Genomic DNA, 130,285 nt, shown 5'->3' with positions numbered 1-130,285 from the left:
TTTTTTATCGCCAGGGACGTTTTCAGCTCCTTGGGGGAGAGGGATAGCTCAGTGGTTTGAGCAGTGGCCTGCTAAACCCAGGATTGTGAGCTCAATCCTTGAGGGGGCCGTTTAGGGATCTGGGGCCACAACGGGGGATTGGCCCTGCTTTGAGCAGGGGGTTGGACTAGATGACCTCCTGAGGTCCCTTCCAACCCTGAGATTCTATGAAAAGCCTGTCCCATCCTGTAGCTCATTGTGTTAGTGCACAAGGGAGTTTCTCCTGCTTTCAGGAAAGCTATTTATACACTTGGGAATTCTTGGAGACCTTTTCTTCTTGTTTTTGTCCTTCCATTGTTGTTAAATGACATAATCCCGCTGCCAGAGGCAAGCTAAGGGGCTTTACCCAAACCCAAAGAATATTGATCATAGCAGAGAGTGTTGCCTTGTTTTCCCCTTAGCTGTGTTTGAAAAGGGGATCAGGATAAAAAAATGCAATCACCATGCCTTTCTCTGTGATCAAGCCTGTCCTCAAGAGGAGGGATGGACTCCATTACCAGCAGTCTTTGCTGTCTTGGAAGCAAAGGGAAGAAGCATTAGGTGTAACTTCAATTTGAGACTGGTCAATGGGATGATTGTCCCAGAGAATTAAGGGCTGCATCACTGGCCCTCAGACACATAATCTACTGAGCCATCCAAAATGACAGGAAAACGCTTATTTGCCTACAGAGTGAAACGTGGTTGGTCTGTGCAGTCACTTCTGGCCCAGTCACAACTCCCACTGGCTTCGCTGCAAGGCCTGTGTGTGCAAAAATACCAGGCTAGTGCCCTTTCTTTGATGTTTTACACTCACACCTAGGCTGTGAAGAATCAGAAACGCTGGGGGAACGAATGGTTTTCCCTTCTTCTAGAGCAGAACTGTGTACGCAGTGGCCGGTGCCCTCACTGACACTCGACAGCCTGACGCACAAAAGATTTTGAAGCTTCCTTTAAAATCTGCCTGGGTAGAAAACACCTGCTCACCCATCACAGTACCTAACCCTACAAGCAACTGCAGCTAACCCTGCTGACCACCAGCCTCTGCCTGTCTGCTTGTGTATTGTAATTCCACACTAAATGGCTGAGTACCTTCCTATGTACAGCTGATGACATTCTTATGTCTTGGGAAGCTGAAGCGCTGGGATCCTGGGGGGGAGTCAATTCCTGTCTCTGCCACAGACTTCTTGGGTGACCTTAGGCAAATCTCTTAATATTGTTGTGCTTCAATGCCCCAGCTGTAAAAAAAGAGATCACAATCCTTCCTTTGGCTGTTGTGTCTAGTTAGATATAAGCTCAGCAGGCAGGGACTGTCTCTTACTGGGTAGATGCACAGTTCTTAGCACGGCGGGACCCCAGTGCAACCATAAGACAAATAGTAATAACGGAACAATACCACACCAAATCCCTCCATTGTTACCTGTATATAATACCACCCCTAAAACCTGAGTACGTAACAGATATTTACCTCCAGACATACTGGTAACCATCTCTATAAAACACAGACTAAGAGTTCTTTCAATTGCCTTTTTCCTGTTGCAGGGGAACTCCTTGTCCGCACCAACTCAGCCCTAAATATAGGGCAAAGCTCCAACTGCCATCACTGGGACTACTGGGTCTGCAGCCAGATGCAGGTTCAGGCCGAGTGCAGGTAGCAGAAGTGTCTGACGGCCTCGGAGTTCATGTCGTAGCAGGCCCTATATGGTATTATCCTCGGTCTGTTGCAGTTGTTGCGTGATGTCAGTTGGAGTCACGACGTGTCCCATATGTGCCCGATCACTCCACACGGGCAGCACAGCCATTCCGTTAGTGGGTTAAGCCAGTGTTTATTTTTAGCTAAGATTCTTCGTTTGTTCTGGTGCTCCTGGGAAGTGACTTCCTGTAAGGAATGTTAAACATCACTGTGACTGGCCCTGCAGCTGGGCCAGGCCCACGCGCCTCCGGAGTGCACCTGGAAAACCTCTGTAAAATGCCTCCACCTAGGATTTGTCTAAGAATAAAGGGCGATGCCCTCCCAGCCCAGGTGCCAGGGCGTCCCGTCCGATTGTTTGAGCAGATGCCTCGTTCTCTGAACGTTTTTCTAAAGGCTTCAGTGCTGCTCTTGTAACTAGGAAGACTGGTTCCTAAAGAAATGATAAGGGGGTCTCAGTGAACTCATGGCTACCTGGGTTAAAAGGTTTGGAGAGCTACTGATGCATGCTGTTTAATGATTAATTAGAGGTTTCGGAGTAGTTAGTTAGGAGTAGACAGTCTCTGCCCCAAAGAAGCTGGTATCTCAGAGTAGTCAGGGTGAACCGGGAAGCCAAGAAGAGTGAATGGCTGGCATCCTATATAAATCACCCTTCGTTTTATTGACTCACTTCTTGTGGGATGTCTAGACTGCAGTGAGTCTGCAGGAGCCATTGGGATAAAAGGAGAGTGGGGTTTGCTGGACTGAAATAGGGAGGGCATGGCAAGCACATGGGGCAGTGTGCAAAAAGGCACAGGTGTCTGTGGGAGACACAGGGCAAGGAGGCAGAGTGGGGGAAGGGTAGCAGTTGCAAACTGCTTTGAACCAGGAGAGCACTGTGTAAGTTCTATGCCCATTACACCTTTGGTAATATCTCATTTAGTTTTGGGGGGGTGCGCGTCATGGTTACTGCGGGGTTCGGGGAGTCTGGGCTTGTCTTCTGGCCCTGCTGCTGACTTGCTGTGTGATCTCGGGAAAGTCACTTCACTGCTCTGTGCCTCAGTTTCCCCCATCTGGAAAATGGAGAGATTCACACTCACTGGCTGCACAAAGGGTACTGTGGGACCTAATCACTATGGGTGAAGCATGTTGAAATCCTTGGCTCAGAGGATTCATTTAAATAGCATCTGGTGCCAAAATGGGAACCCCAGACTAGAACAGCAGGGGAGATGGTGCAGGCCAGAACCCAGGAATTACCTAAAATTCCTACATGTAAGAAAGGAATGCTGCCACAAACATAAAAGTGAGTTTCTGTTGCCATCTAGTGGATATTTTTAGTATTGTGCTGGATAATAAAAGAGAATTCGTTTTCTAATAAATGTATATCAGCGTTTGACAAAAGTTTTTATATTGGCTTTGAAATTCTTATCCTTTGTTTACCTGGCTGTCACCAGACTGGATAACGAATTCACACTCAATCTCAGCACATGCAAAAATCCCAGTACACACAGCAGAAGGATTTTCACAATATACTACTGAATAGGGCCTCGTCTTGCATTCTGTCCACATTCCTAACGCCCACTGAGACTAAGAGGAGTTTGGGGATCATGCCAGAGAGTGTCTGGTATGGTCACTGCAGGCCAAACGGCTGAAATGTGGAACCCCTGTATTTTGTGGCCCCCTCATGCCACCATTGACAGATAATGGTTTGTAGCTAGAAAGGGTGGTGTTTAGGAGATTCTCCCCTGTTATATTATTCTGAGTGGTAAGATTCAAAAAACATTACAAAAATAAAACTCGGGGGGGGGGGGGGGGAAACAATAATGAAGTCCAGCAGGTGCATCCTCCCCTGGGTCATAGGAAGGGTTTGAACTTTGGCTCAGATCCAAAGGTATTTAGGCACCTAATTCTCATTAATTTCAATAGGCACCTAACTTCCATTAAGGAGCTGGGCCATTGGTCCTTTAGCACTCTACCCTGTGAGCTAACAAGTAACTGTTCGCTCTGTATACGGGCCAGCCACTCGAGGATCCTGTGGCACATTCTTTGCCAGAGGGTTGCATAACTATTTGCGAGACAGCACTAGAATATTAGGGATCAGGACTTCTGGCCTCTACTGCTGTCTCGGATGGCAGTGTTACCTAGTGGTTACAGCCAGGCTCGCCAACCATATAGATTTGGCACATTCAGCCTGAATGAGACCTCAGGCAGGCATATTAGAAGCCTGGTTTCTATTCCCAGTGACCTTGTAATGACCCAGTGCAATGTTTCAGTTAACTTCTCTGTAAAATGAGAGGGAAATTATACTTGCCTGCTTCTTAAGGGCCGGGTTAGAGGCCTTGCTCCATAAGAAGGGCTGTGAAGGGCTCAGAACTATAAACAGCAGCGAGCAGAAGAGGTGAGCCTCCAACTCGTGGTCCCCTGGCTCCTAGATTTCCCCCCGTGGACTAGAGACTATTTCATTAGGTGGGGTTCTCACTCATCTGGGCAGTGTTGACTGTGCACTGGAATAGGGAGGCCACAAATCAAAATTTGGGCTCTGAACTACTTGCAGTACTAATCAGAGTCCTGGTTTGGGAAGAGCGCGCGGGTGGACAGTTTAGTCCCAAAGAGTGAATGCCTCTCACTCAGAGATTGCTGTACTGGTGAGGTTTTCCCTTAGCTTCTTGAGCAGACTTGCGTTGCCTGTAGGAAGTGGATTCAGAAGTAGTAAGTGCGGGGTTAGCCCAGCAAACACAGAAAGGCGCTGATGCGTGCGGGCACACACAGAAGTCGTATGTGCAGCTTTAGAGATTCCCCTGGTTCTGTTCTCCATCACACCAGTTTTACCATAGGTTAACTAGTGGTTTCAGTGGAGTCATTCCTGAGGTGTGAAGCAGATCAGTGACCCATTCAGGCCAGATGTAACTCAGGGATTGTCACAACGTTCCAGGGGGCCGAGTAAGCAGGACAAATGGGGCCTGTGTAACAAACAGGTGTCGAGTGAAATTTCCTTCCCTACACAACTCCAGCTGGAGGAGGGCGATGGGAAGCCATGAGAATAAGAACAATAGGTAAATCCAGATTAAAGAGGAAACCCTCTTAACTAACTAGTGAGCAGGACAGCAGCTGGCTGCCTTTAATTACTTCACAGAGGGATCCGCCTGATTGTTTACCTTCCTTGGTGTTAGGTTTTTCCTGTTCCACTGAGATGGCCCTCGTCTGGGCTCAGTGACAACAGGGCACAGCTCAGTTTACAACCCACACAGCTGCCTACACTAATAACTGTGCATGTTTATATGGCTCATGTCACCCTGCTATGGGGAAGGAAGGTTTATAGTGCCTGGCACTGGTGTGGGTGTGGCTCACAATACTAACCAAGGCAATTAAGCAACACTGGATTCCGGCTAAGGCCTCATCTACGTACATACCCATGTTGCCCCAGCCCCGATTTAGCACACAGCCCTGAGCAGAGATGCTTAAACTGGTTTCAAACCAGCTTGTATCAATAAGTTTACACCTTTAGTTCGACTGTGTATTTAGATCAGGCCTCTGGGCCCAGTGCCCCATCCTGTGAGCCACTGGGCAGAGCACCCTCATTCCCCTCAGCTCTTTGCAGGATCAGGCCCTTAGGGAATAGGCTAAACACTGCACTACTCCCCTTCTGAGGGCACCTGGAGGAGTGGGCTGCATTCTCTGGCCACAAGCAGCCCTTTGCCAAGTGAGATGAAGGCTCCTCACCTCGTGTGCTCGTGCAGTCAGCAGGCCGGGGGGCCGATCCACCTCCTGTTGAGGCCTGTGGTTGACTTCATCTGCTTTCCCCCACCGCCTGTAACTCTTTCCTGGGGGGGCTCGCAGCACTTCATTTCTCCCTCTCCATGGCTCTCAGGGGGGAAGGGATAGCTCAGTGGTTTGAGCATTGGCCTGCTAAACCCAGGGTTGTGAGCTCAATCCTTGAGGGGGCCATTTAGGGATCTGGGCAAAAACTGGGGATTGGTCCTGCTTTGAGCAGGGAGGGGGTTGGACTAGATGACCTCCTGAGGTCCCTTCCAACCCTGAGATTCTATGATTCTGCAGAGCAGGGGCTGCCTTGATCATTGCAGCTCAAACGGTGCCCAGCCTGGCATTAGCATGTAGGAAATAAGCAGCAACAATAACGTTTTGGGTGGCTTATACTTGGCATGCAACACATATCCCTGAGCCTGCACACACGCTTTAACAACTTTACGCTCAGCCCTTAGCAGTCAATGCATGGAAGGAGCCTGTTTGCACAACCAGGTCTCCAAGGTGGGTAGAATCAGCTTGCATTGCAGGGCTAGTCTGGTGAGCAACTGAACTCCCATGGAAGGGATTTTTAAAGCATCCTCCCATGGCTCTCGACTAGCCGAGGCCACTCTGTGCAGAACTGGAAAGATGGGTAGAGAACGATGCAGGAGAGTCTAGCAGACCATGCAATCAGAGCCTGTTCTGAGAGAAGATAAAAACTAGGGCTGATTCGCTGCTCTTTCAAAACCTGTTCTCCATTCCAGAGGGGAACGGGTCTAGCTGCCAAGGAAACCAACAGCTGTGTTGCAGCACTGAACCTTGGGGCTGAGGGGGAAATGTAATTTCTGTTTTCATTCCAAATTAGAACAACAAGCCAGAATTAAGTAGAATAAAAAGCCAAAATTTCCCACAGAATGAACATTCAAAAAAATTCCCATTCAAGACCATCAAAACATTCATATATTTAATATTAAAACACATATTTTAATATGAAAGTCAAACCAAAATTAATGAAAATAAAACATTTTTACCTTATCAAAATGTTTTGCCATTATTGAAACAAAATCAGAAAGTCCAGGAGCTGGGGCTGGATGACAGGGGATGGATCACTCGATAATTGCCCTGTTCTGTTCATTCCCTCTGAAGCATCTGGCACTGGCCACTGTCAGCAGAGAGGATACTAGACTCTGGGACCAGTGGTCTGTCCTAGTATGGCCATTCTGATGTTCTTACACGATTCGGTTCGACTTTTTTCCCATCAAAATTTTGAGCCAAAGCAACACGTTCCTGCCAAACATTTAGATTTTGACAAAATTGTAGTTTTTGACAGAAAACTGGGTCAACCAACTCTCCTGAGAAAACACTGACCTACAAAGAAAAACCTACATACAAAGTTACGTGCACTTGTCTACAGGGGGCCCTTTGATTCCTATACACTTGCATAAATTGTAATACTCTCCGGGACCAAATTCACCCTTGGCTCAGTGGCCACCTCTTGGCTGCAGTCATGTGCATTATAGCGCACATCAGTGGTCTCCAAACTGGGGTGCGCGAGATGATGCCAGGGGGTGCGTGGCATCAGTAGCATTGCCAGACGGCACTCCGCCATTTTTTTTCTTCAGCGGCCGCTCTGCACGTCCACGGCTGGTGCTCCCCTCTGGCGGCCCGCCTGCGGCAGGTCTTCCGGTCTTCCTCCGTCGGTGGCGTGCCTGCGGCAGGTCACCCTGGGGGTGTGTGAGCCAAAAAGTTTGGAGACCACTGGCGTACATCATCATAGGCTTTAGTGGTTGCGAATTGCCTTTTTATGTGGGTGAGGAGGAAGGCTTCATTTTCATGTTATTCATTGTTTGATTGCAAATTATGTTCTGGTGGTGGGCCCACAAAAGGATTCTGGTCTTGTGAAAGACGCGATAATGTCTACATACAGTGACGCTATCCTAAGAAGGATAATGCAGTCACTAGATTTGTCAGGCTCTTGTGCTATGTATAACGTCACTCAATCAATGCTCTATATAAGGAATCAAGCCACAATGAAATACTGATAGCACCAGTACGTTCAAATGGTGGGCACTCGCTGTGTCCTCTTGAAAGCGTGGACAAGGAGATACACACAATCTGCGTAGTCCACTGCTAGGCCCAGGCCCTGAGCCTGCAAACACTTAAACACGTGCTTAGCTTCAAACAACCCACTATTCCCACTGGCTTCAAAGGACCAAGCCTTGTTCGACTGAAGACTGTTTGGGGCAAGGGCCAGGTGTTTGTGTGTGTTTATACAGCACTACCATGATCAGATTTGAAGCGTTTGCACTAGCTGCGGCAGCATAAACATTTAACAATAATCATTCCCAAATTCATCTCCTGTGCTCATGCCTGTCAGTGACCGGTCATGTATTCGTGAAACTCCGCGCAGGGACAAGGGAAGATCTGGGTTCTAGTCCCAGTTTTGTCATGTCTAGTTCCTGCATGACTTTGGGCAAGTCACTGTGTAAAATAGGGATAATAAATCTAGTCTTTCTAGACTGTTCACTTTTTGGGGTGGGGACTGTCTCTTACATAGAGCTAAGACAATGGGGCACCAATCTCAGCTGGGCCTGTTATTGCAGCTGCTAGTACACTGTCTCCCATGCTGACCAATATTCTAGTCTATACAGGCCCGTATACCAGGCTGACCGGAATATCTGGGCCTAGCACCTGTCACATGGTCTTTGTCCTTTCATCCTTTCCCCAGGGAGAGAAGTTTGTGCAGTAGAATAGCTTGTTTTGACAGGCATGTTTTGATACACACGTTGCTCGGTACCTGCGTCAGAGAAGGCAGGCCAAAGAAGGGCACCTCAAATGGAGAGCAATTAGCCTGGTTGTAAAGCTTTTCGCGGAGCCCCAGGAGTGGAACTGTCGCCCCTCGGCTTCATCCAGAGCCCTAGTTATTTTTGGGCCCAGCACCTTGAAGTTAAGGACCAGGACTGGAACTAATTGAATATTGTCTTGCTGTTTCCTCGTCCAGTCCAGTCCATATCCATCTGTTGTCTCTTGTATTATACTTGGATTGGAAGCTCTTTGGGGCAGGGACTCTGCTCCGTGTTTGTACAGTGGCCAGCACAACAGGGTCCATGGCTGGTACTCCAGTAATATGACTAATAATAATATCCTGCAATAGCAATTTCACCCAGAAGCATTAATGTTCTGACCTGTACCGTGTGGCCATCGGTTCGCCTCTAATCCCTTAGGGCAGTGGCTCTCAACCTTTCCAGACTACTGTACCCTTTCAGGAGGCTGAAAAATTGCGGATGTTCTCATTTCTACCATATAATCATCAAACCATTGGAATATATTGTACTTACATTTCAGTGTGATACCAGAGCCTGCGTTTCACTTGTGAGCCTTATCTAAAGCCTGAGCCCTGCCACCCAGGGCTGAAGCCCGGAACTCAGCTTAACGAGCCCCCAGGCAATTGCCCTGCTTGCCACGTCCTCACGCCGGCCCTGCACTTGCAATCCCCCTAAACCCATCCCGCAACCCCCATGGGGTTCACGACTGCCAGGTTGAGAAACACTGATCTAGAGGGTTTGAGTACCCCCCAGAAGACCGCAGCGAACCCTCAGGGCTACACATACCCCTGGTTGAGGGTATGCCCTACTGCATGGTCAACCTGGCCTTGGGACTGCTGGCCCCAGGTCTCCCCGCTTTGCTAAGGGGGCCTTCCCCTGCTGCACAGACCTTCTGACTGGGCTCTGGGGCTTGAGCTGCGTCCACACTGCACAATGAGGGGGCTTGGCCCCCAGTCTCCGCAGGACTCGGGGTCCCCGGTACTTGCAGACCGGGATCAGGCACCTTTGCGTGTGGCCGGCAGGGGGGTTGGGCTCCCAGCGGTGCGAGGCCAGGTTTCCGCGGCCGTGTAGACACGCCCGCCCCCGATGGCTCAGGAGACGGGTGTGCGGGCTGGGCTGGCTCTTTAAGAGCGGCTGGTGGCCGGCGGCCACAGCCCGCGGAGGAGGAGCCGGAGCCGGAGCCGGAGCCGGAGCCGGCGCCAGCCCCAGCCCCAGCCCCAGCCCCAGCCGGGGGAGGCAGGAGCGGCGCGGAGGGAACAAAGGAGCCGGGCGCAGGCAGGGGCGCGCAGAAGTAAGACCGGGGCGCGGGATGGAGCCTGGCAGCCGCCGCCGGGGGGGCCCGAGCTGGGAGCCGGGGCGCGGGCAGAGCCCGGCCGGGCGGGAGGCTGCAGGGGACAGGCCGGTCTCCGGCCCGTCCCCGCCCCTAGGGGCCGAGCTAGCGCGGGACTGGAGGCCACGGGGATGGGCCCGCTCCGAGAAGCTGCCTGGCGCAGCCCGGCCGGGCTGGGCCCTGCGGGGCGGACTTGAGCCCCGGAGTCTCCAGCGTTGGGGGCCACCAGGGTTGTTCCCCTGCCCAGCATCCGAGCTGGCTGCCTTCCTGCGCGGACCATGCCGGGGGCCCAGCAGGAGCCACCACCCCCCTGGCTGGCCTGGAGCAGAGCCCCTTCCCCACGCCCGTGTGACTCCAGCACCCCCGGGGAGCTAAGTCACTTCCCCGGGGGGGGCTGGTGCTAGCTCACTTGCCCCATGCCTGGCCGGCTGGGGGGGGGGGAACTGCCCAATTCCCCCACGAGTCCAGGGGGAAGCAAGGACCCTGCCTGCCCTGCAGGAAACACGCCGGCTGCGAGACGCACTGCAGGGTGCATCGGGGGCTGCCTGTCTCAGGGTCCCTTAAAACCAGCCAAAACCTCATGCCACTGAAAACCCCCGAAGGGGCGAACGGTCCCGCTGCTCTGGTAAAGGTTTCAGAGTAACAGGCGTGTTAGTCTGTATTCGCAAAAAGAAAAGGAGTACTTGTGGCACCTTAGAGACTAACCAATTTATTTGAGCATGAGCTTTCGTGAGCTACAGCTCACTTCATGGGATGCTAGTAAAGACTCCCCCCGACTTCCTTGTCATCGCTTCGTCACGCTGTGCGGGCCGGCTCCAGCCGAAGAAAAGCCCCCTTCCCTTCAGAATAAGTCAAACAAACCAACCAAGTCGCTTCATGAATGAAATGGAGGAGGGTGAGACGCTTGCAGCATTCCCTGTTACTACCTACCCGGCTTCTGCACAAGATGGGGCTCCTGGGGGATTATAAAAATAACCTTCAGGTAATGGGGGGAAGGGGGGAGCCGCAATTAATCTTTACCATTGTTACATGATTTAAGAGTGAAATTGCTTGTCCACCTCCAAGGATTTTGTTGTGGTCGTGGGTTTAAAAAACAGACCAGATTAGGACTAAAGTTAAACAGCAATGGGCTTTCAGGGAGGAGTGCTGTCTAGTGGTCAGAGCAAAGGCCTGGCAGTCAGGACTCCTGGATTCTAGGCCTGGTTCTGAAACCGACTCACCGCGTTTCCTTGGGGCTAGTCACTAACCCCAGGAGGGTCAAGTTTGGGTGCCCCCTTTGTCACAGCTACAATCTGCTTCCTCCAGCTGCTCCCACCTAGGCCCCCAAAATTCATGGCTGCTTTGGAAAACTTGAGCCTTCATCTTTGGGTGCTGGTTTGCCCACCCCCCGCTGTAAAATGGTTACTGATAATTATCAGCCTGAAAAGGTTTGAGGGCTGTGCAGGGGAGGCGCTGTCAGCATGATTAGGGAAGCAAAAGCTAGCAGCGGTGTTGTATTTATAGACCCCTTATGGTGCGGCTGCTGAGCAAGGGTGGGGGGAGGAGGGGAGGAAAGTATGTCCACATATACAACAGTATAGAGGATTTTATTTTACCCTGCAAAGGCTGGGTGTGGGGGGAATGGAAGACCTAGTGGCGTATATGGATCTATTAAAAGTCACGGGGCAAACTGAGCTCTGGGGGACAAAGGCTGCCCTTTCCTCACAGCAAGTGCTGCACTGGCTGCTGCGGACAATGACAGCAGCCTGACCAAGTGAAAACCTCCCTCACTGTCAGCTTGGTCATCAGCGACCGCTGTTGTTAGTCACAAACCTTGTAAGACCATTTACTTCCTCTATCAGAATGAGGTCACTGTAAACAGAAAGGAAACAACTCGGAAAGATCTGTTCAACCTCCTCGAGTAGTCCATGCCGCTCCATCCAGGCCTGAGTGACGCTTGTCCCTCATTGGCTTCTTCGGGAACTTGCATCGAAGGCTCATGGAAGCTTTTCGAGGGAGCGCGTTTCCCAGCGTAGTGGATTAAAGCAGCTCACCTCGGTGCTTGGATGAGGATGTAGCATTTGCTTCCAGTGCCTTCCCGTTCCAAGTGGCATGAGCAGAGCTGGGCCGTGACCCGAGACGTTACAGATGTTCCCCAGGCTTGTGGCAGGTCTTTGCCGTTGTAGGGATGGTGGGGGCTGTTTGGCGTTCCATTTCAGCCATCCATTAGGGGGGCACTGGAATCTTGGAAGCTCCAGCAGCCCTTCATCTTTGCAGTGCTCTGGCTGCAGTGAAGCGCTTAAGAATACGCTAAACGTTAAAGCACGGAAATGTTCCCACTGAAATCAATGGAACCAGCGCCATGCTTAGAATGACGCTTCCTGACTCATGGCTGGTACTTGCAATGCTACAGATCTCAAAGCAGGATAGGTGGCACAATCCCTGTTTTCCAGATGGGGACATTGGTACAGAGCAGTACAGTGAAGTCACACACTCAGTGAGTGGTAGATGTGGGACGAGAACGTGGGTTGTCTGACTCCCAGTTCTTTCCCAGCAGAGGTGGTGCTAGGACATCTGAACACGCAGAGCTGGTATGGCCAACGTCTGCAGCAGCTGTGAATGTGATCAGGCATCTGGGTTGCTAGATAAGCTGCTAGGGAATAACTTCACTCAGCTTGCAAAACAGCAGCATCTAGGATGCTCTGATAGGACTTGATGCGACTGACTATGGCTGAGGGGGAGTAACCAATACCAGCAGTGTATGCAGCACCCTGAGTCCACCTGGTCCCTGCTGATCCGGGCAGCAATAGACTGGTGCTAGGAACCCAATGAGCAGTGCCAGGCCAGCTGCACAGTGCATTGTTCAAGAGTATTTATAGAGGGGAGGGGGAAGTGTAATTTAGGAATTGTTCTTCAGCCATGCGTGATAAACAGCATTAGATGGGGCGTGATCCCAATTACAGGCCCAAGGAGGGGAGAAGGAAAAGGGCATTCGATTCACCCAGAAAATTGTTGGTATTGTAAAAGTCAACTTTTGAACAAAAGCGGAGATCAATAGGACTCTCTTTTAAATTGGAAGTATCTTTTAAACAGTGGTTCCCCTCCCCCACTTTCCTCCCCCAAAGGGCCCAAGAACCAGAAAGGAAACTGACAGTAAACAAAGAGAAACTGATCCAATGGGGTCTCACTGGAAAGGCAAACAGCCAGGAGCAGAAATAGGGCCAGGTGACCTGGATGGCAAGCTGGGGAGTGGACAAAGAAAGGAGAAGCCAGTTGCACTGAGCAGGGCCTCTCCCTCAAGCATAGAAAATCGCTTTCCTTTCTGATAAGTTAAGGCCCCCAGACGGAGATCACTCCAGCTCTGTGACCCCATCTCTTCCCAGAGGTATTCTCGCCCTGGGCTCCCCAAGCAGCTAATATATAGCAGTTCCCATGAACCTTGGGGCCAAGAGAGGGGGAAGCTAAGCTGAGGTCAACCCCTTGTTTACCAGGGACCACCTAGTGCCCATACATGTCATTCCAGGGGTTTAAATGGTTCTGTCGCCTTGTGGAATGGAAGGTGCTGTGAGAAGTGCTGTTTGGAGATGGATTAAATTGTTCAGCCCCCTCAAGTCCATTTTTATCCTGTGTTCCTGGGAACCACCATGCTGGGCAGCAGGAAAGCGGCTTCATTCCTTCTATTCCCCGCCAGCCTGCTCGCAGCTCCTTCCACCTCCCTGCGCTTCGCCCCTGGGGCTGCTCTCTTTGAGTCTGATTTTTCCCAAAGGTGCAGAGGCCCTAGAACTCCAGCTGAAGTCGACGGGAAGAGCAGGCCCAGGGCCCCTCAGAAATGCAGGCCCTTCTCCTGTGCCTGGTTTCATGCCACCCCCTTGCCTGAACAATGTCTGCCCCACCCCTTCCCCCTGCTGGATGACGCGATCCAGCGAGGCCTGCAGTCACCGTCCAGGCGTGGCTCTGAGGTTGCTGGGGTGCTGCTGGTGTATGGGCTCCATGTGGCTGGCTCCCCCGCCAGGCAGCACTGTGAACACGTACGGCGCCTGGGAATAATTCTGCAGTGGCTCAGGGGCACTGATGGTCAGAAGGGTGATTAGCCAGCACCTCCTCCCCCAAAGCCAACCCCAGCCCCACTGGCTCCCCCTTCATTCCAGGAGCCAGTTCAGAGCCAGCCCAGGAAGCTCTCTGCAGTGACATTGCAGGGAGGACAGATCTTTCAACGGCTGTTAGCCAAGATGGTCAGGGCTGCAGCCCTATGCTCCAGGTGTCCCTGAACCTCTGACTACCAGAAGCTGGGGCTGGATGACAGGGCACTGATCACTCGATAACGGCCCTGCTCTGTTCATTTCCTCTGAAGCCTGTAGCACTGACCACTGTCGGGAGACAGGATACCGGGCTCAATGGCCCATTCGTCTGACCCAGCGTGGCTGCTCCTGTTAACGTTCCTCTCCTCCCCTGAGCCTTCTGCAGGCAAGTCAGTGCTGCCCAATTACCTGGTTCCCCCTCTGGGCTCTGAATCCCTCCACTCTGTGAAGGGGGAGCGGCCCGTGGGGAGTGCCTGGCAGCCAGGGTAAACAGGTAGGGCCTCCGTGCAGATTGCCCCGGTGCCCCTGTGTTAGGGGTTTGAACTCCCTGCTGTCCCTTTCCAGTCCGTTCCCACTTGGGCACTCTGAGTGAGGACCTCAGCGAGCCAGTAGAGTCACTCTAGCTGCTGGGATGGGACTGCCTGGGCTCCCTGGCCTTTGCGCGTAGCTCAGAGAACCCAGCAGATCCTCGCCCCCGAGCCCATATGAATCTTTTTCCCCTCTAGGCCTCGGCACCATGAAGCTGAATGAGCGGAGCCTGGTGTTCTATGCCACCTGCGGCTCCCCCGCCGACAACGCCGGCTTCCTCTTCAAGAAGGGCGAGCGGACCACGGCCTACCACCGCCGCTGGTTCGTGCTGAAGGGCAACATGCTCTTCTACTTCGAGGAGCGGGAGAGCCGGGAGCCGGTGGGCGTGATCGTCTTGGAGGGCTGCACCGTGGAGCTCTGCGAGGCCGCTGAGGAGTTCACCTTCGCCATCAAGTTTGACTGCGCCAAGTCGCGCACCTACGTCCTGGCGGCCGAGAGCCAGGCTGCCGTGGAGTCCTGGGTCAAGGCCCTGTCGCGTGCCAGCTTCAACTACATGCGGCTGGTGGTGAAGGAGCTGGAGAAGCAGCTGGAGGAGATGCAGGGGAGCCTGGCTGGCAGCCGCAGCGCCCAAAGGAGGTCACCGATTTACCGGAAAGCCAAGCCGGCTCTCTGCTTGGACCCCACGTCCCCGGCTCTGGAGCGGCCCCCTCCCCGGGAGCGGCCCATGGCGCCAGCCCCTTGCGCCCCCCTGAAAGAGAACGGCTGTGCGGTGTGGAATAACGCTCCGAGCCTGGATACCCTGCCAGCGGGGGACGTCCCCGGGGGCCTTGCTGACGCGGGGAGTGGGAGGACGGCTGCGGGCAGCAGCCACGAGGGACGCGTGAAGCCTCCTCCTTTGCCCCCTCGCAGACGCACCTCATCAGGCAGTACATGTGGCCCTGCGGCCCTGCCGGCAGACAGCCCCGTGTGCCCAGGCACGGTGAGTTTCTCCAAGCTCCACGACTGGTACGGCAGAGAGATCACCGAGCTGAGGAGAGAATGGCTAGAGAGCCAGAAGAGCCACAAACTGTGACGGAGGCTCTGGTGGGGGCGGCGGGGGCTCATTTGGAAACACGAACTAAGCCATCTCTGCAGTCGGCCTGGCTGCGAGTGCCCTCTGAGATGCTGTCACGTGCTGCCAATCCGTCAGCGGGATGGGGAACTCCTGCATGCTGGGAACTTTGCCTGCCTGGTGTCATGTGCCCAGCTCCAGCAGCAATCCCGTGGGTCGCTGAGTCTTGTCTTTCCATTCCCAGCGGCGGCTTTGATGTGGAAGTGGAGACTGTTTTGAACTCTGCCCCTGGATTTCGGTACCTGACCTGCTGCACCCAAACCTGACCCGCCCATTGCTGGCAATGGACTTCATGGCACCTTGGAGATGATGAGCTCTTCTGAGCCAAAGCGTCTCTGTGTCCAAACCCCTGAGGCCAGTGTCGATCACTGAAAGTCATTTCCTGCACTAACACGGGGCTTGGGTGTGTGCTGGTCCAGCACCATAGCTCGGGAGGGACCCGCTTGGGTTCTGAAAGCGTGTGTCGTTGCTTGCAGACGGTCTCTGGTCTTCCTCATTAGTCTAGTGTCTAGCAGCTCACAGGCTGTCAGAGCACCCGGGCAGCTAGAATTGCTGCTTCCAGGTGGAATCTCGCCCTCTCGGTTTTGGAGACAGCAGCTGCTGAAATCGCATCAGTGTGGAAGTAGGAGAAGGAAGAAAGTGATCAAAATAATGTGATTTTTTTACAATCTGATACCTTGTAACCTGTTGCCACTTTCCATGATGCCACCAGAAAGCTGGGACCCCATTTAACATTGGCCTAAATAATTCTTTCTTGCCCTCCTGGTTTGTGTGTACAGGACCTTTAAAAATATCGGCCTGCATTAATTCCTTTGGCCTATCAATGCTATTTTGGCACTGATCCAGGATGGATTATAGATGGGTAATTCTTAGTTCCTGGTTTGTGCCTAGTTCATTCTAGGCCAGTGGTTTTCAACTTGTGGTCTATGGACCCCTGGGAGCCCACAGACTGTCTAAGGGGTCCGGGAAAGGTTGTCATTACCATAGAACAGTGGTTTTCAACCTGTGCTCCGTGCTGCAGACCCCCTAAGATTTCCAAAACCGTCTGCATCTCCAGGCACCATTTTTTAAGGGGTCCTTAAATGAAGAAAGGTTGAAAACCGCTTGTCTAGGCCAAAGAGCAGCACAAGTCTTGGTGTGAATATTTGTTCTAGGTCTGTTTTTTGTTCAGGATTTAATGTTTTTGGTCTGGGCAGAAAGAAGGTCAAACAATGCCACCATTCCTTGGTTTTCCACGTGAAAATCAGCTGAGCAGGATAAAAGCATTTGTTCCTTAGAGAAGGGTCATTTTCCTTCTTGAAATTATATCACACCACACAGCCAGGAGAGAAGGTGCTTTGCTCGAATATAGAGTTTGTTTTTCCCTTAAGAAAGGTCTTCACCTAGCTCTCCTGCTGTGGTAGCCGTTGCTCTGGTCCTGGTGGCTGACGCGGCCTCGACCGCTGCTCCTGCACCGCCAGGGGTCACCCAGCCATGGCCTACGCTCCAGGGGCTCACCCAGCCCCGGTCTGTGGCCCTGGCAGCCACTGCTCCGGTAGCCCCTGGTCTGGCCCCAGGGTCTGCTCCTGCCCAAGTCTTAGACTCTGTGACAGAATCAGATCCTTAGTGATTGCTGAACATCCTACCCCGAGAATTACATGGGAAGATTTCTGTGAAGTGAGTAATTCTCTGCTGTAAGTGGCTGCAGCACCGGGGCTTCGGTTTGGAGCAGAACCACATTGCTTGGGCAGTGGGGTCCTAGTCCAGGACAAGGATTCCTAGGCACTACGGCAATAGAAATAGTAATTAGTATTAATAAGTGTCTGCTTGTGTCTGAACGCGTTGTAGCAATGAACACCGCAGGGCGATGAGGAGGGAAGTGCAACATGAATTTCAATGTAAATCTTCACCTTTTCCAAGCGAATTTCAAACCAGCTTCTGTAATTTATAGAGGAAATGCAGAGCAGCTCAGTGATTCAGTACCCAGAAAGGCACTTGCTCATGGATATAAATTTAGCTTGCAAAGAACTGAAAAATCTGGTACATTTTAGCACAGTGAGGAACTGAAGGCTTCTGCTGTGTCCTTTTTTTTAAACGTTTCTTTTATTGCTGAAATATTTTGGGTTTGTACATTTTTAATTTTTACTCTCTCCTGTCAGTTACATTGTGGGACAATGTCTCCATTGAAGAGATGCACATATTATTGCAGCCCCTGGCTCGCTGAGTGATGTCCAGTTCTTGGGAATTCTAAAACGGCCTAAATATAAAATGACCTCTCTGACCATAAGTGCTAAGGTCATTTCTGTGCACCTTGTTTTGTGTTCCTTGTATGTACTGTATAACATGCCACAGACTCACTGCTGGGTCAGTGTGTGTGTGTGTTGTTTATTGTAATACTGAAAAGTTATAAGATCTTTCTTTAAAAAATATTATTTTCCTCTCCAGCCTGTCATGTGGGTGAATTTTAAATCCATTCTCCCAGGGAAAGAATGCTAGCATTTGTATGCTTGTCTTACCAATGACGCATGCCCCTACCATACTTAACACAGAGTTCTCCTTGGTACAGAATCGACCCCAGTGACGGATTCATTGCCAATCCCAGCAGCAACGCTGGCTGAGATCTGCTTTTGACCTCACCATCTTTGACAGCAGTTAGGTAGGCGAGTGCAATGGAAAATACCTCATTCAAGGGGCAGGGAAGCCAGGCTGACCTTGGAATAGGTCACAAAAATCAACCCTGGTTGTGTCAGTCTTTGTGCTGACAACTCTGACTACTCCCGCATACAAACTGCTTTGTGGGAAATCTGCCTCCTCCTAATGTTCTCAGTTTCCAGGGACATTAAAAATAGACGAGAGGAGCCAGACTCTTGCACTAGATAAATGAGGTTTCTTAGGACTTGACAATTGCATCTGGACAGAAAATCACCATTAACTTTACCCAGCAGGAGTGAAATTCTTTCACAGTGAACTAGAGCAACCTGGTAGAACTGCAGAAGAGCTTTACTTTGATCATTTCGCAATCTACAGTGGTTGGCATCGTGTGTACAGTCTCTGCTCATTAGGAGTCATTAAACTCACAGAGGCAACTTCATCCCTGCAGTAACGCCAGGGAATGCTAGTGGAGTTACCTCCAGGACGAATTTGGCCCTGCGGATGCACATATTGTAATGTAAGAGGCGAGCTCGCTTTTAGACTGGGCAAGGGTTTTAAAGAAGAAATGATCCTTCCCACATTACAGCCCAGAGAGGTTGCCAAAGGCTCCTGCATACTGGAAAATACTGCATGGAATCGAATTTGTATGACGCTTGACTGCCTTGAAGTAACGACCGATGGCAGGGAATGAAAATTCTGTGATTTTCACTTCAATGCACGTGGGGTAAATACCTGGCTAGGCAGAAACAGCTGCGTGTTACAGGCTTCAAAACCTCTGAACGTGTTAAGCTGTCAGCATCCCAGCACCAGTTGTCTTTTAAGGGGAAGTATCCCTGAAACGCTGAGGGGGAAAATTCTCTTGCTTATTCAACAGGAACACATTTATCAGACAGAGAATGATACCATCGGCGAGACGTTGAATGATTCATGTGCTGGGTCAAAGCTGTGTGTGTGTGTCTCTCTCTCTTATTTATCATACACACATTTTATAAACACTAAGACAACCCAGCCATGTTTTAGTGGATTATCTCCTCCTAATTCTCCAGATGGATTGTGTTGCATTTTATCTATATGTAGGCCTGGCCTTTTCATTTTATGTTTCATGTTACTGCACCTTGATTTTAATTTACTGGTATCCTTATTTATGTTAGTGTCTGACTGTCAAAGAATGTGTGTTTTCATTCCAAAGGGAGAGCAGTTTTGTAACTTGAAAAGTGTAACACTTTGCAAAGAAATGTCATTAGAAGTGTGGCTGGTATTAGTTTTCTTTCAGAAGGGATATGAGCATGTTCCCTCTCTCAGAACAAATTTAGTTCCTTACTAAAAGAAAAGTTAGTTTAGAAATGCTGCTTGGGTGAGTTTGATGCACGTAGTTGAAGCTTTGACTTGTTAGTCTAAACACCCTGCCTGTTTTAATTCCAACTCCTGGTCCCACCAGAGTCCATGGGAGTTTTGACACTGACTTGAGTTATACTAAGGTTTAACCCCTAGCAATTTTACACAACAGGTCATGAGAACACTGTACCATCTGTAACCCACTCTGGCAGAATGTGGGACTGTGTATGTACCCCCTCACAGAACAGGACAGGAGTTTACTACTGCTACTAGGTAATGGAATTACTGCTTTAGCTCAAGTGGTGGAGGGACATGCTTTTAATACTGAAAGTCTCGGGATCAAACCCACTGGTAGCATGGGAGCTGTTCTGTCACACAGACTTAATCTGAAGTAGGTCAAAGGTCCATTTATCATTCTGTGCCTAGGGGGAAGCAAATTCAAGTACAATGTTACAGGGGGAGGGAGAGTTTATACCTAATGGAATAATTAAAGAATCCTCAGAGGTTAGTTTGAAATCCACTCCTTCCAGCCTGTAAAATGGTGTGAGATCCAAATGCTATAGACCTGCAAGGCACCAAGGATTTGTTTTTTCATTCGAGAATTGCTATTTTATTCCTGGGAAATACACAAAGATAAACTGATCATAAATTGCTTCCAGCCCTTGCTCTATAAACCACTTGTCAGCTCTCAGTAGAAGCTCTCTGAAGTCTGTGGTGAAGTGTGAATCTATTTTATTTTTTAAACTAAAATAATGGAAAATTGCAAGTCAGACCAAAATTCATACTTTTTTGTAAGATATGAATGACAACATAGAGCCAAGAAGATCATAAACAATCTCCAAACGTGGGTTTTTGTTTTTGTTTTTTTGAAAGTGTAGGAAGTGGAAATATTCAGAGATTTTGCATGTAGTATTTGAAAATATAAAATCATTCCAAGAATTGCCAGCTTGGGCAACAGCGGAAGCGTCAGCCGAGGGAAGACGGATTGTCTGCAAACACGCTGTTGAGTTTATTTTTCTTCAATTGTCCAAGACTAGAATCAGAGAGTTTCATGAGGCCCTTTCTTCATTCAGGATTGTGCAAATCACTAGCCCTCAGGGAATATGACCTATAACTTTACAGGCTCAGAATTCAAGTCATTTAAAAAAAAAATTCCCGCAACAATCTGGCTTCCAAGCCCCTTCCACTATGGAAAAAACTGATCATCCCTCAGGCTGTAGCATGGAACCCCCAGCTGTACTCCTTCCGAGCCCGTGGGTCTGAGCAACAGCCACCCCTTCACAGATCCAACACCAGAAACCTGGTGCATTACTGATGGTAGCAAAGTGCAATAGTCAGACAAGATACTGCTTCCACTGATGGAACAGGCAAGTCGCTCATTGACTTGAGCAGTACTGATCTAGCACCTGATGCTGAGAGCCATCAGCACTTGTGTGGCTCATTGGAGTCCATGGGAACTGAAGGGGCTCAGTGCCCCTCCAAAACAGCGTGAATCCAAACCAGCCTCCCCGGCTCAAACTCACTGTTAAAAAACGGGTCTGTTAGAAAACACAACTGACTTTGGAACAGTGTCTAGCCCACAGGCATTACAACAGCTATCTGTCCAAATACACAATGCAAAGCCATGGCCAGGTGCGAGTCCTGGAGCTTCCCTGAACAAGGTGCTCAGATAACTATGGGGATGAGGGCGATACAAACAATGCCGGGGTGGGGGGGGGGAGAGAACAGACATACAAGTGAAAGCATCACAGCTACCGCAGTTCAGAGACTGGTCAGACCTAGGGGGACATTTCAATCAACTAGAGCACTGGACGTAAACTGGCTTCTGGGCCCCTCACCTGACGCTGCGGGGGAACGTGAATCCAAACCAACGCCCCCACAATAAAAGAACCCTTTACTAAAACCTTTACTAAAACATTTAAGAGTGAGACCCAAAGCTCGTTGTCGGCATCTCTTTAAAACAGCTGTTTGCCACAATCAAAATTCGCCACTTGCAATAACAGGGCTCCTGTGACTCGCTCCAGGGTCTTTCTATTGTTTTCAAAGAATTATTTCTCCTGGGTTGTAATTAGGGTCCTACCAAATCTGTGGCCACAGATTGTGAAAGCTGGTCTCCCCGCAGCAAATCTGGTCTTTTGTTTGCTTTTACCCTATACCACGCAGACTTCATGGGGGAGACCAGCGTTTCGCAAATTGGGGGTCCTGACCAAAAAGGGAGTTGTGGGGGGGTGTCACGGTACTGCTCCCCTTACTTCTGCCCTGCCTTTAGAGTTGGACAGCTGCAGAGCAGTGGCTGGTGGCCGGCCGCCCTGCTCCGACGGCAGCAGCGCAGAAGGAAGCGTGGGAAGACCACCCCAGGCCATCCTTACTTCCGCGCTGCTCTCAGAGCTGGGCTCCCGGCCAGCAGCCACCGCTCTCCAGCTGCCCAGCTCTGAAGGCAGAGCCCCCGCCAGCAGCACCACAACCCCCCCTACAATAACCTTGTGACCCCCCCCAACAGCTCCTTTTTGGGTCAGGACCCCTACAGGTACAACACCCTGAAATTTCAGATTTAAATAGCTGAAATCATGAAATTTACAATTTTTAAAACCCTAGGACCATGAAATTGACCGTGAATTTATTAGGGCCCTAACTATAATATACTGGGTTAACCTTTAGCTATGGGGTTCCTGACCCAAATGTATTATGCCAAAATGTTCTGTTTGGGGGACAGCTAGGGCTACATTTTCAGGAGCACTGAGGTCCTACAGCACCCCCCGAAGTTACTCCAGTTTTATACCTAGAGCATGTCAAAACTTTTTGAAAACACCTTTTCCCCCCAAAAAATATTTCAACATATTTCATGAAAAATGGCTGCAGCTTTCCAACCCGAGGGGCCAGAGCATCTCAAATAGTCACAATTGCAAAATATTTTTGCAAAGCATTTCCAAAAATGTTCATTGCATTTTTTAGCCAGCTTCATTTTACACCTGTCTCTCTGAGCTCAGAATCAGACCCCTTATGTAACACCACGTTACTGGGTGCAAAATAGGGAAGTAGTTTCAAAGCTATTGACTACAGACAAGACTAATCTAAGCTCTATTGAAGTCAACAACTTCCAGAGACTTTGTTGGTTTTGGATCAAGCCCCAAAGCAGCACTCAGAACTCTTGTTTGTGGAAATGCATTGTAGTGTTAAAAAGAAATTAGTCATCACCTGTTTGCCCTAAAGCAGGATGTTGGACTAAATTCCGCACAACTCCATTTTCTTGGTATCTAGGGTGCCCCGTTCTATCTGCCATTCCCAGCGCTGAGCCATGGCCCTGCAATCAGAAGGGGATTATGCATCATGGCCAGTTCATTTCCTCTGACGTTTCTAACCTCTATTTCCATCGTGCATATCACTAGCCCAATGGGGCAAGGCCAGCTTTGAAAGCTGGACTGGCTCCTGGTGCCAATCTGGTGATGATGGTGAGCCCCAGGGGCATTTTGCCCCGTTTGCAGTTTGTTCTGAGCCCTTTTGACGTAACTGTTAGCACCGAACAAAATAAAAACAGCATGTCTACAGCAAGCAGAAGCAAACAGCTGCCCTGTGGCTGCCATGTCACTCCCAGAAAGAAGATTTGGGAGCAGGATTTTTAAAATCCCCTCGGACAGTGAGGCGCCCAACTCCTATTGAGTTTCATTCCCAGCCTTAAAATACACACCAAGCTTTATGATGTGCTTCCCTGCCTGCTTTTCCTTCATATTACGCCCTGACCCTGCAAGTGCCTTTGGTTCAGTGGGGCACATGGGCACAGGTAATAGCAAGAGAGGGCATTAAAATCATAAACTCTTTGGGGTAGAGATCATAGAGGCTGGTGGATTCGATCACCAGCCTGGGGAAAGCAACTGGGCACACTTTGGTCAGTTTATAGCCCTTACTTCCGGGCCCTGTTTAGTCTCCAATGCAAAAGAAAGGAAACAGGGCAAAGGGGATGGATCACTTGGTGATTACCTGTTCTGTTCATTCCCTCTGGGACACCTGGCATTGGCCACTGTTGGAAGACAGGATACTGGGCCAGATGGACCTTTGGTCTGACCCAATATGGCCGTTCTTATGTTCACAACATCAAGTGCCCCACTTAGCCCATGGGGCCCTCAGGCCTCTATCAGGGCAGGTAATTTCCCAGCCTAGGGTGTCCACAGGGCCTGCTTGCTCTCTCCCAGTCCTCATCACAGCCCCCGGCCGGCTAGCAGCTGGAACGTCCCCGAGCAAAACAAAGCATGGATGTTAAAGTAGAAAGATGCCCTTTAGATTTTTTGAATGCTGCTTTGGGTTATCCGTGGGGCTCAGCGCACCACCCAGCTGGCTCCGAAACAGCGTGGGCCTCACTCAGCCCTGGATGTCCCTGCTAATTCCAAACTCATTGCATTTGACCTCTCCGACAGGAGACCGCTGGTTCCCCGGGACCTAGCACTGCTCTCGCCCCACGTGCTCTCCACCTGTTACTCTGAACATGTGCTTTTGCGTGGAAAGGCAACATCATCGCCCTGGTTTCCTTTCTCTTGCTCTGATCCTCCAGTGAGCTGACAGTCCTCCACCCCCGGCCCCTATGTAATGGCCGATTTGGCTTCCTGCAGCCTGTCTGGGGCCCAGGCTCACAAGTCTCTTCCTTAATATTGAATTGTCCAGCTCACAACATGGGGCCTGGCTCTTGTCTCAAAGCCCTTTGTGCAACCACCAGCCTCTTCTTGCCTCCGGTATCCACTGCAGGAGCATCACTGGTAATTAGCTGCCTCATAAAACAGGGAGCAGGCTGGCCTCAGCATGGCTGCATTAAAATAAACAGGGCAGGGAGACAGTCTCGCAAATATTGATCTGCTGGGCTCAGCACTGGGCATAAGCCTGCGACTACTCACCTGCCATGGCAGGACGGTCCCTTGCCAAGGAGAAGGGGGAGTGACTTCAACAGAATCAGAGCTGGGCCAAATCAAAATCCTGGATCCAAACCACTGAGATCCAGACTGAAAGTTTATGGCTGTAAAAGCCCAGAGCAAAACCGTGCCTTCATACTTCAGAGGTTTGGAGCTGGGCTTTGCTGGTTGGAGCCATCTTAGCCCAAAGTGCAGGGAAGTTTTCCAATAACAACCCCTGCTAATCCATCAATATAGAAGTAGCAGGGGGGACTCAGCCACACCCTGGCACCATGCCCAGCCCCAGTATCACTCACAGTGGTCACGTCCCTACTGCTTTACCCATGACCACGCTGGGGTAGACGAGAGACAGGCCCCAGCTCGGCATGGGCACTGAGAAGGGGAGGAAGAAGACTCGTGCCAATCCATCCAGCTTGCAGGCAAACCTGGCCCCGATTTCAGATGTGGATAGAGTGTTGCTTTGCCCGCAACCCCCACCCCCCCCACATCCAGGGAGTGATGCTTTAATGCTGTTCACCGCTACCCCCAAATCTGTTTCGATTGTGGAGCTACACGTTTGTACAGCAAGAACGAACCAGCCTCTATTTTGTGGCAATCGCTGCTTCAGTCTGAGGATCTCAAAGCACTTTGCCAACACAAATTGTTGCAACAACCCAGTGAGATGATTTATTACTCCTAGGGAAACCGAGGCACACAGGGGTGACGTGACTTTCCCAGTGTCACTCAGGGTGCACGTAGCCAAGCCAGTAGCAGAGGCCTCTTGGCTACCGTACAGGCCTTCCAATCTTTACCTTGCTTTGCTAGATAAAATGCTGTGGATTTTTTTAACAAAGTGCTTCAGTAAAACCAGCTCAGATCTACTGTCTAACACCGCAGCCGGAGTGTGGGGAACCCCCCTCCCCACTCGCAGCCGAAGGGTTAACTTTGTAACATTCAATTGTCCACAAAGACAGAAAAACGGTTGCCATGGCAGCAGGCTGAGCTTTCTTGAGAAGTTGCAGATAGTCATTAAAAATAAATCCTCCCCACCATGTTAGCAGCCGAACGCGCTTAAACAGTTCCACAACATAAGGATTTATTAATTCATCAAAGGCAACACCTTGTCTCCTGTCAGAAGCTACAAAACAGTCGAGCGATATGAATCTGTGTAAGGTCAGCCGGCTCCTTAAAGAAACAAAGAGGCCGCAATGAGAACAGCCGCCCCTTAGCCCTCCGCTAAGGTGCAAAGTGTTAGTCGAAGCTGAAGGCAGACTGCCTTGGTTAGGGGCCCGTTTAACACCCCAGGGACTTACCTGCAGTGGACGCGCAGTGTGATCTGCTTGCAGAAAGCCAGAGTGGGCTCCAAACAGCTGGGCGTCGGTAGAGATGGCCCCTGGGCCGTCGATATGGGGCGGGTTGGCTGCTGGGGTTTAGTTTGTGCCATGGTAAGCTAGGGGCTGGTTGCAGAATTCAAACCCAGCTCCCCAGTTGGATTTTGACCCAGGCCCAGGGCTGTGTGGAGCGAGGTGTGTGGTTCAGCCCATCCGGAGGACTGCACAGGACGCACGGAGTTGACTCTGGGTATGCGGTCTCTGGAAGCGCAGGGGTAGCTGTAACATGGCTAGGCATACCCGCGCTAGCTTTGATCTGGCTAGCGCACACCAGCAGCCGCCAAGATGTGGCAGCACGGGCATCAGCGGAGGCTAGCTGTCTGCGTACCGGCAGCCTGCGTACGTACTTGGGGTACTAGCCCATGCCGCCATGCCTTCACCGCTAGCCTTAGCTGCGCTAGCTTGATTAAAGCTAGAACGGGTCCGCCCAGCCACCGTGCTCACACCTTCATTTGCAGTGTAGATGTACCCTGTCAGAGCGCAGAGAACTGTCCTGGATGGGAAAAACTGATGGCTTGCCAGTAGCTTTCAGGCAGTGGGCTGATGAGGTGATAAACAGAGGGAGCAGGCCCAGAGGAGGCTGGAGGAAGAACCTGTCTGCTCTCCATCCCCAGGAGGATATTCTGGTGACAGCTGGCTTCGGGGCTAGTGCAAATCTTAACTCTGAAATTTTTATTTAATCTGCTTAGGTCCAAAATGCTTTCTGGTCTGCCGAGCTGTGTGCTGGAAAGTTCACACTCCGCAATAGTCAATAGTAATGCTTAGCGGGAACCCTTCACCTGCACATCTCCATGCACCTTCCAAAGGAGGAAAGCATTAGTCCAGGGAAACAGAGGCACAGAAAGAGGAAGTGACTTGGCCAAGACCACACAGTGAGTCAGTGGCAGAGCCAAGGTGAGAATCCAGGTTAAAATCTTGGTTCAATGAAGCCAGGGGGAGGTTTGCCACTGATTTCACTGGAGCCAGGATTTTCCATCTGGTCTCTTGACTTCTGGGCTAGTGCCCCAGCCACTGGATGATAGTGCTGCTTCCTTCTCGGAATCACAGGTACATGTAAGCAAGCAGGCGATAGTTACAGAGGGTAGAACAGTTTAAACAGGCAGGCCCCACTGCCCCTGAATGCAAAGGCAAAAGCTCTAATTGACTGCAATGGGAGGCAGGCTGGGCCCTAGACATGACACATCATATATCAATGGTGTGTTGTGTCATCAAGAACTAACTCCTTGCAGGTTCAGAAAGCAGGGAGATGAACGGAGGGAGGAAAGGGATTGCTTAGGAACCAACTCAGAACAAAACAGACCGAAACAGCAAAGTTATTATACAACTTCTGTATTTAGTGGCTCTTTACAGAACTTGTTCCTTTTAAAATTTTTAACAAAGTTCATCAATCTCATAGAAACTTTTTAAGTACAGTACATGAGCCTAACAAAAAGTGATCAACATGTCCCACTAGCTTTTAGTACAACAGGATTTCTGTGTTCAAAAGACTAGACTAAGTGCTTAATCAAATCCCGTTCCACTAAAGCTAACAACTAGCACACTAAGAATAGTAGTCAACGTGTATGCCTTGCCCTTCTATGGCATGTTGGGGTTTGAAACCGTACAAATCGTTCCGTTAGACAAGCTCTCACTTGTTCAGACAGGACTATGGTTGCTAAAATATGGCAGATGGGATCCTGGCCGTCATGGAGTCAAATGGATTTGCTTTTAAAATTGGTCATTAACTGCCACCCAAGTATAAAAATACCTTCTATTCCGATAAAAATGTATACAGTGGAAAACTGTTCCATGCATCACCTCCATGCCCAGCAGATGTGCGCTCACGACACTTCAGTCGTCATTCGGTGCGGAGATTTTTAACTGGCTGCATCTGTGGAGGGAGGGAATGGGTAGGTCTTTGCATGCTGTGGTCTGGTCCTTGCCAAAAGCCATTAAAAGCCCCCGCGCGGTACTGAACAAACCAACACAATTCATTTCAACCAGTCTTCTTTGAAAGGCATAGCATTAGCCAGGCCTTGATCACTGGCATGGATTAAGATAGATCTTGGTCTATTCAACAGTCTTTAGCTGCGAGAATGGGGGGAAAAAATCCATCGCAAGGGCAATTCAACAGCACAGAGATACACGTGCCACTGATGCTGCTAAAATGCCTGGTCTGATGGCTGACAACTCAGCACGTGCCCCCCTGTAAGGAAGGCCTGATCCAAAGCCCCCGGAAATCGATGGAAAGACCCCTGCACTCTTCAGTGAGCTGTGGATCAGGCCTGAAGGCCGCAGTTCAGCAAAACACTGAGGTGTAACTTCACACACGTGCTTAGGCCTCACTAAAGTCAAAGCATGTGCTTAAAAGGGCTTTGCTGAATCAGGGCCCCGGTCAATTACCAAGGACCTCCTGCCTAAGCACGGGAAGATGCTGCAGGTACCAGAGGGCAATTTGTTGCAACAGCGCCCACTGCAAAGTGGGGGTGGGGTGGAAGCGAGCACCCCCAAGTGCAGCCGCACTGCCTTTCTACCGTCAAGGGTTTATACCCTTCACTCAGTGCAGGGAAGGCGGTTGGCCTTAGGCTGTAACTTCAACCAAGTGCTGCTGTAGAAAGCAGTTGAGGACCTATTTGACATGCAGAAACCATAACATGTAAAGAAAGCCATTTACTGTCGACGGATTCAAACCTGGAGGATAAATCTCTCTCTGCTTGGCGCTCTTCTCAGAGCCCAAAATCTAGCAACATAAAGGTGCTTCTGCCTGAAAAGCTGGAGCTGCCCAAGGTAAAAACAAACAGATTCCGACTCCGGATGTGAGCCGGTGGTTTATGTTTTCTGAGTGCTCGCCCCCAAGCACTGGGATTGAAAGCTCAGAGTTAAGGAGTCCTGCTGGCTGACGCCCGCTCACCAAAGGAGGTGATGCTCATGCATAAAAAAAAAAAAATCTTGCAATGTCGTGATCATTGTTAACGTATGTTCCCATCAAACCAGAGAAGTCAAAAGACAATTTGCACCCGTGAACCTTGCCCTTCTCCCTCCCAAAATCAGAGCGAGGGGTTATTTCATTTTTTCGTTTTTTAAACGGACAGAAAGCTTTGCCGCAAACCGCTGAAATTGTTTAGTTCATTTCAGTTTGTCATGGGTTACTCACTAGAGGAAGTGGAAGGAATTGGTTATGGACCATGCTACAGCTTGTTCAGGAAGGCTATTGCAGACATTTTCTACAACATATACAACTGCACGTGACATTCTGTGTTACAAAGGGTTCAAAACGTACCACCAGAACTAAATACATACTTGATGGCATCACGGTTTTCAATTTAGAGTCTTCACGGACTATACCAGTGTCTCTGGAAAGGAGAGTAGCAATGCAGTGTCTTACAGACAAATGTGGAAAAACCGCTAGTCAAAAGTTTATTAAATTTGGTCAGTCTTATAGTGCTTCTCGATGGCTTTGATCAATAAGTCTTTTTTTTTTAATCTCTTCCAGTGGCAAACTACAAGACTTCAGTGTACATTTAATGACACAACTGCTACATCATCTTGATTTTATAGCTCTCTTTAATATCAAAACAGCTTAAGCTGTTAATAAATTCCAAAGTATCCTTTTATTAAAATATCTAAAAGAGGTCTATAAATATTTTTTTTTTCTAAAAGTGTTCCCAGTTTTTCACATTTAAAACAAAGATTGGGTTTTATTTATTTTTGTTCCCTTTCATCAGGTGTGAAGATTCAGAAGCTACGTGCTGTTTTTCCATCCCTTTCTTATTAACCAAATGGGTTTTTCTTTTGTCCTCAGCATGTGATGAAATTAACAAAATATATATATATTTATATATATACGCCAGTAGGGCTCCCTGTTCCATCAACGTGTTCCAGAAAGTTTATAATTGGTACCAACGAAAGCAATCAATCAGACCCTTGCTCTGCAGCCGCTGCCCACCGTTCAGAATTCCCACTCCAGGGATTCCTCCCGATTGGCTGCCTTTTCTAGCCTGTGGATGATGTTGTTGAGGTTGGCCATTTTCTCGTGTCTCCGCTGGATGTTTGAGTTCAGCTTGACGCTCTGCTGTAAAGAGCCCGTATCTGCGGCAGGACTTGAACTCTGCACCTTGGCGGAGGCGGTGTTTGGCAGTGACGGAGAGATGGGAGCAGAGGAGGACGGGACTGGTGAGACGGACATCATGAGGCCCGGAGAGGAGGCAGCTGAGGGCGAGTTCAGAGAGACCTCTAGGCTGCAGCGGGAGGACTCCGAGGCGGATTTAAAGCTAACGGGGTCAGGGTGCAGCCGCTCTCCACCTTCCGATTCCTGGGGTGGCTGTAGGGCAGAGCAATCGGGAGTGCCAGCAGCATGCGCGGTGCTGTACAAAGCGCTGCTCCTGGTGAGGCTGGCAGTGCTTTGGGGAGCGTCCTGAGCAGCATCCACCTGCTCTTCTTTGAGAAGTCGGGGATGCTGGATAGAGGCCCCCACGTGCTCCGTCTCCCGCTGCAGGCTGCAAGAGTCCCGGGGATTGTAACAGTCGCCCTTCTCCCCTGCCTCCATCTGCTCCTGCTTGACCCTGATCTGGGTCTCGTTCGGCCCTCTGTGCTTCGTGTCTCTGAAGACGGGCTTCCTGTCCTCCCCCTCTGAATCAGGGCTCAGCGGGTTGGGGACTCTGTGCGAATTGCTGCCAGGCGCGACACCCCCACAGCTGCTCGGCTCCAGGTCTGTGTCGTTGTCTTGGGCCCCTTCCACCAGCATTTCCCGGCGCATCCGGGACCTGCAGGACAAGCACAACAGGACGGTAACAGCAGCACTAGGGCTCCAGCCGAGCCCCTCAGAGTGGGGGGTGTCTTCGCCTCTGAATCCCTTCTCCTCTCCACGAGCCCAGGCTGCCACATTACTGAGGGCTGGTCCACACTAGAAAGTCAGGTCACCTTAGCGACGTCACTCAGGGGTGTGAGAGACGTCGTTAAGCCGGCCAAAGCCCCAGCGTAGACAGACCTGGGGCGACGGAAGAATTCTTCTGTCAGCCTAGCTGCTGCCCCTCAGGGAGGTGAGTTTACCACCGTGACAGAAGAACCCCACCCCTGGCTGTAGGGAGTGTCTACACTACAGCACTAGAGAGGCTCAGCCGTGCCCCTGGACATTTTTAGTGTACGCTGAGTGAAGGCTCCCACCTCCCCTGGACGGTTGCTATTAGAGTGGGCCGAAACATAGGGAAACAATCTGTCAACATTTGTTCAAACTTTCCCACTTGTTTCTGTCGCGCAGGCTTCCAACGGACCCCCACAGACTGCAATTATTTTCCACGTGGGTTTTTTCTCTGACCGTTTTCTCGCCGTTTCACTGACTGACACCTCCATGAAACACTTCAGTAGTGATTTTGAGGGTAAAGTATTGGGGGAAACGTTGCAAAAAACAAAAACTTTTGGACACATTTTCACCAACAGTTTCATTTTTGTGCGGGGGAGGGGAGACAAGCGCATTCTTCAGCCAAAAAACTGAGTGCAAGCAATGCTGGGCAGCCCTAGCATTAACCCCCAGTGGTGTAGGCAGAGCGAGGCTAATGAACTGTCCAGGGTTAGATATAAGCACCTTTGTACCAGCATAAGCATCCACGCGAGGGGACTGTACTGCGTTAGCTGGACTGGGGTTTCAAAGTGATATTGTTGGCATGATACAAAACCAGTGTGTAGACCAGCCCCTGGAAGCTGGGCTGAGAGAAACTCAGGCTGGCCCTTTTTAAGATCCATTGCATCTGTCTGCACCTTACTCAAGTATAATCTCTCCATCCATTCCCCAGAGTCACTTCGCCCCCCCACCCCACATGTCTGCATGCCTTAGTGAGTGAGAGCCAAAGAATGATTCCTGAGGCCCTTGGAGCCCGGCAGGAGGAGCCAGGGATCTGGTGTTAGCCCTTGCTAGGCAGCTGTTGGACCGGAGGCCCATGCTAGTCATTGAAGAAGAACTGAGACTGGTGGATGTAAGAGAGCAGCCCTTTGGAGATGGAGTGGCTCTGAGTTCTGGCCTCCTGACTGACCGTGTCTGCTCACTGAGACTCCAGACAGGGCCAGATGCAGCATTTGAACCTGCACAGTGCACAAATCCTGCCTCGTTCAATTCTGCAACACCAGCGGTGGGTTTGCACATTAGCCATGGGTGACGTTCTGCAGCAGCGAGCTGCAATAGCTATCAATGCTGACACTGAACGTGTTGTCAGTAGGTTTCAGAATCAACCCTCTGTTTTAACGGACGTTGGCTGCTCACTCTTCTCTTGGCCAGCCTGGCTGCAAGTCCAGGAGCCAGCGCTGGGCTTGTGACCACACCACGATGGTGTTAGCAATGAGACCCGAGGTTCTGCAGTGGAGCGATCCCACTCGGCTGGGCCATCCGGGACCCGCTGTGCCCCGCATGCTGACTCCTCACTTGGGTTTGTGAGATCTATGGCCGTGGGATTTTGCTTGCTGCTGTGTGATACATGGAAATGCTACCCACTGACACCCCAGTGCCCCCACCCTCAAGCCAGGACCAGGTAGATCTCAGGAGAACCTGGTTTGTGTCTATGAGCAACAACACACAGACCTTCCTCCGGGGTCCCCTCCCCTCCTGCTCCCCCTGAAGATGACAGGCAGCCCTCTGCCAACGTCTCGCCACTGAAAACGGAGCTATGGCTCTGCCAAGCGTAGAGCCGCCCGAGATCCCCACCCCGTCCCGCTCCCCGCCGAGATGGAGATGGCTCCACCCCACCCGAACCTGCCATACCTGTAATTATGGAACCAGTTGATGACCGTGTTGGTCTTGAGGTTCAGCTGGAAGGAGAGCAGCTCGATGGTCTGTTGGGATGGGTACGGCTCCAGCTGGTAGGCCTTCTTCAGGGCCTCCTTCTCCTCTGGAGCTAGGACCACCCGGGGCTTTTTGACCTGGAGAAGGCTGAGGTCTTGGGGCTGGAGGCTGGGGCTGGTGCACTCTGAGTGGGTGTTGGGAGACTCGCTGTCGGAGCTGGTGCTGATCAGCCCATAGCGACGCTTCAGATAAGCTAACAGGAGAGGAGAAGACGCAGCCGTCCATGAGATGCCCTGTGCTGCCAACACCCCTCGGCCCATCTCGCCACTCGCTCTGCTACCACCAGGCTCTCCCAGTGGGCAGCCAATGGGGAACTTGGCAACAAAGAGGCCGGGGCCATTAAACCAGCCAAACCAAATCTGAGGCAGCCTGGACAGAAACCATACGCGGCACGGTCCGTTTTAGTGCAGTTGCAAGCAGCTTCCAGAAAGCGCGCTCCCTGGCCTTTCCCTCCTCGCAAGCGAGTGCTGCAGCGGGTCAAAGCATCAGGCTTTCCCCTCCGGACACCAGGGCCTGAATCTTGGGTTGCACTGTGGGGAGGGGGATTCACCCTAGGAGCTGGGTTACTGCTGGCAAAGATGCAGACATAACTGACCCTGAGCCTACGTCTGCACACGTCTCATCAATCCATCTCTACCAGGGCACTCACCTGCCCAACCCCTCTCTGACCACAGCATTCTTGTCATTCCTTAGCGATGAGGAAATGTATCTCGGCAGCTTGCAATCCCGTCATTCTAAGACGATTACACACCCCGAGAAGGCCAGAGCAAGCACTGGAGACTGGCGAGCCCCAGCCAATACTTCCTATTGACACCCCTCCTGTGTAGGGCACCTGCCAGCCCCGAAGACTGTCAGAGCACAGCACCGTCAAGTATGTCCTGCCCTGGCAAAATGCAGCCACCTCTAGGGTGGAGGGAAGAGTCAACCAGCAACAGCATATTGCACCATGGGGTGGGGAGGGAACGTTCTGGTCATGCCCCTATTCGAGCGCCCAGATCGGCGCTGTCAGCCCTTCGCCCCCATTCAGTAACACTGCCTGGAATGCTATTTATCGTCATGGCAAGGTCATTTGTAAGTCACCAGCTTGCGATGGGCAAACGCGCAAGTCCCAGGTTTGTCTCAGCAGTCCGCTAGCTCTGATCCCTGCTCGGTTGAACTGATGACACTGAGCAGCAGAGGTTCCGACCTGCCTTCCCCCAGGTTTACACAGGGGTAACTCCATTGATTTCAGTAGGGTCACTCCTGATTTACACCAGTGCGAGAGCAGAATCATCTCCCAACTCACAAGGAACTGCCTTCAATAAAGGCCAGCCCATGACTAGCTAGACACATGAGGCTGAATCTGGTGCACAGCAGTGTTGATCCAGTGTGGCGTTCAGGGAGTGACTCTGGATTTACACCTGGGTCAGAATGCAGCCCCAGCTCTGTGCCCCTGGCGCTGCGGTGAGCTCAGGGGCTTTCATAGAATCATAGACTATCAGGGTTGGAAGGGACCTCAGGAGGTCATCTAGTCCAACCCCCTGCTCGAAGCAGGACCAATCCCCCATTTTTGCCCCAGATCCCTAAATGGCCCCCTCAAGGATTGAACTCACAACCCTGGGTTTAGCAGGCCAATGCTCAAACCACTGAGCTATCCCTCCCCTTGACACTCACCTTTCTTCTCCAGTTTCTTCATGTCGCGGAGCTTGTCGACGTTGTGAGGGTCGTTGAGCCAGAGCTGCATGCGGACGAAGGGCTCCCTGCCCTTCAGGCTCAGCTTGTGCCAGGGCTTGGGTCTGGAGAGGAGGTCGGAAACCGAGCCCTGCGTCAGGCCCAGGATGCTCTCCCCAAACAGCCGCTGGCCTGGCAGAGGAGAAGCAGAGGGGGGTTATGCCATACGCCACCATGGCTCAGGCCTGGAACCGGGGGTTTGGAGCTCAGCACGGTCCCTTATGCCAACTGGACTATTCTGCCAGCACCGCTGCCTGCAATGAAGTTGTCCCTGATTATCTCAGCCAGTGACAAAGTTCCCGCTGACTTCAGGGAAGCAGGAGCAGGCCCATCCCAGTGGGGAATTTGGCCCGTCTGTTGCTGCTACGAAGCGGATGCTCTCATGAAGGAGGCAATGCACAGAATATTGTGCAGTGGAGGTGGCTGAATCAGCCGGTCTCCAGCCACGCTCAGCTTCCCTGCTGCTGGGGTGTCCTCCTTGCCATCGGACTGGCCAGAGCCTGGCCTCGCTCAGGGTCTGACGCCAAGGGGATGTCTATGATGGAGATGGAGGTGTCACTTCCAGCTTGAGCAGACAGACCCGGGCGCGCTCTCCTCGAGCCAGTGTGCTAAAGTTATGGACGTTGCTGCAGCTGCACGAGGTCTGGCTCTTCAAGCTGGGAATTATCCCTCCAGCTGAAGCAGAAACCTACCCTTAGACCTGGTGAGAAGCCCAAACCAATGCTCCCCAATGGAGCCCCCCGGATCTGCTTCCACGACCAAACTGTGTGCCTGACCCTTCTCCCTGCTCCAGGCTGGACTGAAACCCCGGAGTCCCCCCCCAGCCTCGCCCATCTCTGCAGCTAAGCACACGTCGCGGCTCGCCAAGAGGCATCTGGAAATCAGCACCTAGATTGTTGTCCGTTAACACCTCTTTGACCTTCTTGGTGATGCAGTAAGTGTCTAGTTCGGGCGACATGGCGACGATTTCCTGGATGCCCACCAGTGCTTGGCTGTTGGGACACATCTTCCCACTCAGCGACGAGGCCGACCTGCTCTCCGGTTGCTGATTTTCTTTGCTGCTCTCCAGAGTTAGAGCGAGTGGCTCTGGGGGGCTTTTGTCTTGCTCCAAAGGGCTGGGTGGTGGGGAGGGAGAAGACTGGGTCTCCCCAGGGCTGGCTGTCAAACACCAGGGAGACAGAAAGCATTATTGTTGCCATTCACACAATCCTGTTTCCTCCTAGCGGTAGTGTTCGCCCTTAGGGGTTTTAAGTTTAGCCTGGTGAGCTCGGATTGTTTGCTAGTTAGCCCTGTGTGGGACAGAGGCTTCTGAATGAGCCTTTCAACCTAACTAGTCATTGATAACATCCCAGAGCATCTTTCAACCTGAAGGATCCCAGGCAAGCTATACCCAGGGATCATTTCCCGCATCACTGAAATGCAGCCACCTCTGGGGCAAAACGCAGCAACTATTTAACAGCACCGAGCAACACTATGCACCAGAGAAGAGAGTATCATCTCCACTTCAAACTGCAAGGGGGCGTTTAGGAAGGCAGGACGGAAGGACATTGGGTGAAAGAGCAAGGTTAACATGCTGATTCTTGCAAAAGGTGCTGCAGGAATCTTATTATCCATAAGCAGTTAGGACTTGAGAAACCCAGTTCTCCTCAGCAGCACATTAACCCCAAGCACTGGGCTGGAGTCCAGAGTTCAGCCCTGACTCAGTGGCAAGAGGACAGCCTGTTGACTCACCAGCACCACTTCCTATTGCTGGCTTATTTATAGTTGCCACGCCATGGCTTTGACTTTCCACCACGAGCTAGTCACTTGTGTTTGGCTGCTGTCTCCTAGTCAGCCAGATGTGAGACACAAGGGTCAGCCTGAGCCTTACTCATCTGAATGTTCCCGGCAAATACTAGGTTTTGATTGTGGCACACGAGAAACCTACAGATTTGGGGACAAAAGCCCAGTCCGAGGGCACAGCAGGCCCATCCCCAGGGCCCTGGATCCCAGAGTCCTACAGCAGCAGCAGAATCAAAGCTTTCTTTCCAATACCCTTTATGTCTCTAGCCCTCCTGGCTGAGAGGAAAAGCTTGAAAAGGTGGCTCCCACGTGACCAATGTAGCAACGTCGTCTGTCTGAATCTGCTGACAGCCTCACGCAGAGGTTGCAGCAACAGCCACTGCAGCCAGACAGGAAGGCATCTGGCCCCACACTTGGTACCAGAGCAGAAGAGACTAGGGGAGGATGCTGCCCATCTCGTCATGGTTAGGGCCACAGCCAGCAGCCCTCTGCTTGACTGGGGGGCCCCCCCACGCGGGCCTAGGATGCTGGATGGTGTTAATCTGGCCCCGGTGGTACCTTTCACAACTAGTGAAAGTTTGCACGCGAGCATCAAGCCGAACAATTCATAGGAATAAGAACTCAGGTGTGAGACAGTGAACGTAATATTCACTCTGCCCTGGCCGCTGCCCCTTCTCCCCAGATCCCCTCCGCTCTAGATCTCGACTGTCTCTCCGCCGTGATAGATCACGGGGGAAGACATTTAACTGCAATTGAAACATTATTTTGAATGGGTTTATTGATAACAAAATCCTCTGTACAAATCTGTCAGCTGCCTGTGTGCAGTAAATCTCCAGCTTGTGTGTTGCAGTCACCTTGGTGGTGGGGTGGGGGGTGGAGGTGGAAGGGGGAGGAAAAAAATATCAATGAGAAATAAAATAATCTGATTATTTATTGTGGTGACTTGTCGTTTGCAACATGTGCAGGCTGGAGAAATGTCTTCTTTTTGGAAGTGGGGGAGAAATAAGGCAAAATCTTTTATACAGATCCTGTGGTGGTGGAAATAATTGAGGAGAGACAACACAACATTAGCATCCCTCCCCCTCCCAGTTCGTTTTCTGTTCTAGGCACACAGCCAGTGGATTTTGTTGTTGTTGGGGTTTATTTTTACTAGATGACATTCAAAACCAATTTCTGACAAAATAACATTTGAAAGATCTGTATAACCACCTTATCTTGTCTAACAGACTAATTAAGGGGGTTGGAAAAGAGTCGGATATGTCAGAACAATGGCTCTGGAAAGATGCATGAAGGATCCTTTCCCAAAGATGACAGCATGGGTGTGTGTGTATGTGTGTGTTGGGGGGATATGAGCATGCCTTGTTTTAACCTGGAGATGTAGCACTGCAATTAGAACGCAGCATGGGGGGGGGGGGAGAAGAGGGGTGAGGCTGAGTTTTACAGAATAAAGAACAAAAATTCCTCCTGTGTTTAAGAATTCAAAGGAGGTCAATGCAGAGCGCAGCTGGAATAGTTGTGATGAGCAGCGTCAGCATCTCTAATGGCTCTGAGATGGGACAAAGGATTGACTGGCAATCTCCCAGACTGGTTTGCTAATGCAGGATGCCATGTGCCCCTGTAGTCTCTGGTGCTCACCAGCTATATTTGCTTTCTCTATTTAAACAGGCTTTGACACCTGATCCAGTGTCAGTGAAGTCAATGGGAGTCTTTCCACTGACTTTACTAGAAAATGAATGAAGCTCATGGCGGCACACCTTGAGAGAGAGCCCCATGCCTTGCATCTGCACAGAGGGCTGCATTTTGCTTCGAGATACATGCATGCAACTCTACAGGAGTTGTGTGTGCATATCAATCTGTAACGTGTATGTACATTGTGGGTTGCACCCCCTTTGTGGTTGTGCCAGAGACAGGATAATAACCTACTACTTGTGCCCCTAATCAAACTCCTTTTTTAGCTCAAGTGGCACAGGTCTGTGCTGTGGTGCTACAGGTCTCAGGTTCAAACCCTCCTGAAGACCTGTGGATGGGTGCTGTCAAATATCCATAGACATAAGCCCCCAAAATGTTGGATCCTCTTCCTAATGACTCTGCTGTAACCACCTTAGGCTGGAAGTTTCTTAAGCACAGGCTGGTTTATGAAATGTACAGCACAGCTGGCTGCCAGTCAGGAAGTAATATTGTGAGACTGGTCTCTGCAGGGGTTCAGAACTGATTTTTCACTTCATTCGCAATTTAAAAAAGTCGGAAAAAATTTTTTTGTTTCAGATCGAAAACTAAAAATTCCACAAATGGAAGAAAATGTCAAGTTGAATGAAATGCTTTGTTTCAATTTTGACTCTTAAAATGTTCTGAATTTTAAATATAAAATTCAAAGAGCTTTTGAAACCAGAAATAATTTCAAATTTAACAAAATGGTTTGTTTAGAAAATGTTGAAAGGAAATGCTTGGATGTTTTCAGAATCCTCTCCTGCGCCAAACGAACAATTTGGTGAAATTGACATGAATTCATGAACTGTTTCGGTGTCACTGAATCTGCATTTTTTTCGATGAAAAAGGGTTTCCGCTGAAAAATGTTACCCAACTCTCATATTTTGGCACTTCTGCTATAATTTATCATTCGTATTATGGTTAGTGCCTAGAGAGGCCAGGGCCCATTGTGCTCAGCCCTCTGCAAACAACTTGCAAATCTACCCGCCAGATCGGGAAGTGCAGATCTTATGGAGATATTTTATCCTGCTAGGTGTGCTCCTGCTTCTGGGTTTGGTTGAAGAAGAGAGAGCTGGAAAAGTAATTGACGTTTCCAGGTTAACACTGGAAATTCCATAGCTTATGGTTGATACAAGCATCAACGATCAGATTGATCGATAAGTCTAACAAGTGGACTGACCCATCTATTGATTTATCAGCTGGGTCAATCCAACGGACCAGATGAATAGCGCTGGTTAGTTCACACCACAGATGGGCCAAACCCTCCAAACATCCTCAAGCTCTGGCCAAGTTGGAAACTGGATCCCAAATATGGCTTAGGCCCATCCCTACATACAATATTCAAGGCAGCCGTCAGACAAAGAGCAGCATGAACTTACCCTGCGGGGGGTTTGGTTGCTGGCTGATCCCTTGGCCAAGCTGATCGGTGAGCCATAACTGCATCCTGATAAACGGTTCCCGGCCCTTCTGGGTCAGCTTGCTCCATGGTTTGGGCCTGGACAGCATGTCACTCACGCTCCCTTGAGACAAGCCCAGCACCTAGAGCAGATGTCACAGGGGGAGAGGTTGGGTTGCATGGTGAGCGTCCTCTTCAGGAAGATGCTTTAGTCAAACACAAGTTACTGGGCTCAGGAGAGGAGTAGCTGGGTGAAATAATGGCCTGTGATACACAAGAGGATCTGATGGTCCCTTCTGCTCTTAAACTCTATGAATCTTTGCTATTTCTTCCCTCAGATTCCCCTCACATCAACCTAGTGTTAAGTGGGAGATTCCGTGCCACTGTGCATCCAAAATACTGAGGCTGGAGACCAGCTTGGTGTTCACAGTGTCTCCTCATCATGTCCCGCCCCGGTTCAGAGCCTGTGCTGGGAACTCGCAGCCCTGGGGGAACATGGCACGATGCCGTCTTTGCGCCCTCCTGATTGCTTCACACCAGCATAATACAGTCAACTCCCCCTGGCTGCTCTAAATGATGGCACCCTTACCAGGAGCCCCCAGTGGTGCCACGCACTGTGGGCGAACGTCTCCCGTTGCCAGCATGCCCCCTACACACTGAGGCTCTGCCGTGTGTGCGGGAGTTTCATAGGAAAGCTTGTGCTCGGGAAGAATTCTCCCAGGTAGCTGTGGGGCTTCTCTAACCCATGTATGGGGGGGTGGGGGTAGAGAAGGGGAGAGACCACAGGGGGCAGAGTCCAACCTTGCAGTTTACACAGTTTCTGTGGGCATCAGGCTGTGTGCCTAGCACTTAGAGGAGGATCTGGGCTGAGAACGCCTCTAGATCCCCTTCCTCTCAGCGTGGTACCAAGCCTCACTCCAAGCACACTGTACCGTAAGATCAGCACGGCGGCTGGAACGGAGATGACGCCACTCCATTAGCCGATCTCCAAAGAGAATCTCCCCCTGGCTGGGCCCAGAAGCACCTGGCACCCCCCAGAAGCCAGCACCACAAGTCCCAGAGCATGGGGGAACTCCAGCCAGAAATGGCCCCAAAGCCCTTCCAGCCACCCAACGGGAGTGCCGTGCTTCTGGCCATTCCCCTGGGCGCCTAGGAGAGGGGGGACAGGCTAGGCCCGGGCATGGCTCAGAGTTGTCTGTGGGGGATTCTGCGAGGGGCCGGGGGAAGGAGAGGGGCAGAGGAGGCTGACAGAGACCTGTCGTTAGGAGCTGAGGGGAAGCTGTGGCTGGCAGCAGGGAGAGGAACCTGGCACTGCAGAGAGCCATTACTAGTATAGCTTGGCCCAGGCCTGGCAGCGTGGGAGACAGATGGGAAATGCATCCAGGGGAGGAAGCGGCTTGGGGAGCAAGAGGCAAGTGGCTGGGAAAGCAAAGGGCATCTGCAGAGAGGGCCCCAGAGACAGGAGCTGGGCTTTTACTTGGGTACTTTACCCACCTCCCTGAGAAACTGGTTTGTATTCCTTGTCTCTCCACAGATCCCCAGCCGGTCACCCTCCTGTCTCCAGGAGTGGGTTTTCTGTGGCACTCCAGCCCCTCGCCAGTGCAGTCAGTCCCGTGCTCTGAGCACTGGGGGGAGGGGGAAGAAGGGGTTGGCAGATATCAGCAATAGCTGGGGGAGAGTCCAGCCCCCAGCAGCAGCCCCCAACCCATGATTCTGCTGGACTGAGAGGTGTAAATCCTTCCCCATGGCGCTTGAGGGGCTGCGGAGATGCTGGGGGCCCTACTGCGCTGCTAGCAGAGGAAAGCTCAGGAGCTCAGGGATGGCCAGTGGGGGAAGAAGCCGAAGTGGCTAGGACAGCTGAGAAGACGAGAGAGGGAAGCCAAGCTTTAAACTGGGGCTTGCTTGGGCTTGGGGCTCCAGCCAGGCCCTGGGCCAGCCCCAGCCGGATCGGTACCTTTTCCCCGAAGATCCTCTGGCAGATTCCATTCTTGGCCAGTTTCTCCTTCACCTGCCTGGTCAGCTCTAGGGTGTCCACCTCCCGGTACATATACATCTCGTACTGCTCCGGGGTCAGCGGTGGGACAGTCGGCTTGAGGGTTCGCGGTACGTACGCCGGGTAATAGGAGAGGCGGCCAGCGCTCTGCGGCTCCGAGCTGGCCCCTTCGGACTTCAACTCCACAGCTTTGTGGGGCTCGTCCTCACCCGCAGCCAGCTCCTCCTCGCTGGGCTCCCCCCGCGGCCAGGCCCGCCCGTTGGCCAGGCTGGAGTAGCTGGAGGAGGAGGAGAGGGAGGGTGACACCGAGGTGTAGGGCCGGCTGAGCAGGCTCCGCTCCGATGCCCAGTGCTGGTCGAAGTAGGAGCCGGCGTCGCCGATCTCCGACTTGACCTTGCGGATGATGCTCTGCACGAAGGCGGCGGGGGACAGCACCGTCAGGGGGGTCTGCGTGGAGGTGGAGCTGGAGCTGGTACCCAGCATCCCCTCCTCCTGCTTGATGTAGGCCTGGACAATGTTCTGGCTGACGGCGGCCAAGGTGGAGCGCTCCGCAGGCGGCGTGGCCACGGCCCTGCTGCTGGACTCAATCTCCAGCAGGGCCTGCTGCTGGGCCTGCATCTCCCGCCGGGCCTGCTCCAGGATGCTTTTAATGGCCTCTTCCGAGTTGCTGTTGCCATTGGTGACCACCTGGGGAGCAGCCAAGCTCTTGGTCTCACCTGGGGACAGGGCAGACAACGCAGGAATGAGGGGGCAGGGAAACGGAACTTCATTGGGAACCGGGCATCTCGCTGTGGGGCAGGCCCCACTGAGTCACTGGGTGCAGCTCTGCTGGCTGCATGCCAAGGAAGGCCCATGGAGGTTTTAGGCCGTGGGCGCTGTGCTAGACCCTCCCCTTCACTTCGGAGCATATATTGGAACTAAAGGAGCAGGGACTTGGGGAACTGGCCCTCTCCGACCCAGCCAAGACCCCGTAGAGCCCATTCTGCACAGGAGATGGGATGGCTGCCATCTTGGCCAACACACCAGGGACTGAACTGGGGACTTCCAGAGCTAAAAGCATGAGCTGTATTGCTTGGACTAAAAAGAGCTGGGGCTGCACAAGACTTGCATGCCCTCTGTCACACGCCCCTGCCAATGTCAGGGGGACAAGCTCAGCACCTGTAGGGGACACTGACGGGGCGTCTGTGAAATGGGGATACGTTCTTTTGCATCCGATGAAGTGAGCTGTAGCTCACGAAAGCTTATGCTCAAATAAATTGGTTAGTCTCTAAGAGGTCACAAGTCCTCCTTTTCTTTTTGCGAATACAGACTAACATGGCTGTTACTCTGAAACCATTCTTTTGTAAGGAGCTCTGAGATCTACAGCCGGAAAGCCCTATTAAGGCTCAGCAGCCCGGAGACACAACGCTGGACTCGACACAATCTAAACCAATAGGATGAGCTGGTTGTAAATGCACTGAAAAGAGCAAACAGTCTACAAATGATCCCCCCAGGCAGAAACAAGCGAAGGGCTGCCGTGCCCTTCCTGGAAAAGAACATGTGTCAATGCGCTCCTCGTGGAGAGCCAGCCCTTGGAATCCCTTATGGGCGTTCGTGTGAGGAGGAGCTGAGGATACGACCCCCAGTTAAAATACCCAGGGGCGAGTCCCTTTCACACCACCACCCGTATATAAGAGCTATGTTTGTTAAAAATACTATTCTTAATAATAAACCTGGCGCTGATATACAAATACGATTATATTGATTATATAGCATAGGGTATTTCAGGAGGAAGTCTGGGATGCTATTTCTATATCTAGAGAGACAGGGTAGGGGAGGTCATATCTTTTATGGACCAACGTGTTGGTGAAAGAGACAAGCTTTCGAGCTTACCCAGAGCTTTTCTTGTCTTTTTCCCCCCAATATAAATTGATCCAATAAAAGATAAAAGATCTGACCTCACCCATTCTGTCTCTCTAATATCCTGGGACCAGCTTGGCTACAACCGCACTCCAAACAACGATGGAAGCTATTTATAGATCTGTGCACCCTACATGGAAAAAAATGGCTAAAAATCATTGTAACCTGACTCACTAAGGTGTCACTCACAGTGTCCCCCTTGCGGTGTCTCCTGCAGAAAAGTTGAATGTTTGTGAGTGGAGAGGGAACAAAGCCAAGCTATTTTTGCAGGTAGCATAAAATCTTTGAAACTGCTGGGTTATGTAACTGTGACAAACGCAATCTAATGACAGCCTGCTAATATGCTAGTGAAGGACAGAGAAAGCTTTTCCATTGTATTCTCCCATTCTCCTTTGCTTCAGCTTTATGAACCACGTTCCCTTCGGGGCTGAAACTTGACACAATTACTCCGTAATGTGTCGTGAAATGGACACCCAAAAGTCACTAGCCACTTTGGAAAATGTTGGCCCTAAAGTCCAGATGGGAATTTAGAACCCCATGCAAATATTTACATATAGAATTCAATTAATCTCTATTAATGGGATACATGGTTAAAATCACAAGAGTCAGGAAAGCCAGATGTTTCCAGGAGCAATAGGTCCTTAGTCCTATTATGCATTGTGTACACACATAGGGAACAGATTGTTGCTCATTTCGTGAGAGGTGGCAGATATCTGGGGCCCTCCAGTGGAGGAGAAATCAGCAATGTGGTGTCTAGGGATACTCTGAGTGTAACTTGTTTTATTTACACACATACACCAGTCCTGGAAGAGAGGGGATCAAACAGCACGCAGAGCAATCCTTTCTTTCTGGGTTCTCAGCCCATCTCAACGCCTGGTTCCCAGGAAGCAACTTTGCCTCAGGAACCGACTCCACTCAGGCTTTGTCTACACTACCACTTTTGTCGGCAAAACTTTTGTTGGTCAGGGGAGTGAAAAAACCACCTCCTTGACCGACATAAGTTTCACCAACAAAAGTGCTGGTGTGGACAGCACTATGTGGGCGGGAGAGGCCCTCCTGATGACACAGCTAACATTGCTTGTTGTGGGTGGTTTAATGATGTTGGCCGGAGAGCACTCTCTTGCCAGCAAAGAACGGCTACATGGGAGACGTTAGAGCAGCACAGCCGTAGCAGTACAGCTGTCCCACTGTAAGGTCTGTAGTGTAGACATAGCCTCAGAGACCAAGGCAGAGAGCAAACTCTCCTGGTGCTCCCACACCTCTCTCTCCTCTGAACCTTGCATAATAAAGCTAACATCAAGACACAGAGCATATCTTCCCAAGACTGAACATTTGCTCGTATGCCAAGGAACAGAACTTGGAAGACTATGTGTAACAGCGCCACCTGGGGACGCTTACCATAATAACGTTTTTCAGCACAACCAGCGATATATTACGCCACACGTTAACTACAAAGACCGGAACAGAATACAACGCATAGGTGCAGCAGCGCCAAGATAGAGGGGGAGCTCCAACTTAAAATCTAGTCAGTCAGTGAAGCAGTCTGTTAAACATGGTTTCAGGTGCCATATCTGCCCCAAAAGGCCCTCTGGCCAATATCTGCAGGTTCATAATCTCATTTTCTCATAAAATAGGTTTCCTTTCCCTTGCTGGCGTGTGAAAGACCCACACAAACAACAGGGGAAACTGACCAATCCGGCACACATTTACGTATGTTGTCAGTCCCAGAACTGACCGACATGTGAGTTTGCAGGACAGGACCCTTACAGAGCAGATGGGGAATAGTGAAACTGACTAGACACAAAGTGCACAAAGTAACCAAACTGAAAATAGAGAGAAAAATAACTTCCTTCTCTACCCTCTCACAGCCATTTTAAGGTTCCTTGAAACAAGAGGAGCTGAACAGTTTCCAGATGGAGGGGCAATAACCTGGCTGTCATCCAGTAGCTCAAGCACTAGACTGCGAGTCAGGACAGCTGGGCTCTATTCCTGACTCTACCACTATGACCTGCTCTGTTCTCTTGGGCAGGTCACGTTGTCTCTCTTTCTGCTCCCACCTTTTGTATTGTCTGTCTAGATTGTAAACTTGTTGGGGCAAGGACTCTCTCGCACCATGCGGCCGTACGCAGCCTAGCACAATGGGGCCCTGATTTCAGCTGCAGCCTGCAGGCACTACCATAATACAAATAATCATCTAATATTTAATGTTGCTTTTGACCCCTTAAATTCTACAATTCCCATTTTAGGATTTTATCTCTGCAGCCCATATTTTGCATTTAATTTCCTTGCCTTTTTAAAAAATTGCCTCTGCTTCATATATTAGCATGTAAATTGTCCCCGTCTGGATGTGATGTTCACATCTCGTTGAAGTTAAGGGGGCAGGGGAGTTTCCACACTGGCTGCTATTGTGTGACTGTAGTCAGTTTCCTACATTCCTAGATGAATATGGCAGCAACTTTAGCTACATGATGCATCTTGTATCTTCACAATGGAAAATGATTTCAATTGTTTTTAAATTCTTCCATAACTCAAACCCAGGTGAAGAGATTTTCCTTGAACCTCCTTAATAACGTTCACCTTTGGGCACACATCTATCTTAAAAAATGTCAGCTCTATTAGGACTGATTTTTAAAGTCACAGGCACATGAAATCAGAGAGTTTGTCTGGACATAAGTGCCCAGAAGAGCGTATGTTTTGCCATGCACATATATAGCCAGCGTTCTATTTCTATTACTGCAAAATAAATCCCATTAAAGATTATGCCAATATGCAGACATGTTTGTTTTCCCTGTCTGTTTTTCCACCATTCTCATCTAATTTAATCCTTGGGGATTCTGCTTTCTCAGCAGACTACCTGATTTAAAGTTCTTCACTTCTTGTAATGGACTCTGAACACAGCTGGTTTAATGATTGCTCATGCCACATGGATCGTGCATTCTCATTTAATCATCTGTTTCAGGGAAAAAGGGTTAGATTTGAAGTTTTTAAAAGATCACATACAATGTCAACTCAATTTACATTTGCCCTTATTCAGGCAGGGAGGTGAAGCAGCACTCAGAACTGTGGAAAACTGTTTCCTCTCTAACAACGTTTAAATGGTTTGTTTTCATTGCTCTCCTCTGCTGTCACAAACTTAAACTGAAGATTTAATTTTTTATTACAAATGTGCATGCGGATATGGCAAAATGACATTGTCTCAGTTCTACTAAGAATCAGATCCAACCCAGTAGCAAGATAATGCCACACCATACTAGATGTTTCTTCAAAGACTTGAAACTACAAGGAAAGCCCAATTATGGAATTACTTCCAGAATCAGAGATGCTTCTGTGCCTGTGTCCAGCAGAGGGCAGCATACACAGCGTACGTTTCAACAGACCTATTGGAAATGAAGTGTTGAATTTTATACATATCGTGCTCAGACTAAGCAGTTCAAAGAGTACCAGGGAATTAATTTTAAAGGGACACTTCCAGATTAAAAACTCTATGGCCAACACTTTCAAACCTGGATGCTTAAAGGTAGGCGCCTAAATCCATAGGTACGGTCGCCACCGCCATTTTGGTACCCAAGTCAGATAATTTTGGCCTAGAAGTTTAACCTTGTCCAAGGCCAAGGTTTTCAAAAGGAACTAGTGACTCTGGGGTTCCAGCCTGAGCCATCGTCAACGGGGCTTGGTCTTCAGAAAGTGCAGAGCAGCCACCTTCTGTAAGTCAGACCCCACTCGGCACTCAAAAATGGTGGTGATGAAAATCACCAGACACTTTGGCAAACCTTTCACCCCTACCTGTGCGCAAAACCCAGGTGATGAAATGGACAGTGTGCGTTGGGTTTTCAGCCTCCCTGGGGTTGCTTTATTGGTGGTGTTTCCCCCCTTTTATCATTTTTTCCAGCTTACCAGTGCCGGGGGGCGGGTTAGTTTCACTTCCTGGCTCTGTGTGTGTGAACACTGAGCTGCAACGTGGGACGCAAGGAGGGCAGGGGACTGTTCCCCATTTTGCTTGGCTTGGAAGGAGTAATAACCCTCAGGGGGGACACACACCATCAAACTGCCACAAGGCGGCTTCACTGCTGGTGACCACACACTAGAAAGGGTACTGGGGATACTGTGACTTGTTCTCATTACTCATTATTTGTGTGGCTGTCAGATTCACCCAGCTGAGCGCTCAGTTCATTTCCTCCTCCTGCACCTGCAACAGTTTTGCTCATTTAACAAGTCCTGGACTCTGTTTTCCAGTGAGGAATCTCAGGAGGAAAAGAACCAGGAGAGAAAAGTGGGATTCCACTGCCTCTCTTGGCTGGTTCAGCTCACAAACACCGCTTTGTCTGCTTGGCAGCGTAAATCCCAGGTATGCATTGAGGATCACACACATCTGTGTGATGGAGCTTCGCCTGGCTCTGTGATTTCTCCACCTACCTCCCTTCTGAGACTCAATCTCCTTCTTCGCTTGTTCCAGGATACTTTTGATGGCATCGTCAGAGCCGGTTTCTGGAGTTCTAATCCTCGGAGTAATGCTACCTGATCAAAGAGGCATGATAACAGATTTGTCACTTGCACTGTTTTTACAAGCTCAACTTGTATGTCAGGAAGTATTTACGGATGCTCATGTTCAGTTATTTTTAGGAACACCAGTTTTAAGGAAACATCACTCCCCATTAGTCACTAGCAAGACTGAAGAGAGAGGCCAGGTAACTGGCTGTCAGTTTTCGCCTCGTTCATTTCCTGCACCACGCAGCACGGCCTCGTCCCCCTCCTCCCACCGCCCTCTCATTTGAAGGGCGTAACAAAGGCAGGACCACACAAACGGAGCAGGGATGCTGGAGTCAGGGGGTGGGTGTTCGTACATCGTGAATTAACTTCGCTTCTGGGGGAATAAAGTCTAGAGGGATTTCACAGCACTGTGTTCTCAGCTCAGCTTCCCCCGCCCTCCTTTGCAGGTGCTGAGGGGAAGGGCTATATTTTGGCTGCCTGGGAGGTACAGGAGGCAAAGTCCCTTTGGGAGCCTCGGGCTTCACGGGGCTGGGCTCAGCAAGTCTTCTGCTTTTGTGTTATAACCGTTCTCCCTGCTGACTATGACTGCGCCCTCCTGCGGATCTTCCCCCCGCCTTCCGTCCCTGTCACCAGCAGAGAGGCCAAGGGCCCATCGGGCCATGGGTTCCGAACGAGCAGGCTGCCGTCATCAGGAAGTCAGTGATCAGTGTTTGTACAGCACCCATCAGGTGCGCCGATGCCCAGATACCACAGTGATGGGCCCACCAGAGGAGCTAAAAACCTGCTGTTTGCTAACAGGCCAATTCTGGGCCTCGGCTCAACCAGCTCGCATGCGTTAGAGGCGCACGCTGCCTTGTCTCTGCTAGACTCACAAACGGCGCTTTAGCATAAGCTGAACCGGCCAGGCTAAAAACCTGGCAGGGAGCCTGAGCGTGTGGGGTGATGGACTCCTGAGGTCTCCTCCTGCCTCGCGCTCCTCTGGTTCCAGAGCAGCTCTGCTGGTCAATTTCCCCATGCAGACAAGCCCGTAGAAACAAAAAAACAGTTTCCACTACTCATGACTCCTGAAGCAGAACAAGCTGAGTGGGTCTTATCTGGATTGCAGCCGTTACCATTTGAAATGTGAACAGATGCCGTGGCTTAGCCCCTTCCACCCCACCCGTCATGGGCCACCTACGGTACAGCAAAGACCCAGGAGCACATGTGACTTCTGCGATACCACGCACCATCTGGATATTTGTTTGTGAAGTGCTAGAGGCCACGGGAAGTGTAGGAGTGGCTGGCTGGAGAAGTCAAGTGTGGGCTGAGAACTAGGACGGAGCTATTGCTGCACTAGGTGACTGCGTGAGCTGCACACCCTCCAGACCTCCCCTGGACCCCCTGTGCTGGACTCTGAATGCTGCAAGTTTTGGGGTGGGGTACCCTCAGTTCTCTACTTTTCAGGCATCTCCAACTGCACAGCCTGGGCCCAGCTTTGGCCCCTTGGGCTAAGATGAGATTTCTAACGTGCCTGCTAAATGCTAATGTAGGTCATTTCTGGAGAGAGATGAAGCTGGAATGATGGTCCACACTGATTGACACACGCCCCTGGTTAGCGTAGGGGGAGCTGCAGGAGGATCAGGGAACCAAGGGGTTAAAAAGGAGACAACTGGAAAACGCGGCTAGTTCCAAGCCCCCAGAGGACCTGAGTCTGCTCTCGGTCACAGCGGCAGCAGGTCGTCGCTCCAGCGTATCACGCAGCAAAATCCACAGCCTGCCTGTCAGCGGGAGGAGAGGGGCTGCAGCGGCGTAAAGTCTACAAGGCACCAGGGCCTCATGGACAATGGAACATCGGCATCTTGAGAGTCACTTTATACTGTGTGTTCAGGGTCTTGTCCCTTGTCACACAGGAGCCAGAAGTTACTCTCACCACTGAGCTGAGCTGATGCTTTAACCCAAGGCTAGGTGATCTGTACACCGCAGCGCTCCGGTTTATTACTGGCAGAGGGCACTGATTTTACCAGTGGGTTTAGCCCAGTCTGAAACGACATGGTGTCATCTGGTGCGTTTTCAGGGATTTGAGCCTGCATTTGTTCAGTTCTGAATGGCCTGGGAGCTGCAGGCAGCCAGGCACTAGAGAAATCCAGGCCAAGGTCAGCTCCTCAATAAAAGTGGCCTCATTCTGTCCAGAGATGCTGAGCATCTGCCTGCAGGGGTTCAGCACCTGCCTAATTCTCATGTTGCTAATCTGCAGAGGCAAGAACATCCCATCCTCCCTCATAGCAAAGCTGGCTGGTCTTGTGGTTCAAGTCCAGGATTGAAGAGGCAGGCTACCTGGGTTTTAGTCCCACCTCTGACATATACTGTGTGTGGCCTGAGACAAGTAATTGCCCCTCTCCGTGCCTCAGTTTCCCCTGCTGTAAGCCAGGGCGCTAAGATTTCTCTGGCGGTGAGTGTTTGCAACGCTCCCTTGTATGGAGGTGCTAGAGAATTGCTCAGACTGTTTAGTAAATAGCTACCATCTCATGTCAAGACTTTGTTGTTTTGACAAAACATTCTCCCGCACATTGATTGGGACTCCCTGAAACATTACCATGAATAATTAAATGCCACTTGTCAGAAGAAATGAATAAAGTGCATTCAGTGACGCAGCCCCTTCAGGTTTATTTTCAATCACTGTTATTCACCAGGGCCCCACCCTCCCTCCATGCCCACAGAAGCCAATGGTGGCAGGCGTCCAGCATCTCGCAGGATCGACCCTTGCCTGCTGTTTACGGGCCTCGGGAATTGGGGCTGTTTCCCCTCCCAGCTGCTGGTGCAAAGCAGGGAGTCTCCCCTGGGTCTCTCTGGGCTATGGAATCAACCCCAGCAAGACAAAGTGAAAATCCTGCAACTGCTCCCTGCGAAGCGGCCCCCCTTGCCCCCTCAACTCACGCAGCGTGAGAGCCGACCCCCTCCAGGCCACTCACCTCGCTGGCGCACCTGAATGGTCCTCAGCGCCAGGACGTTCTGCTCGTCAGAGAGGAACTGCTTCATCTTGATGAACGGTTCCTTCCCCTTCACCGTCAGCTTGCGCCAGGGCTTGGGCCTGGCCAGGATCTCGCTGACCGAGCCCTGCGAGAGCCCCAGGACGTAATGGCCAAAGACGCGCTGGCCGATGTTGTGTTTCAGCAGCTGCTCCTTGACTTGGAAGGCGATCTCGGCCGTGTCCAGCTGCTCCTCGTCGGCCGAGCCGGCGCTGCTGCCTTCCGACTGGTCGCTGGGGGGGCTCGAGTCACTGGCCGGGGCAGCGTGGCTGGGGTTGGTGGGCAGCAGGGGGCCTTTGGCCGCGTAGAAGGGGGAGGGAAAGGCCAGCGCGCTGCAGTTCTCGCTCTTGTACGCCGGCGGCACCATTTGCTTGGGGAGCAAGGCGTCCGTCGGCAGCCGCTCGCCCGCAGCCAGGCTGGGGAAAGGGGACAACGAGAAAGTCCTCTGGGCTTCCTGGGCCATGGTGGGGGCCAGCAGAGGCTGGAGGGGGCTGGGGGAGGCAGGGTCTTCCCCGGGGGGCTGAGAGAGCTGCTGGGGAGAGGGGTAGGACTGGTCCGTGCCCATGGAATCCTTCACCAACTCGTCCTCAGAATGATCCTCCTCTAGAGACGAGAGAGAAAGACACACACTATAGCGCAGGGCGCTGAGTTGGGGCCGGTGCTCCCAGCCAGGCAGCAGCAGCCGGGTGGAGTCCAGCAGGGACTGCGATACGCCCAGAGCCAGCTGGCTTTGTTGCCGACATGGTCGCACCATCCGGATACTCACTGTGGTTGGGCATCACACCGGCCCCTTGCCTGGGGCCTGATTCTGAGCTCAGGACCCTCAGCGCCCAGTCCACGACTAGGGGATGGGGTGGCTGAGTGACTCCAAGCTGGGTGGAGCTGAGCCCTATTTTGCTGAATCCAGGCCATACTGGTCCCCGTAGGGGCTGCCTACGTGGCGTTGAAAAGTCTGCGGCTGGCCCGTGTCAGCTGACTGCGCTGTAGATGTTCGGGCTCAGCCTGGAGCCCGGGCGCCCGGACCCTGCGAGTCCCAGAGCTTGGGCTGCATTCTGGGGACGTCTACAAAGCAATTAAGCAGTCGCTTGGCCCAAGTCCCGCGAGCCCAAGTCAGCTGGCACGGGCCAGCCAAGGGCGTGGAATGGCAATGTAGACGTATCGGCAGGACAAGCCCCGGCCGCACAGGCAAAGGGAGAGGCCAGCGCTGCCCCAGAGACACGGGATGCCAGCTGAGGAGCTGCTGCCATCAGCCCTAAAGCAGACACAGCTGGGGGCAGGCAGGGCCCCTCCTGGTCCCGAAGAGCCTGGGCCAGCTGGCCCGCAGGTTCTCTCAGGCTCTTGCGCGACGGAGAGCTGTGCCCCCAGCTGAACCCCCTGAGGTGAATCTCGGGACCATGGCTGTGCTGGAGCATAGACTCTGCACCAGCGCCTAGAAGCCTCTTTTGCACCGTCTGTCCAAAGATGCCAACGCACCTTGCAAAGGCGGGGGCAGGGCTAGCAATGAGGAAACGGCAGCACAGGTGGGAAAGGATGGTCTTGGGGCTAAAGCAGCGGCTTAGGGCTCTGACAGTTTGGGTTCTCTCCCCAGCACTGCTACAGACACCTTGTCCAAGCTGGGAGGAGCCATATCACTACTCTGTGCCTCAGTTTCCCCACACGTATAATACCTCTTCCCTGCCTTGGGGGACTGTGAGGCTGTTCTGGAATTTGCCCAGCAGTCTCTGATAGAAGGTGCCACAAACACTCAGCGAGCTATCCTTAAGGAGCAGCATTTTCAAGGAACCAAAGGGAACCAGGTATCCAATTTCCCCGGAATGTCAGTGACTGGCCCAAGAATGAGTCGATGAGAGAGTTTGTGATGGAACCCAGGAGTCCTGCACACACCCAGGGATGGTTATGACCATTGCATTTTTATGTGTTTAACAATAAATACATTGGTGGGGAAGGATTATAAATATAAAACCAAACAATGAAAACTGCACATTTACAATGCAAAAAATAAACCCGGTTGCCCTACCAGCATTGGCCAAGAGATTTGGCTTTTCCAAAACGTATTTCTGGGATGGATAGAAAGATTCTTTGCCTAGAAGCAGCGGCTCGTCTGATTTCGATATGCTCTGAAAGAGAGAAAGGAGCGTTTAGGAAATGTTTATTGATGGCTTGGAGATGAAGGATTTCGCGACCGATTCTTAGTGGTTCCCGAGCAGATTCCGGCACTTGCCTGGGAAAGGCTGCAATTAGCAGACGCCAGCTTCATGGCCTTCAGGATGCTGGGAGAGAAACAAGACAGGGTTAGTCCTGTTGCTAATTCTCCCCCTTGATTGCCAGTCATATCAAAGACTGGCACACAGGAATGCGGCTCGCGAGGTCTGGACAGGACGTCCGCTCCATCCCATCCAAGCACTGCCTTTGAAACCAGGGGGAAGGTTTTTTAATTAACGCCCACGGTTTCCCATCGGAGCTACCGGCACAGCTTTTCCCCGCTGAGCTCGATGTGATGTGACGTCCTCACTGCGTATCTGCGGGCGACCTCCACAGGCCCAGGGTCAGGAGGCATGAGCTGGGGGGTTAGGCTGCTCTCTGCCTTCGGCGACTGGCTGGCAAGTGTGCTACAGAGCTGCTGTACCTCCCAGCCGGCAGCTCCGGGGAGACGTCTGGGGAGCCTGGCTCCAACGCAGCTCAGAGCAGGCGTTCCCAGGTGCACACACACCAGCCGGGCACGTGGGCAGGGAAGGGATCGCGCGCAGCTGCGGACCTTACCTCAGCTCCGTTTTAATCTCCTCATAGTCAGACTGGGCCTGCAATTTTTCTTCCAGCTTCTGAACAAGGAATGAGAGTGAAACAAGAGTCAGAATTGCTTGGTCCGTCCCCCCAGCTCTCAGTTCCATGCAGGCTGAAGATGGCCTTCGCTACCAGAGCTCCTCCCCTTCGTCTGTCTGCAGTCATCCGGCATCCCAGAGAGCGAGGGAAGAGCACTTCCTCCCCAGCGCTGACCTAGGCTGCTGAGTCAAGTGACCGGGATGCCGTACGAGGGAGACAAACTGATGAGCTTGACAGACCCGCAGCCTCACAACTGCCGGGCTCCGGTTTGGGCCAAGCGTCAGTCCAGGGCCCTGTGACATGCAGTACGTGGCACCCATGCCGTGCGGTGGGCAAGTAGAATTTGCAGAGCACCCAGCACCGCCCGTTAACGTCAACGGTCAGGATGTCTGAGAATCCAGAGCCATTGAACCCACTAGCCCGAGTCTATGAGAATGACCCCCTGGTAAAACTGGCCTGGTACATTTCCCCTCCCTCGGACAGCCCCTTACAGCTGTGGTCAGTTCCTACTGACAGTGTATTTAAAGTACACAGCACAAAATGGTCCCTATCCCTTTGAGCGGACGTGAATGAGAGGGTCTGTCCCCTTCTCGCTGCTGCGTGTGTGTACAAAGAGAACATGCACCGCTAATGCACAGCGTCAGCCTTATCATTGCCAGGGAAGGACATGCGGCCCACATGCAAAACAAACTCACCCAAGGGGTGGGGGGGGAGAATCTAATTATGGTGATTAGTATTTTGGGCTGTGCGTGTTGTGCCCTGCATTGTGCCGGCAGGATAGCGAATCCCCTCGAGTGTGAGCTCACGTGCTGTCCAGCTGCCCCACAAAGAGAGGGGCTCAGGCCCACAGCTGGCGCAACCTGGCACAGCTCCATTGGCTTTCCTGGAACGAGGCTGATTTACCTCTGCTCACGCTCTGGCCCATACCCTGGCGCATTACTTGCCGTGATGGACATTCTCTTTCGGCTCCGGCAGCAAGGACCTGATTCTGGTCTCACCGAACCCAGGGGGACTCTCTTTACTTCAGCAGCGTCTCTCCTGACTTACACCATGTCACTGAGATCGGAATCAGGCCCATACAGCGGTTGTCCTCGCCCCTCGGATTGCCTCCATTTACAGACAGCAGGGATGGATTTCCCCACGGGAATCCCCTACGTCCTGCTCAGCACTTCACTGTGTATTTTGCAGGTGCCCGAGGGGGTGAGGCAGCCACCCCCCCCCCAGTGGAAGGCCGGAGCCTTTGTTCCTACTTGGAGGGACAGAAAGGGGCACGTACTTCAATTGCTTCGTTCTTGGCTGTGAGCTGCCGCTCCAGGTCTGCAATCTGGTTGGCTGAGGACTCTTCCAGCTCTTGCAGAGAGTTCTGGAGGTGCTGAATGTCCTTGAGGAGTCGGAGAATCTCCCGGTCCTTCGCCGCCAGCGCAGCCTCAAGCCTAGGCCCTGAGCACAGCGAATAGTTCACTTTATCCTGCAAGGAGATCAGGGCAGCGTTAGCCATCCAGCCGCGCTGCCCAGGGATTCTGATCAGAGCAGAACCTGGCTGGCAGCCCGAAAGCTCCAGATTCCAGCCCATGGGTTATTGAGAAATAGCCACAGTGCACTGCTACCTGCTGCTCCCCAGGGGTCGCCGTACGCTCTGCCTGCTGCGTCGGGGCTGGTTACACTCCGTCACTCGAGGCAACAGAACCCGGCATGACCCAGTACCCTACGTCAGCTCAGCTGCTCCATTTCAGCAGCTGTCTTGAACAGCAATGGAGCCCCTGGGCTCTGTCTCGCAGAGCACAGCCGCCAACTTTGGCTTCACTCTGGTTAGCTGCCAGCTTGACAGTCCGTGGGCCAGCGTATCATCCGGCCAGCTCCGAGAAGCTGGGTTCGAGGGACCAGATTTTCAGATCGTTTCTGTTCCCAAGGTTCCACCTGGCTTAGAGATTTTGGACATGTGTTTCAGGTATTACAGGATCCAGGAGCTGCACTATTCCTTGGGTGGCTTTAAGCCACCTTAGCACCCTCCCAGGACTGGGCTAGTCGAGGGGTTGGAGAAAGCCCTGGCATACCTGAGAGAAGCCTGGAGGTCGGGCTAAGTTCCAGCAGCCTCCCTGGCATGCCCCGCACTGCAACACCAACGCTCTGCACCAAGGCTTGCAAGGGGCTCCTTGAGAGACAGCCTTACGGCTGTCGTCCATAATGCCTGCACTGCAGGAATCCTCCCCTGGCCAGATCCCTTCGCACCTCGCCAGCCCTTTGCCATGGCATCAAGGTGCCAAAGCAGGGGTGAGATCGGAGATAAAAAGGCTGAAGGAAAGCAAAGTGCCCCAGCTGGCAAGCCATGACTCTGCACAGGGAGGGGCGTTGCCTGAATTCTGGGGGCTGAAGGAGGTGTGGGGGGGGAACACAAGGTCAGATACAGACAGGTCTAACTGGGTGCCTCCAAACTAGGGGATGATTTATTGCTGTAGGACTGAGCCAGGGCAGCCTCTGGTGGGCAAGGCCTTCTATTGACAGAGGATATAGACTGAAAAACAAACAGATATTTAAATGAGCTTCCTAGAGGCAACAAACCAGCTGGAACAAGGAAGCCAGAAGCTGGGAAGGAAAGCACCAGGAGTGTCCACCTGTATATATTTTTATATGTTGGCTTTCATTAATGCTGCATGAATCCGTCTTTACAAACCCCAAAGATCCGGGGCTCGGTGCGAATTAACACTCCTGGCGCAGTGCGTGGGACCCAGAATTAATGCTGGTTTCTATCCCTCTAAAGACCTGATGCTGTGAAGTGCTGAGCCCTGCGAGCACCCATTGCTGGAGCAGGGGGTGCTCAGCGCTGTGCAGGATTGGGTCCTCGGGTTTTTGTCTGCAGCTCTGAACTCAGGAGACATGGGGCTTGAGCCAAAGCCCAAGCGATCCAGTGGAAAGGCTCCCACTAACTGCGGCGGGCTCTGGATCAGGTCTGCCAGCAGCACATGGTCTCCTATCTACAGCAACAGGAACCCGCTTTGTCCCCTAGGCTAGGCTGGGGTTGCCGGGATTCCCATCCTGGTACAAGCTATACTGGCAAATGCATTTCACTGGCATAGCTGCATCTCCATTGGGAGGGTCTGCAAATACAGCTATACTGGCATAGTACAGCTCTTCCTGTACAGTTATACTGACAAACCACAGGCTAGACCTGGGAGAAATCCAGGATTCAACCTAAAACCCTGTCACCTGGGACTTTCACTAGCACTAAATCCATCCCAACAGAGCGAAAGGTTGGGAAGGGAGAGGGGACGGACGCTCCAAGCACCACAGACTCTTCTAGCTCCTCTGGGAGCTTCTCTGGAGTTTCCAGCAGGAGGTTCTGCTTGGGCTGGCGTCTAGTCAGCAACCATCTGACATTTCCCACCCGGATGCTGTGCAAAGGGCCCATCCACAGCTGGGGAACGCTGCTGATTTGGGAGCAACAGAGTTTCTTCTACACGATCCGCACAACATTAGAACGGGGCTGGAGAGAGAGAGTTTACGAACTCCCATTGGGACAAAGGCAGCTGTGTGCTTCACAGGGATGATTTTGTTCCATTGGCAGTGGCATTTTACCTGTCTGAGGATGGAGTTATGATGTCTAATTGGACAGGGACACACACACACACAGTCTTACGCGGTTCCTGCTAACTGAGGCCCAGATCCCCAAAGCAACCTAAACACCTTTGAGGATCGAGGCCTGAGCTCTTATGCACACACTCCATGGCCCGCTTGCTGCCCTGGCTTCCAGCAGCAAAGGTGCTTCGTTTCTCACTCTCTGGAAAACCAGGTCCTTCCCAAAGCAACGACGTGCCCAGTTTTCGGCTCACGCGTGCAACCCAGCCCATGTGCACAGGCCATGTGGGCCCTGGCACAGGGAAGTTTTAACCACCACTGGAAAACCATGCCCCTCAAAGTTTCCTGCGTCCCCGACTGCAGACTCTGGGTCAGCTCCCCAGCTGGCATATGTCGGCCTGGCTGCAGTGAGATCTATGGAGTGAAGCCAGTTTCCCACAGCCGAGGATCTGACCTACTGCGTGTCGTTCTTCCTGAACGTCAGACTTCTGTCCCTTACCCCGCTGGGTCCTTGTGGAGAGCAACAGGCCAGGCGAATGGAACTATTTACACACGCGAGCTGCTCCCGCAGACTCTCCACCTCCCTCTGGGCTGCCTCTGCGCGCTGCAAGGGAAGAAAGTGACACGTGTCAGCAGGGCTCTCCGTTCCACTGAGCTAGCCAAGCAGTGACATGCTGTGGGCTCTTCCTCGGCTGAGCTTTTCGCCCAGCCTAAAGCTGCATGGCGTGGGGGGACCGCCCTCATGCTTAATCTGCAATGAAAGAGGTGCTGGGGCCCTGACCCAGCAAGCCCTGGCACAAATTAAGCACCGGCCACCCTGAAATAATACTGAGGTGGGATCAGAACAACACTATGACCCAGTGTTCGGCAATGACCCAGGCTCCAGGTTTGTGGAGCCCAAACCACCTTTGTTAAGAGTGTAAGTCAGGAAGCGGACGGTGAAAAGCCAGAGAGGGTGTTACAGGGTGTTCACCCCAGCAAGTGCTCACTGCTTCCACTGGTGTTGAGGGGATGTTTGCCTCTGTGCGGGTGAGAGAACAGACCCCCTGTATGGGCTCACCGTCCACATGGATTTCAGCTAGCCCCAAGGGCAACAGCCATGAAGAGCACAGGGTTCTGGTGTATTCAGACCCAGGGGTCAGTGTTGGCCCGTTACAGAAATAGGGCTGGCCGTGAGGTCCTGGTCTGGATACAAACATCCCCGAGTTCAGATTTGGTTTGGCCCCCGCTACCATTTCAACATGCTTCTTAATGCCATACAGCAGCACAGGTGCCACAGTGCCTTAATCCATGTCCTAATCACCTGTACTCATTAACAATGCCAGGCACCACAGTGGGGGTGTCAATCCCTGTCCCAACCAAATCCCAAGGTGGGTAATTACTTCCTACTCATCTAAAACTCCTCCTCATTCCAGTTAGACATTGTTTTCTTCTCTTCCTGACCTAAACTCTTGTTTATTGTCGCTGTGCACTGTTAAACAGCTGCTAAGTTCCACCCCAGAGGTGGCTGCCTTTCAGTGAAGGGAAAAGTGATCCCACACGTTGTTTGTATGTCATTGAAAAGACACTGATTCCTTCTGCATGAAAGGCCATATCTACATGTAAATTGCTACTTAGGAATATTTGTATTACTCATGCCTAGTTTGTATATACATTTTTGTGACTTCAAAAAAAACCAACCCAACCCAACCAATTAGGGGGGAGGGATAGCTCAGTGGTTTGAGCATTGGCCTGCTAAACCCAGGGTTGTGAGTTCAATCCTTGAGGGGGCCATTTAGGGATCTGGGGCAAAAATTGCGGATTGGTCCTGCTTTGAGCAGCAGATTGGACTAGATGACCTCCTGAGGTCCCTTCCAACCCTGATACTCTATGATTCACATGGAAATATATAAAATGAGTAGTAAGTACTCCAGAAACGTATACAGCTCTGAATGCATCATTTTGCTCTAGGCCCCAGCAATGTCCCTGCCTTAACCGCCCCCCCCACCCCTCCGCACCCCCGGATACTGGGGCTGATAGTTTATAATACTGATGACTCTTGGACGATGGCGGCACGTCCCAAATAGCAGCGTGATAACTACAGCTCAAAACAAAGAGATCGGGTCAAATATTGCTGTCAGGGACATCAGGGCTGTCTCTGGTGCCCGCGTAGCCAAACCCTCGTACTTTTAAAGAGCATCGACGGATAAAAGTGTTGCCCTGTTCACAAGGAGTCTCCTTCTGAACGTCTCCTGGCTAATGCAGGAGTGTTCCCGGTAGGGATTAACGAGCGACCATGTCACTCTGAGCCATGTCCGCCAGGCTTGGGTTTAGTTCCTTCACCCCTCTGGGATTCAGCTGCCAGAGCTGTAAGGAGATCCCATGTTCACTGAGTCAGCTCCCCCATCCCGAGAAGCCCCAAAGCGGCAGATCCAACAGGATACAAAGGCTCCGGTGGCGCAACGGACAAGGACAGAGCCCAGGGCAAGGGGTGGAGCGTTTAGCCTGGGCATTGCCATCAATGGCTGCAGGACCCTGCGCCCACCCAGATCTGCCTCCACTGCAGAACGAATCACCTCAGTCCCTGGATAATCGCCGGGAGCAAAGGGAAGGAAATCAGTTATTTGGGCCGCGCCAGCTCGATATTCAGTGGAAAGAATTTCTCCTCACCTGATTGGCTTTTTCAAGGTTTGTCATGATCATTGCTACTTCATCTGCCCTGAGACAGCAAAGCAAAAAACCAATTAGTTGGAAGGCGGCAGAGTGTCCCCACAAACATTCCATTGTGTTAAACAATCACCCAGGTCTTTGTTTTTTTTGTTTTTTACATTTAATTGAAATATGACATTTTAGCCATCTGTGTGCAATATGCATAAGGCAGCCTTGCAAAACGGTCATGGAAACGTACCGACCTAGGCACAAAACCTTCTTGCCCACTCCTGCGGCAGACGCAGGGATTCATTGATGAAGAAAACACTAAAGATATTTCACTCGCCCATCCAAAATAACATTCCCACCCAAGGAGTGGAATTGTGCTGGGCGGGCTTAATGCTCATCAAAGGGGCCAGAATGACAGCCCGGATGATCAGTATGCTGGTTATTCACAGGTCAGATACAACATGGGCAGCAGTCGCGCAAACTACCCCACCCTGCCAGCTCTGGAGCGACCACTTCCCGGGGTTAACAGGAGTTCAGTCTCTGTGGCCCAGTCAAGCCTTGGATTCTCTGCTACACTGCCAGCAAGGAGGCGGTTCGTGCCAGCTGTGATGTGAGTGTTACAGAGTGGGCATCTGTCCATCAGGAACTGGCTGCAGGCCATTCCAGCTCGTTTCACGCCGGCCAACAAACAGCCATGAGATGGGAACAATTTCGGGTCATTAACAAGCCATGCCCATATGTGAGGCAGGGATCTCGACATGAAAGGCTCCCTCTCCCACTGCCAGTTCTCTGAGCCACCCACGGCCTCCAAATTACTTTCCAAAAGGCCTCCTTCCCTCTTGATCTTGGGTTGTTTGTCAATGAGGAACACTGGCATCTGTTTAATTGCCTCCCACCCACTATTCCACCAGTCGCTGAGAGCTGGCACAGCTACTGGGTACACGGTGGCGGATTTGTTTATTGTAGGAAGGTAAATACTCAAAGCCTCTAATTTGTGATCTCCAGTCCCAGCCATGCAACACCCACTAGCTGGTGAATTAACAACATAGAAACAAGCCAAATGAACCCAAAGAGGGGAGAGTCCAAAACGTGACGTCGGAAGAGGCAAAGATACCAAGGGATGGGACAAGCCCTTTTTTCATCCCCATCATTCTGTGCATAGCGGCTGCAATCCTGATCAAAGGCAAAATTAGTTACAGCACCGCATGTACAAATGGCATATCAAATTATCAAAGAACATCTGCTTTGGTATGATATGATTGAGTGTTCCGACCCTGCTGCGTAATGGGAATGAGCGAGCGTGTGTGTGTGAACACGTGCTGCTGTGTTAGCGAGACCGGTGGAACATTTGAACAGCTGTAAATGTTTGGCAGCCTCCACGGCTAGCAAGAGCCGAAGGGAGGGAAAAGATGTTCCTGACTCATAAAAGTAAATGGCACCCGACCAACAAAAATAAGAACAAGCAAATGTACATTTAATGAAGTGGAGGAGCCCATTAAACATAACCCAGTGACTGTGCGCTCCCCCTGCCATTAGAAGACAGCTCAAGGTAGATTTGCATGTCTGGAAGGACCTGGGAAGGTCCAGAGATTTTTAGGAAGAACTGATTTTACCTTCTTATAATTTCTGAAGTCCAGACCTAGAACAAGACTATGCAGAAGTTGGAGGGTGTTTGGATCTGGGGTCTTATTGGAGGTCCCTCTCTGACAGAAAACCTAGGAACCTCGATGCGCCACCTGGGCCTGGCTGACTTCCCAAGTCACTTTCTCAGACAATTGACATGGCTTCTGAAAATCTAGTCTTTTCTTTGATGAGTCTGCCCCATCTTCAGTGCCCCCTTGCTATGCTGCAGCATCTGTGCCATGCCACCCAAGTTTGCCCTTGGATACGTGGGTGCAGCCAATGGGCAGAGCTGGGATTAGAACTCGGTGCTTCCTCATTCCTTCCTTTTTGCTCAAACCATTCCATCGCATCTCTGAGGCCTGGCAGACACGGACCGAGAAACCCCCTAGCCATGACATCTTTATGATAGCTCATTTGCTCGAGAAAATGACCCAGATCCCTGTAGAGACCCCAAACTCAGAGTAGTCTGCTGACAACTGATCTGGGATTTGTTGTGTCTGTCTCAGAAATATCCCCCATGAAGGTGATTCTTCTGGGACCTGAAGCAATGGCTGGCTAGCTCTGTGATGCTGCTTGGAGACCTTCAGCCCTGTTATGTTCACTCTGCTCTGGTGGTAAAAGGCTGGATTATATGCAAGGGGACTCTTCCAATGGTATAGAATTAGTACAGATATCCCTCTGTCACCCCCACTCCCATCTCCTAGCAGGCAGTATGGGCAGAGTACGGCTGGAACTGCCTCTCGGGAGCTCACAGGCTGCTGGATGAAATGAAATACTGACCAGGTGCAATTTAGGGTAGCTTTGAGGCTGCTCCCAGTTGCGGGGGGTTGGGGGAGCCCAGTTTGGGGGAGGAGTAAAGGTGGTGTGAAGTCACAGTTGCCCAGCCTCTTGGTGTGCTGCACTGAACAGAGCTTGGTGGTGACAGTGGCATGTGTGTAGGTATACACCACGTGGGTCTGTACCCATCTATATACCCAGTGCCAAACAGCTGGCAGGAGAGATTTGGCAGCCGGTTGAAGTGGTTAGTATTAGATCCACCATACAGTGCAATGCCCCGGCATCAGAAGCATGGGGATGACGGGCCTTGTTCCAGCTTGGTCCCTCTTGACACATCCCACATGCAACCCGAAGACCGGGCCCTCCTCAGAGGCTGTGGCCAGACACGACGTCTCTGCTTGGACCGTGCACGGCTTTGGTCGATAGACAAAACCGAGTGACTTACTTTGAAGTTGCCTCTTCGTCATATTTACACCGCAGGTCGAGCAGCTCCGTCTGGGTTGCCTTTAGCGCTGACCAGATGGAAAAAATCAAACAACACTCAGTAAGTAACACTCCCCTTGGAAAGAGATTTATTGGTGGTTGGTAAAGCACCGGCCGGTTGGAAGGTGGATCAAGCAGCCTTTGGCAGGCTCCCACTCAGCCCTCTGCTCTGCTGCCATTCAAATCAATATTTTTTTTTTTAATTTTTATGTGAACTGATGCAAAACCAAGATGCAGACAAAGACAACAACACTGATAGGCTTTAAAAAAAAGTCACCATGTTCCTAGACTTTAGGACCAGTTAATAGATTTTCGACCCAAACCTTTTTGGAGTTCCTGAAACGTTCAATTAGCCTCTGCGTTGCTAGTGAAGGGATGAACACTTTTCATGCACCAGCAACTTTCTGGGTTCCCGCCAGCAGCAGAAATAGAGCACGAGAACCAGAGAAATTAAACCTGGAGAGATCTAATAGGCGCATTCCTCACCCTACGGTACAGGCCAGATCTTCAGCTGCAGTGAACCAAAGTCGCTCTGTTGAAGTTAATGGAGCTGCATTGATTTATCCCAGCAGAGGATCTGGCCCTCTCCCTCCTAGTTCATTATCCACAGTAGTTTCCACTTCCCTGGGGAGACCAGAGTCTGATACTGTTAGAAAGTTATTCCTGGTAATGGGGCCAAAGCCTGGCCCTAGAGAAGCCAATGGGAGTGTTGTCAGTGGCTGCAGTGGGGTCAAGATGTGGCCCAATTTCCCCTCACTTAATTTCACCCCAATGCTCCTCGCTGTGCCCCCTTGCACAGCTCGTTCCAGTCCATGGCACCCAGATCTCCTCCTCTCTTCTCCCTTGTGTGACCATAACCCAGCCAGTGGCAGTTTGTTCAAGACCTTTAGCAGCTGCTTTTCCTGCCCAGTTTGCCCTTCCTCCTGCACCATGGCCCTGGGTGGTCCAAACACAGGACATGAGCGTGGTCCATGCTGGATAGCGGCAGAGCACGGTACTGCAGGACAGATGCCCTGAGTACGTCCACACCTTCGGGAGAGCCCCACAGAGACGCTGTGGGCAGCGTGGCAGGGCAAAGGGGCGTGACAGCGTCTATGCATCCGCCTCTAGGCAGCTATTGACAACAGGCTACAGGGCAGCTCTGCGCACCAGGAACACAGGAGAGCGTCTGAGGCCATGAACACGCAGCCTCACCAACTCCCTGCCTGTAGCCCCCTCCAGAAGCAGAACCAGAGTGGGTGCAATTTCCCCCTCTGGCCGGCAGACTCTAGGGGGCAGGCACTCAACCCCTGGGGCCAGTAAGTCCTTAGGCACAACTAAGTCAATGGAGTCACAGTGGCCTAGTGGCTAGAGCATGGCCTGGAACCCAGAAAAGTTGGGTTCTACTCCTGGCTCTGCTGCTGCCCTGATGGGTGACTGTGGGTAAGTCATGCCCCTCTCTGCCTCAGTTTCCCCATCTGTAAAATGGGGATAATGACACTGACTTCCTTTGTAAAGCCCTTTGAGATCCAGATCCCACTGAAATCAGTGAGACTCTCCCTGTTGACTTTACTGGGGGTAAAATCAGGCCCATACTTTGGCAGGGCTGGGCTGGGAAAGCAAGTACACTTTGATGATGACAAAGGCCAGACAGGTGTGATGTGCCCCTAGAGCATATTCTCCCCTTGGGGTGCACCAGTGACCCCCAACTGCTCTGCCAGGAGGGCACTGATGTCCGTGCACCCAGGGGAGAAGAGTCAAAGCACCACTGAGCCTTACCCACATCTGGATCTCCAGCCAAGGGCTCAGGGACCCAAGCTGGGCAGGACTTTTGGACGTCACATCTTTCAATACCTGCATGTAGCACTTTGATCTTTTCTTCTGCTTCCCCCAGCCTAGCTGCCAAAGTGATCTGTGCTTCCTGTAGTCCCCTGTGAAGAGAAGGGTCGGTATCAGTGATCACCTTCTGTGTTCATACACAGCTAACCCTCGGCCAGCATGAGGCCTTCCACCAGCCATGGGGGGCTGACTCTCAGAGACAGCCGAAGTCACTCCTGTTCTGCTCTCCCAAGGGTTGGGAATTCACTACGAGCTCCGCTTCATCCACAGCATGCCATCGAGCTGCTCATTTATCCTTTTTAACATGTACTTAAAACCCATCATTCAGATGTTTCCCTAGAAAATTTATATGCCTATTGCAGCCAAGACGTTTTCATGCTGCTAGAATTGTCCACATTTCCATTAAAAACCTCTATTTCCAGGGGTTTATAGCCCAGGCCGTAAAAATTCACTTCAGGCTGAAAAACTTGGCATGTTGGATCTCAGCCCAGAAATAAATTTCTTGACAAAAATTGGTGAAAAGAATTAAAGATCTACCTATAGATAAATAAGAGCGTGAAGAAAAGAAAATCCATTTGGCTCTTTTGGAGTTCCTCTAAGAGTGGAAATGAGCCAGAAGCGAGTACATGCCGTTAAGGGACTCCTTCACTCTGCTAAGCCTACAGGGCTGCTGTGTGTGCTATAGCATAACTCACACTCGCTCTGGATCCTGAACGCTCTCACTGCAGACACAGGTGCTGTCCCAACCGTCCATGAGGAATTTGCACTGGATGGACTTTATAGATACGTAGGCTGCCAGCCTCACTGTTGACCCAGGGGGATGGTGAAGCTCCGAGCCATGTTTAACCATCTCCCGAGCCAACGATCAGTGCAGCGGGTTGACATAATAGACCTTCCTAGCTCGGAAGGATTGGTCACCACCTCCTGGGTCAGTTACTAACAAGCTATCCTAACAGCAAGTGAGTGCACTGAGAATCGAGGTTTCCAGGACCCTCTAATCGCACATGCATTGTGCACATCTGAAATACTCTTCGTTAGCTAGCAATCGGTGTGATCCAGAGAGAGACAGCAGCTGCGGAAGGGTTTCTCCACTCAGCCATACCGTCGCCTTGACACTGGGGGCGCCCAAGAGTGGCTGGTAAAGGTAACCAGGGAGCAGAGCGTGAGCACTCCTTCCAACCAGCCGAACCCACTGGTGTCGGGAGGGGGCAGAGGCAGTGCTCCGGGACAGCTGCCTGGTGTGCCATCGTCCCCTGGCAAACCTCCAGGAATTAAAGCTGACCCAGTCAGCCTCAGCGCCCAGGAGATTTTGCTCTGTACCCTGTAAGCGCCTCCTGACGAGGTGGAGGGAATAGGGCCCATGCACAGGCACAGGTGGGGAGATCACGGCAGTTCAGCTCCGGCGGGGCTGGCCTTCCAGACACACAGTCTCCATGCACGGCTTGGGGCACCCACGTGATTGGAAGGCCACAACTCACGGTCCTCTGCAGTCCTGCAAACCCCGCCTCGAGCAAATGATTCACTGGGGACAGCGCAAGCTTTAGCATGGTGTTGCCCCTCCCTTGGGCTACCCCACGTGATCCAGCCCATTATCGGGGTGGCCTTCCCCACCTCCTGTTTCGCTGGAGGTGTTGGCTCAGCCAGACAGAACTGCACCCCGCAATGAACGGCTGCAGGGCAAAGATCCAACGCACAGCAGTGTCATTAGCAGGGAGTCCGTAATGCTGGATTCGGTAGCCACAGAACCAAAGCACAGGTCATCCAGCCCCCCAGATCCACGGAGTTCGTGGCAGCTACCCAGCAACCAGGACATTCAGATCTAGGAGTCAAAACTGAGGTCAGCACTTCACTCTCAAGCACTGGCTTCCCCCAGCACATGCCAACACCCTGCTAGCCTGGGCCGTTCGGACTCCAGCCGTACCCGGCCCAAACTGGGCCCGTCCCAGCCCATAGGCCAGCAGAGACTGTGCTGACGGGGGTTTCTACAGAGGACTAAATCATTTCCATATCTGCTCCCTCAGCCCCTGCCTCCCAGCCCTCTTGCTAGCTGCTGTCACAGCACGCTCCGAGACAAGTCCTCGAATAGCCTAACCACGGTGTCACGGCACAGTCTGCACCGTCCCTATCCCCGGGGACCCACGACACAGAGTTTATTCCACAGAGACTCTCTGTCAGTTCAGTGACTGGGAAGCCAGGCCTCCACGTGGAATCTGTGACTCCTGGAGGCCCCCAACAGCCTTGCAGGAGCCAAGCAGCAGAACAGGCCGAGTTCCATTGTGCAGGGAGAACACACCAGAGAGAGCCTGCCGAGGAAGGGAAGGCCTTGCCCTGTGCGTGCTATGCTGGATGGGACCCCATCTGTGGGGGCAAAAGAAGTAGGGGCAGGCCCAGAGGTGGATGTGAGAGTGGCTCCTGGGTCGGGCCCACATTTTCAGTAGAAGCCACGAATCCTGGGTGCCCACCTTGAGCCCCTCCAAGGCCTAGATCCTCACAGGGATTTAAGCATCTAGCTTCTGCAGCCGCAATCCCTTGGAGGATCTGGGCCAAAAGGCCTAATTTTCAGAGATGCTGATCACTCCCCACTCCCAGCGAAGTCTTTGTGAACCGGGCCCACGCACGGTTAGACAGATGAGGCAGCGTGCCTTGCAAATCGTCCTTGTCTCCTGGAGTAGCATGGGGCGGGGCTGGATTTATTTAATTAATCTGAGGTGGGCAAAAAAGCAATCAGGGAAAAGTTATTTTGCATTATTTATAACCTGTGTTTGGCAGGATCTTCCTCCAAAAGAACTGCAAGGAGGGTTTAAAGCGCCTTCATTTGTTTATCAGCTCCGCATGCTAAGGAATAACAATGAAGTTCCATTGAAGGAGCCTTTGGTAAACTCTGGACTGTCAAAACTGAAAGGCCAGTTAAGAATGAGGTTCATTTGTTGGGCTATATTTATCCTAATCCTCCAAGCAAAACAACACATGGGAGAAAGATACGAGTTGGTGATTACCATGTTTACCAGATGGGCATAGGAAATGAACTCCCAGTTCTAGGGATAATGGTACAATGACCACGACAGTGTGAATGCAAAATACACATGTAAACACACACACACACACACACACACACAATCTTGTGTGCAAACATGTCTGTCACTCAAGCAGATCTTTGCCAATGGGTCCTATTTCAGACTGGTTTGCATTGGCCAGATGATGACCGCAGGCAGAGTTTTTCTTTCTGGCACACGACGCCCTTTTCCCTCCTCAGCAGCCCTGAATGAGGTTGCATCCATGGAGGGCTTGAAAAGCTCCCTTCGGATCTTGGGAATGCCACTGTGAGCACCAGGCAGAGGGGGTTGCTCTAGAGTGCAGCTGGAGCTCCTGCACCTGGACATGAGCCCCGATGGACCAAATCCAGCCCCAATGGGGTCAAAAGTCACTTCCATCAGGCCCTATTTTGGGCCCATTTCCTCCACACCTGCTGGCCTGAGACTCAAACTCAGATCCCCTACCAGAGCAGGCTGGGTGCTGACAGGCCAGCCTGTGAGGTGAGGAAACCTAGATACCAGAAATAACTGGGGAAAGAACCATTCCTCCTCGGTCAGTCACTGGGGCCTCATCTTCCCTGAGTGACCTGGCCTGACTTGGCACTCGCACAGGGCCAGACTGATCCAGCGACACCATGGTAACTCCAGAGCCTCTGTGCTGGGATGCCAGGGCTAAGAGTTTCAGCGACACCGAGGGGATTCAGGTGCCCAAAGCACTCATTAATTTGAATGAAAAATGGGAATCCAAATCCCTTAGGCAGCTTTGAAACTCTCAAGTCATGGGGATGGTCCCAGTAAGAAACCTCCACAATAGAGGAGAGAGCTGAGATGGGTAGGACAGGCAGAGGACGGTGCCCGGTGTGACAAAGCTCAGAGTCTGGCCCAGTGTTGCCAGAGCAGGACATGCAAACCTCAGCCCAGCTCGCAAGAGGGAGGAGCACAGAATAAATGCTAGGCCAGCGAGAAAGAAGGTGAGGATGGATAGACAGAGCTGTATGGTGACCTATAAAAAGGACAGACAGAGAGGGATATGTATGCAGACAGACAGACAGACTCACATTCGCAACCCAGGCAGCTCTAGATCATATTTACTTTTTGGTTTTAAGGCCCATCCTCTGCTACTCACGTACTTCTGTTTTTCAGCTTCATTTCTCTGCAGCAAGGTGTCTGTGAAAAGTGCTTTGCTGTTGATGCTGGTGAGCCTGGTTCCCTCCGACACTGTGAGCACAGCTGGAGACGTTCCCCCTCTTTGCTCTGTGGGGGGGGAGCAGGGAGAAAAATTCACATAAGCAGCATGACAGAAGCGAAAAAGCAACCACTTCTTCCAGGGCCAAGAGATCAATCTCAGGGGGTAAAGAATCGATTTCCAGAACTTCAGCCACGGAGTTAATACATTCCGCAGGTTCCGCTGGTCAATTGCGTTAGAGGATCACAGCGGGGCGTGAAATCCTGAGTGCAGCCCAAACCCTGCCAAAGTGGCAGCTTCCTGGCTAGGTTATATCTGCTAATAGTCTCATTCGAACCACTTCAGCTCCTAGTGGCGGGAATGACCAGCAAAGCTGTTTAAGCTATGCTACACTGCGCCTCCAACCTGGAACACAGTATGCCTGCATGAAACCAATCTTCTGCATAAAAAGCTCTTAGAGCTCAAGACCCATCATTATTTACACCCTGGGTGGCTGCAATTTTCGTGTGATTTGCAGAAGTTGGGGGGGGGGGGGGGGAGTGTAGCTTTCTGGACTAGAACACTGGAAGCCAGTAGTCTTCAGGCTACTCTGTACAAGTGCTGTGCACTAGAACCGGCTGGGAAATTATTTTTCTTCTTTTTTTTTTTTTTTTAAAGACAAAAAGGGTTTTTTGTCGGGAAATGCCAGTTAGTCAAAACCAAAAGTTTTTGTGGAAACTTACCGGGTTCAATGAAACTTTCATGGGGGAGGTTTCGGAGAACCAGGATAGAATTTCTGGTCAAAACCAGAGAGATACACACACATCCCCAGCAGGCTGCTGGTTAAAGCATGCACTATGGGCGACCCAGCCCATACAGTGAGTCTCAATCGCTCTTACCCAATGAGTATTTAATTATTTATACAACTCTAGCACCTGATGAATGAGAAAGGGCAGGGACTCAAACCTGCATCTCCCACACCCTAGGTAAGCGCCATACCCACTGGGCTGCTGGCAGGAAGTTGGGCTTGCTTGCTCTCTCTCTCCATTTTTTAACCCTTTCTTTGGAATGCTCTAGCTTTTGTTCCAATGCAAAAGGAAACCAGATGTTGAAACCGTGACATTTTTCACAAAGTGGAGTTCTTGTTTCTGGACAGCCCTGCAAAGCACCCTCCCAGTCCCAGTGCACATTGCAGGATCCGGATGCATCGTCTCGGGCCCTGCAATACAAGGCCAGATCCTTAGCTGGCATAAATCAGTACTGCTGCCTCGCCATCAACAGAGCCGTGCAGCTTAGTGGGGAGAGCACTGGACTGGGACTCAGGAAACCTGGACTCTATTCCTGGCTCTGCCACTGGCTTGCTGGGTGACCTTGGGCAAGCCACCTCCCCTCTCTGTACCTCAGTTTCCCCATCTGTAAAATGGGGCTAGAGACCCTGACCTCCTTCGTAAAGCTGTTTGAGACCTACTGCTGAAAAGCTCTATATAAGAGCTAAGTGTTAAATATTATTAAGTTACACGAGCTGAAGAGCTAGGCCGTGATTTTTATTCTGACAGTGCCCCTTTAGAACTAAGCCCCAATGTTAACTGTGCTGTTCCCAATGAATATTCGTTAGAATTCATGTGTTTCTTCTTGTTCTTTTTCTCCACCTTTGGTGACATTTTACTGGGGTTTGCAGAGGAGCCCTCAATGAAGTACCGTACTGGTGGAGAAAGAAATGAGCACATGGTACTATTGCACAGAACCTGGAACTGCAAGGGGCTGCTCTAGATAAGGACTCTGTCCTGTCCCACGGCTGCCAGAGGCTGGGAGAAAATGCAGATCAACACAGTTAAAGCCCATTGGACTGACAACCCTGTGTGAGGGCAGCAGGGTACGGCATTTGCTGCTGATTCTGCTCCCTAGCCGCCCAGTCCCTTTCATGGTGATCAGCTGGTACAAATCAGCGCAGCTCCATGGACTTTGAGGATCAGGCCCCTTGACTTTAATGGGAGGAGACAACTCCCTGGGGGCACACAGGATCGGGCCCCTTCCTGTAGCGAATTAAAGGGAACAGATTCCGCATACCACGGGGGGCACCAGGCTGGGGACGGGAGGGATGGTTCAGTGACAGGAACTCGACAGCACAGCCCTCACCGGTCAAACCAGCCCCCAGGTGACCCCTTACTGGGCAGAGAGGATCACCGATGAATCTACAGTGGATCCCAGCAGGGACTGCCAGGCGAGGAGAGCGCGAGGCTGCAGGGGGATCTGCCCGGCCTTCCATTCTCAACTTTGACTCCGAGTCGGGAATGGGAAGAAAAGCTCCATGGAAGGGACTGAGCTGGTTTGGAGCAAAAGCCCCATGGAGCTGCTCCCGCCCTGGAAATGCTGGACCAGCCTGGCCCTGACCCACGGCTGTGCAGGTGACCACAGCCCTGAAGCAGACTGCAGGGGAGTTTCCATCCCTCCCTCAGTCGCCGTGGTGTCCCATACCCCAAGCGGAGCACAGACAGGGCGGACGATTTGCCCCATACAAGCGCTAAGAGTTATCATTATTATTACCCAGCTGGAAACAACTGGAGGCCTGCGAAGGCCTCTGCCTGCCTGTGGCAGGGCGGCAACTCACTGGCGCTGCGCCTCCTGCTGGTTGTCCTGAGAATTAGCTCTGCCGCCCCGGAGCACCCTCTGCAGGCCGGTGTCTCGCCTGCCACTGGTCCCCGTGTCCCTCCTGGACCCGTGCCCCTCTACAGCAGGGTTCTGCCCCCCCTGCAGTAACCCCACAGCTCTGGGTCTCCCCTCCCTGGGGAACCCCCAACCCTCTATCCCCACCTCTCCTCAGTCTATGGCTACTGCCAGTCGCCATCTAGCCCCCACTCACTAGGGCGGACTGCAGTGTAGAAGCCATTCATCATTGGCAAAGGGGGGTTTGGACCTGCTGCCTTTGCCTACCTGTGGGCTGCAGCCTCCGCAACCCCAGTAGCTGGTTTGGCCTTCAACAAGGCCTGCAGCCTGGGGAGTTGCCAGGCGGGAGCTCCCCAGCTCCTCTCGCCTTTCCCCATCCCTGCTCTGTTGCCTGCACCCTCAGCTCCCAGGCAGCTAGGTCCTTCTCCCTCTGAAGTGAGAGGGAGAGTCCTGACCCAGCTCCCCCCTGAGCCCTTATAACAGGGCCAGGTGTGGCCTGATTGGGGCGTGGCCCAGGTGTGGCTGCTTCCCCCAATCAGCCCTCTCCCAGGGCTGGCTTTAACCCTTTCAGGGCTGGAGTGGGTGACCACCCTACTGCACTGCCCCAGCACCGGGGGCCAGGGGACAGGGACACACCCCTGGCCCCCCCTCATCCCGGTGCTGGAAACGAACCAGGGCAAGGGAGGAGCGGCTGGTACCTTTGGTGCCAAGGAGCTCTGGGTGCTTCTTCCGCTGCCTGTTGAGCTCCTTCAGCGGTGGGTTCTCGGGGTCGAGGCCCTGACCCTGCTGCAGCCTCTCTTCTACGCTCTGGGCCACCTCCAGGACAGGAACGGGGTCTAAAGGGGAGCAAGGTGATGAGGTGAGGGGCAGCAGCTGGGCAGTGGGCCGCCCCCGCGCTGTCTGGGAACAACGTGGATGTTTGCAGCCTTGATCAGAGCCAGCATGCCTGGGACCAATGCTACGGTGAGCATAACTGTTCCTTTGCACTGGATCGAGGCCATCTGTGCCACACGGAACACGGGCCTCCCTTAGCGGGCAGTTGATCCAGACTGTAATGGCCACGGCGGCTAGGCATGAGCCCCAGGCTGCATTCCCTGCACACCCACATTTCCCGCATGGCAGGGAAGGCAGGATGGGTTTCCTCTTACAACCCCCCGTTATCGATTCTGCACAGGGTGCACGCTGCAGCCACCTTCCTAAATTAAAGGGGCCAGACTCTGCTCTCGGTTACACCAGCATTGGTCCGGAGCGACTGCAGCCAAATCAATGGATTAGCTACGGATTTAGGCCCCCATTTCCGACAGCCCCAGTCACCCAGGTGTCCATACCGCACAGCGATCCTGGAAAAGGGGTGAGTATGCAAACCCTAGCACTCATAGCCTCAGTGACTCGGGCATTTGGGGCGCGTGGGAGCTTTTAGAAACCTGGGCCTTAGAATGGGGCAGGGAGATCAGAATCTGAACGCGGCGTCTTTGAGATTGTCCTTAACACAAGCCAACGAGCCCTGTTAAAGTCTGAGCACACTCCTAAGCGCTGCGAGGATAAAGGCTTTCATCCCAGGCCTTCAGCACTCCTTCTGTTCATGGGGCCCTCCGTCCCCACCCTGAAACCTGCTCGAACGCCAGCCAGCAACACACTCCTGATAATGCCTGTTTATTTAGGCAAAGGCAGGCGCAGACAATCGCAGTTTGTGCAGAGGTAAGCAGGTGCATTCAGAACAGTATGTCTTCCCTCTGTCAGCATTACACCATCATTAGCTAGTGTCTGCTCAGCAGGGTGTGCCATTATGTCTCCCAGGGCTGATGTAATTATACATTGACATAATTAACCCAGCAAGCCCATTAAGCAGGCCAGCTAAAAATTCATCTATAATTATTTGTTGTGTGCATGCTAATGAGTCCATCTGCACTGCCATTGTACAACATGAACAAATTAATTTACAAGTCTGGATTTTTAATAAGTTCAAGAAAATGCCTCCTATTGAGCCAGGTTAATTTTTTTTTTAAAAGAGGAAAAGAGGGAAAAAAAAATAGAATCAAATTCTCCAGGGTCAGAAAGTTAGATAAAGAGGGAAGCGGAAGAGAGCTAGGCTCTCTGCCTTCTACCCCACACCTATGGCACAAATCCAAATGCAAAACAACTGACAATAAAATCCAGCTCTGTTGCTAAGAACAACTCCCTCAGCCTTTGATGGTATCACATGCAGAATAATTACACGCGGTAGTAACAAACGGTGCCAGCTTGCCACAGCCATGTGGACGGCATGACTGACCTTTCATTTTCCTTGCCATATATAATGGTACAGAGGCCGCTTGGAGACACTTGGTGGTGGGAAGTCGACAAGGTGCAATGTCAGTTTGAAATCATAGACAGGGCAATTAACTAGGATACAGGGCCTATGCTGATTGCCTTATTCCTGCGAGGAGCCCACTGGGCCAGGTTCTTATCTCATTTACACAGAGGTAGATCTGGAGTAAGTCCTCTGAGTGAACATGCTTCCTCTGGATTTCCACCAGCATCATGGCCAGTACTGGTCTTACTGATTCCAGTGGCCCTGCTCTTATGAAGGGGGAAATTCACCCTGGGTAGAAGACCAATCAAGGTCAATGCCCCACTCAAGTCCCACTTAAGCCGTTTGGCCCAGATTCTCCAAAGGTATTTATCTGCTTAACTCCCACTGATTTCAATGGGATTTGGGTGCCTAAATTCTTTTGATGATCTGGCCCTATGGGCCTTGTGTTTGTCTTTTGTATGGGGAAAATTTCACCTCCAGGAAGCAGGATTTGATCCCTTCATATTTGCCAGGATTCTTGTAGCCCTGTATATTTATATACTTAGGCCCCCATCTTCCGGACACTTATACACCTACTTAACTTTGCACCCACGAGCAGGCAACCTGATTGCAGTCAATGGGACTAGATCCTGCTTCGAGCAGGGGGTTGGACTAGATGACCTTCAGGGGTCCCTTCCAACCCTGATATTCTATGATTCTATGACTATTCATGTGTAGAAAGTTGGGCACACATGAAATTAAATACCAGCTATCTGAATCCCCTTTACCTGGAAATCCTAGTTATCTGCATCCACAAGTGTATGCCTGGTTATTTGAAGCTTTTGGCGGTCCCCCAGGCCTTTTGGATAAATGGGTGCGTACTGCATTTCTGGGGCACCCCTCGCTGGAGAAACACCCCAGTGGGTGAATTGTTAGAGCGACTGCCATCTTGTCTGCACTCAGGGCGGATGCTACAGTGGAGGTAAGCACCTGAGTTGAGGCCTGATCAGGCTCCCATTGAATTCAATGGGCGTTTTGTCAATGACTGTAACAGGAGCAAGACCGCACTGGACGTGCTCTGCCACTGCCAGACTCAACGGCAATAGCTTTAAATGCTCAGTGCAGAAGGATCTGTAAAGAAATTGTCCCTGCAACTTGCGAGTCATGGATCTGGTGGAATATTCCTTCACCTGTGTGAATCTTGGTCCATTGCACAAGACAAATGAGACTCTTCAGACTGGTCGTGGGAGATGCTCTTTGACTACCGGGGCCATTTCCTTGGGCTACACACCCAGCTAATCCTTCACCTTCTTAGCCTGCCTCTTGGGAATCTAGAGAACAGACTGAGATAGCAAAGCCCTGTAGAAGGCAAAAGGGAGGGAAGGGAAGCGGTCTACGGTCACACAAAAGCTTGAAGCGCTGGCAGTAGCACACAGAGTAGTGGCTGGGAACCGCTGATTCAAAACAAGCTGCAACCCTCGTGCTCTGCAGCGGGAACTGGCTTGCAGCATGGTATGCCGTGATTCAGCTACAGACTTCCAACGACAAGTATTGGGTTTGCCTATGAAAACTTGACATCAGTTAGGCTGCTGGTGTGCTGAGAACAATCCTGTCTCATTCCGTCTTGTTCCCTTGTTCTCTCCCGTCGGGCTGTCTGTATCCCTCTATGGTCTCTTGTCTTGCAGTTAGAGTGGAAGCTCTTTGGGGTAGGGACCAGCTTTTTGTCCTGTGTTTGTACAGCACCTAGTACAATGGGGTCCTGGCCCATGACTAGGGCCTCCAGGCGCTACAGTAATACAAACAACAAACAACAATCCCCAAATCCCAGTGATAGCCTGTGCCCTGACTGTCCTACACTGCAGAGGAAATGAACAAGCTGCAATGGCTGGAAATAAGAATTCTCTAAAACATCAATAATTAAGCTAACCATTCTGGAGCGGCTGGAAGCACTCATTGATATTACAGTCTGAACCCTCTTCTCAGAGACCATCTTGGAATCCTAGTAGCAGATGGCAGATTTCAGGGGTTTACTAGAGTAAAATGAATACAATTTAACGCCAAGTTATGGACTCAGAACCTTACCCAAAGCCCAGTGAAGTCAGTGAGAAAACTTGGGTGTGGCCCTTGACCAAGAACCTCAACCGCACTAAGCCAGTTAAGCATCTTTTCCAAGGCTTTACTTGGGTCTGGAAGGCCAGTTCCTCAGTGGTATAAATCAGCATAGCCTGGCTGACTTCAATGGAGATAAATTGATTTATACCAATGGAGGACTGGCGCTAAAAGTTGCTTTCTACCTAGTATAAATGGTTACAAAAGTCTCCTCGTAAGACCAATTTGAACTCTCCAGTTTCTGATGAAGAAATCTTCTGGAAGAACAAAAGAATTGACTCCATACATTTTCTAAGACAGAAGATCAAAATGAAGCAAATATTAGTCAAAGACCAAAATGCTCCTTTGACACCTTTCAATTTCTACCTTGACGTTATGTATAAAAGACCTGATCCAATTCCTATGGAAGTTGATGGGAGTCTTTCCCCAGTCTTCACTAGGCTTTGGATATAGCCCATTGGGTCAAATTTTCAGTGCACCTTTATCCAAGTCTACAGTTTTTAAGGTGCAAAACTTCATCAGGTAACACCTGCAATTTAATCCATGTCAACATCAAGGTCCCCACCAATTAAAGACTTACACTGCTAAGTGAGCAGAATTAGTGAGTCTGTCAAAATGGAGGCCATTGATTGAAACTCTGGCCTTTTTCGTTCTAGCAAGATGAGCCAAATACATTCCTGGTAGAATGCCATTAACTTCATTGAGTTACCCCCAACGATGAATCTTGCCCAAGGAATCTACCGCCTGGTTTTCAGAAGAGGTCACCATTCCAAATGAAGGCAGTGGCATTCGGCACCTTTGAATAACAGGCTCTGAGCAAATAACTGTATCCCTGCACTGGCATCGCACCCTGATGGACGCACTGGTTCTTTTCCATCTCTTGCTGCAATTAGTTTATGAAAACCATTCTCCATTAATTTCTTCATGCAACCACCATTTCTGCCAAAATTCAGAGAACAATCCATTGTTGTTCATTTTGAAACGCAGCCGGGTGGTTTTCTTTATAGAAATAAAAGACCACACAACAAGACGACTGTCAAAATATGCATACTTAAAATGCCTGTAACTGAAGAATTGCTTTATCAAAGGAAATCCCATTTACTTTGTCTTGAAGAATTATTTGAGGCATCAGCTAAATGCCAGGCAGAGTGACTAAGGTACACAAGTTAAGCATGGGGGGCGGGGGGAGAAGCCTTCTGTTTGCTTTTAAATATGTCCAGCTAGTTTCTCACTACAGTAAAAGCAGCTGCATAAAGAATCACTCCAAATCCCCCTTTCTCAGCAAGAACCAAGAAGAGGAAAGGCTTGTTCTGATAATAATTATAGCAGGGGAAAGAAGAAAACATGCTCAAGTGAGGAGCAAAGCTTGTGTGCTCACTTTTCACCTCTGCAGCCGTGAGTCACTGCACAGCACTGATGTAAGATCAGTCTCTAAACCCGTTGAAGATCAGTCTCTTTTGTGCTACCCTAGTGCAGCTGGGCAAAGCAACGCACAGAAAGCGACTGCCCAAGGACAACGGCGAGTCGGTGCCAAAGCAAAGAACACAACCCAGGAGCTCTGGACTACCCATTAATCCCTAAAGATGGTTCCATCCAGATTCAAGAGGTGGTGGCTGGGGTGGGTAGAAGCTCACCAGCCGCTGCTCATTCTCTACTTGCTCTGTGGATAAAGAGATGATGTCCATTTCCTGGTCCAATCAGCATATGTCATGTGCATTAAGGTGGGCCCGATTCCCCGCTCACTTGCAGCAGTTTTACCGCAAGAGAACACTACGATTCCAGTGGAGTTACTCCTGATTTACCCAGACATGAGAGGAGAGTCAGATCCAATGTACCCAACGGTGGCCAAGAATCCCCCACACTGAGGTTTGGTCTGGTCTGAGCTCTCCTCATTGGAATCCCTGGCAAAAATGATTGAGTTAGAGGAACCAATGAAAGCCAGGGCTTACGATGGAAATCCCAGTGTCCCCTGAGCTAGGGATGGTCTTCGGCTTCTGGCTCAGGAGATCCAGAATATCTAATCCATTGAGCAAGTCACTTGGGGCCAAATTTTCAAAAGTGGCTTCTCACTGGAAATATTTACCAAGGGTCCTGGGGGATCCTCCAACACGGGCGATTTTGAAATCAAGATTGGCTGCTTTTCTTCAAGCACTGCTCTAGGCATTACTGTGGGGCAGGTCTCTGACCTGTTACCCAAGTGGTCAGACGAGCTGATCACAATGGGTCCTTCTGACCTTGCAATTGATGAATTGATGAATTCTGGATGCCCAGACTTAGAAACCCTGGCCCCACTTTTCAGAGCTTCTGAGCACTCTCAACTCCAGCCGAAGTCAGTGGGAGCTGCAGTTGCTCAATACCTTTGAAAAGCCAGGCCCAAATGTCTCACATTGGATGCCCCAAAAATGAAGCACCCAACCGTCCTGAAAATAATTGCTTTATTGTCTCTGTGCCTCAGTTTCCCTATGTTACATGAGAATAATAATACTAGCCAATAATATGATTACATCATGGTGGTGGGAGGCTAAATTCCTTGAATAATAGCTTGGATTTGCTGACTTTCCAAGCATGCTGCAAGAGATGCCAGTTTGATAGGGCTGTGAGAGACAGCATAGGGAATGCCCCTAATGATGATAGGGTAGAAAGGAGTTTCTGTAGGTGGCTGCCTGGCTGAGTCCCTGTCCTGATGAGGACTGTATTGCTGCTCGGATTTTATTATATTATTAATGATGTCTTGGATGTCCAGAGCGTCTTTTAAATTTTTAATTGGATAAGCGTCTTTTAAATTTTTTAAAATCTAAATAAATAAATACAAATAATGTTTATAAAGCGCTTTGAGATCCTTGGATTGAAGGGAACTAAAGATGTGCATCAGATTACTGTATATGAGCACTGAATAAACCTGATTTGCTGGTATAACTGATGGATTTATCCCCGGAAAAAGAAGCTACAGTAAAGAAACAAGTTAGTGGACAGTTGACTAAGGATTCCCGCTTAGCCGCAGCACAGTAGAAATTAACCCTTGCATCTTACCCTGGCACACATTAGCAGAAAGTGACACAATGAAATTAGAGGGCCATAAATTTAGAACCAATAAAAGGAAACCATGCCTTCCCACAGCATACAGTCCACTTGTCAAATTCCCAGCTACAGAGGGTCATCAGCTGAAGACATATAGCATGGCTGATTTTAAAAAGGATAATTTTACAGCCATTAATAACATTTGTAGCTATGCAAGCTAAGATAACGATATAGGTAATTAAACCTCATGATCCAGGGCCTAAGATGATAGACTGCTGGGTTGTGAAGGATTTCCCACCTCATTCCCACTGCACATACTGGTTAGGTGTATCACCAAGAGGGTCTTTTCTTGCTAGCCCCGGAAGCACCAGGGAACAGCCAATGCAGAATAAAAAGCTAGACAGACCAATGAGCCAATCTGTTATGGCAAATTCCTCTGTCTCTTTGTAACAAGAAATAATGTAATAGCAAAAATGTATGCCACTACCCTGTGTAATAAAGCCACGATGGAGTTTTGCCTGTATCAGCATTTCCATCTAGCTTCTTTCAGCAACCATACCTTTGCTGAAATAAAGATGACACATTTTCTAAACATTTCCTCTTCAGATGTGAGCCGTTTGCATTTTGATTATATATTTTTGGACCTGGGAGCTCCAAAGAAAACATTTGATCTTAAAACAGTGTATCGCCATTCCCTCCCGGCTAGCCCACGTGAGAGATGAGATTTTGTGTGATCTGTGGGCTAAACGGACGGTCCACATGTAGGCAACAGAGGCAATAAAATCAACTTGCCTAAGATCTACGTTTTAAAAATAGGGTTTGAAATTTAATATATCCCTTAATTTGGCCAACACATCTTAAAGGTCCAGCCAACCACATATGACCACCAACCATCTCTCTCAGATGTCCTTCATTTCAAGGGATGTAACTCACTGTAGTCCCAGAGAACCATCTGGTCCACACATGCGGTACCCCTCACCTCGAGTCTGATCTGCTGCCCGGTGATGCTAATGGCAAAGTTCCCATTGACTTTGACGATGCAGGATCAGAGCCTTTTATTGTTAGAAACAATTTACATCAGAAATGAAGCATCATGAGGCTGGGCTCACAGGAAGAACCATTGACAGTAAAGGGAGTGGTGCCTATGACATTGGAAGAATCATTCTGAGTGTCCCTCATCTTAGGTTTGTATATCACATTTCAGCCCCCTGCCTCCTGTACCAGTTTGGGGCAAGTGGAGAGGTCTGTTACTGACTATGGGCCCAACCCTGCTAACGCCGACACAGGTGTGTAATTCTACTCACAAGGGAGGCAACTCACACTGGCGGAATTAGGCACATGCATCAGTGTTTGCAGGACCAGTCCTATGAAAACAACGCGTGGATTAAAATGATATTGGCTTTGTGTGGCAATTACTAACCCATTTGTGCACACAATGCTTAATTAAATGACTAACTTACTTTGATTTCATTAGAGCCTCACCTCACAAGAGATCAAACCACCTGTTTTTTTAAATACTTGAATGCAAAACGTAGTCTTTTTTTAAAAATAAAAATTGGCCTGGTATTTTTCTCAACTCACCGATGCCAAATACAGCCACTAGCGGGTGCTATTGCACACTATTTTAACGTTCACAACTTCACAGGGAAGGAGAATGTCTTTCACTGATGCGTCCGTAAGAGTTGGGTTTTCGGCTTCGTTAGGAAACCTTGGTAACGCTTCCAGGAAAACCCAATTCCCTGGTAAAGAAAAGACAAAATACCTTTCCACACTCTGCCGCAGAGAGACTGAAACCCGCTGGGGACGTGAGCATGTTTGGGGAAGCAGAGTGCCGACGAGGGATGGCATCCATCCAGCTGCATGGCTCCGAGCTGAAAGTCTGGAGGTGTCTGCAATATAGAGGGGATCTGACCTTGCACATCTCACAGTGAAGGGACTGCTGCAGATTCCCCATTCTGATCCTTTCGGGGGTATTTGCATTAGGGGCTTTGGGCCCTAATCCTGGAAGTCGTCATGCACAGGAGCAGGGTCTTGGTTTGGTTCCATCTCTAACCTGCAGCCGGGATCATGATGGGTCAAACCTGAATGTCCCTGCTATACTGAGTCCTCATGAAAGCAAAGCCCTTCCTGCAGTCAGGGGGAGCAGTGAGTGCTCAGGATACCCCAGGATTTGGCCCCTGAGCACCAACGGGAATTGTGCCTGAAGATGCGCGGAGTCCAAACTGAGCAAGGACCTCTGGGGTGGGCCCTACAACTTAGATCTTTTAATCTAAACATTGTCAGTAACTGAAGGTTGTGCCCTCGGGAACTGACCTTCAGTACGCTTTAGCTCTGCAGCCCTAGTGATGGGGGACCCCTGAAGGGTCAGAGGCCCAGTTCCAAGCTGAACCCCTCCCACCAGGAACTCAAGCTGAAACTCCCAGCTCACCTCATGTCCCATCTCGAAATACAAGAGTTGGTCAAACTTTCAAGAACTCTGAAGAAGAGTTAGCTTGGGGTTTGTGGGCTGGGTGAACGTTCTGGATGGTTCTTATTGCCTCTGAACCAGCGTTCCCCCCGCTTTGATTAATACAGGGCCCAAGAAAGGCCAGCGTTAATGTTCAGGAGATGTTCTGAGGCTGCCCATCCAGCCCCACTAAAGTCAATGCAGAGACATGGGTGGTATAGAACTGAATTTGGCCTGATGTTTCTAACTCAACATTTTGGCTCTTGCTGCCCTGGATTTTGGGGTTATATTTTCCACTCAGCTTGGCTGTTCTTACCCGAGTTATTCACTGAATAATTCATTGGCCTTCCCGGGTCCTGAAACGTTCCAGCTCCATGTGATACTCACGGAACATTACTCTAGTTAACGTCTAATTACACATTACATCAAAGTTGCCGTGAAGCTGCACAGAGCGGCTGCAGAACGACGACGCATCTCCAGCAAACTACACCGTGCCTGGCACGTTGAGGGACTCCAGACGGCGGGATCGCTCAGCACTGGCAGGAAGGGAGAGCCTCACTCACAGTTACCCATCCATTTCCAGACCACAGCCGTCCCCTGGCTTTTAACTCTCCCATGCTCCCCCCACATGTCCCTGCCCTCATTGCCACGTCCTCCCTCATCCCTCGTCCCCAGAGCCAGCTCCGCCACCTGGGACTCCTTCACCTCTGGGCCCAGTTCTGCAGCCCTTGCTTGGGCAAACATTCCCATTGATACTCAAGTCAAGAGGCCAAATGCTGCTGCTGTTGGTATCAGCAGGAGACTGCAGGACTGGACCCTCATTCATCCCTTCTCCATGCAGCTGACCATGAAACCTCCCTCGCCACTACTGGCTGACCCTGGCAGGGCATTTCCCCGTCTCCCATCTGCAAGGCTCTCTCTGGGCTGGTTCCATGAGCAGCTTGCTGGCAGAGCCGGCCAAGCCCACTAGCTCGCCTTCAGCAACCCCGCACGCACGGAGGCCTGTCACGTGACATTGCTGTTGAAAGTTAACAGCATGTCTTCCCATGTCGTCTGGCATTAGCGGGAGTGACCCAGCACCGCTCCCTGCACGAATCGGGTCAGGGAAGGTGCACGGAACCCCTCTGAGACCCCAGATGCAGCCCTGCTGAGCACCCAGCCCCGCGTGGGGAGTGAGGGGAGGGCTAGTTACTTTCCTTACCCCCTGAGTGCCCTTTGGGAAAGCAGCAGTATCCTCCTGGCGGAAATGCTACACCTAGTGCCCAACCCCAGTCACTCAGTGGCCACGTGGTGAGGGAAGGAATTTCTCCAGCTCACAAGGTCACCGCAAAGTGATAGCAGCTGCTACTCCTGTCTTAGGGCCTGCATGGCCATGGTAGCCCCCCTACCTCCCCATGTGCAGGCAGAAGCAGGGGCTGCACCTGCTCTGGATTCAGGGGTGCAGGAGCCTCCAGACACCTGGTACCCCCAGTGCAGGGACCAATGGCTGGTGGAGCCACCCGGTGACAGATCCACCACCCCTGCTCCATCCTGCACATGCCCCCAGACAGCCCCTGCAGAGCTAGGAGAAGGGACCTCCCCCTGCAGAGCGGAGCCCCTCTGGACAAGAGGAAGGGGCAGGATTTGGGACTAAGATCTGAGCCGCACTTAGGCTGACACAGTTACAGTGCTCAGGCATGTGAAAAATTCACAACCGAAGTGCCATAGTTCTGCTGACCTAAGAATTCTTCTATCAGCCTTGCTCCCGTTGTTGGGGAGGTGGATCAATGGGAAAAGCCCTTTCATCGCTGTAGGCTGTGTCTACGCTCGGGGCTTACAGCGGAGCAGCTACAGCTAGAGTTAGCTGGACAGACAGAAGACCTTGTTTGGGTGACCAGACAGCAAGTGTGAAAAATCGGGATGGGGGTGGGAGGTAATAGGTGCCTATATAACACAAATCCCTGGATATTGGGACTGTCCCTATAAAATCGGGACATCTGGTCACCCCTAGGCCTTGTCTACACCAGGGATTTGCTCCAATTTCAGCCATCAGTGTAGACAGGCACAGCTGCTATTTGCACTGACAAAGTATGCCCCTGCTGGAAATCGGTATCCACTTGGCCAGTGCAAACAGTGGCTGTTCCAGTCTACACCACGAATTACACCCGTGCAGCTATGCTGCTGGCTGAAACAGAGGCAAATCCTCAATGGAGGCAACACGCTCCGTTCCCCCTGCATCTCCCTCTTCTTCAGCCCATGTGCTCACCTACTTCTCCCCAGTCACTCCGCTAACAAGCCCCTTCCCTCCAGCCCAGGGCTGCGCCTTGTGAGTTTGCCCAACGCGAGACAGAAATCAGCCGCCCTGCTACACAAGTCAAAGGGAGGCTTAAATCAAATCTTCCTCGGCAACAATGACATTAATTATGCTTTTAACACATTTTACTGCTTTTTTCCCCCCTCACTTCAGGCCACATCTGTGTGAACAATATCGAAAAGATTTACGATCTTCTTTCGTAATTGCAGCCACACAGCCCCGCTCACTTATCAAAATACTCGCTGAGCAATCAGCCTCCGCCGGGGAGCCGTGTTGACAGCAGCCATTCAGAACAAAAACGTTGAATCAGGACTTGTGTGTCGCTTCGAAAGTAGTCTACAAAGAATCTGCCTGTCAAGGAATGCATCGAGATGGCTAAAATTACAGGAGTGAGAGCCCGCGCTGAGGTGGGGTCTGCGTGGGGAGGGTGAACGAATAGATCCGGGCTCCGGAAACAGCTCTGACATTTGGTTCTCGTATCGCAGGATAAAATTTAATGAGGACAAAAATATGTCTCCTGAATTCCCCTAAGAAATCATTAAAACATTTTGTTATTCCTAAATGTCTGCCCGATGAGTTAGTGTCCCTGCCGGAGCCCTCCTGCACCTTGCAACTCTTCATCCTCTGACTTGACAGCTCGACTGGTTCTTCGATACCGGGAGACTCCTTCCTGCCAAGCACTGCATGAGCGAGGGTTCGCGTAATGCAAAGGGCCCCTGGTACGACACACGGGGCTCTCTGTTAGGAGTTACTGCTCAAGCCTACGCAGGGCCAGGCACCAAATCCACCAGTGGGGGGGCCAGAGTCTGGTGAAGGTGCGGGGGAGGCCACACTACGCAGAGCCTCTAGTCCTTTCCCAAAGGGAGCTCTGAGCATGGCAGCAGCTAGCCCTATTTTTCTAGGGACACAGAGACTTGACAAGCTCGCACAGCCCATGAGGCAGAACCAGGGTTAGAACCCAGGACTCCTGAATGCTAGTCCAGCACCCAAACCGCTGCACCACACTGCTTTGCTCCACGGACAACTTTGGCAGGAGGCAGAGTTGGCTGCTGGTTGGCCACGAATCAGGGTGCCAGGCCCAGTTCTGCCGCTGGACTTCGCCAAGTTGCTTTACTCCTCTGTGCCTCAGTTTCCCTATCTATAAGATGGGGACAACACAGTCTTGCTAAACCAGTTGTGAACATTTACCAGACCAGGCACCAAATCTGCTCACCCGCCCTGACCACTGTGACGAGATTGAAAAACCCAACATTATTTTACTTGCCCATCAAACCCTCGCTAGTTACCCCAGATGAGCTGACAAGCAGGATTTTGCAAGGCTGCGGGAATACCATTCGCACAGGGCTGTGTGACCCTGTGCTAGAAAGCATTGTTGTTATTACTGAGCACGGAGGGGCGGACGGTTCATTCTAGGCTCAGGATGCCCAGTTACTGTATGTTAACCTTGGGGTCAGCCTTGATTGGCTCTCCTTTCAAAAGAGCTCAGACAACATACAGATAGGCATGAACAGTGCTAGGTGTAGGGTTCGGTGGATGTCCCGATGCGTGTTTAAACCCCCTACATGTCCTTGTTGGGAGCTGGGCTGTAAAAGGAGCTCAGTCATTGTAGTTAACTTACTGTCAAAAACACAACTGGGGATAGAAGCCATGTTATTACAAGGCTCGAGCAAATGTATTTCTTTTCTAATGTCAAGATACATTTGGCTCACGTGCCACAATACAAGAATGGCAAAAGCTGCTTCCACTTTGTCTGTGCCACCTGCTCGGATCTCAAAAAGAACATGGAAAAGTTAGTGGCCACCATCCCGGCTGTGATGCAGGGAGATCAAACACTGAGGATGCAGTGCCATGGCCCAAAGGACACTGGAAGGAGACCCGATTCTGGGCAATTGGAGGGATGGATAACATGAGAGATAGAGCTGCAGAAAGCCCTGAGCACCAGGACAGGGCAGTGATGCTGTGGCATGCAGCATACACAGCAATCCTTGCTTCTAATGGCTGCTGGGCGGTCTGTTCTCAACATTAATTATTCAGCTAAGTAGCCAAAGCATTCCTTACCTGGTGCTCCAATTAATTGCTTGTAAACACTGAGGAAAGCCGTCTCAGCCTCCTTGCTTCTTTTACTAAGTGCAATCACCTGAGGGAAAACAGAAATAGGAGGTGAGGAAATGCGAAACCAGGGCTTCAAAGAAGAGAAGAAATCCCTGAAGGCCGGACTCTGGTCCCAGCTAGGTCGGCATGAATCTGGAGTCTCTCCCATCCAAGCCACAGGCAGATCTTCCTGGCATACGCATGGATTGCAGCAGGGATACTCCAGCTTGGCACGAGTGTAACGGAGACCAGAATCCGTGCCCCGCTGCAGAGTTAATAATTACCACCTACACTCTCCTCACACCGCTGGGGCTGTGCAACTGCATCCACTGCAAAGCTGCTGGGTCTGTTCTCGAACCAGTAAGCAGCACTTAACAGCCTTTGACCCTTCGTTTTATTGCTTGGTGCCGCTTCTGGTCATCAGTGATGATTGCTGGGGTTTTTCTGGCTCACTCTAGGAATTATTTTTAGCAGAGGTCACCGCTGACTTTAAGATTATAATACAGCAACGCAGAGTCGGAGCGCCTCTAGGGCATGCTGCAGGACCCTGTTTGATCAAGTTGCTTCTGCCAGAACTACAGCGGTCTAACAAGGAACTGGGGTGGGAGAAGGAATTGAACCCCAAACCGAGGTCCCTATGACAAGAGGAATGACAAAAGAAAAAGATTCCACAAAGTTTACAACGGATCTTGCATTGATGACCTAACTGACCTGTGCAGTGTTTAGATCCCACAGAGACAGGGAGAACCCGGTGTGAATTTCCTAGGCCCTGTAGGTCAATTTACAGCACACAAACCTGTTCCACCAACTTGTTTGCTTTTCGCCTTTGGATGTTTTGCCAACTCCCATGATCTTCTAACGATCTTATTTAATGGAAACCCGGAAGATGCAGCCACATCCACACGTGGTGCCCCGCTGCGAAGCTCTTTGCACGGTCTAGTTCTATTACGTGGTTTGTCTAGTTGACCAGAGTTGAAAATGGGACTGGTATATTCGTATGTGAACACTGGAGGTGATATTTCCAGGGAAGGGCCTTACGGGCACTTTATAAAAAGCCCAGGGATATCGGAATGAATATTAATGCTACTTGGTATGTGTCTAGCCCCTTTCATCAAATGCACGGAGAACATTTAACTGAACTGTTATCTCTGTAGTACAGATACGAAAGTGGGGAATGGGCTCTGCCACAGACTTCCCCTGAGACCACAGGCATGTCACTTAGCCTTTCTGGCCCAGATCCTGGGAGAAATTAAGGCTCCATTGAAATCAATGGAAGTTAGGAGCCTAACTACCTCTGAAGATCTGTGCCTCGGCTCCTCAACTGCATAACATAAACATAAAAAAGAAGCTTACAAGAAGTGGAAGGTTGGACATATTACCAGGGAAGAGTATAAAAATATTGCTCGGGCATGTAGGAATGAAATCAGGAGGGCCAAATCGCACCTGGAGCTGCAGCTAGCAAGAGATGTCAAGAGTAACAAGAAGGGTTTCTTCAGGTATGTTGGCAACAAGAAGAAAGCCGAGGAAAGTATGGGCCCCTTACTGAATGAGGGAGGCAACCTAGTGACAGAGGATGTGGAAAAAGCTAATGTACTCAATGCTTTTTTTGCCTCTGTCTTCACTAACAAGGTCAGCTCCCAGACTGCTGTGCTGGGCATCACAACATGGGGAGTAGATGGCCAGCCCTCTGTGGAGAAAGAGGTGATTAGGGACTATTTAGAAAAGCTGGACATGCACAAGTCCATGGGGCCGGACGAGTTGCATCCGAGAGTGCTGAAGGATTTGGCGGCTGTGATTGCAGAGCCAGTGGCCATTATCTTTGAAAACTCGTGGCGAACGGGGGAAGTCCCAGATGACTGGAAAAAGGCTAATGTAGTGCCAATCTTTAAAAAAGGAAGGAGGAGGATCCTGGGAACTACAGGCCAGTCAGCCTCACCTCAGTCCCCGGAAAAATCATGGAGCAGGTCCTCAAAGAATCAATCCTGAAGCACTTATATGAGAGGAAAGTGATCAGGAACAGTCAGCATGGATTCACCTTCAGGGGAAGGTCATGCCTGACTAATCTAATCGCCTTCTATGATGAGATTACTGGTTCTGTGGATGAAGGGAAAGCAGTGGATGTATTGTTTCTTGACTTTAGCAAAGCTTTTGACACGGTCTCCCACAGTATTCTTGTCAGCAAGTTGAAGTATGGGCTGGATGAATGCACTATAAGGTGGGTAGAAAGTTGGCTAGATTGTCGGGCTCAACGGGTAGTGATCAATGGCTCCATGTCTAGTTGGCAGCCGGTGTCAAGTGGAGTGCCCCAAGGGTCGGTCCTGGGGCCGGTTTTGTTCAATATCTTCATTAATGATCTGGAGGATGGTGTGGATTGCACTCTCAGCAAATTTGCGGATGATACTAAACTAGGAGGAGCGGTAGATACGCTGGAGGGCAGGGATAGGATACAGAGGGACCTAGACAAATTGGAGGATTGGGCCAAAAGAAATCTGATGAGGTTCAACAAGGACAAGTGCAGAGTCCTGCACTTAGGACGGAAGAACCCAATGCACCGCTACAGACTAGGGACCAAATGGCTCGGCAGCAGTTCTGCGGAAAAGGACCTAGGGGTGACAGTGGACGAGAAGCTGGATATGAGTCAGCAGTGTGCCCTTGTTGCCAAGAAGGCCAATGGCATTTGGGGATGTATAAGTAGGGGCATAGCGAGCAGATCGAGGGACGTGATCGTCCCCCTCTATTCGACATTGGTGGGGCCTCATCTGGAGTACTGCGTCCAGTTTTGGGCCCCACACTACAAGAAGGATGTGGATAAATTGGAAAGAGTCCAGCGAAGGGCAACAAAAATGATTAGGGGTCTGGAACACATGACTTATGCGGAGAGGCTGAGGGAACTGGGATTGTTTAGTCTGCAGAAGAGAAGAATGAGGGGGGATTTGATAGCTGCTTTCAGCTACCTGAGAGGTGGTTCCAGAGAGGATGGTTCTAGACTATTCTCAGTGGTAGAAGAGGACAGGACAAGGAGTAATGGTCTCAAGTTGCAGTGGGGGAGGTTTAGGTTGGATATTAGGAAAAAATTTTTCACTAGGAGGGTGGTGAAACACTGGAATGCGTTACCCAGGGAGGTAGTAGAATCTCCTTTCTTAGAAGTTTTTAAGGTCAGGCTTGACAAAGCCCTGGCTGGGATGATTTAATTGGGGATTCGTCCTTCTTTGAGCAGGGGGTTGGACTAGATGACCTCCTGAGGTCCCTTCCAACCCTGAGATTCTATGATAACAGGGATAACAGCCCTGCCCTGGCCCCTGGGGTCCTGGGAGGTTAAAGGCATTAACATTTGGGAGGTACTGGGGCTGTCTAAGTAGATACACAGAGGGGGACACACTTTGGGTGATGTCATGCTGGGAGTTGGCACATGTGGGAACAGACCCAATGTCTCCCCTGCTTTCAGATCTCCATGTCAGTGCTCCGCACATCCCTCCCACTGGGGTCAGTCTTTGCTCTCTGATAGCCGGGGGTAATGGGACTTTCAAGCAATCAGAGGCTAGGGACACTCAAAGCTCGGGATCACATCCCTGACCATCTTGGCTAATAGCCACTGACGCACCTATCCTCCATGAACTTATCTAATTCTTTTTTGAACCCAGTTATAGTTTTGGCCTTCACAACATCCCCTGGCAAGGAGCTCCACAGGTTGACAGGGCGCTGTGTGAAGAAATACTTCCTATTGTTTGTTTTATACCCGCTGCCTATTCATTTCATTGGCTGACCCGGGTTCTTGTGTTATGAAAGACACGAACTCTCGCTGGTACCTACCAGGCTCCCCACGCAGCCACCCTCGCTGCAGAGGCAACAGCACAAAGAATCCCACTTAGAAGAACCTGGTGGAACATCAGCACTGGGCACCTCCAAGCAAAGCCAACTTGTCAGTGCCTCCCTCTAATGCCTCACCCTAGTGAAAGCAGTCAGTGAAATTTCACTGGGGACAGGTAGTGCATTTCAGCTTGCCTTCCCAGCTGCCACTCAACCCCCAAGTGATCAGGAAACCCCCAGCAATCATTAAACTCAGCTAATCATCTGTCAGAGACGTGGGCGAGCCTCCTTCTCAACTCTTCAGTGAGAGTGAGCAGAAAAACGTACACACACGCACACCCCCCCCCCCACACGATCACCCCCACGTGTCTAGCTCAGAGCCATATGCCCAGCCCCAAGATGAGCCCAGAAGAGACACTATCTTGTAGCTCTCTGCTAGGAATCATAGCAGTGATCCGGTGCGAGCAACCCTAAGCCCCATGTTAATGCGCCATGTTAGCCGTACGCTAAGCACCATGTTAGTGGAGTCCATTCCAGCCCTAGGAGCAAGCCAGACTCCTACTAGTCAGCTGCTGTACAGCACTCTTCAGTGACAGGTCTCCCAGTGCTCCACCAGGGAAGATCAGTATCATTATCCCCTTGTTACAGACAGGGAACCTCAGGCAAAGAGAGCTCAGCTGAGTTGTCCAAGGTCACACAATGAGTTAGTGGCAGAACCAAGAAGAGAAGACAGGTTTCCCGACTCCTGGTCCCGTGCTGTATCCACCAGACCAGCAAACTATGCAGCTCGCTCGGCTTTATTTGCTTCTAACTGAAGGCGGCTTAGTGCTATCCCTGACTCTGGAGAATATGCCTTATTCCCACAACGTTACACACGTGGAACCCCCGTATCGTGGTCGACAGAAATGGCTCCAACAGCCCCCAGGATAGCCAACCCTGCTGACATGGGCCGGCAGAGAGGCCAGCCAGTGCGCTCACCATGCTTCATTACGTGCTTCACAGTCAGCATTAAGAAGCAGCACACTATCTATGTGCATGAATCCGTCCGCGGGAGGAAAAGCACCTGGCTGTTAAGGAGGAGAAAGATACGGCTGGCCAGTCACAAGGCGTTTACCTCGCCCTTCTCCACGGCCCTGAAATCCTGCCAGATGCAAGCAGCTGTGCTTCCATTCCCAGGTGTTGTCTGTTACGCTATGTCCCATCATTAGAGCTGGGAGCTGGACCTTCCACGCACTGGGCAGTTATTTTAACATGGAACCCAGAAACCCAAGAGAGGGCTCAGGGGGAGCCCCACAGAGGGCAGACATGAGCAAGACAGGAAACACGACTTTGCAGCTAAGCCACAACACCGCACTGGGATTCGAGAGACCTGGGTTCAACCCTTGGCTCTGCTACAGACTCACTGTGTGACCTTGGTCAAGTCACTTCTTTCTGTGCCTGTTTATCCACCTGCAAGACAGGGATGATAATGACATTACAGCTGTTGCTTGTCCAGTCTATTTAGATTGCAGACAGGGGCAGGACCACCTCTATTAGTCTGTCCAGTGCCAAGGGCAATAAAGCCCCACCAGAGACCGCGACTCTGAGCACTACTGTAATATAAATATAATAACAACCACGACAGCATTAGCAGGCAGAGAAATGTTTATCTGGCTGTGGTTCTGTAGCCACTGGCCCATTTACTCCCAATACATCTCTGCTGCCCCATGGAAGGCAGGAGTTCCCAAGTGCCCACGTGGCAGTGAGAAGGGAGGAGGTTGTCAAAAGGATCCATGGAATTAAACAAAGTAACTAGTTTACACCCTGAGTCCTTTGCCTTTGGCTAAATTCCTAACACTACAGTAATGTCACACCAAGATAAATCATTGATGCGCTTTGCATCAATGAAAATTATAATTTAATGCTGGAGCTTAAATAAGAGATAAGAATTTCACCTTTTATTTAAACAGCAGGCTGCTGAGCTGGGTCCAACACCACACACCCCGAAAAGCCTCGCCCACGCTGACATCTTCAGGTCAGGGTGAGATGGCTGAGACCCCCAGTTCCCCCACCCCTTTGCTTTCAGTCCTTGCAGACCCTGGGGGCCTTCCCATCAGGGTGCATCACCAGTACCATGCCACCTCCCAGAGGGACCGCGGCCAGACTCCCGCTGTGCAATTCAGAAGTAACTAAACTCTGCCGCGTTGCATGGCTAACAACAGACCAATATATTAGTCCTGCCGCAATATCCCCCATTCAACATTGATGTGCATGAATCTTTTACTCCAGTTAACTTTTCAGCATTTGCCTACACAATCCTGGTGGTGTTTCTTACCTGCTCCCACCTGACTGCAGAGCTCTTTGTTCACTAAGGTCCTGACCCGCTAAAGGTTTTAAAGGTGCCTACATAGCCTGGAGAATCTGGATCAAAGTGACTTTGCTCAGAACTTTCACGTTCATCCCTGACGGGTTTGCCTTGCTTTTGCTGATGCCGGACAGCATGATCCATCACTTTCCACCACTTGGATAGACGGGAAAAAAAGAGGTTAAAATTAGGGAGCCCGGGACAGGCAAATATCCCCTTCCAAAGAGCATCTCTGTGCTACCGCTTGGATTTTGCTCCAAGCACGAGCTGCACAGAGACTGAATTGAGGAGTCTAGCCTAAGGACTCAGCAGGTCTCTGAAGGCTGTGGAGAGGAAGTTTGCATCAGCGCTGCTTGGAATTGGATAATCAACGATCACCTGGCTCTTTCACTAGCACTAAAGTCTCTGCTCCTGCCAAGAGTAGCATCCAGCTGAGCCTCCAGGCAACACCCCTGACCTCGCTGGGGCACTAAGTAGCCATGACAATCTGCCCACGTGCTGTCACTTGTGGGAGCAGACCCTGAATTCGTAACAAAAAAGTTAGGAGAAAAGGCTGAAACCGCAGCGGTGAGTGTGACTGGGATGGCGTCTGTCTAGCCACCAACTCACTGCAGGCTGCCTGGTTTAGCAAGCTGAGAACCAGACTGGGAGCCTGGAATCGCAGGGTTCTAATTCTCTCTCCTCCACTGACTGGCTGGCAACGTCTGGGGCCAGTTACTGGGCCGAGTAATGTGTCAGATTCAAGTGGCAGGTAGGCAAGTAAAAGGAAGTGGCCCAGGGTACTTAGCCCTTCTGATAACAGAACACACTGAATGAGCTATAGCGTATAGGTTTTCTAGAGTGCTCACGGCAGGAGTACCCGAGAGCCTCACTGATATTAATGCATTTATCCTCGAGTAGGAAAGTATTACTACTCCTGTTTCACTTATGGGGAAGACTGAGGCACAGAGAGGTTAGATCCTGAGGGCCAGATTCACGAAGAGATTTAGAATCCTAGCTTCCTAGAAGATAGGAGCCTAGATTCCTTTTTGGGGTCTGGGCCTTAGGCCCATTCTGACGTGCTTTGCTGAACTGGGGCCGCAGTGATTTACCAAGGCCCCCAGGAAGTCTGCGCCAAAGCTTGGAACAGGCTCATGATCTCCCACATCCCAGCTCAACGCCTAACCATGGATTTCGTTGTCTGACTTTAGACAGCCAGGCTCGAAAACTTTGGGTTTGACCTCCCGGTGCCTCCTTTTCCCCATCCTCATGGAGGCACTGGACAGATTCACTACTGAATGTTCATTCCGTGCTTGAAAGTGTAGACCACTGATTGCGTAAGTGCTCAGGGTTATGGTAAAGCCCCTGGACCAACCTGCACTATTATAACAGAATTCCATTTATTCCAGAAAAAGTCAAGGACCAAAAAATATTGCCCTGTGTTAATTTCTCCTTGGAAAGGATCCCTGAACCTTTACCCTGAATCTCACCAGGAAGCAAGGCTAATTCTCAGCGTCTCAGGGAAAAACCCATCAGATACATTGTACTCTAACATTCGCAATAACTCCAGAGCTAAAAATAAGACGAGTAGCTTGTCTGTATTAATAATCACCTTCCACCCAAGGAAGGGCAGTGGTCTCGTGCACCTCTAGAAAGAGAGCCACGTCCTATTTGAAGCTAAAACTGACCTGGTCCCAACTGGCAGAAGTGGTATGAGCAATGGTGAAATCAGTTACACCAATCACAGATTTGATAATTATTGAATGAAGTCCTAACTTCCAGCCGCAGCACAGTGGGAGCTTCACAATCGCTCCAATTTAAAGGGGTGAGAGGTTTGGGGTTTTTTCCCCCTTCTCATTGCTAGAAAAGCGTCCAACCTCCACACAAGAGTGAATTTAAATTGCTTGTCATTCAAAACAAAAGCAAACCACTCATTTGTAATTTAGCAGCCACCTGAGCAAACCCCCTCCACGCTCACAGTCACTAGAGCACAAAGATCATTTTTCTATTGTTAAAATTGCATAAGCCATGGCTTTTTTTAGCATCTTATACACTTACCCACTTTCTCATTCTAGTGCTTCCAGCATCTATGAAATTTGGGGGCTTTCTTTAGCATTTCACAAACAAATTCAGCTTCAGGGGGTTTGAAAGAGCAAACCACAAACACAGCGGCAGTAGGCCAGTAACGCAAGCAGAAAACTATCAGAGCTGGGTGTGCATTTTAACTGGACAAAGTTCCGGTCTCTGCACTACCCAGCTGCACATCCTCTCTAGGTGGTTTTAGAAGCCCTGATTTAAGGCTTCTCCTTTTTACATCAGGAGAGGCTACTGCAGGGCTTCTGCACTAGAATACAATGTCCCTATGGTGCCGGTCTTACAGCCCTTTTCCAGCTCTGGCCTGTACAATACAATGAATGCAGACTTTGCCTTCCCAAGACTCACCGTTCTAAAGCAGTTGTTTTATCAGCCAAGAACCAGAGAACTGGGTTACTGACATTCATTAGCAATTCACTAGCACAACAAAAGGGCACGATGGCTCAAGGTCAACATTTTCAAACTTGGATGCTTACAATTAGCCACCTAAATACATACTAAGGACCCGATGGCATCTACCGAAGTCAGTGGAAAGACTTCCATTAATTTCGGTGGGCACGGGTTGTGGCCTAGCCACTCACTAGAAGTGGCCTGGTTGTCAAAGGTGCTGAGCACGCACAGCTGAAGTGGAAAACAGGCCATTTGTCCTGGTGCCTCAATGAACATAGGTGCCTAAGCTTGGAGCACCCACGTTTCAAGCTGATGACCCATGTCAGTGACACGTAACTTTCCATTTCAAATAGGCAGAGGGATGTCACTGGAGAGGAAACAATGTTATGGTAGCCCAATTTTTACTTTATAAAAGCATCACCTCAGTATCACTGGGGCTGAGACGAGAACTATTGAGTGTTGACTCTACAACTTGTACAAAAAGCGCCTTAACTCGTCCCATGGAGCAATGGATTAGGAAAGAGCAGAAATTGTACAGAATCCTGTTTTCTCCTTGGGTTTTACGTTTGTCAAGAGGGCCCAGTGGGGATACACTGGGATTCAGGAGACCTGTATTCTGGTCCCAGCTCTGCCATTGACTCACTGAGCAAATCATTCCTGTCCTCTGTGCCTCAATTTCCCCATCTGCAATGTGTGGCTAACTCTGCCTCCCTGCTTACGGAAATCACTGAGATCGATATCAATCAAAAGCTCAAGGTGCTTCAACATTTTTTCCCCATTTTTAAATAGTTTTGGGGTTTCATAAAACCTGTAATATTCAAATGGAAAACAGACAAGCGTTCATTCTAGTCAGAACCAAAAAGTATGCAATAGACATGTTAAAATTCACACACAATAGAGGGTAATACTTCCAGTACTGAACTTGTTTCTTTTTCCTATGAATGAACAAAATCATTAAGTACACACATGCACCTCTGTGCACACGCATACAAACACGTGTAGTTAAAGAGTAGAATCATAGAATCATAGAATATCAGGGTTGGAAGGGACCCCTGAAGGTCATCTAGTCCAACCCCCTACTCGAAGCAGGACCAATTCCCAGTTAAATCATCCCAGCCAGGGCTTTGTCAAGCCTGACCTTAAAAACCTCTAAGGAAGGAGATTCTACCACCTCCCTAGGTAACGCATTCCAGTGTTTCACCACCCTCTTAGTGAAAAAGTTTTTCCTAATATCCAATCTAAACCTCCCCCACTGCAACTTGAGACCATTACTCCTCGTTCTGTCATCTGCTACCATTGAGAACAGTCTAGAGCCATCCTCTTTGGAACCCCCTTTCAGGTAGTTGAAAGCAGCTATCAAATCCCCCCTCATTCTTCTCTTCTGCAGGCTAAACAATCCCAGCTCCCTCAGCCTCTCCTCATAAGTCATGTGTTCTAGACCCCTAATCATTTTTGTTGCCCTTCGCTGGACTCTCTCCAATTTATCCACATCCTTCTTGTAGTGTGGGGCCCAAAACTGGACGCAGTACTCCAGATGAGGCCTCACCAATGTCGAATAGAGGGGGACAATCACGTCCCTCGATCTGCTCGCTATGCCCCTACTTATACATCCCAAAATGCCATTGGCCTTCTTGGCAACAAGGGCACACTGCTGACTCATATCCAGCTTCTCGTCCACTGTCACCCCTAGGTCCTTTTCCGCAGAACTGCTGCCTAGCCATTCGGTCCCTAGTCTGTAGCGGTGCATTGGATTCTTCCGTCCTAAGTGCAGGACCCTGCACTTATCCTTATTGAACCTCATCAGATTTCTTTTGGCCCAATCCTCCAATTTGTCTAGGTCCTTCTGTATCCTATCCCTCCCCTCCAGCGTATCTACCACTCCTCCCAGTTTAGTATCGTCCGCAAATTTGCTGAGAGTGCAATCCACACCATCCTCCAGATCATTAATGAAGATATTGAACAAAACCGGCCCCAGGACCGACCCTTGGGGCACTCCACTTGATACCGGCTGCCAACTAGACATGGAGCCATTGATCACTACCTGTTGAGCCCGACAATCTAGCCAACTTTCTACCCACCTTATAGTGCATTCATCCAGCCCATACTTCCTTAACTTGCTGACAAGAATACTGTGGGAGACCGTGTCAAAAGCTTTGCTAAAGTCAAGAAACAATACATCCACTGCTTTCCCTTCATCCACAGAACCAGTAATCTCATCATAGAAGGCGATTAGATTAGTCAGGCATGACCTTCCCTTGGTGAATCCATGCTGGCTGTTCCTGATCACTTTCCTCTCATGCAAGTACTTCAAGATTGATTCTTTGAGGACCTGCTCCATGATTTTTCCAGGGACTGAGGTGAGGCTGACTGGCCTGTAGTTCCCAGGATCCTCCTTCTTCCCTTTTTTAAAGATTGGCACTACATTAGCCTTTTTCCAGTCATCCGGGACTTCCCCGGTTCGCCACGAGTTTTCAAAGATAATGGCCAATGGCTCTGCAATCACAGCCGCCAATTCCTTCAGAGTAAAAGAGTAACAGAAGTTTTGGGGTTTTTTAAGAGGAACTCTACCTACCTATATAGCCCTCTTAACTATGATATTTGAGCAACCTTCACAGTCACGAGTGAATTTTATCCCCACAACCTCCCTGTGAAGAAGGGCAGAATCCCTCCCCATTACAGAGACTGGAACCAAGGCCCAGGGTAGATTACACAACCTGGCAAAGGTCACACAGGAAGTCGGTAGCTCAGCCGAGTATTAAAGCCACAGTTCCCGAGTCCTAGGTCACACCTTATGCACTAGACAATCTGCCTGCCGGGGACAGGAAGGTAAAAGCAAGGGGTAGGGTGACCAGCAGAATTAAGAGAGTAAATGGAAATGCTCAGGCAAAGATTTCAAATGCTAAATATTACTACAGTAGGCGTTCTGCAGCACTGTACTGCCTTTGTTAAAACACAGTAATAAATAATATTAACACTTAGGGCTTCTGCAACGCTTTTCATCTTCAAAGCACTTTAAACTTTCAGATCAATTTATCAATGTATTATCTGAGATTAATCACCTTAGAAATATACAAAAGACTTTGCATCCATATTTTAAATAAACCTTAACCCTTATGGAAAAGGTCAACAGTAAGAAAGGCTAAGTTTTCTACAGGGCTTGAAAGCTTCCTGCAGAAATTAACAGAAAATTCTTTCCTTGCTCCAGGACAGGGCTGGTTCCAACAATCCACAGAATGGACATCACTGGCTTAAATATGATGGGTGAAATGCTGTCATGGGAGTTTTGTTGTTGACTTCAATGGGGTCGGGATTTCATCTCATAGGTTTTGCGATCGTTTCTATGGAAGCTTGTTACATTTTATAGAACCTTCTTGATTCCAACCCTATTGCAATCATTTCCTGGAGGGCACTGGGAGGTGAAGTTTGCCACAAAGGAATGGAAACCCAAGAGTGGCTCTGTTCACACGTGAGCAGTTTAATCAGCAACAGGGTGATCATCATGCCAGTTTGACCCTGACGCCTGAGCCTCTCCCCAGCACTGAAAGAGGGCTGCAGTGCCAGCCAAGCTCCCACCGCAGGGAAGCTCTGAGCTAAACAGGACTCGTGGGACACAGCTCGCAGTGGAGATAATGTGGTCAGTGAGGTGCCCTTCCACTGATGTTAATGAAGCTGATGAGAGACAGCAGTCTGCATGCAGCTCCTCTGCAGTCCTCAGACTAAACGATGGGATACGGCAATAATGTATCATAGCAGATACCACGTGACTGGCTAAAGAGCCACCCGGAGAGGACACCAATTCAGTCCCAATTTATGGGAAAGGTGCTTACAAAGGGTTAAAGCAGGAGCTGAGAGCGACCCAGTGAAACACACCGGAATGATGTGACAGGTGCGCTCAGACACGCTACTCCCGTTTTACCATCCGCAGTATTTTCAGCCAGAAGTTGGCTCTGCTCTTTCAGGAAATGTCAGCTAAAAAAAATTTAAATGACCTTTTCCAAATAGAGATAATCCACCTAAATATCAGCCAATCGCTTGTGTTTTTAAGGAGAGAATAAAATCATTCTGGAGACACTCCGAATGTATTCTTCCCTCCTGCAGACGGGCCATCTTAAACTACTCTAGAAAATACATTGCTAGGAACTGTTAGTTCTGTGGATCAGCAAATTTAATAAATACACTGGAAAAGCCTTCCAGGGATGATGTTGAGTTTTTCGGCATAATTTTTTAATTTTTTTTTTTAACAAAACGGCTTTTACAAAACCAGAACTGAATTGTTTTCATGATTGAAAAAAAAAAAAACTCAGTGAAAGTTTTAGAGTTGAATATTTCCTTGTGGTACCAGAAACCCCAGCAAACGAGGACAGCGCTAATACATCACAACTAGCAAGTGAAACCTACCTCCAGCACCCATCAAACTCAAGGGCGATTTTTCCATTGATTTCACTGCACATTAGATCAGGCCCGTGGCTGAGTGGGGACAATTCTTCTAGTTCCTCAATACCACAAAATATGGAACACTGTAATTTCCTGGTTAATTATGAACATTTAGCCCACTGCTCTGGGGTGGGGTGGAAGTTTGGTCATCTGGGGATAGCTCCTGCTCCCAGTTAAGTCAACAGAAGTTTCCCATTAATTTCAATGGGCGCAAGATCAGGTCCTCTATATATTAGGATTTGATTTTCATTCTCATGATCATTCTCATCATCTTACTCTGCTCCCAATGGAGTCAGTGGTAAATTCCCGCTGAGCGCTTACGAAAACCCCACTCGCAGCAATGTACCCGAAGGAAGAAATTTCTTCTCTGATTTTATCTGTACAGTCCCCCGCCGATTTCGTCTGAGAACCCTACCACCTACCTTAGCAAGAGCGTAAAGAGCCCGTGTGGACAAGACACAAGTTGTCAAGTGAGTGCAGACCCACAGAGGCTGTTTAATTGCCTGACACAGCTCTGCCAGGCTGGTCCTGGGGATTAACTACTACTTTTGCTGGGAAATGATGTGACGGGCTGGAGGTTGGTATTTTACCTGAGTTCTTTAAAAAAAAAAAGTTAAAGGTCATACCGCAACTGAAACAGAGCAGTTTGTGACCAATCAACCAACCCTGACTAATCAGATCACTTCCTTTTTCCAGGCTGCCCCTTGGACTGAGTTTTACATAAAGGGTACTATCCTGTCCAAGACTCCTTTCTTACATGGGTCAATAGCATGGGCTGAGCTGCACCGAAGTCTGAGTTTCCAAGAGGAACTCTTCCACCCACACGAGTGGACTGACCCATAGAATACAGCTGGCTTTTAAATAAGATTCCCTTTTGAAACCAGGGGGGAGTTCTGCATAAAACCCAACAGCACAATGTGGCCGGCTGTCCTTCTCCAGGTGAAAAGACAGCAAGAATGTTTGTGTGGATGGGGAGAGAAATACAGTCTAATTCAGCCCTGATATATGCCTGTGCCACTCCATTTAGTATGCCCTTCTTACGGCAGGGTGGAAATTGGCCCATTGGATCTAATTTCAAATCACTTGGTTGTGTGAAAAATATATCACAGTATAGAGACATTCTATACTATGTGAGCAGCTGGGTTCAATTTCCCTCCCCAGCCTGTTTAAAATATTTTGGGTTGTGATACCTAGTCAAGTGATAATTTAGATCCAAGATGTAGGGTTTGTCCTCAAGCAAGACAGAAAGGTTTTTAAAAATTGTGAAAGCAATACAAATATTCACATGCATTTAAAAACAAGAAAGGAGAGTGAAAATAGAAGGGTTTGGGCTTGGATTTACACCAACATTTGCAGTGCATGATATCTACTGCCCAAACAAGGCTTCAGGGTGCTTGGAGCAGGAGAGGGAGGAGAAACTGACTAGAAACAAAAAGTGAAATCGATCAGTCGATTTTCATAGCTTGAGTGGAATGAAGGGCAAAAAGTGAACCAACTGCACAAAAGGGGGAAAGCTACTTAGATTTAACTTTGTGTTAATCGCCCAAGGCAGGGAACATGCTTTTCAAAAGGAGATTGTTTTTAATTTGACACCACCTCTTTAAGGCCAGGAAAAAAGGGGGAAGCAACAAGGAAGCACACACGCAACCACATCCCAGATCACATGTGGAATTATTTACAAACGTGTTCTCTGTTCATTGGATGGAATTTACCCCGGGCAGAGGGACCAGCACGAGGCTTAGGTACCACTTAAGCCTTATTATGAGGGTATAAATGAGAGGTAGGTGGCATCTAGACCTGGTGCTGGGCCCTCTGCCCAGAGGTGAAATCCACCCAAACAGCAAATGCTCCAAAACAAAGATCCAAACTCCACCCAGAAACTTGCAAAGCTGTATTCTTCAGAGATCTCCTTCCCGCACCTGAGTCTCAATGTCTGCAAGGAAGCACTGCCCACATGGCTATAATCCTATAAGAACATCGCTGCCAGTTGGATACATTTCACTCAGATGAAAACTCCCAGCTCCTTTGTGTGGCGTTCACGGGCAACCTGTCAGAGTGGCTAGTTTTCCCACCCTCCTGATTGCAATCAGTAATGGGAGAGGAGTTGAAATGCCTGCTGCCAGCCATGAGATCACAGAGATGGCCATTTGAGATGCTAAACCTTCATTTAACTGCTGACTTTCCCTGGCCCCTGCAAAATCCTCCGCTGATCCGAGGCATGGCAAGCACTCAGCCATTATATATCGATGTAACATCAATTTTTTTTTTGTTTCCTTCCACAGTGTACACTGACTGCAGGTGAGAAAACGCAACTGTGCTGGAACAACTCGGATTGATGAATTACATTCATGTGCTGGGTCTTTTTCATGGCTGGTGACTTTCCAGCAAAGCAATTATCACTGTAGAATGCATAATAGCCTAATTAATTACTATTGTCAGACTGGCCTTTATGCCATGATTATACCTTATGAAGCCAACTTTTTAAACATTTGGAAGCAGAAATATTATTATAATTGACTGGCAAAATGGTTAAACTCTATCTCTGTTGAGCCTTCCCAGTATCAAAACTTTGTTAACCACCAATGATATGATTGCCTCAGTGTCTCATCTCAAAAGGAGCAGAATCTGAATTGCATCGGGGTGGTTTTATTATTTTGAACATGCAATCAAATCTAGGATGAGAATTCAGTTATTTCAGTCTAAATACTTGTTACAGTAAAACAAAGATGTGTGTGTTTAAGACTAGGAACACGGCAATGGAGGTCTCCACAAGTTAAATGCAAATTGTGAAGGAGAGAAAATCATAGTTTGCACTTTTTTTTGTAACGTATAAAGAAGCCCTGTAGAAAGAAGAAAGACTAGAGGCGGATGCGGAAGAGAAGAGGACTTGTTGCCTTCTTTTCCCCCTTATATTTATGAGGAAGGTCAAATCAGGTGTCCCTTGTTATGAGAGTTTATGCAAAAACAGCTTGTTATGTATGTAGATCAGAGGTGGGCAAACTATGGCCCGCAGGCCACATCCAGCCCGCAGGACCCTCCTGCTCAGCCCCTGAGCTCCTGGCCAGGGAGGCTCGCCCCCGGCCCCTCCCCCGCAGCCTCACCTCGCTGCTGGCGCAATGCTCTGGGTGGCGGGGCTGTGAGCTCCTGGGGCAGCGTAGCTGCAGAGCCCAGCCTGACCCGGGGCTCTGTGCTGCGCGGTGGCATCGTCATGGCCCGGCTACAGCCGGGCAGCTTGGCTGTAGCACCACCAGCCACCGGTGCTCCAGGCAGCGCGGTAAGGGGGCACGGAGCAGGAAGGGTTGGGCAGAGGGCAGGGGAGTTCGGAGTGGTGGTCAGAGGGCAGGGGTGTGGATGGGGTCGGGGCGGGAACAGGGGTTCCGGGGGCAGTCAGGGGACAGCGAGATGGGGTGGTTGGATGGGGCAGGTGTCCCGGGGGAGCAGTCAGAAAGGGGGTGGGGGGTTGGATGGGGCAGCAGGGGGCAGTCAGGGGACAGCGAGATGGGGTGGTTGGATGGGGCAGCGGTCCGGGGGAGCAGTCAAGAAGGAGGGGGGGGTTGGATGGGGCGGCAGGGGGCAGTCAGGGGGCAGGGAGTGGGGGTGTGTGGATGGGGCAAGGGTCCCGTGGGGGGGCTGACAGGGAACAGGGGGGGGTTGAATGGGGGGGGTGGATAGTACGGGGGAGGGCAGGCCACAACCTCCTCCCCTAACCAGCTCTCCATACAATTTTGGAAACCCAATGCGGCCCTCAGGCCAAAAAGTTTGCCCGCCCCAATGTAGATAGTCAATCTGAACAGTGCCCTCTAGTGGCGCACAAGAGTATGTAACATTGTTCATAAGACTGTTGGTTCAATAAAGTTGTTGTTATGTACTGCAAAAGCACCCCACATTGCAGCTCCTAATGTTCCCTGGTTCTGGTTAGGGGCTCCATGGGATTGGTTAGGGGCTCCATGGATCTTTCCTTCCACCTCTTCATTGCTCCGTTTAAAACCTTGCTTTTGTTAAACTCCCATCGAATTCAAATACAGGATAATCACTTCAATTCGTCAGATTTCCATTTTAAATATGGGATGCCCTAAGCCTACAAAACTTTCCGAGGGTCTTGTGTTCTTCCTTGCAGACCCTGTGGACCAAGGCCTGAAATTCTAACCTAGAAAACATGCAAATACATAAATAAAATTATTCCCTTAGAAAAAAGAAAGCCAAAACTTGTCAAGAGTTCTTTATGCTCCATAAAAATGCCTCCCCAAAAGTGCTGCTACATTTCTTGAAGGATATGGAGACGGGAGAGGGGGTGCCCCTCCAATTTTTTAATGCTGCTTCCTTTCAGGGACAGGCAGCCCTTACAGAGTACAAGCAGCAAGAACCAGCGTGGAGTGACCACTGCGGAGGAATTACTGTGAAACTGGCAGCAGGGCAGCGTGATCAGAGGCTGGAGAAAGGATTGTAACAGGGCTGACTGTTGGATGGTAATTTGTTTTCAGCCACAATGAAACTGGTAATGAAATCATTAGGAAAAAAAACCTGCAGAGGCCCATGGCTGACTGAAATAAAACAACCTCCAGGGGAAATCTATCTGAATGACAGAGCAACAGCCACAGATGCTACAATGGGTGGCTTTTGCCAGCCAGGTGAGCAAATAATAATTTGGATCTTTCATCCATGGATCTCAGAGTGCTCTACAAAGCTGGAGCAGTGTCATCATCCTCCATTACACAGACAGGGAAACTGAGGCCCAGAGCGCTTAAGTGACTTGTCCAAGGTCACACAACGAGGGGAGGAGCAGGGAGAGAACCCAGGTCTCGTAACTCTTGAGTCTTCTGATGACACAGCACGCCCACTGAAACTCAGGTGGCTTGGAGCTGTTCAACATTAAAGCAACTAAACTGCTTTCTAGGAAATACTCCCCAGCCAGATGCTGTGGGGAGAGAAAAGCATGCCTGCCGCTGGGGAATACTGTGCTATACTGGCCTCAAGTGGTTAAGGTGACATTCAATAAGAAGACAGGATGCAAAGAGGAGTAAATATATACACACCAGAGTTCACAGGAGCACACAGCACAATGTAACCACCTATCTTGCTGTATCGATCCAATACAGCACCTGGACAAAACCCTTCCAAGCTGTAAAACTGGGGTAGGATGAATGGCCTACTGGGTAGAGCACAGGTCTGGGACACAGGTGGTTTGGGGTCAATTGCTGGCTCACTCACAGATTTCCTGTGTGACCTCAAACCAGCCACTTCATTCCCCTGCACCTCAGGTCCTCATGTGTAGAGTGGGGATTGCATTTCCATCCCTTGTGAGGGGCTGTGGAGTTACAATGCAGGAGTGATGGAGAGATGCTCAGATCCAATGGTGATGAGAGCCATGCAGGTAACTCGACAGATCTGGCTGAGACGGACACATTGCTAAGTGTGGCAGGTTTCAGCCCAGATTTGCGTAACTTCCTCAGCGGGGGGCTTGCCTGCCACCTACCCAGATCCGAGCTGATTCAGCGCTGGGGCCCATTGGATCCCATGTTCCAGGGGAATGTCAATAGCTGAGGAATTCAAGGCAAGAGCAGCCAGCATAGCAATAGGTGCTGTGCAAAGGAAGGCAGCGCTCTCGGCTGGGGCCCGGTCAAAGCCATCGGGGACAAGAGTGACTGAGGGGGACAGGAACAGGGGGTTATAATGGCTGGGCTGGGGGGAGCTGAGCATAATCATCCTGGTCTCTAATGGAGAGGAAGAAAATAAAGACAAATACAGGGGAGCAAGAGGAGAGATGACAAAGGGAGACAGGATCAGCTGGGACTTGGAACGGGAGATCCACTCAACAGAGACCCCAGAAGACACCAGCTACTCTGGAAGGAGGTTTCAGAGTAGCAGCTGTGTTAGGAGGAGGGCAGGTGCAGCCTGCGAGCGGGGAAGGCCCCTACCCAGCCAGGGAAGCTGCAGCATTGCACGGCCCCAGGGCAGAAAGCTGCAGACAGGAGGTGCTGAAAGGGAGGAGAGATAGCTCAGTGGTTTGAGCATTGGCCTGCTAAACCCAGGGTTATGAGTTCAATCCTTGAGGGGGCCATTTAGGGATCTGGGGCAAAAAAAATTGGGGATTGGTCCTGCTTTGAGCAGGGGGTTGGACTAGATGACCTCCTGAGGGCCCTTCCAACCCTGATATTCTATGATTCTATGAAAGCAACAGCAGGTTTCCTAGCCAAGGAAATATTGCTGGAAAACAGACCGGGGAAGGGGATTGGGTGAGTGTGCAGCCAACAGCAAAGCAGTGAGGGACCCCCCCGGGGATGCTACAGCCTCAGCCGCCTGGAGAGGCTGGGACATGAAGGCAGGTCTGGAAAGGGAGCTGAGGAGGGCTGCAAAGGAGACAGCACTTAGCAAAGCCTGGCTGCTTCCCTGGGGGGACAGTCCTTAAAAGTGGCTCGCGACAGCCGAGAAAGGGGCATGGCTTTTCCAGGAGGGAGAGGCACGCGTGGCCGCCTAGGGCTGTGGACGATCCCCAGCCAGGAGGCACTAGAGAGGAGGAACCACGCTGGTGGAGGACAGACAGGATCATGTCTAAAGAGGGGCAGAGGGGCGGGAGAAGGAAGCAGGGGAGTTACCCACTGGCTGTGGAAAGGGAGAGGAAGGAAGGAGAGTATCCAGTCAGAACTGGGAGGTCTCGTCAAACCCAGGGCGCTCTGGAGCAGCAGCGCCAGGATGGAGAGCTGAGGCAGGTTTCCAGGAGGAGGAGGGAGTAGGGGGGATGCTTTCCCATGGCCAGCCTGCAGTGCTGAGCGAAGACCGGGGGGCCTTAGTAGGCAGCGTACCAAACTCCACGTGCCTCACCTCTGACCACGTTGCCAGAACACTGTATCTGACCCAAAGCCCTTCAAAGTCAGTGGCAGGCTTCCCATTGCCTTCAGTGGCCTTTGGATCAGGCCCACAGGCAGGTCTTGGACAGGGATCAGAGACAATTTTGGTCAAGAGGTGCTAACTGTCCATATCTTCCCTGTTAGTGACTAACGGCCACACATTTTCCCAGTCCTCACACAGGCATCGGACGATCCCACAGGAACTCAAGCACAGCAGAGCTCCTTACCCAACAGCTAGCCCCAGTGGAGCGAAATGAAACTAAATGTTGGGATCAAAGCTAAATCTGGAACATGCCTATTGTCTGAGAGTCCCTGTCTTTCCCCCTAGAGTGCTGCAGCCCTGCGAGCCAGCAGCTGGAAAGCGGGGTTAAATATTTCTAAATATTTTCCACATACCGCTCAGGCTTTGTAACCCAGTCCATTAAAGCGCTTGTAAATGCTGAGACTCCAAAGACACACTAAGGAGCTGCTGCATTTAACTGTCATTAAATATGTTAGATATTACCCTGGGACATGGGAGTTATCATTCTTTCCAGCGCTGCTCACACTGGAGTCCATTTCTCTGAAGTCAGAAAGCTTACAACATTTTCATGAGGCCAAAAAGCAATTCACGTCAAAAAAATCAATAATATAAAAATAAAGCAGGAGAATTCTAGTTAAAGGGAATGTCATATAAATATGTTGTTCACGTTCGTGAATCTAAGATTAAAAAAAATTAATCAATATAGTTCTTTAGATGATGTTATTTCTAATGAGAAATATACCAAGATGCTGCAAATAACTGCTTTAACGGAGGGGAAAAAGCATTAATAATTTACTTTATAAAGCATATGATACTGAATGAAAGAAAATTGCTGCTGGTTCTTAATTTTGTTGTAATACTTCCTGACACACTCAATGATGCTTTGGCCAAGTTCCTGATATTAAAGTCAAAAGATGTTAATCTCATTCGAATTTTTTCCGAGGAATTCCCCTTCCCATCACATGAACGCCTTGCTGGCTTTGGTCACTTGATGGGAATCATGGTTATTTTCAAACACCATAAATCTCGTCAGGTGTATCTTATTTATTAGAGTGCCAAAACCAAGAAGTTGGCACGTGAGTAAACCTAAGGAGAGGCACTGTATGAGAGATCAGAAAAACCAAACACTCTCTCTGAGATATTTGGGGCAGTCAATGGTCAGGCCCAACAGCTCAGGGGATACCCCCAAAATACAGGTAAACCCCAATTATGCGAAGGTCCCAGGGGAGATCCCAAGCCATCACATAATCAGGGTCTTGGACAGTTGTCTAAGTATTAAAGGTATATATGGCCCCCAATTACTGAAGTATCTGTGGAATTCCTTACCAGAGGACGTTGTGAAGGCCAAGACTATAACAGGGTTCAAAAAAGAACTAGATAAATTCATGGAGGATAGGTCCATCAATGGCTATTAGCCAGGATGGGCAGGGATGGTGTCCCTAGCTTCTGTTTGCCAGAAGCTGGGAATGGGCAACAGGGCATGGATCACTTGATGATTACCTGTTCTGCTCATTCCTTCTGGGGCTCCTGGCACTGGCCACTGTCGGAAGACAGGATACTGGGCTAGATGGACCTTTGGTCTGACCCAGTCTGGCCATTCTTATGACTCTCACAATCTGTGATGTATTTATCCTTGCAGCACTCCCATGAGGAGGGCCAGTGCCTGTTATCCCTATTGTACAGACAGGGACTTGAGGCACAGAGATCCCAAGGGACATACAGGGAGTCTCTGGTACAGCCAGGAATTTAACCTGGGTCTTCCAAGTTCTAGACAAGCAACCTAACCACTGGTCCTCCACCTTTGATCTCTAAGTTGCAAGCTTCAGCCAGGCAGGGCTTGTGAGCTCAAGCTCAATCCCAAATATCAGATAATGAATAGAGCATCCCACTTGGTCACACACCCTATGAGTCCTTTGTGTGCGCGGCTCACTCCCACTGGATTCTGTGGGAGAGCACACGCAGAGCAGGCCTCGAAATTTCAGCTGAGCGTGCAACTCTAAATGCCTAGGCAGATTGTGTCTTTTCTTTAAAACACGCACTTGTAGCAGGTGGGAAAATATCACCAAGGATCCTGGTTGGTGTGATCCGATCGATGAAGCACCCTGTGATGGATACTCCATGCCATGCTAATGGGACGCCTTTCCAAGGGTCACACGTGACCACCGCTGACTTTTAAACAAGACCCGGGTCCTGCACAACAGCAGCAGGCCCCAGGAATGCTCTTTGAAACTGTTCTAGCCCTTTCTCAACGGGATGGTGATGGGCTTTTACAGCACCCAGTGACCATTGGTTGGGGCTTCTCCTGCTCTCGGTGGCAAAGAAAACTAGAGGGCAACAGCAACCCACAGCCATCAGCGGGTGTCTCGGCGGGCACTGTTAGAAAGTCAGGAGAGAAGAGTGCTAAGACTTTGATACCCAGGCCCCACTGGCCATGTCTGACCCGCAGTTCACTGCGGAAGAGAATTTTTCTGGTGACTTGCATGGCCCTGTTTTGCTATTTGCTGGGAAAGCTGCTACTGCCTCGTTGAACAAGTCGTTCAGAGAGGAAATGGGGAGGGATCATAGCTGGTGCCACTGGGAGCCATTCAGAAATCAGCCCAGTAGCATGCTGGGAGAGCCAATTTTTCATCCAGTGCTTTGGGAGAACTTATCGGGCCAGATCCTCAACTGGTGTAACTCCACATAGCACCACGGACCTCGCTGGGATGACCCTCATGCTCAAAGATAAGCAGGAGCTTAAGGGCTTTGTCGGGTTGGAACCAGAAAGCTCAGCACCTTGCAGGAGTGTGTCCCTACACGGCACGGCAGCCAGAGTTAAGGGGGAATTATAGAGAAGCTCACCAGAGCCAGCTGTGAGACTCTGGGCTTATTGCAACAGCCGGAGAATCTGGGCTGTCCACCCTGGGCCTAAATCTACAAAATATTGGAAGGGAGGGGTGTAACATCACTCCTGTGAGTAATCCTATTGACTTTAATGAGGTTACTCCTGTGAGTAAAGTTACTCCTGTGGGCTTACGTTTCTGCAGAATCGGACCCACAGCTTGTAAACTCTCTAGGGCAAGTGTTCAGTGTCTACAGAATGCCCAGCAAAGTCAAGGCACTATATAAATATTGTAAGAAAAAATTAATATGAAAAATCATAACCTGCAAGCATTATTCAACAGCTTTAATGCTGTAAGCCTCGCTGGAGCACTGTCGCAGCCAGGAATGCCAACTGGCAAGTAATACATTTACTGAGAACGTTCACGCTTTGTCCTGACACTCATAAATTATGACGACACATTTTCAAAGGTCAGGAAATGCAGACTGCAGCACACAATAAAATGCACACGGGCCCCAATCTTGCAGTTAGAGCCATACAGGCACATCCCTGCAGAGCAGGGGCTTAACTGATTTCCGAGCTGGAGCTATAAAGTCTAGAGAATGATTATTTGGAGGCAATTTGGGACTATACCTTTTATCTACCTAAGACTCTTCTCTGGCCCCCAGCACCGAGCTATCTGAGCACCTCACAATCTTTACTGTATTTATCCTCGACAGCATCACGTGATGTATTCTGCTGCTGGGGAACCGAGACGCAGAGGGGCTAAGTGACTTGGACAAGGTCATGCAGGAAGGCTGTGGCAGAATTGGGAATTAAACCTGATTTTCCCAAATCCCAGGGTGGTACCCTAACCACTAAAGGACTGTTATTGTAGTAAATTAAAGGCGGTTTTTATAGCAGAGTAAGGGGAGGAAATATTTCAAGATTATTTTGCCCTTTTCACCAACGTAAACTTTTTTTGTTTTGTTTTTAACTGACCGTTTGGTTTTGATTTAATTTTATTTTTTTAGTGCAGTTACTGACAGTTGGCAACTGGAAACCACCTTGTATTGATGCCTCATCTGCAATGGAAGGCTTCAGAGTGAAATGAACGAGGCTGTGAGGAGCAGATTGATTTTAGATGGTCAGTGAGACAGGGTCACAGCCAAAGCTTTATTCCTTTCCAACTTTCTAAAAGCCTGTAAGGGCGGGGGTGAGGATGGAGGAAGCAGGCTCTGACTGGTGGAACAGAAGGGCGTATGGATGGTGTTGCAGCTAAAGATGCTTTTGAGAGCTTGCTTATGTGGGCTTTTTGCACAATACAAGGGTTGGGGAGAAATCACTCATTGGAACAAATTTTCTATCTTTCCATGACCTGCCCCCTGTTTATTCCCAGCCCTCTTTGTGGGCCCCCCCGCATATCTCTTTACGCTGCAGGACAATGCTGTATGTTGGGTGTAAGTTACATTCACCATGGAAGCCACCATGTTTCCTCCGCCAGGAATGGCAAACCTGCCACTGATACCAGGACCAGAGCCATCGAGGGCCCAGCTTCCTCTTACACTGGAAGGAACTGGGAGCAACTCCAGCAAAACCAAGGCTGATGGGAGAGGAGAACTGTTTCCCCCAGCCCAGGGGGGGAAACGGTTGGAGATAGGCCCATGCCACAGAATTTGGACCCGGATTTCAAACCCTGAAAAGCCTGGGGATGATCCACACGGGGGATGTCTAGGCCCTGAGCCAGGTGAGGCTGTCATGGTAGGAATTGGTGGCTACCCTACAGGCCTCATCTTAGTCCAAGCTTCCAGTCCTAATGCCTTCAGCAGCACCAGGCTCCGATGGACGGGACGTGGTAAGCCCTGCCCGTGTGTGTAGAAGTCAAGCTGTATAAGCAGAACTCCCAGCAAAGAGGGACCTTGACTGTTGACTGTATGGGAGGCAGAAGGCTGGATATGTAATCCGGGGGTTGGCCCTCTCCCCCTAGACATGCTGCCATCCAGCCTCGCCTGCGTCACTCCCAAAGGAGAGTGTGGCCCGGCCAGTCACTGCTTCACAAGTCCACCAGTGATGCCCTTTCCTGCTCTTGGGGCACCAGCGCCCAGGGGAAAGCCTCAGCCCCCCATCTCAAAACCACACTCAATCACCTCCCCATGGAGAAAACAGTTGTGGCTCCCAAACCATCATCGCTTGGTGGCCAGGAACGGGGCCTCATCCCTGCCATGGATGGATAAGCAGAGGGAAATTACAGCCCTCAAATGCAGGTGGCCCCCAAGAAACCAACTCCTGCTAACTCTGTGTGCTGGATGGAATCCACAGGGAGCCTCTTCCTGTTAGATTCATGAACTAGAATAATTCCACCAGGGCAGGTGAGAATAGGCACTGCCACAGGGGATCCAACCAGCTCAGGATTTTGTCTCTGGCAGCAGCCAGAACCAGCTCCTCCAGGAGGAATTGTCCCTCATGGACAATTATTGGAAGAAGTGTCCGATAGAGAACCTTTGTCTCTAATCCCCACAGGTTGGCTTGTACCCTTATGGGGGAGAGTTTAAATCCCTTCCACACTGCACAGGATGAAAAAAAAAAAAGGTGTTAGACATTCTCATTACCCAGGGAAATGCCTGTTGTTTTTCGGATGCCACTATGCTCTTGGTCTCAGTGCTATCCTGTGGCAGAGAGTTCCACAGGCCAATTCTGTAGTATGTAAAATAGTATTTTCTTTTGCCAGTTTTAAATATGGTTCCTAGAATGGCCCCTTATCCTATTATACAAGAGTGCCAGACAGACCTTCTCACGATCATTTATGAGTCTGTCTCTCTCTATCACAGCCCTTGGCTCTAACTCCTCTCTGAACTAGACTGTCTATCTTTTGTTTGTCTCTCCGTATACAGAAGCCTTTCCAGGCCTGGGTCCTCTCCCACCTCTGCCGCATCTTTTCTGAGATAAGGTGAGAGAGAAGGAGCTTCTGGATCTTCTAACTTCAAAAAGTAAGCACACCACCAGAAAAAGCTTTGGGCTGTAAAAGGTCCTTTATATACCAGCAAATTACTGTCCAGTAAGTGACTTGAATCTCACTAGCACTATTTTAGAAAAACTGCTATGCTTTAAAGACAACATTACGAGTCAGGAGATAAAAAGACAAAGCCAAGGAAATTCTGAGCTAAGGTCTTACATGTAAAATTTTCACGGGCCTTTCATTATATCCATTGGTTATACTGACAACTGTGAATCAGACTCAAAGCCGTTCGGAGAGCCATTACAACAACTCTGAAGAGGAAAGCTGGCATGCAGGGGTAATGCACAACTTGTCAATCTGGGCTCATTCTGGGGTGCGTGCACATTATTTGGGGTTGTGGATAAGCCTTTCAGAACAGAATGTGGGCTGCCAAAGAAATAGGAGACATCTCGGGATTGATCCCAACTGGTGCTGAGTATCTTCAGCTCCCACTCAAGCCACTGGGAGTTGTGGGTGCTCAGCAACTCTCAGGATCAGGCCTCTGGCTTGTGCATTCATATCAGACAGCACCAAAAAGCAAATGGAGCCACTGGACAAGGGCAAGAGAGTGCACAGAACGCCACAGGAAGTGTTACCAGTTGGGATTGGGTCCAGTGGATATTATTAAACTAGTTTCTAACACACATTTAATTTCCCCCATCTGGTTCCACCCAGGAGGCAGAGGAGAGCACCCTCGGCGCCAGAGCACTGTGGAGGCAGATAATGCCTTTGTAAGACATGATGGCTCAGTGTGCTGGGCATGGGATCCTGCTATGAAAAGGTAAAGCTGGCACTCCCCCCAGCACTGCCTGGCCAGTGTGCTGGTAAGTGGGCCGTGGTCATGCCCACTTAGACACACCTGCATCATCTCCCCTTCCAGTGCACCTGCGTAGAGCAACTGTAACTTGCCCCTTAGAATTCAATTCATACCCCCTTCACCCGGACTCATCTTGCAGTTCTTACTCAGGCAAACCTCCCACTGACTAGTACATGTGCAGACATGGGCATTAGATCCATAGAGCACAAATACAGGCTCTGTCTCTCCCTTTTGTGTGGTTTGTCATTCCATACAGGATTTATGTCTCTGACATTGGTTAATTACTTGCCACGTTTCCATCAATTTAATTCAAAGTCTGCGCCCTTCCCTCCCTTAATGAAATTAAACAGCATGTGCATACATTCCCCAGTTACTGCTGTGGCCGGCACTCAGAAACAGCACCCAAATATGCACATAAAACATGTTGGCATTAAACAGGCCCATCTGATACCCCAGGGCACATTCCACACTTTACACTTGATTCTTTGCAGGAATGAAGTTTTTTTCCAGCTGTTCTCATTTCCGCATTAGTCGGCTCTGCTGGGCACAGATTCATGGCACTGGGAGTTTACCACAAAAAGCTCACCGAGACTCAAAAGTGGCTCTGTTGCAAAAGTCCTTCCCTTACCAACCTTTTGCACTTTTCTCCTGTGGTCAGATTTTGCACATGAGAAAAAGTACAGGTTTTACCTTGCTGCAGAACACTTAGACCCTCCTCTGCTATCCTTCCTCATCATGGTCAAGGGGAGTTTTACCCGAGTAAGGCGTGCTGGAGACACTGCTTCTTTTCACCTCCCCATCAGGAAGCAAGAGGTCAGTCATTCCCAGCATCAGTTCACTGGCTTGGTGGCGTCCACGTGACAAATACTTTCTGTTCCAAGGATATGAGAGCTGAATTCAGCCCCCAGTCACTCCACTGACTTCAATGGGATTGTCTGGGATTCACAGAGGAGAATCCGGTCTTGGGTATTTGACATTCCAGCCATAGCTGCTCCAGTACCACAGCCTTTTAGAAGTGTCCATTTCACATCAACCAAAGGGGACTCACTTCAGCAAAACCTATTTATGTTGTCCGCAAAATGCAACAGCCACTTTACAGATACAGAGCAAGACAGGAGGACTGGCTCTGGTGAGCTATCTCCGCAAACATACAAACAGGGGACTCAGAAAAAGGATGACATGTTTTCTTTAGCCTTCACCCTTTTGATCCTTAGCCCTTAACTTTACTTTCTGTGTTAAACCTAATGTATTATACAGCTTTAATTATTGCTAAATTGCCTTTTTGTTTGAAATAAAATATCCACTCAATCAGATGCACCGAGCGGATGAAGCAGCCCTTTCCACGGGACAGGGACGCTCCAGTGTACAGACGGATTGGAAAGTTTCACCTCTGCTTTAGAATAACAAAACTTTTAATTTAGATGTTTTCATCTATCTATTGGAGAAAAAAATAAGTTTAAAATAATGACTGTAATAAATGAAGGTAATTAATTGTAGTTTGTTCCTTTACTGTCTAGTCAGCTTAATTTTACCTTTTCATCTAATAATGAGAAAATAATTTTTGTGCTCTGAGGGTTAATGATATGTAACTGCAAGAGCTGCTAATTGCATGTTGCAAACTATTCATCAAAATCCCCATCTGCGCTACTTGATTATGTTTGCTAAATTATTGCTTTGAATTATCTTTCATAAAGCAACTTTTGTAATTAGCAGGGCTTTCGGTTTGCTCTTTTTTCTCTGTGCAAGGAGATTCAAAAACTTTGTCCATTTCAAGCTGTTGCCATTAAGCTACTGTCATGGACAGCTTTTTGTTATTCCGTAGCAGGGAAATAAACCAGCCTTTATCTAACCAGGATGGGAAACAAAGCTGTTTTTATTCTCAGTGGGTACGGTTTAGTCCCTTCTCCACCCCACAACTCCCCCTTCCCACTAAGAAGCTGCATATAAAGGATACAGGCGCCTAAAGGTATACAAGCTGCTTATGGAGACTGCAAAACCACAGGTTGTTACTTCAAAATGATCTTTTTCTTTCCATTTAAAAGAAAAAACAGGAGTGGGAGCGTCTATTTTCATCATGGGGGCTCATTGGCTACTCCTCATGACATATGATGTAGCTCTGTATTCTCCCTTGTAAATATTCATGTTTAGTGAAATCTAAACCATAGTAAAAACACACCCAGCACCAGCCATTCTGGCTATGAGTGGTTTAGTGGAGTGGGGCATCACTGGAATGGCCCAGAGGCGGGACTCAGTCATCTCCTGCCTACTGAAGGGGGGGTTCTGAACATGCAGAAGCAGCCGGGATCTGTGGAGATGGGATCAGGGCCACTGGATCCATGATTACATAGATCCAGCGGTCAGACCCTGGAGCATGGGAGGGGAGGATTTCTTGCAAAAAGAACTGCTGTGTAAAGCCCGAGTTCTCTCGATTTCAGGATTTCACCCCAGCTAATAAGCAAACGGGGCAGATTGCCTGCTGTTATAAATCAGCACAGTCGTGTGGAAGTCCATGGAGCTATCCTGATTTACGCTGAAGAAGGATGCTGCTCTCCACCTAACACAGCTTTCGCCTTAAATGTGTATTCTTTATAGGGGCTGAGGATGGGCCAAAGGCTGTAGCCTTTACTCAGTCAAAACTCCCAGTGACCTCAGCAAGGGTTTTGACGCATGAAGGATTTTGCTCCTACGTTTGCAAAGATCAGAGTCAACCGAACTACGATGGGATGGAAAATTAGCAAGTGTCACCTGTACAGCCACTGACTCTGAACCTGGTTTGCACAGGGCGAGTGAGGGAAGAATACAGCCCCCCAAAGAGACGGAAATCAGCTCCTCCCTCAATTACTTGCCAAAAGCAGAGTTAAGGGTCTCGAGTTTTATCAGCTTTTGTTGGAGAAAGGCCCAATCTTGCATCCGCTGTATTCAGTGGAAAAACTATCGATTTCAGTGGGAGCAGGACTGGGCCCAACACCCCTAAAGCCGGACAAGCATCTTCCTATTCATCATTCAGATGCAACTCCTCAAAATCCCCTGCAAAAACCTTCCTGGAAGAAACCGAGTCAGTAAGGGGGATTCTAAAGAAAACGTGGAGACAGGTGGCCAGACTCTGATGTGAGTTACACTGCCGTAAATCCAGAGCCACTCCTGTTTAGGGGCAAGCTGGGTCTCCCAAAGCACATAGCTCATCTTCTCCTAGCGGATCTAATGAAAGCTAGTGGGAAAATCTCAGTATTTAAAAGACGGAAAATGTATTCCTATTGTTATCGCTCTCTTTTGTGTATTTATGCATAGTGCATTGGAATGAATCAATACCGGATTGCCCTATAAATAAATGAGCATATCAGTAAACTGAGGAATAAAATGAAGTGATGAGAAATATGGAAATCAGCCGCATTTGTGTAAATCCAGTTATTGTTTACTTTCATATTTTCTTATGCAGTTACGGTGTTCCAAAGAGACAGATTTAAAGTAATGTAATGCTCAGCAGATGACAGATTCGAATGTGTTGCTGGTGGCGAGCGCTGAGTGCCTACATCTCTCAAGGGGTTTCAATCTACGCACATTAGAAGAACACAGAAAGCAGCCCACAGAAGAGCAATCATTAAAAAAAAAAAAAACCGTTCTGAAGTGCGATATTTCTCCCACACTGCCCTCCCCTTTGGAAGGATTTAAATCTCTCCACATCAGACTAGTACCTGAGCTGGGGAAGTTCATTTGCACATGTAAAATACCCAAGACCTTTTGTGAGATGACTAGGTGGGGGGGACACAGTACAAACTAGGAGCAATCAGTACCAGCAGGGGGCCAATGAAGGGATGAATTTGGCCTTCGTGAGCTCAGAGGAAGCATGTGAGAGCTGGAAGTGAGGAGCATGCTGTGCAGTGATTGTGCAGTTTGGTCTTGGTGTCTGTCTGCTTTTTTTTTGATCCCCTGGGTCCATCTCAGTCTAATCTGGCTAGTCGCAAACACCCTCACGACAGAGTACCTCTTGCGAGTGACGGCTTCTTACCTCTGCTTGGAAGCTCTTTAAGACAGGAGCCACCATCTCTCTGATTTCCTGAAAGAGAGATCAGAGAGTTCACCAGAAGCAGATATCGTACGAGTTCTGCAGTGGTATTTGTACATATCTACAGATCCACACACACTGAACTATGGACACGAGTAACTACCTGTCTCTTCTCTGAAGCTTTAGAGCTGAGGCCCTGGCTGGACTTAATCTTCTCAACGGATACTCTTGACCTACCGTAATCTAAAATCTGACAAAAGGTGAAAAGGTTTTTAATCCATAGCACATCTACATTGGCTGAGTCTTTGCAAGAGGCCAGTGGAACAGAACGGATTTTTCTCCCCACCCCCACTTTCTCTTTACAGGGGGTAGTCAAACCCCTCCCTCCTGTCCTCTGCCTACCAGACACATTGGTCCTTTGCAGCATCCGTTTCCAATGAATGTGGTGCCCCCGAGCGGCTGTGAATGGGTCCCCCACCCTGCAAGAGGACATTCTCAGGGCCACGCTCAGCAGCGGCCACATTCGTGATCCCGGAGTAGAAGGCAATAGGAGCTGCCTACATGTCTCTGAGAGGAGTGTGTAAAGACACTGAACTTTGTCAGTACTCTTCAGGTGTTGATACTGCTCTACACCAGCTGCTCTTCTGCGTACGTGTGTTTACAAGGACACATCACTGTCTCAGGATCCCTGTTTCCGCCTAGGCATGGCCAAGCTATGGAAGGGGAGGGCAATGCCTGTAAGGGCTACTTCAGCCCTGAGGCTGTGATAATGGCCAGACAGCCATGCCACAGAGGGTCCTTCCTGCACACAGCTACCTAGCAGGGGATGTGGTTTGGCCCTTTCTATGTCGTGAGAAATACAATTCATGGGAGTACAGCAGATTGGAAGCACACAGCTCAGCTTAAACTGAAACATTGCTGCCAGATGAACGACAGCGTTTGGTGAGCAACCGTTCTAACAACCCGGTGAGCATGGGCACCTCGTGCAGCGGCCCACCCAACAGGAGCCGGCGAGTCTTGGGCCAGTTCTGACTGATCTGAATTTCAGAGAGGCTGAGCACTGAAGTCAGTGGGAGCAGCGCCTCTGAAAATCTGGTCACAGATCATCACAGCAGGTACCTTACCGAGGGTGGCAGATGGGGAGCCAAGGACTGAATGGGACATGGGGACTAAGGGACGTCTACAACCCGAGGTAACTTTGCTCTAACTAGCTCGGTACCGGAGCAGCGAAGACACAGGCTTCACGACAGGCTGGACGAGTCGCCTGGAACCCTGGGTCATTACTGATGTCTGTGCTGCCATAGCTTCATTGCAGGAGTACCAAGCTAGCTGGAGAAACACTAGCTCGCATATGTCGACATGAGCCGCCATCACTCCTTGGGACTGCAGGGCAGATACAACCGAGGCGGCCCCCTTTTGCCCCTCACGTTGGTTCATTCCCTTAAGGAGGAAGGCACTTTCGATGATGTGTAATGCCGCTACGTGGGGTTTTGCAGGTGAGGGGACACCCTTATCCAACACCTTCCATCAGCTCTACGCTAACTGTATCCATTTCCTTTCAACAGCGGACGCATCGGTGGCTATTTCTCAAGTGCAGCCGATGTGGGGAGATGGTCCAGGGGCTCAGCAGAAATGGGCATACGTCTGTCACCTCTGGGGGTCTGGGTTCAAATCCTGGCATGCGCCCCAAATGTTGATGTATTTGGTGACCTCCACTGAGGCCTCATTGTGAAGCACTGCAGGAAGGGCAGACCCTGCTGAGGGAGGCCCACACTGGATAATGGGGGGCATGGAGCCAAGACCAAGCAAGGGAAGAGCTGGGAAGTCTGTGGCTTAAAAAGCGGATTCAAAGAGCATGTGGGCATCTTACAGTCAGGATTGAATCCATGAAGGCAGACTCCCCTCTGAGGTGCCCATTTCTATCCAAGCTCAGAGAGGGCTTTGAAAGCTCACTCTAGGGGTCTCTTCCAATAGACAATCCACCGCTACAGAGCCCAGCCGGATCCCCAGCTCTCTCACCCATGTAAATCCAGAGTCACTCCATTGACCTTAAAGGAGTTACTCCCATTCACATGGATGTGAAAGCAGAATCTGTATTATTCCCCAGAGCGAGGGTATACACTTGTGGTAGGCTTTCTGCTCAGGGAGACAAGGTTAACTCTCTCCGGGCCAGCTATCAGCCAGAGCGTGCACACTCAGAATGGAGACACATCAACATTTCTAAGTGGTGGAAGTTTGCACAGTGCATTCTTGCACCAGCCATGGCTCGTGGGCAGAGCTGTTAGAGTCAGATCTAGCTTTCACTGAATTTGACAGAAAGCTTTCAATTGACTTCACTGGGATTTGGATCAGGCCCAAGGTTTCTCTCTTTCATTGGCACCCAATTCACCCATCGTTTTTAAACAAATTAACCCCCAAAGCATGCGACTCACATTATGGCCCACCAGGATCTTTCCTGAAAAGGAAAACTGACAGGATTTAACGGAGCAGAGAGCACCAGTCTCCCACTGGAATTAACAGGAAGGAAACTTTAAAGCTGCTGCTCCCGTCTACGCTGGCCACCCTTCACTTTTGCTGTGCTGACCCTTTGAATTGGAATCCGTACTGAAGCAATGGCTGCTGGAGCTGCCGACTTGCACACCAGATAGAACACGCAAGTTCTGTCCCCTTGTGCTCGTTAACAATCCCCTGGCACTTTTTCACCACATTAGAAGTATTAATCATGGTGATGGGCCAAAGTACATACAATCATTACATCCTGATCACCTTCATTTCCTTTTTCCTTTTCAGTTGAGTAAGTTACTCTTCAATTCCAGTCCTAACCTGCTCTGTACTGTTAGTGAGAGCTGTCATACAGTCACCACCCCAGGTGTGGCTGCATTTCAGAGGTTGGTGAAGTGTGTTCCCTGTGTCAAATTTCTATACATGGTTTAAGATCTTTAAATGCTATGTTGTAGTGAGAGAAAATGCTGGTTACTTTTTAAGTGCATGCAAAATCCATTGAATTAAAATCACAAATATATGAACAGTGGGAAGACCAAGGAGGGAGCAGGGTTTCTAGACAAGAAGATGCGATTCATGGGAGGAGATTTTAGGTTCGATGTCAGGAAAATTTACTATGGGGCAGTGGTGTCATCCCCATTAGCAGGGGGAAAGCCCATTCCTGGGGCAGTTAGACTGAGATTGTCAATGTGTCTGAGGGAATTAGTTAGGCATCCAAAGGCTATTGAAATTCACTGGCTTAACTGAAATTCACTGGCTGGAGTGCCTAACTCCCTTTGGCCCAGCCTTAAATCTTATTGGATAGAACACCAGGAGGAAACTGAGAATGGATCAGACAGGACCATAAAGGCCCTTGCCCCTCTCTCTAATTTCTATGAGCCCCTTTCTGCCAGCATTACTCCCACGAAGGAGATCACCACACCTCCTGCCGTGGTCCCCCCAGAAGCAATGGGGCTACTCATCGAGCGAGGTGATATGCTAGCCTCAGGCCCTCTGAATCTCATGAACAAAGGGGTAGATTTTCAAAGGGTCATGCCCCCCTCGCAGTGTCTTTCAGTGGGTGCTGTGTACCTACTTGCCTGGGGGCGGCCTTTGAAAATCTCCCCTTACGGTTTTGTTTTTACAGACAGGAAAGAAAATAGCATCTGAAATGGAGGGGGGTGGAGAAATCCTAACAGTCAAACTGACTAAAATAAAATGTATTTTAGAAAAAAATTAAAATGTGCCTACCCCATCTGGGCTGAGAGCTGGATGCCAGGATCTCAGCTCCGAACGCTTAACACTTGCTTTTTATAAACCCCAAGTTCTGTTAATGGAAATGCTTTTGGGCCAGATTCAGAGCGGTGCCGTGAAGCACTGAGCTCCCCTCAAGACAGAAACCGTTCAGCATCTCCCAGGATCAGCCCCTTTAAATACAATGGAGCCAGCAGAGACGGCAAGAATAAGCAATAAAGAAACCCCAAAGGTTAGAGACTATAATTTGTCTTTGTGGCTAATTAGCTTCCTTTCTTGTTAGTCACTTATGTGTACGGGTTTCAAAATCTAGTTTGGACAGAGGAAAATATGCCGCCCTACCGAGTTAATTCCATAACAGCAAATATACTGTACCTCGGGTACATTTTTCTTAAATTCCCGGCTGAGTTCAATTAAATGTTTATGAGAATGTTCACTCTCTTCCTGCCGAGCAGCCAGTTCTGAAGCAACAGAATTAAGCTCCTTCTGGAACAGAACAAAAAACAAAAACAAAAACAAAAACAAAAAAAAAGAAAAGAAAAAAAAGATGTTTTGATGCATTTTTTTTTTAAAGTGTACACATCATTTTCCCAAACATTTTATTTCCCTCCCTTACAAAACAAAGACGTGCAATATTGACAAGGAGGTTGCATGAATAATTGAAGAAACTATGTATCCAATGCAAGATAAACTAAACTAAAATAAAAGCGAGATAATCAAGAAACTCAACTCATCAATATTCTCCTCCCTCCACCCTTTCACTCCCAAAAGGAACAGTGACATAAGCTCCACAATAACTGCAAAAAAAACATCACCATGGTAGTGTCAAAATAGTAAAGTGCAGCATATTGTATTGCCAGATTTTATTCTAAGCCCTCTTCGTTGCCAGATTCCATATATCAGCAGAGAGGGAAGAAGTCCAACTATAACTTACTTACGCTTAAGTGTTCATAAATATGCCTGTTAAGATATATATGGCTTTTTAATTTCAGCCGAATTTGGAAAAATGAAGGTGCCGATATTAAGTAAACTGACCTTTTGGGTATCCCGCAGTAAATCATGCACAGTTCACTTCAAGTGCAGGGAAATATTTCATTAAAGAATTATGGATTCAGATCAAGCTGGTTTTGAAGAACACTAACCTGCGTGTGTGAAACCGCAATCAGATGCAGGATTTAAAATGGCATTTAAAAAAAAAAAAAATCACCCTCCAAGCCAACAGATATAGGCTGGGGGAGAAGGGAATAATACACTATGCATTGCCACATTTGTTAGGAATGTATTTTTCATCGTACCCTTCCTTCTCTTCTTAACTTTAGCGTTTGCAAATTTCACGAGGGGAACGCGTGGCCCCATTAGCAGTCATGGAATTAATTTACATAATTCAGGCCCTAGTCTGCTGGTGTGCTCTGCTGCCTGTTTGCACCAAAGGGGGGGTCCCCTGGCTGGCAAGTCAGGCTGTGGTATAGCATACATACCCTGGGACTCTGGGAGCACCAATCAAATCCTACTTTGTCAAGACCCAGCGCCGTAACTGACAGACGCGTTCACACTTATTACAAACCCGCAAGTACATGCTGGAAATATGTCTGGAGGAAAGTAATATATATAGGCGCTAAAGGAATCAGTGGGAGTAGCCGTCACATTTATACTCATTTATACCCGTATAGGTGGCATGCCCAGCTCAATGCTTCCAACTGGAAAGGCCGGACTCCCGATAATGAAATATGGTGATGATTATGTTGAAACAACACTGTGCACTTTCCACCCAGATCCCAAAGCACTTTACAGAACTAGCAATATCCCCATTTCACAATTAAGTGTCTTATCCAGGCAGACACCACCCAGGTTTTCCATTATTCTGTCCCAAGCTCTAACCACTACATCTCACTTCCTCTCTTCCGGTATTTCTCTCCCCACCCCCAAATAATGAAATACACAGTAATTGTCCGACTCCTATCAGGTTAGACCAGTAAAAATTTATACCAGTGCCATAAAACATGGCAAAACGTAGAGGCCTTTGTCTGATACAGGAATACAGTAAGAGCATATATTCCAGCCATCAAAACCTCATTAGAATTTATCTGTTAACGCAGATTCTAATTACCACCCTTCAGTCTAAGAGAAGAGACGCAAACTGTAAAAGTAAGAGGGGAAAGATTCTATTAATTGCTTTTGGATAAATCGGAGGCTGAAGCGCTGGTGTCAGAGGGTCAGAATGTACCCGCGTTAGTCTCAGATTGTTCCTCCATCTCCCAGAGCTGCCTTAAGAGGGAAATGTCCCAGTAGGATGAACTGTACATGCAGCCTGCTCTGCCCAGCAGGTGGGACTGAAGCTGCAGTTCACTGCTTGGAAAAGAAAATGCTACAGTAGGCCCTCATTAACCTACAGGTGTTACAATCACACCGAGTGGCCACGAGACCGAGGTGCAGCCAGCAGCCCACGCCTATGCACACTGGAAGCATGGAGGAACTATGGCTGCTGCTCCAGATCACAGGTGGAAATAAGGTCTCGGAGGGGCTGCCAAGTTAGGTTCCAGCAGGTCTGGGGAGGAAAGACTCTATAGAGATCATGTGGTGCAGTACACAGGGAACCTGCCTGGGAACCAGGAGACCAGGTTTCTAGTCCTAGCTGTGCCACTGACTCACTGTGGAGCCTTGAACACATCCTGTAACCTTTCTGAGCCTCAGCTTCCCCATCTATAAATCGTGGATCCTCAGCTGCAGCGTGGTGTGTAGGTTTTACTGTTCTATCCCCCTGATCAGGTTCTGCAGAGCTCCCCACCCACAGCCCTGCTGGAGAAATACACCCTCATGCACAAGCTCTAGTACCTGGCAATGGGCCTCCCTGGTGCTCGGGACCCCCCTGGGGATGGGTGTGGCCGAGGAGCCTGAGCAGCAGTGTCACCCGTGAGAAGTACCGTGGCTCCACCGTCCGGAGCAGAAATAACCTCACTGAGCACAACTGAATTATCTCCGGGGGCTGCTCAGCTGTTCACCAGCACTCTGCCCTGCCCTCTGACAGGGAATGACATCAATTGAGGCCTTCTTCGAGTCCCGCCAGGGCCCTCCTGGACAGCCACACCCCCCCTGCTGCTGTCACGTGGGCGAGGGGCTCAGGAGATGGAAGTGCAGGGGTGAAAGTAAGTTAGAGGACTTACTGGTATGCCAGAGCCCTGAGCAGGGGGCATGGCCTTGAATCCCCAGGCCCTTTAAATCTTGATTTAAAGGGCCAGGGCTTCAGCTGCGGTAATGGCGGCTGGGAACCCAGGGCTTGGGGGTGATTTAAAGGGCCCAGGGATCCAGCTGCCGCTACCGCAGCAGAGCCCCGGGCCCTTTAAATCACCAAGGAGCCCTGGGGGCTCCCGGCTGCCACTGCTACCCTGGGGCTCTGGCAGAGCTTTAAAAGGCCTGGGGCTCCGCTGTGGGTAGCGGCTGCCGGAGCCCCGAGCCCTTTAAATCCCCGCCTGAGCCCTGCTGCCCGAGCCCTGGGGTAGCAGCAGCCGGGCTCCGTCGGGGATTTAAAGGGCCCCAGGGCTCCAGCCGCCGTTACCGCCCCGGTCCTTTAAATCCACTCCGGAGCCCCACCGCTGCTACCCAGGACTCGGGCAGCAGGGCTCAGGCAGGGATTTAAAGGGCCTGGGGGGGAGGAGAGTGGCGGCAGCTGGAGCTCCGAGGCCCTTTAAATCCCCGCCTGAGCTCTGTTGCCAGAGCCCAGTGGTAGCGGTGGCGGGGATTTAAAGGGCCAGGGCAGTAGCGGGGGCTGGAGCTCCAGGGCCCTTTAAATCCCCACCGCAGCTACCCCAGGGCTTGAAATTGCCGTCTGGGAAAGCCAGCCCCAGTACGGTGCACCAGCTCGCTTTCACCTCTGCGAAAGTATTTAAAGTAAAGTAAACTTGTCCTGTGGAAAGCGATAACCTACCCACGCGAAGGCCGCGGGACGGCTGCAGGGCAAGGGGCTGGCTAGTTTCCAATCTCATGGTCAACCAGTTACTGAATGTCTGTGTGTGTAACTAGGAGGCATGGGTTGAGATAACAGCCATTAACTGTATCAGCATTCGGCTGGGGACATGTATCAAATTCCGGTCAAGGCTGGGCTTCCCTGTATAAGGCCAGAATTCAGACAAGAGACCACTCAGCAAGCAGCCGATTCTATCACAAGGTGAACCCCTCTGCCAGCCTGAATATGCAGCACTGTCACCTCCCGCCCAGCCCCCATCTGATCTTATGGGGGACACGCTTACACAAACCCTGTCATTTATGCCAACCCTTCCATTTTGATAGGCTCCTCCGATTAACGGCACATCAGACACAGACATGCAGGAGCCTCCGAGCAGCCCGCTCTGAATAATAAACATCCCACTTTCCACTAACACAACAGCGTCCACGGGGTCAGATGGTCTACGTCCTCAAGCCATACGCCAACAAGGGGACAACTTGGGAAGAGATTTGAGTTTCCGAGAACAGACACCCCACAGTAACCGCGACATCTGCTAGGGAGCCCAACAAGCAGAGCTGAAACTACAAGCTCCGTCCTGCTCTTCTTTACCTCCACAGAAGCTTTTGCCACTGACTTCTGATGGGGGCAGGGGCCGTGGAGATGTGCCCATGACTTCAGTTCCAAAAAGCACTGATCCAACAGGGAAACTTGACTCCAAGCCCCACCTGAATTCAACCCTTTGAGGAACTGGAAAAAAAAAATCCCATAAACTTTTTATTCATACATCCATTTCTCATGTGCGCATAAACTCACGTCATATAAGCCCCGTATCGCCTGTCCAGGTTGGTCAGAGAAGCAACAAGATAATGATCAGTTGGTATATCCTCCCACAACTGGACCAGGAAGTTCTGGAAATCCCATGAGGAAACCTGCTGCCACAGCATTTCCATCCTGACATAGGGATGAAAACGCCCCAGGTAAGCACTGATATGAAGCACCGGAGGCTGGACTGCTGCACTCCTTGAACCCTGAGATGGGAGGCCATCTTAACCTAACATTTTAAAGAGGGTGTCCAGTCTAGCAGCTAGAGCTACGGATGAGGAGTTGGGCCTCCTGTTTGTATCCCCACTTCTGCCAGTGAGTTGCTTGGGTCTTGGGCAGGAGACTAACCTTTGGGCCTCAGCTACTCAGTCTGTGAAATGGGGTGAATAACAGAACCATACAAATGTAGGAATGGAAGGGACACTGAGCGGTCAACGAGTCCAGCTCTTTGTGCTAAGGCAGGGCCAAGGAAGTTGAGATCATCCCTGACAGATGTTTGCCCAATCGGTTCTTAAAAACCTCCAGTGACGGAGATTCCAAGCCTGTTCCAGAGCTTAACTCTCCTTATAGTTAGAACATTTCCCCAAAGATCCAACCTAAATCGCCCTTGCTGCACATTAAGCTCATCACTTCTTGTCTGGCCTTCTGTGGACATGGAGAGCAACTGATCACCATCGTCCTCTCTACAACAGCCCTGCACAGATGTGAAAACTTCTCAATAGTTACCTGCCCTGTAGGGGATGTGATGTGCAGTCGAGTCACCGAGCATTCACCCATTCAAAGAGAAGCAGGGCAGGTCAGTGCTCTCGCAGTGACTGCTCCGATATGCTTCTCTGACTCTTAACTCTCTCTTTGGGTTAGGCAGTGCAGGACTTTCCTCAGCACGGCAGGTCTCCAATGTTAAACAGTAATGAGTCAGGCCACCAAAAAATCATGCATCTGACGTTCCCCTGGGAATGTCTCCAACACAACTCTGCGCCAGGGACAGCATACAGCCATTACGTCAACTGTCCCTGGAGACAAATCTGCCAGAGCTCATGGGAAGGGGCCACAGCACCAGGAGGAATTAGGCCCAGAGCGCCAGAGATCACACAGCACAAACTGGGAACAGAACCCAGGACGCAAACTCTGCTCACTGACCCCAGTGTAAATGCAGAGTAACTGCCCCAATGTCAGTGGAGTCATTCCCAATTCCAGCGTCACTGAGAGCAGCGTGTGGCCCTCAATCGCCCTCCTCACAGTCCTACGCCTCTTTGCAAGCCTCTCCTTGTTCCTGCATGTGGTGCAGGGAACGGATCCGTCCACGTGAGACAGAAAGGGAAATGGCTGACACTGCGGGTGCTGCTGCAGCGGGAAGGGGACACAGAGAAAGAGGGCCTGCCAGGTTTGTGAAACAGGGCAGAACAAGACAGATTGCCGTGCACAAGACGGATTGCGGTGCACACGGGCGCACGGTAGACGGGATGTTAGACAGGCTGGGTTACAGAAGCTATCAATCATTTCCTACATATTATGTAAATTTCTGATGCTAAAGATGTATGGAGTCAATTATCAGGGGTCACTGCTGGGTGTGAAATTCATACAATGAAGCTCTCTTGGTCTCAAATGAATTTGAGAGAGATTGCAAGCTTACTGCCTTTTATTGGACAATATAAATATTTCACTGTTATATAAAAAATATTGGAGAGAAAGCAGATAAAACTAAATCCTGTGTGTATACAGAGAAACAGGGAGTGAAAAATGGCAGTCAGCATCTTTTTAACGGCCTTTTGGTGTGTTACAGGAATACTGGTTGTGAAGCAGGTTTTATTGCTGGTTTCACGATGGTACAGTGGCAGCCTGTGTTTCTAACAAACGGAAAGATCTGGTATTGGAAAGCAACCAGAGAGATCCAAGCTCTCCGGAAACACAATCCTGTTCTCAGTTACACCAGAGTAAATCGAGAGCAATGGGTACTAGCGTAAAAGCTGTGCCAATGCATGGAAGCAAAGCCAGAGAGTGACAAGCTCCTGTGTTTAATTTTGAGCCGTTTTGTTGAGTGTCTTGTTCTAACTGTCACTTTCTAGCCATGACAGAGATCAAAGAGTGAAATGATGAAATGTACATGGAAACCCATTTCTCGTAGACTTGTCCAGGGCTTTCCATGACATACAGTAGTTAGTCAAAGGCTTCGGTGTAATCATTAGCCAATAAATCACAGCCACGGTTGTTTCTTGTACTCCCTTGTTTAATAACTTAATAAAAGCTAAAAAACAGTAAATACAGTACTAGCCTCCTAACACAAGCACTGCCTGGTGGATTTTGTTTTGTGCACAGTAACATTTCCAAATAGTTTAGGAAGAAGATTATAAATAAGAACAGAACAGCCAGACAGGCCCTGAGATAAAAAACCTGGGAAAGGCCAGAGCCAAACCTAAATGCTCCAGCCAGAATCCTTCCGTTTGCTGGCTGTCAAAGTGACCTCTCAGATCGGGTACCAGCATACGTGTTGCTGGCACCACATGCAGAGCTGCCAGCGTCTCAGTGGGGTCCGCGTGTGCGGTGGGGGTGTTAGGTACTGGGGATGAGTCTGTAGCGAGGATAAACAGGCAGCAGAACAGCTGTTCCTCAAACTGAGATGCTCACTGTAACTCCAACAATCTCACATGTGTGGCATGCACTGCCTGTCATCCCCAGGTGTTTTACAAGCTTTCCTATCAGACTGTACGAACAGCGAGAGAGCAATCACTTCCTCCACCACTGAAACGCAGCCACCTCCACAATACAGCTTGACATGAAACCAGAGGCCCTTTGCCACAGTTAAGTATGTCCCTTTAGTTCTGCTAAGCACCAATTCTCTGCCTGATCGGCCCCACTTCCAAACTGGAGCCTCCCCATTGGCAGCAAAATGTAGTACTGGCCTGTGCTTTCTGGCCATGCCAACAGAAAAGCGAGACCTCTGGATGGGAAAGGAAGCCAATCACACATCTAACAAGCTGAGCTGAGCACATATAAATTGACATCAGAATCACGGAGCTTCCGCTTGGCCTGGACTGCCCGTCCAGAGTCAGCCCTGCCCTTCGGAGAACTGGGCGCGAGGTTCTATGAATCCCAGGAGACAGGCTGCTATGTCACACGACGAACCCCTTCTTCTCCGGCCTCGCAGAGTCGTCTGACCCCAGGCACCTCTGCCCTGGGAGCATGCTGCACCCTCTGTGTTCAGACAGGAGGCCTGGACTCAGCATCCACAGAACTTTAAGGATGTGCTTCCATTCCACTGACTTCAATACAAGGTAAGCACACGCTTAGATTTTAAGTGTGTTCTTAAGAGCTTTGCTGAAAGGGGGCCTTCCTGACCATGAGGTGGAAGGTAGTGGCCCTTGGTATTTGCTGGCTATTTAATTTGCATATGTGTTAGCCTCAAGGCAACACTATGTTGGGAAAGGGGAGCCACACAGCAAGCTGAATTAACACAAGGTCCCATGATCACAGGGGGGCCCCCCATCCCCAAAGGGAAATGAGAATATTGAGCAGTACAGGAGAGTGCTACCAGCGTTCTGCACCCCAGCAGCGAGGGGAGTGCACTGGTACCATACACAATGATTAGAGAGGGGCTGCAAAATATGCCTCTGAGTTTCAAATGCCCCAAGCACTTCTGATCCACCTCTCAGCCACCTGCTTTTGCTGACAGCTGAGCTGCCAAACACAACTGGCCACAGAGCCACTCTCTGGCCGGTAACACAAACTCATTCCAGGTGTAACTCCTATGTTTGGCCCAGTGTGACATGTCCACAGTCTAGTCCCATTGTTTAGAGGTCCTCCTGCAAACAGAACCCCGTTAGCATAACCAGGGTTTGACAGGCTCCAGAGAGAACAGCTACAAGCCAACATTTTTTCAGCGTGTCCAGATGGCAGCATTTCACCCAGAAGCACAAACTCGTGTCTGGCATGTAGAGCTGCATGCTTGCAGCATACAGCTGCATGCTCGCAGCAGTGCATTCTGGGAAAACCCCGGCCACTGTCTCACACTGTATTGGCTGCTGGGGCCACAGACAGAGAATTGTGGGGGTTTCGTAGGGGGCAAGGCACTTGGGATGTCCGTCTCCACGGATGTCTGGAAGACAGGTTTGGCTTGTGCTGTGCATTGAGCATGGAGGGGGCTGTATAAGGGCCCAATCCCTCAAGGTGAAGTTACTTACGCAGGGCCACACAGAAAGTCAGTAGCAGCCCAAAACTTTGGGCAGCCCAAGTGCCCAGTGTACAGCCCAAGGACGTGGCTAGTCCTGTATGCAATGGAAGCAGGCTGGAGTTGTAGCATGTCTAGGGACCAAACCGTGCCCTTGTAACTAGACTGGATTGGACCATTACTTTGTGGCCAGTCACCTCATTTCACAGGAGGCAAGCAGCATGGTCAATTGAGTTTCTTCCATTCAAAAATTCCACTTTAAAAACAGATGAGAAATACCACTCGTTTTTGCCCTCCAATCCCAGCTCGCAACATCCCTTAGCTATGATCCAAATGCAGCTCTGTCCCACACAAACCTGCTGTTCCCACGCTTGTGACAGTCAGTTACTGGCCTCCAGAAAGGTGGAGTCACTAACTGAATCAAAAAATACCCTTTAAACTGCAGAAATTAATATGCCATGATCTGAAACTTCTGTGCTACATTCCTTGTCTGGGATCTTACCAATTCTTATCCTGGGTCCATTGCCCTTTTGCCTATGCGCATCACCCCACTCTAGAAAGCTGCAAATGATCAATTCCAGATACGTTTTCCTGATAGCATATCTGTCCTCATTTGCAGTCTCATGTACTAGCATAGGACATTCTTATTTCATATTAGCCAATACATCAACCCTTCTCTGCTACAATAAAAAGAAAAAAACTTTAAGAATCAATACCCCTCTCTCTACCTATATTTTATTAAAAACTTTAGCATCAATACTAATGTTTAAATCCCCACCAAGCTGCGTTGAATTACCTATAAACTGTACCCACCACCACGAGGACTTCCTTTCTACTAGCAGGAAATAAAAGTGATAAGCCGAGGTACGTAAATAACAATGCTAACCAGCTGAACCAACTGAATTCAAGGACAGACAACTGACCGACACAACCAGATGGGGGGTTCATTTCAGTTAGGGGGCACAGATTTACATTGTTATTTTTACAGACAAACCTGTTTCTTTTCCCTCCCATGTTTTTAAGAGTGAAAGCACCAACTAGAAACGAGTCCCCGTGCAGTCAAAAGAACTTAGACACGGCTCTGTTCTCTCCTACATCTTTGATCAGCATGGGTTGTCAGGGAACATTAGTTAGAACAGCCATGAGACTGCTCTAAATTTACAGTAGCAGAGAATCGACATAACACAGCTCCACTCCACCATTCCCCCTTGCTTCTCTAGCACTCCACCTATCCTGGCTGGCACAGGTTCTCCAGAGTCTAGGGCAGCCCGGCAGGCTTGGAGTGGGAAGCCCACGGCTTTTAAGATCTGACTTTCAAAACACTGGGTTTTCTCTGGAAATAGGAATGCAACCAAATTTTGAACTATCAAAATCCTCCACAAAATGCAATGAACTGCCTCTGCACAGGTCTAGCTGAACTCTGTTTATTGCCCTTTAGCAGCAGTAAGAAATCAAAGCCACCAAGCACGAGGGACAGCTTCCAGAGCGCTAAAGGCTGTGATGTCTTAGAACTCCAACTCATTTCACAGGTGGTGGGATTGGTGCTCCAGTTACGGCAGGAGGGCCAGGTGCAGCTTCACTCGGGTCAACGCAAAGGCTCTCGCTCACTTCAGGGGGAGCTGGATCAGAAGGCTCTAATCTGGGACCAAACCACCAAACTGTGACTTTTAAAGTTTCAGATAAAACTAAACCTGGTGGTTTTCGGTGCCCATCCTACTCCTGCAGAAGCCTATGGGATCTTGCCATTGACAGAATTGATGCCCTTTGCTAGTCCATACAAGCCATTTCCTCTCCTTCAAAAGCCACATTACAGGCATTACGAAAAGGCTTCTGTCTCACAACCGCGTACTCTTATTTTGATACACCCCATAATTAACTTTGCTTGTGTTCTAGGGTAGATGCCCATCATCAAGGTAAAAATGGAGACCTCAAGCCCCTTCTCCACCAGCCCACAAACACTGAAGACCAGTGTC

General features: G+C 50.1%; 2 protein-coding genes across 2 annotated transcripts; one reads left to right on the top strand and one right to left on the bottom strand.

The window, feature by feature from the left end:
• The first annotated feature begins 14,377 nt into the window (after nt 1–14,377).
• On the top strand, nt 14,378–15,241 carry PHETA1 (PH domain containing endocytic trafficking adaptor 1). The gene has a single exon (XM_077835350.1). The coding sequence runs from the start codon at nt 14,378–14,380 to the stop codon at nt 15,239–15,241; it is 864 nt and encodes a 287-aa protein (XP_077691476.1).
• Nucleotides 15,242–29,439: 14,198 nt separating this feature from the next.
• On the bottom strand, nt 29,440–119,868 carry CUX2 (cut like homeobox 2). The gene is made up of 22 exons (XM_077835052.1): nt 119,761–119,868; nt 115,654–115,701; nt 85,088–85,166; nt 71,590–71,727; nt 68,193–68,316; nt 64,046–64,122; nt 62,175–62,241; nt 59,342–59,390; nt 57,192–57,296; nt 54,396–54,587; nt 53,060–53,118; nt 52,521–52,569; nt 52,317–52,416; nt 50,243–50,902; nt 47,220–47,321; nt 40,869–41,623; nt 38,894–39,057; nt 37,912–37,917; nt 34,918–35,183; nt 33,973–34,161; nt 32,239–32,512; nt 29,440–30,253 (listed from the first exon to the last, which is right to left on the bottom strand). Exons 2-22 carry the CDS (start codon nt 115,687–115,689, stop codon nt 29,440–29,442), a joined length of 4,305 nt encoding a protein of 1,434 aa, XP_077691178.1. The 5' UTR covers nt 115,690–115,701; nt 119,761–119,868.
• Between the last annotated feature and the right edge of the window lie 10,417 nt (nt 119,869–130,285).

This window comes from Eretmochelys imbricata, chromosome 15 (genome assembly GCF_965152235.1).
Source record: "Eretmochelys imbricata isolate rEreImb1 chromosome 15, rEreImb1.hap1, whole genome shotgun sequence".
NCBI lineage: Eukaryota > Metazoa > Chordata > Testudines > Cheloniidae > Eretmochelys > Eretmochelys imbricata.
The sequence above is the reverse complement of the archived record's forward strand: the minus strand, read 5'-3'. Positions and strand labels throughout refer to the sequence as shown.

Bases quoted from the DNA above. Each gene is read 5' to 3' on its own strand.
- PHETA1 (XM_077835350.1), top strand. From the start codon at position 14,378: ATGAAGCTGAATGAGCGGAGCCTGGTGTTCTATGCCACCTGCGGCTCC.
- CUX2 (XM_077835052.1), bottom strand. From the start codon at position 115,689: ATGGTGGCTCCTGTCTTAAAGAGCTTCCAAGCAGAG. The intron at 71,728-85,087 runs GTAAGGAATGCT...GCTCCCCTTTAG, and splicing joins GCAATTAATTGGAGCACCAG to ACCCCGTTCCTGTCCTGGAG. The intron at 30,254-32,238 runs GTATGGCAGGTT...CTTGTCCTGCAG, and splicing joins AACTGGTTCCATAATTACAG to GTCCCGGATGCGCCGGGAAA.